The sequence below is a fragment of the Nansenia antarctica genome (genome assembly GCF_963989245.1).
Source record: "Nansenia antarctica genome assembly, chromosome: 8".
NCBI classification, from domain to species: Eukaryota; Metazoa; Chordata; class Actinopteri; order Argentiniformes; family Microstomatidae; genus Nansenia; species Nansenia antarctica.
Window position 1 is genome coordinate 48367330 of NC_137678.1, and position 127303 is coordinate 48494632.

The window sequence follows — 127303 nt, forward strand, 5'->3', positions numbered from 1 at the left end:
TGTAACGATCCTGGATGAGGCCCGTTAACAGCTCCGCCAAGGGAGTTAACTCTCTTGGTCTAATGGTTAGCGCGGCCGTCGGTGATGCGGGAGATCGGGGTTCGACTCCCCGCATGGGGCGAGTTACACTACAAGTTCCCGTTCGCTACACTGGGAAAAAGCTTGAAGAGCTTGGAGAGATCTTCAGCCGTTTCGGGTCTTCCCTTCAGCTGGTTTCTGATAATGGACCACAACTGGTGTCACAAGAAATGACTACATTCCTACAAGCAAATGGCATCCAACACATCCGATCGGCACCGTTCCATCCTGCGACCAATGGCTTGGCTGAAAGGTTTGTTCAGACCTTGAAGAAAGCACTAAAGACATCTCAAGGCAAAGGAACACTACATCAGAGATTGCATAGATTCCTGTTAAACTATCGCAACACGCCACATGCCACTACTAAAGTTTCACCCGCTGCCCTGATGTTCAAAAGAGATCTACGAACCAACTTCGACCTCTTAAAGCCGACAACAGTGAAAGATGTAGTTCAGCATCAGCAGGAGAAGCAGATCCAACAAAGGATGCTGCGGGCTAAAGAAAGAGCCTTCTCTCCAGATGAGTCAGTACTGGCCAGAAATTACAGTACTGGACCCAAGTGGGTTCCTGCAACCATCGTCAAGCGGTCTGGTCCCGTCTCCTACACTGTCCAAACTGCTGCCGGACTGGTGTGGAAAAGACACGATCAAATTCTGGCAGCATCGCCCAGAGACCAACCTTCGGTGGATGTCCCGGACGAGTCAGAGTTCAGAGCACCCCATCGCCCACCGTCACCACCTCCAGGTGCACCTGAACCCGATGGGGAGACTTCCGTGCCTGAATTCCCATTACAAGGGGCGGTGATGGATGTTCCTACACCTGCGGTTGTTCCAGAGTCCCCTCACAGAGACAGTAAGACTGAACATTCTGTTGAGCAGCGTTACCCGGGAAGAGATCGTCGTCCTCCAGAACGCCTGAACTTATAGACTCTAAGTTTAAGACCACCCAAACAACTGGGACAGAATAATTCCCATGGGTATGGTCACGGGATGAGGTAGTCTACCCTCATCTCGTAGTTAGGTTTGTGTTTGGAAAACAGACTGTTTGAAACGATATAACTATACAGTATATTGTTGTTCTTGTGCCTTAAGATTAGAAGTTTAAAGTTCAGTTGTAATTGTTGGGGGAGGGCCTCTGTTCTAAGGGGGGAGGAGATGTTATGTATTTTGGTCTGTGCTGTTTGCCGTAGCTGGAAGTGCAATGCATGTTGGGAAACGGGGTTGTTGTCTTTGTATTGAAGTACCGAGTGGAAATAAAGACGCACTAACTGAAGCTCCGTGCTCCGACTACTTTATGGTTTTATGGCAGTCATAAACCTGTCTCCGTATATAACAAATTGGCTACTACACTGGTGTCAGAAAGTTGGGATGGAAGGAAGGCCATCGGAGAGGCGTGTCCACGTGAGGGACTTGACATAGTGAAGCGTGAGGGCACGCTCTCCCGAACGGTGAGGATAGTGTAACGATCCTGTATGAGGCCCGTTAACAGCTCCACCAAGGGAGCTAACTCTCTTGGTCTAATGGTTAGCGCGGCCGTAGGTTATGCGGGAGATCGGGGTTCGACTCCCGCATGGGGCGAGTTACACTAGAAGATTCCCGTTCGCTACACTTAATCTTGTGTATAATAAAGAATTTCGTTTTTCCATTGTTGTAGTGTTGGAGGTTTACTTGATTTCCAACTTCCAAGTATTAGTTTTTTAAATATAATTGATGAGTACATAATTATCCACCCCCTAGGGTATCTTACTGTGGCTACATCCTGGAAAAGACAGATTGAAGGATCAAATTTGAATCTTTCCTTATGTACCCCTGAGAGCCAATGTTCTATGTCAACCCAGGTTTTCTGTACTCTGGGACACTCCCAGAATGCGTGTATTAGTGAGTCTTTTTTTCCACACTTTAAACAGTTATCTGATACATTACTATAATACTTATGGATTTTATCTCGCGTGTGGTAGACTCTATACATTATTTTATATTGGATTAAACGTAGATTTTCATTAACTGTCATGTCATTTGTAGTATTCCAACACTCTTTCCATTTTAAACCTATATCTGTTCTTCCTAGTTCTCGATTCCACATCTCAATCCTACTTTCTAACAGTTTTTCAGCTACATAGGTCTTCTGTAGAGTTCTATAAATTTTACCTATCAAATTCTTATCAATTTCTCCATCAAATATGATATCCTCAATTGTACTCTGCTGCCCAAATGATTTTAAATTAAAATGTGTCAGTTGTCCTTTTCCTTTGCCGTTTCGGTAATGTCGGCGGCATTTTGAGACGGAGCGGCCGTTGTTCTGGACTTTCTCATCGGTATGTGACAGCCACGGAAGAACTTATCGACCAGGTGATCCCACCGTGTTGGCCGTTGCTATAGGAGACCGTTGGGGGAGTGTTAGAGGGTGTGTGTGTGTGTAGGTGTGTTGTGTGTGTGTGTGTCTGTGTGTGTGTGTAGGTGTGTGTGTGTGTGTGTGTGCGAGCGTGAGTGTGAACGTGAGTGTATGGTGGAGGGGGTCATTGTCGGCAGCCCCCCCCCACCTCTGCATACACATACACACAGCCCACAGTGGTGATGGTGGTGGTGGGGGGGGAGGGGGGGTACCCTGACAGTGAGAGATGAATGGGAGGGAATGATCTACCCGCTAGGCCAGATAATTGCTCCATTTGGTCCGGGACTTGGAGAATGGGTTCTAATTAGGCCCCCCCCCCCCCACACACACACACACACACGCCCCCCACCCCCTAGAAAAACACTCTAACACATGTTGAAGGGCTGACCAACTGGGTTGCCTTGACGATATTCAAGATGAAGACGTGTAACCACAGTCGTCAACTGGCCAACAACAAGGATCACTGACGACCAAAATACTGAACATGAGAGCTTTATTTAGACTTTTTTCAGTACTTTTGAAGCCCTGAAAAAGGGGGAGCATGTTTTTTTTTGTTTTTTTAAATGGTCTTTCTAAATGGTGGAACCAATCTGAAAGCAACATTGAATTAAGGCTGAGAATCTCTACTTTGACTCCATAGTAACTGTTGGAGTGTAGAGCTAAAAGAAGATAACATGTTCCTCTTTCCCATACTTATGGAGGACAGGACACTTTGTTTTCCAGCTACACACTGAATAATATTGTGGCCACTAGCCTACGAATGAAAATATCAGATAGCCTAAAATATCAAAGCTTGTTTCCCAATACTGGCACGGATGTGGACACATATAATAGCATATTGATGTAGTCGAGAAATACAGCATGTGTCCTATTTATTTCCTGGGAAAAACATGGAGTGAGATAGTGAGATCTTTGTTGTCATAGAGAAATACACTCTTCAGAACAAAGTGGTGGCATTCTCTGCAGATAATACAAACACAAACTTTGGGGGCCTGAATAGGGCAGGGAGGGTCAATGTCCACACCAAAGTAAAAGATTCTCTGCAGCGGGAGGTGATTGGCTTGGGTTGTCCTGCCCACATCATCCATAATGCAACCAGAACAGCTTTGGTTGGCTCGTCAACCTGAACAGTTCTAAGAATTACTTTTAATACCACTTACAGTACACTGACACTAATGTTGAGAGGCACATTCCAGTTGTTACACTTGAGTATTCTTGCTTGAATGTGTATACATTGGTCAAAATAAGGTCAAAATAAATGAAACAGCAATTGTCCCCGTTTCTGTATTTCATCATGATAAAATGTATACATTTTTCCTAAAAAGTTGGAAATGTCCCCAGATTGCATCTGAGAAATCTGGTCACCTTACCTTAGGTGGATACAAGATAATTAAATAACATGCATACAGGCCTACTTGGGGATGATAGTCAATTGTCTACAGTGGGCCTGTTCATGTTCTTCACTGTATGGATATTGCAATCATTGGACTTATCGGGAATGTTACCCTTATAAAGTAGTAGAGGCACAAATATGTACATTTCTAGCCTGCAAACTGCGACACTTCAAATGTGCAATAACACTATGTGCAATATGACAACCCTAGTCGTCTATCTGTACAGTATAGTATAGTGGATAGTGTACATAGCCTTTATTTATGTAAACCAGCTCCTTCCCCTTGTGTTTTTTTTAGTTTTTTTTTCTTTCCTAGCACCAGGGGAGCCACCCCTCCTAAATGTCGTTGTTTGGTACCTGTACTATAGCAATGACAATAAAGACCATTCATTCATTCATTCAAAGACGTACATTACTGTGAAGTCAATGCGGACAGTGGTCAACCTCGCGCTATACATGCAATGAATATGAATGTAAAAAGTAAATATATTTGCATGAATATCAATATGATATGAACAGTAAATATATATGTATATAGTGTGATGCGTATAGCACATGGACGAATACGATATGTGCAGTGTGCACGTATCCTTTGTGTGCACTCCTTCATAATAGCCTACGTGAGAGGCAATATTTCTTATGTCGGTGGAAATGGTATCCATTTCAAAGCGTTTCTCCTCTTTCACCCTTCTGCCAGCGGAGTCGCAGTTGCTCATTTCTGTCTGATGATGCATCGGTAACGTTAGCTACCATAGCTAGCTAGCAGCTGGTGGTAACGTTAGCTACCGTAGCTAGCTAGCACCTGTTGGTAACATTAGCTACCGTAGCTGGCTAGCACCTGGTGGTAACATTAGCTACCTTAGCTAGCTAGCACCTGGTGGTAACATTAGCTACCGTAGCTGGCTAGCACTTGGTGGTAACATTAGCTACCTTAGTTAGCTAGCACCTGGTGGTAACGTTAGCTACCGTAGCTAGCTAGCACCTGGTGGTAACGTTAGCTAGCGTAGCTAGCTAGCACCTGTTCGTAACATTAGCTACCGTAGCTAGCTAGCACCTGGTGGTAACATTAGCTACCGTAGCTGGCTAGCACCTGGTGGTAACGTTAGCTACCGTAGCTAACTAGCACCTGGTGGTAACATTAGCTACCTTAGTTAGCTAGCACCTGGTGGTAACGTTAGCTACCGTAGCTAGCTAGCACCTGGTGGTAACGTTAGTGTAAGAGTCTCTAGGCACAGAGGGAGGTCGACACAAAGGAACAGCTGTACAAACGTGTTTGTTAATGTACAGCACGGCTCAGCACCGTCACTGACGGGCTAACACACACTGCACCGTCACTGACGGGCTAACACACACACTGCACCGTCACTGACGGGCTAACACACACGCACTGCACCGTCACTGACGGGCTAACACACACACACACACACACACACTGCACCGTCACTGACGGGCTAACACACACACACACACACTGCACCGTCACTGACGGGCTGAACAAGACGTTCAAAATAATCAAGAATAAATACTAAGTGCAGCGCGCGGCCGTCACTGCCGCTCAAACTTTCCATACAGTGTGTGTGTGTGTGTGTGTGTGTGTGTGTGTGTTGTGGTCGCTCGTATCTGTGGACTGTTTAGCTCTAGCAACCCGCACAGCTCCAGTGAGAAGGGGGCAAAGGACGACAGATGCCGTGTGTACGTGTTATATAGGCGGAGGGTCCCGTCCCTCGTGACACAAGCGTCGCCTGGGCCAGCCAATGGGCTGGCGCAGTGTAATTCAGTTTCTGATGAGGTCACGCAGGGGGCGTTCCCCATAGTGAGATACGAGAACTGAAGGCACTACAACTAGAAATCAGACAGTAACTCATTTTTTTTCTACAATGCTGAATGCTGCTGTTTAAATTGTTTTAACTTGAAACCAGTTGGTCACTGAGTAGTGAGTAACAGACTCAGTGAGTACTGTTTTTGTTGCTTGAATAAAGGCTGGCAGTCTTTAATAGCCAAATGTTGTGGACTATACTGGGGAAGTATTTGTTATTATTCAGGAGTAAAACAATAAATACAAATATCGGATTGATATCGGTATCGCAGATACCTGAAGCCCAGGTATCGGTAGTGAAAAAATGGGATCGGGACATCCCTACCTAATTTCATCCAATACAGGCCTTTCAATATCTTATTGATAATCACAACCTAGAGAAACAAGATTTCTACAGGTATTTACAACTGAGGCATTACTACTTCTATAAGAATATAAAGAATAATGAGGTTTCTGAAATGAGTCTCGTCAACATTTTTATTGATGCGTATAAGGGCAACACCCACAAGAAACTGGTGTCAAGAATTATACAGAAGAGTATACAGTCCACCAAGAATCACTCCACCTTATATGTTAGGGATAAGTGGGAGAAGGAAGCAAACATAGTCCTAACTGAGGAAGAATGGTTGAACATATGTAAAATACAATCCACCACCTCTAGCTCTGGACAATGGAGAGAATTTTCATGGAAGAACATTATTAGGTTTTTTATTACCCCAAGAAGAAAATACTTACAGAATGGTACACCGGGAACTGGGAATTGCTGGAGAGAGTGCAACAATTCAATGGCTCATTTCTATCACATTTTTTTGGGAATGCAGGGGTGCTGGCCCAAAAAGGTGACAAAATAATTTTCACTGAAAACGACAGAAATTATCATTGCGCGGCGCCCAGGCACCTTCCTATGATGCATGCTATAATGTTTATATACAAGCTCTGTTCAAGGGACACATATAAAGCCTGTCAGTGTTATTCAGACCTATGAAGCAGCGGTAACAATAATGAAAACGCATCTATTAGAATTAGAAGAAAGATGTATTTATTTTGTAAACTTTTTTTTTTTTTTTTTTTTGTCACTTAAAACATTTATTCCCACATACATGAAACCACACATCAATCGCAAAAAAGAAAAGTCGCTTTGGATAAAGGCATCTGTTAAATGCCCAAAAATGTAAATGTATCATGAGACTTGTTAACCAAGGGCAGTGTGGTGAGTGGGAATGTAACGATGGACATAATATGCTTCCATAAGCAAGCCGTGTTGCCAGATTGGGCTACTTTTGGTCACACTGGACGGGTGGATTCGGCAGCTTTTAGACTGGTTGGGCTGGAAATTGTCAATTCCATCTGGCAACCCTGGTAGCAAAATATGTGCATACGTATCTGGTAGCCTACTGGTACTTTCAAATCGCATCGCATCGTATTATGATTATGATTATTATTATTAATAATAATAATAATTACAATTTACAATACAAATACAACAATTGGGGGTCCCTCAAAGAAAATGTGGGCGCACTGCGCACGCACAACATCAACCTCCAAGGCTTGATTCTGACCCAGGAAAAACCCTGGTATGTACTGTATAACATGATAGCCATCTATGAGCAATGCACTGTATATAAGATGATGACCAATGGTCTTTCTACTGCTGACCAAGGGGTTGAGTTCACTTGATGAGGCCCAATTTTGTTTTAGACTCTGTAGCCTACTGTATTTTTTTATTAAGACTTAAGATATATTATCTGAATTTCTCTTGTTTTATCAAATGTTCCAATTATTTTAATTTCTTGTGCTGGTTTAAAATTGCAGGAAACTAGCACAAATAATTGTGTGGGAGAGAGGGGCCGCCACTACCAAAACGTGCACAGTTTTGGGTCGCTCCACCACCCAAAACTCTCACTCCAAACTTTTGGTGAAACTTGGCAGCCCTAAAGTGTTTCTAATTTCGACACCAACACCACGATGTGTGTGTTCAGGGATGCATGAAGCTGGGGGCAGGAGGAGAACTATATGAAACGATGAAGGTTGGGGTAGTAGCCTATAGTTCCTGTAAGAAACTCAAACCACTTTCACCCCTGAGTAGGGGCTTCTCTGGGAATGTGGCAGCAGCATAATAATAATAATCATCATCATCATAATAATCATAATCATGCAAATAATAATAATAATACTATATACATAACACAAGAAACTGACCCAAAAAGGGGGCTGCCTGTCGTGGAATAATATGAAAGACAGATGTGCTCGACACACAATGTGTAAAAGAGAAATAGTAAGCCGACATTATTCAGCTTTTCATCAATCAATTCTGAAAATGTTCACTAAAGTCGCTATGAAGCTGATCAACTGCCTCCGCTATGACTGCCAGTGTTTCCCCCCGGGAGCTACAGTGAAGCGGATGTGCCGTGTGCCAGGATCAGCACCATGGACAGCGGCACCACACTCAGCCTGACGTCCCTCCAGTCACCCTGCTTCCAGTGGCGGAGATGTGAACTGAGAGAAAAAGGGCCAATTTTTTTCTTTTGTAGTCTGTTGGATACCCTGCAGCTATCCTTTGTGAGAATATGCCTCGTTAATGACCTCTTGCTTCTCGCTTAACTAAATGCTCATAGAACACACCATGCTATTGGACTGGGCTAAAAGATGCATTTATACTGTGCTTTGTGTTTTACAAAGCACAATGACACAGGGTTCCCTAACACTCCTAAACAAATAATTAAAGTTTCTTTAATATTTGATAGGCATAAACTGTGTGTGTGTGTAACCATTGGTCCCCATAGTGTTTAGTGTTCTCTAAAGCTAAAGGTAAACGGTTGCTTCGTCATGGCTGCAAATGCATTGTATAGGGATGTGGTTTTAATTGTATTTGTCTTTTTTCACGCTAGTCTTTGCTTTAGAACCTATATTGAATTGTCATTTGTGAAATGTTTTGGTGATGACATTGATAATAATAATAAGAAGAAGCTACAGTGGTATATCATGCAGATGGTGCGTCTACATGCGTCCTCTACAGCAACACAATCGAGTCTTTTATACTATCAGCAATTAAAAGTCAAAATAGCCCAAAAAGGCAATAATAGAATACAGCCGAGCCCAAGGGCAGTTTGCATGTGTTGCTACATTTGTTTCCTGTTTCACTGTATTGATTTCCCTCTGGCATGCGTCAACAGGACCGGTCGTAGATTCTGACTCTCCGTTTGATTTGTACATTTTCAATCACAAGATTGCTCAACACACTTCTCAGTGAGAAAATTGATTTTCAAGCACATGATTAAGTTTGTCTCCATGTCACCCGGAGACATTTCAAATAAATACACTTTACATTCAGTTGTATTGCATACAAATGCTCACTATTTTCAGATGAGAAAGACACATTGGCTGGCTGTTGATATTTCCATAATAGAAAACATGTTTTCATTGTTATGTAATAGTCCAATACAGTCAAATAGGTGTTTAGCATTGTTAAATGTTACAGCTCTGTTGGGAGACTATAACAAACAATGAGTAAACCATTTCCTCTATCTCTCTCTATATATGCCTCGTATAATATGATATAACAAAACAAATATACAAGAGCTCAAAGGTTGCTGCCTAATGTATGAATTCTTCTGACAGGTCATTATTTCAAGATCCATACGTGTCTACAGTGTGGCTCCATGCACATTGCGATGAAGTTAAAGGGGAGTGGGTGTCGTTTGGTTTAATATACTGTAGTCAGGTAACATACAGTAGCTGCATTGAAGGACGCGTGAACTTGAATGAATTGTGACTTGAGCAACCATTACAGACGCAGTTTAACTTCCGAAAAAGTGCGCCTCTACTGTACCTACAGTATGGGGACCATGTAGATACTTGTACTTGCGCCTCTTGTGGATCGTTTCCCTTCTCATATTTACAATTACCTTATCTGTCTAAATGGCTAACACCTGGCACACCTACCTGTGGGACTGTGCCCACCGCCCTGGCATACTCTTCTATCGTGTAGGTACCCAATTAATGCCCACCTAGAGTCTCATATCCAGGCGCATGTTGTATATTTAAAGAGCATTAAAGCGCAACAACTGTGATATGGTCAAAGCTGTCTTGGGAGATGTAAACGTAATTGGACGCACAGTCTCGATTACTACACAATTTATTTCGAGCATGGCAGAAACCATCTAGGGGAACTATGAGGGTGAGTATGCAGGGAAGTGTTAGGAAGGATTTCTTGTTCTGATGTACACTTCCATAACTGGGGCAATCATGTAAAAAAGGGGCAATCATATGGACTAAAGAGACATTATCCTACTGCGGCAGCATAATGACTGCATGCCAATTTCAAATAATATTATTTATAGATGTATGCTTCAATTAACTCTATAAAGATACAGTTACTATACAGTATGTTGCAATCTCTGGGCACTTAACTGTCATTTATCCAGCGGAAAGACTTGTTTTCACTTTAGAGTGCGCATAATGACTATCCTCAGATCATTAGATGTTGTTGTTATGATGTTATCCAATAATGTTATGATACACAGACAGCATTTTAGGACCATGATGTTATGATGATCAGAGAATTGCACAGCTGCAACTTTAGGATGCAGTACACCTCCCCTCCGTCGGCTCAGACAATGGTCTGTACCAGCTCCGCTTGTCACAACTGAACTGGGCAATTTCAAGTTTTTGAAAATGCCAGCTGTAGATGCAGCTTCGCCTTTTATCGGAGCTTTCGTCTGGCTGGCGCCGCTGCTTTTTTCCAGTGAAGCTTCATCCTAGGATTGGCCGCTAATGGTCCCAGCTGTGTGACTCCGGTTAGCTTGCAGAGACTGCGATTGTCATTGATCAATTGAAGGAGCCTACATACATTACAGGGATAAATCGTAAGTATGGGGCACTAATAGTCGGCGAATAGAATGCCTTTCATTGTTTCACTCCTTGCCTTGTCGACGACTGCATATCACGACCTGCTTCTGTAACACGCTCAAGGTGAATTAGAAACAGTGCCCTCCTCACATCCTCAACTTCTCCCAGATGTACATGATGATGCTGGAGTAAAAGGATGTGAATGAGTGCATTGGTTTACCCATAGGCTCAGGGGTGAAAGTGGTTTGAGTTTCTTACAGGAACTATAGGCTACTACCCCAACCTTCATCGTTTCATATTGTTCTCCTCCCGCCACCAGCTTCATGCATCCCTGAACACACACATCGTGGTGTTGGTGTTGAAATTAGAAACACTTGACAATAATAATAATATAATGTTTAAATTATTTATTTAAACATTATAACAGACTCATAACTCAGACTCTATAACGTAGACTCTCCTATGTGGACTATCATGTGTGATTGCAACTCTCCTTTTTGAGCAAAACATTTACCACACACTGAACAATTAAATTGTTTCTCTCCTGTGTGAACTATCATGTGTCTCTTCAAGTCTCCTTTTTGAACAGATTTTTTTTAAACACAAACTGGGTAACTCAAGTGTTTCTTCCCAATAACTGAGGTTCATTAATTTCCATCCAGGATCTAGGTCCCTGGGAAAGTGGGAACACTTAAACACTTTTCCACATTTTCCACAGAGGGCTGAAGTAGTTATCCTTGTCTTCTGTGTATTGGCGAGTCATGCAACTTGTTGAGTGGGCTGCTCTTCTTCCTTTGCCTAGCCAAGTCTTCACATAAGGCAGTGGATCCCACTGTCTGCATGGAGGTCCCACAGAGCTGATGAAGAGGAGATTTGCTGCATTTCTTGTTGTCAGTTTTCTCCTATACTCAGTTATGATGTTGTTCATTGTGCTGAACCCCCGTTCACAGTCAGCATTGCTTGCAGACAGTGTGTCAACTGCCATGAGCAACTTCTTCATCCTCTTAGGAATGGTTCTTCCTCCACTTGCTTTGTATTCAGTGAACCCAAGGTCGGCCTCTTGTCCATTCAGATGTAGGACATCACACAAAGCCCTCACCTCATTATCTCCAAATCGAGCATTGTCGTGGTCCCAGTTGTCAGGGTTGAGGACTGCCATTTGTTTGATAAGGTTATTGTACGCCTCTTTTCGGTTGGCTGCAACACTGGCCTGTGCTCTGTTTGCTGTGGTTGTGAAGAGTCTTTATTGTCTACCACTGCTTGGATGAACTGAGCAGAGTTAATGATGGGAGACCTGCCAACTCTTAACTCCTCTCCCTTGAATTCCATCACTTCCTCTGCTTGGCTGGCTTCAACTGCATGTTGTCCTGGGTAGCGATTGAGGCTTTCTATGCGTTTGATATAGATTGTCATGTTGTCATGGGCCTTTGGGAGCGTGGTCTGTCTGTCCTGAAGAATCTCTGACAAGTTCTTAAGTTCAGTCAGAACATCTGCCATCACTGCAAGACTTTTCAGGAAGTTGATGGAGCACAACTTAGAAAGCAGACCTTTGAATTTGGCCCTGTCTCTGTTGTCCCTTGTGTTATCCTCTGATGCTTCACGGAAATGTTGTGCCAAGGCTGGATAAGACTGCCAAACTGCAGAGACTGCCCTGCATGAAGAAGCTACCCAGCGAACACTGAACACTTTTCTGATCCTCCTGAGGGCAATGTCTAGGTTGTGAGCACATTCACTCAGCTCCCGCATGTTTTTTGGTGACTGGCTATATAATGAATATAGGCTGTCAAGGAATGCCTGGAAGTCCTTTGTTCCCCCCGTCACATCCAGGGCCTGGTCCACAGCAAGCTCCAGTCTGTGATTGAGGCAGTGCCATAGTAGGATGCCTGGGAAGTCATCCTGGAGCAACTTCCCAACACCTGACTTCACTCCCAGCATGACACTGGCCCCATCACTGCAAAATCCAATGAGGACTTCCCTCAGCAACTCAACAGTGAAGCCGTTCTTAAGCAAGCAACCCATAATCTGTTCCTTGATATGAGCAGCAGACATACTATCCAGCTCAACCAGGTCTAATGGAAAGGCAATGGGCTCCATGTCTCCATCAACACTAGCCTTCAGAAACACAATGAGTGTTGATTTGTGCCCGACACTGGTCGACTCATCAGCCAATACTATGATTTTACAGTTGGCCTCTATTATCTTTTTCAGAAGTTCCTTTTTCATCTGTGATGACACATGCTCAATTATATCAACACAGACTGTTTTGCTGTGCAAAACACGCCCTAAGCTAACATCATTTACTTGCTGCAGGTCAATCAGACTCTCAAAGTCTGTGAAAGGCTTGTTATTCTTGGCCACATAGTATGCTGTCATGAATACTTTGGCAGTAGACTCAAATGCAGACTCCTGACTACTGGCGTTTAAGTTCAGAAGTATGTCTTTATTTGCTGTCTGAAGAATCTTGACAGCTTCAGTATGCGCTGTGGAGTTCCTGTGCTCATGGATCTTTTTCCGCAGTGATGAAAGCTGTACTTCCCTTGAATTACCACTTGGGGCTATCTTTCCCTCAGCCCACTGAGTAGCTATGTTGACCCCACGGGATGCCATGACACCCAGATCTTTTACATCATGGCATGGGCTACAGCCTAGCCTTCCATTTTCAGCATGCAGCCATTCATTTTTCTCCTTGCACTGTTTATACTGTTCTTCTTTCCATACATTAGGGTAAGCAGTAGGAGGGCTAGCAGCATCGCCTGTTCTTTCTTCTGAGTAGGGAGAGGGACCTGCTGCTTCTTGTTGAGTCTCCTCTTCCTCCCTCTGGCCTTCAACTGTTTTAAATTAGAATAACATTTACAACTAAATTCATCAAAAGACAGTCAAACAGTCTCTGTCTTTGAATTGTCAGAACAGTGGGCAGATACATTAATGAACAGATTATTAGTAAAATAAAATATCTCAAAATGTATCCTACAATGTGTAGGATACATACAAAATGTTGTACTGTATGCACACAGACTGTGTTCTGAGTAAGCCACTGTCTAGTTTGCTAGTAAGCTAACTTCATGTCCATTCTCTGGTAAGTTAGCATCATCACCTGTGTTTGCATCTGAGGGTGGGTTTTCATTTTGCAGAGGTTCTGCCTCCCCCCTCTGGCCCTCAATTTGCTCTCTCCTTCTAACTTTAGCCACATTATCTGCTTCTTTATCTCTCTCCTTTCTCTTAAACATTTGACTTATTGTTCGTTGCATGTTTCTTCTCCTCAGGCCCGTCACTATGGTGACGCCCACTCACGTGCGATTATGGCCCATTAGTCTGGAACGCACGTCGAACGTTCGAACGATTAGATTTTGATGGGCCGTTGATGGCCCGGTAAGATTTGTACACGATTTGGCATGACAGCGCCCCCCCCAACTGGCGACCAGATATAACAAAATAATATATATATATCATAATAATAATAATAATTATTATTATTAATCTTCTATATTTTATATTAAATGAAGACATTAAAATTGAGAAACAATAGTGTGTTTTTCATTTTGTTGGAAGGGATTCTAGTGACCAATCATTTGAAAAGAAGTTGAAATATTGCACGTTACTGCTTGAATATTAGGGCTACTACTAGCCTTGCTAGCCCCCCTACGGCTACTGTTCCTGTTGGATTAGTGGTGGAGCTGTCATGCAAAACCTGGCAGCTGCCAAATCCTGGCAGGGCCATCAACGGCCTAATCGTTCGAACGCTCTTGCTAATCGTTTGCTAATCGTTCGAACGTTCGACGTGCGTTCCAGACTAGGGCCAAACTCTGACCGCCTGTGACGTCTTTCTACTGCGCTTTGTTTACTACCGCAGCTGATTAATGTGTGTATCTTAAACTGCGAAGACAATTGTAATCTTCTTGCACTTGAATAGCATTAAGGTTGATGCAGGCTCACTAGTCAGCTATATCATATATAACATTTTATATGAAAACACCCGCTAGCATGCTAATTTCACACGTAATTCGCTCTGAGAATGAGAGCTTTATTGAATTGGTATGATTGTATACACGGCATGACTTTTCATACACCTAAACCAGTAGTAAGGCACATGACATGGGCATGAACATCACCGTAGGACCGGAACACCTAATCTTACAAGACTGTTAAAATAACGCACAGCAGACAGGAAACAGAACTAAATTATTATTCGGCTCATAATTCATAAAAATAAAAAAATGGCGCAGTCCCCCAAAAAATAAAAAAGTGGCGCAGTCCCACTCTTACATTTAACTTCATTTCTACTGGATAGAGACAGTGGAGAGAGACAGTAACGAGGAGAGTAAGGAGGAGAGGGCATATCAGCTCTTTATTGGCTGGATTCGAATGCCAATATGGGCAGATGTGCACTGTAGGCCGTGGTGCGAGACCACTGGACCATCCAAGGCCACACAGAGGTGGTTTTAATCACATTATCACATGATTATTTAATCACATTAACAGGGCTGTATGGCTGCTCCAACCCATTAACATGGGCTGTATGGCTGCTCCAACCCATTAACATGGGCTGTATGGCTGCTCCAACCCATTAACATGGGCTGTATGGCTGCTCCAACCCATTAACATGGCAGCCGAAATGAGCCGCTGAGGTTGACGCAGCCAGTGAAATCGAGCCCTTAGTGTCAGTTTTTGACGCCCCTTCTCTCTGGGCAAGAAGAAGAAACAAACCTCAGTGTTTCAGTGGCGTTTTTCAGGTTGGCTATGAGGCTGTTCCACTGTTGCATCTTTGGTTGTGTTGCGACAGGTACTGGGGCCTCGCATGGCTCCGGGGAAGCCAGGACCTCTGTCAGGGCCTGGGCTGGTTCTGTCAGGACCTGGGGTGGGTCTGTCAGGACCTGGGTGGGTGGATCTGTCAGGACCTGGGATGGGTCTGTCAGGGCCTGGGTGGGTGGATCTGTCAGGACCTGGGGTGTGTCTGTCAGGACCTGGGTGAGTGGGTCTGTCAGGACCTGGGATGGGTCTGTCAGGGCCTGGGTGGGTGGATCTGTCAGGACCTGGGGTGTGTCTGTCAGGACCTGGGTGGGTGAGTCTGTCAGGACCTGGGTGAGTGGGTCTGTTAGGGCCTGGGCTGGGTGTGTCAGGGCCTGGGTGGGTGGGTTTGTCAGGACCTCCTGGTGACAGTGCATGCTCTTTATGGCTGCTCTCATCCGGTGGGCCAGGGTCTCCTCGGCAGCCTGCATCCTGTCCTCCAGAGTCACCTCAGAGCCCTCCGGCCTAACATGACACACACACACACCCACACTATTAATGGGGAGCCAGTTAAGTGCTCTCAGCAACTATTGGGGAACTAGGTTGAGATTGAGAACGACAAATCTCTCTATCATATAGAAACGAAATGCCACGGGTCCCCTGACGTGTTAGGAGGTCATTAGGATGTCTGGTGTGTGTGGTGCTGGAAGCCTCATCGCTCACCCCAGGCTGTGAGTGACCTCCCCAGCGCCGGCGGGCACAGACCCCCGGCAGAGCTCCTTCAGCAGGTCTAGGTGGTGCAGGTTGCTGGTGCCCATCCCCGTGTTCAGGATCTCGGCGTGGACGTTGTACTCGTTTATGGATATCTTCAGGCCTGGCAGACGGGTGGTTCTCACCTACAGACATGCCACACAAGGGTTAGGCTAGGAGTTCAGTTGACTTTGAAATGAAGTAGAGATAACTCTGGGTTATCAAGTTGCTATAGTGCTAAGTGTAATGTAAAGCCTACCATGGGATCAACAAAGACGGTGTTTCCCAGACACAGAACGACCTTGGCTTGGTGATGCAGGCCTTTGATCTTCTGACTGAGGAGAGATGGTGAGCCCAGAGTGGGTAAGTTACACCCTTGGAATGTCATTGTATGATGTTCTTCTACAGCAGGGGTAGCCAACACGGTGCCCGCGGGCACCTGGTCGCCCACAAGGCCAACGCTGAAGAATATAACAATGTTTGCGCGACTGTGCAGGCGCAATGCGAGAGAGTTTTTGCAGGGTGAGATGTCTGCAGATGAAAGTAAGCAAGTTGAAAGGTTAGCAAATATAATTGCTGAGTGTTCTGACAGAGAACGTTGGTTCAAATTGGTCGTTATTATTGTGACTAGAAAGTGTCTGATTATAGTTCCATGGTGTGAATAGTGTCAAAGAACTAGCAAGCTAGCTAGCTGGTCTGCTCATCTCCGTCTCTTTTGTACATAGATTTGCGAATCGTGATACTCGAGTCCTGTGACTGTACTGACCTTGGGGTTCCAGTCCACCTCAGCGTCGACGGGCTTGGCCCGGCACACAACCATCTCCACGGCCTGGGGAGGCAGGCTGTGGAACTGAGCAGGCAGCTGCAGCAGCTGGTGGGCCTTCGTCTCCTGCTCGCGCCCCTCGTCCAGGAACGCCACCGTCACGCTGGAGAACAGACACCCGGCCGCCTCTGGCACCGAGGTCACCCGCACTCTGACAGAGACGAACGTCTCTCAGAGGAGCCGCCTCTTTGTTGTCTAAGCACAGAAACACACTCAAACAGGACTTCTCTCTGAGTCACCCGATTGTTGACATTGAGAACATCGTTTCATAGCTGAAATTTGTTCATTTGTATTCATGTTGGGTTTGGTGGGGGGGGGGGGGGTTCTGACCTATGATAGGCTTCTTCTTCTTGTACTCCATAGAGGCCTCCCTCTAGCACCTCCTTGGCATACAGCTTCTCCTTGGCGTAGTGAGAGACCATCTCTGCAGCCAGGCTCTCATAACAGTCGTCTTTGTTGCTCACAATGCGGCCATAGAGGGAAGCGGTCTTGATGTGCAAGGGCAAAACCTTGGATGACAAATAGGTAAAAAAGGGAAATATTGCGAGTGTACATACACAGATAAGCATGTTACAGTTAGAGGTTCATCTCATTGTGGAAGATAGACAAGCACCCACTACCACCCAAATAATATACTCTGAATGACATTTGGACCATAGTCAAAAATGTGGTGAATCATAAACTATGATTCACCACTATAGTTCCTGAGTCTTGATGAAGTGGGCGGTCCTGTTTGGGGCTGATGCTGTGTCGATAAGGACAAACACTACTGTCCCTGCAACAGAAAGAAAGTAATTAAGCATTACAGAATTCAGTTCCACTTCACCTTTCTTCAGACGCATACCTACGAGCAAAATAGCCAAATCCAGGGTTCAGCTAATTACAGTTGCATCTTAGCAGATTATTAATGTCAAATCAAGTACATTTTAGGTCAATCCGTCCATATTCTAAACACTGACTTGCAGAAGCCGAAGCTCTTGAGGTAGCTGCAGAAGGGCCTGTCAGTCTTCTGCTCCTCCTGGGCCTGCAGGACCCCCTGGGCGAAGTGGAGCAGCTCGGGGGGCAGCGATGCCTCGGTGCGCTTCAGGTAGCGCATGACCCCGATGACGTGACGGGCGTTCCTCTCAGACAGCAGGAGGACTGACTTCAGGGGGTGGGATGCACCCTTCTTGTCCTGTTGAAGAAAAGCCTTTGGTGAGTCCAGACAGCAATCTTGAGGTTGAGAAAGCATACCCAATACAATCATGGTGCTGGGAAATGGGGCACATTTCTCAGACGTTTGCAAAGCAACAGGTATAATACGCAAATTAAAAGACCTGTGAACTGGGGGGGCGCTAGTGAGTAGTGGATGGAGTAGACGTGCTTTCGAGAGCTCCTCTCCGTTCTGCCCTTATCTATGATGGGCCGTATCAACACGATCAAGATGGTATCGCCCCCTAGATTTTTTATATTTATTTCAGAATCTCCCAATCTTCCTCACTTCAGCATTTTTTAAGAAGTTGGACTCCATTATCTTTCCATTTGTTTGGGGATATAAAGCTCATTGCATATCGAAAGCACATCTGCAAAAGTCCAAAACTGAGGGAGGATTAGGCCTTCCTGTATTTCGTAACTATTTCTGGGCAGCCAACGCTAGGGCTTTGTCTTACTGGCAATGGGGTTTCCCAGGTGAGGCCCATCTGTATCCACTGACCATCTGAGCGAAGCCTGGTCCTTAATATCGAGGTGACTGACGACAAACAAGGTTTAGCTAGAATCCAATCTTGATCAATTAATGTCAGGTACAAATTGATCCAATTCAAAGTCATCCATAGACTCCACTATTCAAAGACATTACACCGAATTTATCCATCGGTTTCTCCACTGTGTGACAGATGCAAAAATGCAGATGGGTCTCTAGCGCATCTTTTCTGTCTCGGTCCTCATTTGCAAAAAATCTGGTGGTTTTCCAGGGTCTATGGAAGGGACATTCCCCCTGATCCTGAACTGGGACTCTTTGGATGTTCAGAGACTGCTTCCAACTATACGGCTGAGGAACGGTCGGAATGAATGACTGGTATTGTTGCTGCTAAGAAAATTATTCTATTGGATTGGAAATCACCTCCACCTCCCTGCTTCCAGAAATGGCTCTACGGATTAATCAGTATCATGCAGATGGAGAGAATACGCTTCTACAACTCTAAAGTTCCCAATAGATATTTGAACATATGGGGTCCAATTATTGACTCTCAAAGTGTATTCAAATGTTTGATTATATCCTGTAGTGATGCAAGCCTGTACACTTTTTTATTTTTACTTTTACATTTTACTCTTTACTTGTACCCTTGTAATACCTGACGATGTTGCATTTTGGGAATTGCTTTGAACCAAATCATACTAGACATGTATGCCTGGCAGTTTGTTGTTTGTTAGTTCGTTTGTTTGTTTGTCTTGTGTATAAAATAAAATTAAAAAATGACCTGTGAACTCTGTGAGTATGCTTGTGAAAGGAGTGGAGGGTAGCTGGTCTGTCCTACCTTGTCAGAGAGGTTCTGGAAGTTGTCAGACATGCAGAACAGACGGCTGCCAAACAGTTTAGGGGAGCTTGGGAAGCCGTAATGCACGACACACGTAGCATCCCTGATGCCCAGGGCCTTCAGACACTCATTGGTGGTGACTGGAATACAGGGGAAATACAGGGAGACATTTGTTGAATGTTATCAATAATATGAAATTGACAAGATTTAAATGTCAAATAATTAATTGATTTAATTTACCCAGAATGACATGAGTGCCAAGTCCAATGTCCTTCCTCCACTGCTCAATCACAAAGTCAAACTGGTATGTTAAACCCTCATGAGCTTTCAGGGAGAATGCAGATGTGCTGGTCACACCCTGAATGACAGACACAAGGAGGGAAGATCAAATAGATGTAGTTAAAAACATGTATTAATGTTTGGTGACAGTGTTATGTAGGAGAAATTGTCCAATAGAGTTATTCTGTGATATTGTTATTATTTTATACTACAGTTGTATGAGTCGAGAAATGTGTTGACCAAATGTGACAATATGAAAAATCCAATAAAATACAGATTATATAAAAATAAAAAAACCATGTATTAATTAATGACCAATTATTATTTATGTATTTATTATACTTCTACAGTACTTTTTCTCCAAGATAGTGATTTATATTTTGCATGACAAGATACACGTTTACAAAGGTAAATGCTAAACTAAAATGGCACAAACTAATTGTTACAATATTCAGGAGACGTGTAGACATCGGCACAGTGAGCAGACATACGAAATGGCACAACAATCACTGGTCAAATGGCTGAAAAAAATGCCTTTTCAATGGTAGGCATAACAAAGCCATAACTAGGCAACTGGTGATACATCAATAACAACAATGGTCTTTTGGTTCTTCCACTACCCCTGCAAAAGACAGTCTCCCAATATAAGGTTGCAAAAATGAAAAAAACCTCTTCACACAGGAGAGTGTTGTACCTTAAAGACATGCTTGACCTCCTCTGCAGAGTTAGCGATAATGAGGGTCTTCTGGACCACCTCAGGGTTGAAGTCTAACGAACCAAGCAGCACTGAGATCTTTGTGCATTCCAGACACAACAGGATCATCTGTGGGGAGAAAGATGAGGGAAACATAATCTCAAGTGATTGAAGACTGTAAGATTTAACCAGGAATAGCAGATTTTTGGGGGGATCTGTACACCAATTGATTATGCCAAATAAAGTATGTTTATGACAACACTAGGACACATGGGGTTTGATAGTTGTACCCAACTGTCTTGTGGAGACCCTCTACCCCCATAACCCTTTGATACCAGGACCCAGTTTGCCTTGCATGAAATGAAACTGTGATTAGGACTTCCCAAGGGATAACATGTCTGTCTTTTTTGTACAGATATAGGCAGTTAATATCCACATGTGTTTTAATTCAGCCTTTGAGCCACAAAAACATTATTTTACACGAAGGCCTAAGCATAAATGTGTGATTTATAGTCCTTAACACCCGATGTTGCGCATAGGCAACATTAGCATTTCAAGTGGTTATACCTTTGACAAAACATTTAAATAATAAAAAAATGTATACGGGCAACTCTATGAGCATTTTGCATCCATTGAATTTCACAAACGCACTCTTTTGTGTTTACAGACTTGCGATGTCCACCATTTTTCAGAGAAAACTTGATGTAATCATAACAATCGGCCACAAAAAGGTGGTAGAACATTTTATTAGGATCTCTTGCTCAAGAAAATAATTTACTTTTGTGAATTGATCGTGTACAGACATGTCATCAAGTGTTTAAAGTAGGGCTGTCAATGTTAACGTGTTAACACTCCCGATTAATCCGTAAACTTTAGAAAAATGTAACGCAAATTAATCATACTTCATATTACCAAATTCTACTAAGATGCGTAGCATCGATCCTGCTACCTCGCGCATGCTAAGCGAGCGCTCTACCATTCCTCTCACAAGGCCAAAGTGATCTCAAGAGCAAAAGGTATACTTTAACCTGTGTCCTTCTTAGTTTATGTAGGAGCTATAAAAGTATACTGTATTCTGTGATAGCAATTTGAGAATGAAAATAACAGTGATGGGTTTGAAGAAAAAAACTGTCTGAAAGCAAGAAGCAGACTTCTTCTAGTCTTCGGAGACTACGTCTCCGCTTGCTGAAGTACTAAAAGTCGGAACAGCGCCACAAAACGAACTAGTGGTCGAAGACATAAGAGTTTCAGAGTAACTCTTCCCGACTCCGGAGGTCCCTGGTTCGAGACCGGGCGGGAACAACGTTTTTTCCTTTCACCTCTGAGGCGGAGCAGTTACTTACGATAGGGCTTGAGTCAACCGACTAGAATTCAGGCGAGAACAGACGGGTGCAGTCTGAGGTTTGGCAGTTAAGTGCAATTCTGACTGCATAGCTTGAGACTCTTTTACTCTGCACATTTAAGAGATTCTAATCTTATTTAGAAATCATCAAAACTAAGAAATGTTATAATAAAGTAAAACAAATAACAGATTCCTCTAACCAGTATGCCATGCAGTTGTTTTTGTTTTATGCTTTATCTCCCCCCAAAAATACAAGTAAATACTAGTATTTTAAACATGTGATTAATCACAGCCTATTATTGTGATTAACTTGATTAAAATGTTTAATCGATTGACAGCATTAGTCAATAAGACATGGTTGCCTATACAGGGTATATACAGGAATCTTGAGGTTAATTTCAATACCTTTCTAAGACTTTTTAAAGACCGTGTCAATATCCAGACCTCACCGCCACTTGGAGCTGTAACCGTTTACATCAGTGACACCTTTAACTTAACAGTTTTAGTTGTAATAGACACTAGACCACTATCATACAACACCATTTCCGGTTCATCTTTGTTTTTTAATAGAACTAATAAATTCCCAAACTTTTACTAAAAGTTTTTAGGACTCAAACTCTTTGGACAGAGTCTAATTCAGAAAAATATCTACAAGATTCAAGACCTCATAAAATCGTGATAAGACTTAATACTTATTAAGGGTCTTGATTTTCCCAAAATTGATTTATCAACTTTTAATACTTTTCAAGACACCGCGGATACCCTGCTATATGCAACCTCAAAGGTTAAGCTGACCTGGTGCACGTTGCCGTAAAGTGCTGCCTCCTCGGTCACTGTGATGATGATGCAGGGGTTGATCATGTGGTCTGCCAGGAGCCCCACCATCTGGCTGCTCCAGCGTTTGCCCACGGCGATGATCTGCCTGGGGCAGGAAGCCCGCTCGCTTCTGTCGGTCACCTTCTGGAAGTGCTGCAGAATGGTGGCCATCTGAGAAGGAACAATGCAGTCAGAGAACACTCATAGGGAGATGGTGTTGGCAAGGCTAGTTTACTTGTACAGCACATTTCAACAGGGGCAATTCAAATAACTTTTCATATAGCATTAAAAAATACAGAACAAGGAGGAAAATAAATAGATACACATTTAACTATATAATAAGACAATGAATAAAAAGATATAGATAAGTGTTATTACTGCAACTGTAATCAAGCACTGCTTTTTGGTTATCTGGTATTGCCTTCAGACATTTTGAACCTGCTGGTTATTTTAGGCTTCAGTCATAAGCATAAAATGCCCTTCAAAAGGTACATAGAACATAATTGAATTAATGATTATGTTAATTGTAGTTATTGATCAATAGGAAAAATATATCATATATAATGATAACGTTTTTTGGGCATATCGCCCTGCCCTAGTTGACAGACAGTCCTCCACTGCATCAGGCGGTTGTTCCTCTTTAACTTAGTGAACTCCATTCTAAACATCATAAAATCATGTCTCTCTCTCTCTCTCTCTCTCTGACCTCGTCTGGGGCCTGTGAGTAGAGCAGATCCACCTCGTCCAGCACCAAGTGACACAGCCGCAGGAACATAAAGCAGTGGAAGGCCATCAGACGCACCAGGCTGAAGGGAGTGGTCACAACCATCTGGCCTGGAGACAGAAGGGTTAGGGAATGAGGGAATGACATATTCAAATATCCAACAATATACTATACAGTCAATTGTTGGAATTAGGTATTTTTGCTCTAGACCCAGGGTGCCCAATCTTTTTTGAACCAAGATCTACTTTTCAAGTAGCCACACACACACACACACACACACACACACACACACACACACACACACACTTCCCAGCCTGCATAGTAAACGCACAGGGGTTAATTGCCTTGCCACATGCAAGCGCCCTCCTGACCTTCCTATTGCAAGCCGGCCTCTCTAACCTCTAGGCTACCTCTCTAACCTCTAGGCTACCGGCCTCTCTAACCTCTAGGCTACCGTCACCCCCACCGCCGCCCGCCCCCAATGTTGTAATTCAACCCCCCCCCCCCCAAAACAATTTCTATGACTTCAACTAGAGCAAGTCTAATAGAGCCCCCGAGACAGTAGGCTTACAGTTCTTCTGGATCTTGATCGTCTTGGCTTCGTCCTTCCCTAGTCCCACCAGTGCAATCATGGGGTGAAGGGACTGGGCAGTCTGGCATTCCTCCAGCCGGTCAAACACAGTCTGGGCCTTCTCCCACCCCGGGCACAGGATCACTGCTATGGGCTGGGGGGGGGGGGGGGACACCAGACGACAACAACAACAACACATGGGTATCTTCACTCACCACTTGATCGTTTTACTATGGATTTGTAGTAGTCCAGAAAACCACATCTAAAAATCAGCCTTCTGATAGCATGGAAAGTACTGGAGTTGGAACAATATTGTTCTATTGTACATATTTTAGCTAGTTTTAGGCTAGTCTGTTAATAACACAGACACTCCTACATTGACACTATGGAGACAGGCTTGAGCTTCCATCCTCCAGTCTGGTGTGTGTGTGTGTGTGTGCGTGTGTGTGTGCTGGGCTCACCCCGGTGTGTGAGGAGAGGGTGCTGTAGCCTGAGGACAGCTGCATGTGAGCCAGTAACGGGGGGAGGTAGGTGAGGGGCTCGTCTGCGCTGCGGGAGATGAGGACCGTGTCACAGCCCCAGGCGACTGCTGGCCAGCAATAGCTTTCAGCCACCGACGGCCTAGTGAACTTCTGTCTCACTAGGATCTGGAGAGAACACATATGACACATTCTAATGCTTTGGTCCTCATGTCGGGATCCGATGTAATGATCTGACTTTTCTTTCGAAAAATGTGAATACATTTCCGCGTTGTTGAAAATCAATGACACACACGTCGCTAGTCAACTAACACAGCTTGTTTTGTGAGCCTGCTAACAATGTAAAGTAGTGTTATAGTTAACTAGATAGCAGTGGAAATTACTCACCGGCAATCCATTGCCTTGCAGTATTTTGGCTTGACTAGCGAGTTTGTGTTGTGATTCTCAACAACGTTGAAATGTAGTGTTTCAAAAGAAAAGTCCGAACACTTTGATTGGTTGCCGACATGCGGACCAATGATCAGACTGTGTCACATATATTATACACATTCGTCACCACAACATCTGACTTAGACAACTGACAATCAATGAATGTGATTTCACATCTTCCAGATCACATGTAGAAACCCTCATTCAATATTTTTATTAATATCAAATTGTTACAGCCGTAGTGTGTTGCAGGGCTTAAAGTGGGAAAAAATCCTGTGCCTGAAACTTTTTCTTGGGGAGGGGGGTCACAGTTTGAGATATTGGGAGAGCGGGTACAGAAGACAGCTTCTTGTCTCAATGTTTAAATGCATTAATACTATTTTATAGTCAATACAAAATATATGTCTCAATGTTAAAATGCATTAATACTGTTTTATACTCAATACAAAATAAAATAATATATTTAGATGTCTTTAAAAGAACAAACTGATTAAATCACTTAAGGCCAAACTGATTGCATCACTTATCAAGCCACTATCACTATAACAATAGATCAATAGATCTACATCAAGTAGAATACTGATGACTAGTGACCAGTCAAGACCATTGGACTCCAGGATATCTTTGAGCTCCTGCATGAGGGCTGACGAGTTGGCGATGTTTACTTTCCTGCTGACTAGGTGTTGTGTTGTTACTTTGGCCAGATCCTAAAAAAATCGAACAAGGACATTGAGGATTTTGTCCATGTTAAGATTAGTAGCTTTGTCGATATTAATTGAAAACGTTGCTTTTTTAAGCTTTTCACACAGCCGTTTTTTCAATTCCGGGACAAAGGCCATGTGTGTTTAAATAGCTGGCGTGCTGATTGGAAACGGACAGCTTTGTCAGTGCATTTTTGTCTTCTGATAGCTTCTTGCACAAATCGACGAGTGGCTGAGCCATTGTGAAAGACAGATCATGTTCAGCTATAAACGCGCACACTCGGATCTTTTGCTCGCAAACACGGTCGGCCATTGAAGATGAAGTGGTAGGCTACCTGTAGCCGTCGCTCCCGGCAAGGTTGTTGTATGAGCAAGGTTTAAGAAACTTGGCTTCCATTTTAATAGACTCTTACTAAAGTTAGCGAGATAGCGGGCTGCTAAAAGCGAACGTCTCTACAAGCTAAAGGCCAATACACACAGCGTGCAATTTTTGTTGCACCACAACATTCGATTTTGAAGTTTGAATGGAAGTCTATGAGAAAATCTCATCCCAACGCATACGGCCCCGATTTTAATCGCACCGCGAAAATTCGATTCCATTCGTGGATGAATGGGACAAAGCACACGGCGTGCAAGTTTTGTCGCACTGTCAAATTTTGCAAATTTTGTAAAAGTTTGTGGTGCGACGGATTATTGCATCACAATGGGACAATTGGGAAAACTTCAACTGGTCTATCTAAATTAATTGAGTCACTCATAACGGGGAGAGAGACCACTGGAGCTAGCATCAAAACACTAGTCTATTAGGGTACTGTACTGTTATAAACTGTTTAATAACAGCTTCCAATACAAACGGAACCAAATTAATTGTAACAGTTGTTTGTTTCTACCTGGCCCTGGCTAACAAACAAAGAGGTGGCTAGCTGGCTAGCTAACATTTCGGAGCTAGCATCAAAACACTAGTCTATTACGTTACTGTACTCTTATAAACTGTTTAATAACAGTTTCCAATACAAACGGAACCAAATTAATTGTAACAGTAGTTTGAAAAACATTAGTGTAACATACATAATACATACATGCAATTTCAAAGTACAAATATAGTGTTGTCAGGGCTTGACATTAAGCTTTTTCAGTGAATTTATCTATAACTTTGCATACCTGCATTCTTATGAATATGTTGGTTTTGTTTTTGATGAAATACGTGCTTTAGGGAGGGTATTAAGTTATTTAACATGATGGCATGTATTACATGTGAATAAAATATTACTAAAAAAGTATTATCATTGTTGTTATTTGTATTTTGTACTGTGCAGCCAAAAAGGCTATCGTAAATCTTTTAGCAAGTAACGTTATTTATACTTATAATATATACTATACTACAGGTGCTGGTCATATAATTAGAATATCATCAAAAAGTTGATTTATTTCAGTAATTCCATTCAAAAAGTGAAACTTGTATAATGTATACTGTATATATTATATTAGTTTACTCAAAGATCTACGATAGCACGGGGTTGCCAGATTTCTAATCTAGCACGACTGAATGACCAGCCAAATTGTACACACGTTGTATAGACACTGTCCACTGAAAACCGGACATCTGGCAACCCAAAATTAATATTTACTCTACTGTACGTGTATGTAATTTACCGGTAACCTGAATGGATGAAATGGATGACGAAAAGCTCATAACTTGTCAACCAGTCAACCTGACATCTTCAATTGTGGATGGAGCAATCATCTATTTTAACGGTTTGACAGTCAAGGGCAATATATGAACATCACCATCAGCCAGCCACTACACCTAGCCCACAGCTGCCACTATACACATTACTAGATCTACGAATTACTGCATGCATGATTTATTTCCGTGTCATGCCACATAGCTACACGGCACATCTCACATACAAGACGCCTATATTACATAATAATAACAATCGAGCATGTAGGCACAATATTGTAGCGCGAACGCAGGAACATTCGCTGCCGTGTAGTGGTGAGCACCCGGTCTTGCTGACCGCCCCTTGTAGTGGAGTTGTGTGGTGTCCTATGGCCTCGTGTCGGCCCGTATGGTTATGCTGTGGCTCGATATGAGCGTGCTTCTATGTGTGGCTTTATGAGCGTGCTGTGGCTCCAATAGAGCGTGCCTTTTTTGTACACTGTTTGTAATGGTAATTAGGGAAACCAGCTCTAACTTATTGAACTATGCCGTCCTCCGAATCTATGTCCGGCTGATCATCGCCCATAATAATAAAGTGGCTTTTATAATACACCTTTCTGGCTGTGTGTTTTGTGCGCTCCCTCTCCTGACATTTTACCAATACCCCTAAATCAGGGGACCCACATATTTTATCACAATATGTCCAGTTGTATCTTGTAGAAATTGTGGAAGCAAGGCAAGCAATATTGGTAGAGCCTATTGTAATCAGCCTGCCTGGTCCGACTACGTAACAATAAAGTAACAATTGAGAATGGAATGTTGTGGTGCAACAAAATTGCATCGCACGCCGTGTGCATTGGGATGAGATTCTTTATGATTTTCTCATAGACTTCAATGGTGTGAGTTGAAAATGGAATTTTGCGGTGCAACAAAATCGCATCGCACGCCGTGTGCATTGCAATCGAATGTTGTGGTGCAACAAAAATTGCACGCCGTGTGCATTGGCCTTAACATTACACTCATTCAAACTTCTTAAGGCCCGCCCCACTACTCTGCCTCCGATTGGCTAGAAGTCGTTGGTTGGCTTGAGCAATGTGATAGGCGGAACTGTCTCTTTGCTGAAGATGACTCTTTAAATTACGATTAGGGATGGACGGTTTTTCGGTTAAACCGAAAACCGGGGTTTCTAAAATTAGAAACGTTTTTTTATCAAAACCGTCTGAAACCGGATTATTTTTATTTTTTATTTTTTTTAGAAGAATAAAATAGAAGAAGAATAAAACTGGAACATGTCACATATTTGTCGTGTGTGAAAATAAAAATGATAGTCTGAATCTGCCGCACAATGAGTGAGAGGTTTGGTCAGTTGTGAAGAATAACTGAGGATTAATATCTAATTGGGATTATATTTAAGGGTAACGAATCACTCTATGGGAAAGATAGTTGCCTTCAGTTATTGGTAGATAGGAAAGGTTTTTTACAATTACTCGCTTACATTTAATAAGATCATTTTCGCTGCTCTCTGTAAAGCGCATTGGGTCACTTTTGTGAGAAATGCGCTATAGAAATAAAATGTGATTTGATTTGATATCAATCAATCAAACTTTATTTATGTTCTATAGCACACATCATGCATTGAATGTAACTCCAAGTGCAGTATTTACTAAACCACAATATAATAAAACAAGAGCTATACGGATCAAGAGTGTACTTTGTGCACAGCGCCACTGTGTGTCACAAGTTCACCTTCAGAGCGGGTGTTCAGCGCAGCAGGCAACATTGTAAGTCCGTTCCGAGCGCAGCTGAATCCTGAAAAGGTGAACATGCTCGTGTTTCTTGCGAAGAACCTCGATTAACGGACTATTTAATAGCCTTTAATAGCTTTTATGCTCATTTTTTGTTACTGCCAGTTTTTGTTATTTAGTTATTAGCCATAGGTTGTGAATTAGAATTAGAATGAATGTGATCAGTGATATCTTTGCACAATTGTTTTACCTGCTTGCACTCAATTTGCACTCGTTTGTATTTATATTTATAGATGTTTTTGTTTACGTTTTCTATTCTATTGTATATTCTATGTTGCTCAAAGAATAAAACTGGAACATGTCACATGTTTGTCGTGTGTGAAAATAACAATGATACAGTCTGAATCTGCCGCGAAATGAGTGAGAGGTTTGGTCAGTTGTGAAGAATAACTGAGGATTAATATCTAATTGGGATTATATTTAAGGGTAACGAATCACTCTATGAGAAAGATAGTTGCCTTCAGTTATTGGTAGATAGGAAAGGTTTTTTACAATTACTCGCTTACATTTAATAAGATAATTTTCTAGGGATGTCCCGATCCGATACTGAGATCGGATATCGACCCGATATTGGTCCTGAATGCTGGATCGGAGATCGGACCAGAAAAAAAAAAGGCTCCGATCCGATCCTACTGTCATCCGCAGTCAAACTTATGTGTATAAGCGATGAGAGAATAAAAACAGTGAACAGAAACACGTGTCGCAGAAATCCTTCACGCAAGTCCTATATGCGCTTAAAATGCGCATAGCGCTTCACGCGAGTCCTATATGCGCTTAAAATGCGCATAGCGCTGCGCTGTGTGCTTCCGGTTTCATTACAAAGAGGTTAACCCTATGTGCCTGACGTCTAACAACATTCAAATTACTCTAACTTCATATTTTTTCGGATTTCAATGTATGACACATCATTTGAAAGCTTATGATCCGTAGTTCCAATCCACAACACGTCGCATTTGTTGCTTTAATAAAGGCTGGCAGTCTTTAATTTAACTGTTGTTGGTGTGGTGGACTATATACTGGGGAGGTATTTGAATGAATGAATGAATGGTCTTTATTGTCATTGCTACAGTACAGGTACCAAACAACGAAATTTAGGAGGGGTGGCTCCCCTGGTGTTAGGAAAAAAAAAAAAAAAAAAAAAAAAATATTCAGGGGTCAAAAAATTTATACAAATATCGGATCGGTATCGGTATCGCCGATACCCGAAGCCCAGGTATCGGTATCGGTATCGGTAGTGAAAAAGTGGGATCGGGACATCCCTATAATTTTCGCTGCTCTCTGTAAAGCGCATTGGGTCACTTTTGTGAGAAATGCGCTATAGAAATAAAATGTGATTTGATATCAATCAATCAATCAAACTTTATTTATGTTCTATAGCACAAATCATGCATTGAATGTAACTCCAAGTGCAGTATTTACTAAACCACAATATAATAAAACAAGAGCTATACGGATCAAGAGTGTTTGTGCACAGCGCCACTGTGTGTGAAGGCGCTACTGAAAGTGATGACAGAACGCATGTCTCAGAAGATACGCGGTCACTTAGTGACGCAAAGGTAGTTCTGTATTTATCTCTATCTGTATTAGTACATTTATTTTGAAAGCTCTATTTTGACAGCTCTACCATGGGCACTTTTATTTTGATGGGGCATTCTTTGTTGATTGACTTACGACAGTTCAGGACGAGTCAGTCTCGCGGCATGTGGTTTTTATGAAAAGCTTTAAGTATGTTCACTGCATAATTCTAAGTCTAATATTTCAGTGATTATTGAGCAGTATTCAAATATTTAAATACATTGAGCAGCAGCTGAAACTTTGTCTAAGAACCAAGATATTGAGAAAGCAGTTCATTCAATGAAGACGCTGTTCCAAGAGATGATCTTCCGTGCAGGCGTGCACCCTGGATCAGCGGAGCTGGTGTGTTAAGTGTTCATGTGTTTTCATGTATGGTGTAGCTTACAAAAGTCTGCCTTTCCACTTATATTTGTGAAACTAAGTAGCCTAAATGTGTTGCGACTGTGCTTACGGTGTTTTAATGGTGTTCGACACGAGTGTATTGTAGCAGTAGGGCTCAATTATTTGAAATTGGCGGTTTTTTTTTATTTTATTTTTTACCTTTTCGGTTAACCGGAAAACCGCGGTTTTAGACTTTGACGGTTTTTCGGTTTCAATAATTGGAAACCGTCCATCCCTAATTACGATGTAAAGAAATAGCATGTGATTTTATTTTATTTTATTGCTCAAAATTCCCCCGTGCCGCCGGAGAACTTTAAGCCCTGCAATATAGCAACATTCTTCAGGATTTCATGCACATTCTACAGCCAGAGACAGATTACATTACATTCTTGTAGCACCTGAAAATGAGAACCCCATATTGCTGCGAGAGACAGACAGACACCACAGTCACACAGAGTTCCCCAACCCTCCATAATGTTATTCATCTTTTTTCCTCCTCCCTCCACCCTTCCTCCATCCTTACGTTTGGTTCTTGCTCTGGAGCTCCTGTAGCTCCGCTCTGGGCTCCAGCTCCTGTTCAGCCTGATTTCTTTTCAGCTTCTCTAAACGATACTGCAACTGGTAGATTTGGGCTTCTATTAAGGGGGGGGGGGGGGACAATTAGAATGCAGGAAGCTCAGTATAAGTAGTAGCACCTGGAGATATAAAAGCAATTTTCATACAATAGCACAAATAAAATCAACCTGATGGATTGCTTAAATAGCAGAGAAATGCATACCTCTCTATGTGATAGTGGTGCTACTGTTAGCCAATTCTCTCTCCAGCTCATCCCTCATGTCTCTCTCCTGGGACAGCTGCCTCTGCAGCTTCCTCAGTCTGAACTGAGGAGTGTTCATCAGATCCTGCAAGGGAGAGCTGAAGAGCATAAAAGTATTTGCAAAAATGTCTGCAGTGTACAGTACATGGGTGATTTAATTCATCAACACTAAATTCAAATGTAATTTGGCAATACCCATGCCTCGGAACAGGCAATGTACCTAGAGTCTGAGTTGCCGTTGTACCCATTTCAACACCCCCAAAATGACATGATCACAGTAAATGGAAAAGTATACCTGACTGAGGAGGAGGCCACAGTGTGGAGCTGCATGAACTGGACCCTCTGTTTGCGGTTGAAGACAGGCGACTCATCATCCGTGAAAGAGGAGGCACTAGACCCCCATCTACTAGCAAAGGCTGAAACATTTGAGAGAGAGAGAGAGATACTTGCTGTTATTTCAGAACTCTGTGCAGACCACTGCAGGGGCAGTGTTGTTGAATATGAATATGAAACACAGAAAAATGTTGTGACTTACTTTTCCTTTTCTTCAGATACTTCTCCAGATCACTGCTCACAGAGGCCGTTCTCGTCGTCCACAACAAAGCGAAGCATGGTGACAAGCTCAAGCTAAGGGATAAGGAATGAGCCACTTATGTATTTACAAATATAACTTATAAATGACATGCTACAGTATGGAACTGTCATTTAAAAACTGCTTTAAATGCTGTGGTTACTTAGGTCTACAATAATGAGGCCCTGTCCCCTACCTCAATGTTATGCCCCAGTGTGTGAAGGGTATAATAATCATTATACACAGCATGGTGGAGCAGCAGTAGAACCACCTGAGAAAACACAACAGGTATGATTGAGCACACAGGGTGACCCCACTAGTAGTAGCGATGCTCTAGTTCTGTCCAGTTCTGTCCGTGAGTGTGGATTACAATTCTGAAACTTGGTCTGTGTTTGGTCTGTGGTGGTTGATATTTCTCAGATGCATTAATATGCTTGCCTTGCTGTGGGATCATGTGATGTTATAAGGGATTGGGACAGTCAGATTGTGCCTGGAAAATCAATAACTGTCATTTATGCAGTGATAAAGCAGATACCTTTGATAGCTCCATCTCTAGGTTTACACCATTACTGAGATTTTCCCAGGAGACCATAGCTCCGTGGTCTGAACTGTACCTGCAGTCTCCTGAAAAATAGATAGAAGGAGAGACATGTGGAGAGTTATGAGGAAGACTGACGGAGAGAGGGAGCTGGCCATCTGGGGAAATTAAGTAAAAAACTACGGCCCAAATTACACTGGAAGCGTCAACCTCGCCTTACCTCAGCGGCGTGTGAGTTTCATTTAGGCGCCCATGCTAATGGTCTAGAGCTCTCACGTGCACCTCATGCTGGCTCCTCCGACTCGCTTGCTATAGAGTCGGAGTCTCGCCTATTTTTCACGTGTGAGGCCGACGTGAAAATTATCTTAACCAGCAACATAGACTACAGTTTCAATGTCTACATCTAAATATGTCTAACTTTTTTTTAAATCAATACATTCGCTATCTGTTTCAAAGCAGAAACCCCAGGTAGACTATAATCATATTATGTTAATAAGTTAAAAGAACATCATGCCCCATGAAGGGCAGTATTTTTCCAGTGATTTCTCCCTCTCTCTCTGTGTTCGGTAGTTTGGTTATTCTCTTGCCACGGCAACATTGTGACAGTATACATTTCCATCTTGCTTATGTTGAGATCGAAGTCGCATGAAATGACATGTCGTTGGCACGATCGCAAAATATTAAAACCAATAACATTCCTGTGGAAATGGACATGCTCTGAATAATTTGTCCACTACTCTTTCTACCGTTCTCTCTCTTGCTCACACACACATACACACTTTCTCTTTGCTTCTCACTGTGTTTCCCTGTCTGTGTGTGCATGACTGCATTTTGCTTATAACCATTGCACTTTTTGAATCGCTCATTAAGGATGGATGACAGTAGAGACTGAACCCAGAACTATTCATAGTGAAATAGTTTGGACTATTGTAACGGTCTCCTTTCTGGTCTTCCGAAGAAAGCGATTGGCCAGCTGCAATGAGTCACAGCGAGAGTTTTAACCAAAACAAGCAGACAAGCTCATATAACTCCTATTTTAGAGACTCTACACTGGCTTCCTGTTAAGTTCAGGATAGATTTCAAGATCCTTCTGCTTGTTTATAGAGCTCTCACTGGCACAGCACCAGAATATCTGAAAGAGCTTTTGCTAGCATATCAGCCCAATAGAGCTCTCAGGTCTTCTGATGGTGGTTCTCTGTGTACCACATGTACAAAAGAAGAGATTTGGTCAATCTGAATGTACAAAGATAGGCCTGGCTGTAGCAGCTACGCATTAGAGGCGTAACAAAAAACATGGGCAGTAGGGAAGACAGAAAGTTCTGCAAAATTCTGCCACGCACACACAGCTAACGCAGCCAGTGTAATTTGGGCATAACAAGGTGCAAGGCATTTGTATTTTGAGTGGACAATCTAACCAGACAGATTAACCTAAACTGATTCTCTTATCCTTGAAAAGTAGTTAGATAAGTAGTCAATTGCACTTGGAAAAGACTGCAAAATGAAGCTTAACTGATTAAGTTAAGGCAACGTATTTAGAAGTGTGCCCCACCTTGAAGGAAGTCAGAGAGCAAGCTCAACCGCGCCTGAATGGGCTGGTCCAGGCAGGACTGAGGGGTCTCCACTCCCTTCCTGTTAGGGAGAAAGCTATCAATAAAGACAAGCAAAACACACAAGATCATCTGCACAAAAAGACCCAGATACATGGCTGACTGCTGTGCAGATACATCAGAGAGAATGGAAGCCACACACATCCCCCCCAAAACACACATACTGTGTAGAAATGTCTACCCTACACATAGGGTGCAGAAACTTGGGCACCCCTGGTTTTAATGTCTGTTACAATTAATCTCCAAGTGATTGAAAGCAAACCTGAAAGTTAAACATGACACCTTTCCGCACATTTTAAAGAAAGGTTTCTTTTTATTTCAATGTTTTGTTTTTCTCATTTCTCATTTTTTAAAAAGGAAAAGGGCCCTGTGCAAAGGTTTGGGAACCCTTTTGGATTATTCTTTGTTACCTTTTGAGAAGATGATTACTAAGGCCCAGACCAAGGTGATTCAGTCGTTAGGGCTTCAATGAGTCAGGTGAATATAATTCCAGGGTTGAACTATATATTCTGAAGTAACTCCATGCCTTCTAAAGCCTGACTGTGGTGGCTGTTGTGTCTGGAGTTAAAAACCATGGGTTCCTCTTAACAGTTGTCCAAGGATATCAGAATGAAGAGACAGTTCACTTCCACCATCAAGGAGAAGGCTACAAAAAACTCTCGCAACGTTTCAAACTACCCATTTCCACTGTCAGAAACATCATGAGAAAATGGAAAATAAATGGAACAATTGAAGTCACGGCAAGATTTGGAAGAAGGTTTTCCATAGCTGGACAGGTGCGTGAGACAAGATGGCCGCAGCGTGATATCCTCTCTCGTAAGCCCCGAAAAATAATGATTAAAACTCGGAAATAGTAGACCAAACAAGAATGTGAAATAATAGCCTAACAAGGAATGAATCTACGCTCTGGAGAAACAACAAAACCTGACAATCTACTGCTTAAAAATAATAAACACAGAGCGAACGCCGAATTGTAAGGCGATCAACTTCTCCAGAATCGATTTAAGCCGTCAACCAGCCCGCTACGACCACGGGAAGTCATGTTAAAAGTGAAGTTAAACACATGAAACTGAGCTAAGCTAAACATCGCTAATCGCCATTTCTCCCTCCTGGGCTTAAAGTGACAAGCGCCCTTTTCTCATCTCAAGCTTCATTAGCTTCATTAGCTTCATTAGCTTCATTAGCTCACCACATCTACACATTTGGAGGTCCAGAGGAAGGAGCAGGTGGACGGTCTGGAGTGGCAGATGGAGGTCCAGAGGAAGGAAGAAGAGAAGAAGTCATGTTCTATATCGTGGAGCTCCGCCCCATAGGGGAGCTCTGCTCCTATTGGTTTACCCGCTACCTAAAGTAGCCAATGACTGAATTTTTCAATGCCTGCGCCCGCCTGGGGTGCTATATAAAGGGGTGTACTTCGCTACCTCATTCTCCCAAAAAGTTCAGCACGGGTTTATATCTGAAGACTGAGAAGGACGACTACTAAGACTGGAGAACCCGCCAGACTTTTCCCTTCAAGATATGGATCGTCCGCCGCCTATGGAGAAGTTCCTCCGGGACGCCTGCCGCTGCGACTTCCGAGCAGCGGAGGAGACTTTTCCCTTCAGCGATGGATCGTCCGCCGCCGACCACGAAGAAGTTCCTCCGGGACACCTGCCGCTGCGATTTCCTAGCAGCGGAGGACAAGCACGACTTCTGCCACGTCTGCCTCGGCCCCGAACATGCCGAGGCGGCGTTGGTCGCCTCCCCCAGCTGCCTCCCCTTCCACCTCCTTTCCGTCGCGGAAAGGCGAAAGGGGATGGCCTGGATCAAGGAGAGCGTTTTTCCCCTGGCGGGCGCTATCTCGGGGATGCTATCCGACTCGAATAGCTCTGCCGATGATGCGTCCGGACAGGCCCCAGAGCGGCGTTCTGGGCAGGCACCTCCCCAAGTAGGGATGGTCCCGCCCGCTCAGCCGGCCCTGACACCACGCCGCCCTCACCCAGCTGAGTGGTCGGTGCCGGTGTCAGAATCAGAAAGCTCTGATGAGCTCGGTGCGCAGGCGGCGGCGAATAACATCGCCGTGTTTAACGCCGCCATTGCGAAGATCACCACAGACCGACCCAACGGTCTGTCTGCAGCGGAGGCGGAGTTTCTGAGCAAACTCAGTGCCGCGACGACACGAGGCGTTATTACATCAAAAACCCCTCCATGTCTATCAAGACCTGGCCCAGCTCATGAGCGTGCGGCCGGTTCTTTGATTATCAGGCATAATAAACCTGCGTCAATAAAGAGCATTGTTACACATAACAAACACTCTTTACAGACGGTAAGTCAGACGGTAAATCCCTAAGGAGGATTTCCCATGGTATCTACCGGAGCGGAGACCCACCTGCCTTGTCAGAGTGTGGTCGAATCGCTACCGGTTAGAAACGAAGCGGAGACTAGCCCAGCTTACCGGCGTGTGGCCAGCTCTCTGCCTAGCGGACTTACCCCTATCACGACACGAGGCGGTATTTACATCAAAAACCCCTCCATGTCTATTCAAGACCTGGCCCAGCTCATGAGCGTGCGGCCGGTGCTTTAATTATCAGGCATAATAAACCTGCGTCAATAAAGAGCATTGTTTCACATAACAAACACTCTTTACAGACGGTAAGTCAGACGGTAAATCCCTAAGGAGGATTTTCCATGGTATCTACCGGAGCGGAGACCCACCTGCCTTGTCAGAGTGTGGTCGAATCGCTACCAGTTAGAAACGAAGCGGAGACTAGCCCAGCTTACCGGCGTGTGGCCAGCTCTCTGCCTAGCAGACTTACCCCTATCACGACACGAGGCGGTATTTACATCAAAAACCCCTCCATGTCTATTCAAGACCTGGCCCAGCTCATGAGCGTGCGGCCGGTTCTTTGATTATCAGGCATAATAAACCTGCGTCAATAAAGAGCATTGTTACACATAACAAACACTCTTTACAGACGGTAAGTCAGACGGTAAATCCCTAAGGAGGATTTTCCATGGTATCTACCGGAGCGGAGACCCACCTGCCTTGTCAGAGTGTGGTCGAATCGCTACCAGTTAGAAACGAAGCGGAGACTAGCCCAGCTTACCGGCGTGTGGCCAGCTCTCTGCCTAGCGGACTTACCCCTATCACGACACGAGGCGTTATTTACATCAAAAACCCCTCCATGTCTATCAAGACCTGGCCCAGCTCATGAGCGTGCGGCCGGTTCTTTGATTATCAGGCATAATAAACCTGCGTCAATAAAGAGCATTGTTACACATAACAAACACTCTTTACAGACGGCAGCCCATCCCTTTTCGAAATGACCCCACCTTGGGCTGTGCCATCTCCTCGGTGGGCAGCGGCGGCTGGGGTCATACAGAAATTCAAGTTTTTTCTGTCGACTGCACCACAACAGACGGCCCAGCCGCTGTCGTTGCTTTATGCAGAATGACTAGAAGGGACAGGTATTCTGTCGGGCTGGCTTGACAGGACATTGAGGAAAGGATATGCACTACAGTTCATTCAGCCTCCTCCGCCCTTCAGGGGCGTGAGAGAGACTGTTTTTTGTCCTGCCCGATAAAGACACGTGCGCTCCGGGAGGAGATTACGAATCTCCTAACAAAGGGCGCAGTGACATTGGTTCCGAGGGACCAGTGGGACATGAGATGGTACTCCCCCGTATTTCCTTGTCCCAAAGAATTCGGGAGACATGAGACCCATACTAGATTTCAGGGTCCTCAACGAGAGAGTGGCGAAACGCCCCTTTCGTAGATACCTGAGGGTCGCGTATTTCGTGTGCCAATCACAGAGTGGCACAGGAAATTCCTACGTTTTGTTTTCCAAGGGAAGGTTTACGAGTACACGCGCCTGCCCTTCGGGTACGCGCTTGCTCCTCGTTTTTTCTCCAAATGCGTGCAGACAGCGCTCGAACCACTGAGGCGTAACGAGATACGCATAATATGCGGATCTCGACGACCTACTGGTCTTGGCCCAATGCCCAAATCGAGCCATTCGGGACGCAACCTCACTGGTGCAGCGCCTCACTCAGCTGGGGTTAGCTGTAAACTGGACAGAGAGTGCTCCGTGGCCGGCTCAACAGTTTTCCTATCTAGGCATTCAGTTGGATACTGCCGAGATGAGGGCCAGTTTATCGGCACCACGGAGAGCGACACTGACGTCAGCTCCCTGGGTGTGTCGAGTGACAAATACAATCACCGCTCTGTCAAGGATGTCCTTACTAGGACTGAGGTCTGCAGCCCATGTAGTGGTCCCCTTAGGCCTGTTACACATGCGCAGACTGCAGAGGCGGTTCGCACGACTGCGACGGGTTCCAGTGAGAACGCCGTCGCAAGTTGATTGTAATACAGAGATCGGTCAAAACCGACCTGAGCTACTGGAGAGACCCGCGCGTCATCGCGCGCGGAGTCGCCTGAGTTCGCTGAAAGCTCTCCACATTCCAGGTCTGCTCAACGAAGGAGCAGATCTGTTATCACGGGGAGGCCCGAGGGACGACGACTGGAGGTTAGCACCCTCCATTGTGTCGCTGATTTGGGCACGGTTCGGGCAAGCAGAAGTGGTTCTGTTTGCGTCACGGACGAATGCGCAGTGTCGCCTTTGGTTCTTCCTGCGCGAACAGGACAACCCGCCATTGGGAGTCGATACATTCGCACACCACCCATGGCCGAGGGTCCTGTTATACGCGTTCCCACCCCTGACATCTATCCTCCCACTGTTGGCACGAGTGAGGTCAGAGAGGCTAGAGTTAATTCTTGTAGCCCCGGACCGTCCCGGAGCCCCGTGGTTTCCGGAACTGATGGAGATGTTGGTAGAGGGCCCATGGCCCATACCTCATCGACAAGATGCACTCTCTCAAGCCAGAGGCTTGGTGAGGGGGCCGCCTATGATGGGGGGCCCCCTCATGGCCTGGTTACTGAGAGGGATTTGTTAGAACGCAGGGGTCTGACAGACGCGGTCATTCAGACCATTCAGAGTGCGCGCGCGCAATCCACTGCAAAGGGATATGCGGCGCGCTGGCGAGTGTTTACACAGTGTGAGGGACAGGACGTTGACCCAGTCTGCTGTCGGGTCGAAACGTTCTTGTGCTTCTTACAGTCGCTGTTTGACAAGGGATTGGCGGCGAGAACTATTAAAGTTTACGCGGCTGCCATCTCAGCTTGTCATGAGGGTTTTGCGACAACGACACTGTTCAGTCATTCGCTGGTTAAGCGTTTTTTGACTGGAGTGTGTATGCTTAGACGCCCTCATAGGACTCTAATGCCAAAATGGGACCTGTCGATTGGGCTAGAGGCGCTGTGCGTGCCCCATTCGAACCCATTGACACTGTGTCGTTGCGTTTATTGTCTCTCAAGACGAGTCAGCTCCTCGCCTTGACTACGGCTAAGCGAGTGAGTGATTTATGTGCTCTCTCGACACGGGCAGATTGTTTGATCATATCTGATGACAAAACAAAAGCTGTGTTACGCCCTAACCCGGCTTTTATCCCTAGGGTTAATCGTGGGTTTAGGGTTCAGAGCTGTGCTCTGAGCGCCTTTTTTCCTCCTCCTCACGACGGAGAGAGGGAGAGGCGTTTACATTGTCTATGTCCGGTGCGCGCGTTGGCACAATATGTGAAGCGCACGGCAGGACTGAGATCTTCTCCCCAGCTTCTGATCTGCTACGGCGGACAGAAAGCCGGGGCACCACTCTCGAAGCAGAGGCTGTCCCATTGGATTTGCGAGGCTATTAGCCTCGCATACGAATCGAAGGGGCAGCCCGTGCCGACTGGCATTCGGGCTCATTCCACCAGGGGCATGGCCACATCAGTGGCCATTCTCAGGGGAGTGGGAGTGGAGGAGATATGTGAGGCGGCGTCTTGGTCGTCGCCATCACTTTTTGTACGGTATTACTTGAAAGATATTCTTCCTCATCCTTTTCTCATTCTGTCCTCAGTTTTGCTGATGACTGATGTAGTGGGAAGGCACTTGGATTACCCTGGTCATGGGGATTCTATTCAAGTGTTGTCAGGATGAATACGGATGTGCCTGGGGAGGGGACCCTCCTCCAGGACATGTTCCGTTAGATCAACAACCCTACGTGCTCACGTAAGGGTTAGATCAGTGATATTTCTTCCGCATCCTTTTCTCATTCTGTCCTCAGTTTTGCTGATGACTGATGTAGTGGGGAAAGCACTTGGATCACCCTGGTTGGGGATTCTATTCAAGTGCTGTCAGGATGATTACGGATGTGCCTGGGGAGGGGACCCTCCTCCAGGACATGTTCCGTTAGATCTACAACCCTACGTGCTCACGTAAGGGTTAGGTCAGTGATATTCTTCCTCAATCCTTTCTCATTCTGTCCTCAGTTTTGCTGATGACTGATGTTGTGGGAAGGGCACTTGGATTACCCTGGTCATGGGGATTCTATTCAAGTGCTGTCAGGATGAATACGGATGTGCCTGGGGAGGGGACCCTCCTCCAGGACATGTCTGTTAGATCAACAACCCAACGTAAGGGTTAGGTAAGTGATATTTCTTCCTCATCCTTTTCTCACTCTGTCCTCAGTTTGCTGAGGACTGATGTAGTGGGGATGGCACTTGGATTACCCAGGTTGGGGATGCTATTCAAGTGCTGTCAGGATGATTACGGATGTGCCTGGGGAGGGGACCCTCCTCCAGGACATGTTCCGTTAGATCTACAACCCTGCGTGCTCACGTAAGGGCTAGATCAGTGGAGCAGACTCGTGTGGGTTGGGCCAACTTTTTAAGGTTGTCTTGAACCAACATCAGTGGTCAGCTCCGGGTGCCGCTGGGATTGTTTTACGGATTAATAGTCTCAGTGGGGGTACATTTGGCCTCGTTCGCTCCGCCTAAACCAATAGGAGCAGAGCTCCCCTATGGGGCGGAGCTCCACGATATAGAACGATAGTTATGGAGATAGACTCCAGTTCTATGAGTGGAGCGGAGCCCCATAGGGCTGCTGGCCCACTTCGACTCGTTCAAACCCGGCTGTTTTTGTATGTTTGGGAGAATGAGGTAGCGAAGTACACCCCTTTATATAGCACCCCAGGCGGGCGCAGGCATTGAAAAATTCAGTCATTGGCTACTTTAGGTAGCGGGTAAACCAATAGGAGCAGAGCTCCCCTATGGGGCTCCGCTCCACTCATAGAACTGGAGTCTATCTCCATAACTATCGTTACCTATCTGTCACAGAGACTTGTGGGGATTGCCTGAAATACCACTAGTTTATTACCAAAAAATAAAGAAGATTATTTTTCATTGTAATTTGTGGATTACATGATTTCCATGTATACAATGAGCCCGTTCTCCGATTTCTACCTCTCTATGGTGATCCCGGTATCACAACAGAAGGGTTGTTGATTACGAATTAAAGGCTAAAGATGATTTATACCACCACTGTACTCAACAACCCCTCTGTTGTTTTATCTATGTTCTTGTGAGAACGGGAGGACTCAGAGCGCAAGAACGCATTTTGGAACCCAGATACATATGGAAGCATATAGCTGACCTAATTCAAATGCTAATGCAATATGAGATTGCAATTGCATGTTCCACTTTTGCATGCATTCTTTCAGACAATATTCAAATGCAATTCTAATGATTTGCATTTTCATTTTCATGTACCCGATGTGCACATTCGCTGTCAATATTAAAATTATAATGCAAAGCCATTTGACATTTAATTTCCAAAGTCATGCGCTGCTTTGTAGCTGACAAAATTAAAAAGTTCATTCTAATGTGCAAATGATTTTGCAAAATAGCATATTCATTTGCCACTTTTGCCTGCGTTATTTGAGTCAATATTCAAATTGTAATGCAATAATGTGATACGCAATTGCATTTACATGTTCTAGGATAGGAAACACATCCGCTTTACAGCTGACAAAATTCAAACTCTCTATGCAATTCAAACGCATCCGGGTACTTTGCTCTCCCGTCATGTCCACGCCCCTTTTTGGGTGGTAGCAGTGGAGAAGTTTGACTGGCGGTCAATGGAAATTTCTGGTCTTTGCTACTTTAATCAGATAAAATAAGAAAACCGTAGTGCTTTTTAGATATTAGGAGCCCAAATCCGATGGCCAGTTAGGCAAACTATTATAGTGTAACGGACTGAGTTCTAGTGGGTTAACGTTACTGTAGCTTTTAGAGTGGTTGTTGTTGGATGACGTTAATCCGGGGGAGGGAGGGTTCTGGGGCGGGGAGCGGAAGAGGAGGGTTTGAGGGAGAGAGCGGGAGAGTGAGACGAGAGAGTGGAGTGCTGGGTTTGTTTATGATTTAGTGTGATATTGAGAGAGATATAACTTGTTAACAGAGAATAAAGCTGGTAATCAAGAACCCTCCGTTTGATCTGTGACAACGCTACACTGGTGTCTGAAGAAAAAGAAAAGAAAAAAGAGAGACACGAAGCTACGAGGGAAGTACGCCTACAACCGCTAACGCAAGCTAGCCTGACGCACTCGCCCTTCCCCGACTGAGTCATGCTGCCCGGCGGTGCGGACAAGATCAAGCGGGAGGAGGAAGACAGCGCGTGGGGTCGATACACGGCAGCATGGCAGGCGGAACGCCGTGAGCGGAGCCAGCACGAGACGACCGAGGTGGCGGAGCACAGAGAGCGGGTGAGAAGAATGACGGCTCAAATGGCTACCGAGGCCGGATTTCAACCAGCTGCGCACAACATGGACAGACGTGCGGCGCGCAGAGGGCCACGGGCACGGAGCGATGACGTCAACATTGCTCCCCTCTCAGTGAAGACACCCAGGTATGATGGCAAGGCTGATTGGGAGGCTTTTCATGCACAATTCGAACTGTTATCCAGGGCTAACAATTGGTCCAAAGAAATTAAGGCGCTACAGCTTGCAATGTGCCTTGTTTCTGTTGGACTCCCAGGAGGTCTCCTTCACACTTAATTTTTTTTCTCTTGGCAGGGGCTAACATAGGCCCTGTGGTTTCACTCTTGCCCCTCTTTCTCTTCCCAGGGCTGGGTTCAAAGAGGATCTGAACCTTAGTCTTTGAGGGCAAGTTGAGCAAAAGAGGCCTTTGTGGGTTGTTAACTGGAGAAAAGTAGTCCTCAAACGCTCCATCATCTTCATTGGGACAGGAAGAAGCATTCACTGAGCCCCTTGAGAGAGCAAAGGACCGTGCGGACAGAGATGCAGAAATACTACAAGCATCTTTATTTGTGGTTGATTTTGATTTACTTTCTATGGGGGACTGCACTGTATGTTTTTTGTTGACTGATGGTAATCCTTTTGAGAGAGCAAAGGACCGTGCGGACAGAGATGCAGAAATACTACAAGCATCTTTATTTGTGGTTGATTTACTTTCTATGGGGGACTGCACTGTATGTTTTTTGTTGACTGATGGTAATCCTTTTGCTTTGTTACTTCTGCTTGATCGTCTTGAGTTTCCTGGAACAGCCATGTCAAAGGTAAACACACTCTTGCTACCATCAGGACTCTCTGAAGAAATTTGTTTCTTGACTCCAGCTCTTTTGATTTTGGTCAACCTTGGCTTTTTGTCTTGTTTTATGCCTTCGTCTTCAGCTGATAAAGCAGGGAAAGGAATTGGATCTAATGATTTTGGTCTCGACACATCACTGCAAGGTGACAACCACTGGTCGTTCTTGTGCAGGGATTTTCCAGGACAGTTGTCACTAGTGTCTTCTTGTTGCTTCTTTCCATCTTTCCTCTTTGAGCAAGGCTGAGCACCAACATATGGGTCATCAGAATCCGTATCTGCATGGACAAAATATGAGAATAAGTGAAGTAATATAGGTTAATTCTAACCAGTCATTTTAATCAATCATCAAACTCATCTCCCATTAGGTAAGTATTACAGATTAGACCAAGAACAATCCAAAGCAGAGAATCAACAAAGGATTCCCAAGTCCTTACCCAGCTGGGAGATGTGTGATGGTGTATTCCCAAGAGAAGGCTCGAGTTCAGGTGATAATCTGGACTCTGCCATCTCTGAAGCTGAGAGAATGCATTGATTAGAGTCACAGCAAGCAAACAGATTTCAGCCCCAGCACGGTGAGCAGCAGCAGCAACAGCAGCACCACAGGCTGGGACCAGCTCAGCAAAACCAACCTGTACATCCGCGGGTTGCCCCCGGCAACCACCGACCTGGATCTAGTCAAACTCTGCCAGCCGTATGGCAAGATCGTATCGGCTAAGGCCATCCTTGATAAGACAACAAATAAATGTAAAGGCTATGGGTTTGTGGACTTTGACAGTCCAGCAGCAGCCCTGAAGGCAGTCCATGCCCTGAAGACGAGTGGAATAGTGAGTCCGTCGAGGTCGCCAGCTTGTAAGGTAACGTCTCTATGACCATATAAGGACAGACAGCAAGGTAACGTCTCTATGACCATAATATTATATTATAAGGACAGAAGACTTCCGACAGGGCCGTTTTGAGCAGCGCCGGTATCTCCACATTGGTGAAAACGCAGAAATATCCATCTCACAGCCCAGCTACCATGTCTGAAGCCAAGTCCACAGAGTCCCTGGGTTCACAGCAGGGTCCAGAGATGGTGGCAGTGAAGTTGGAGGACTGCAGTCAACCACTGGAACATAATGTGTTAGTGAAAGAGGAAGAAGAAATGATGGTGGCTGGAAGAGAGGAATAGGAGGAAAAAGCTATGATGGTGAAAGAAGAAATAGAAGAGGAAGTGGAGGAGAAAGATTGCCCCCGGCAACCACCGACCTGGATCTAGTCAAACTCTGCCAGCCGTATGGCAAGATCGTATCGGCTAAGGCCATCCTTGATAAGACAACAAATAAATGTAAAGGCTATGGGTTTGTGGACTTTGACAGTCCAGCAGCAGCCCTGAAGGCAGTCCATGCCCTGAAGACGAGTGGAATACAAGCTCAGATGGCTAAGCAGCAGGAGCAGGACCCTACCAACCTCTACATCTCCAACCTGCCCCTGTCAGTGGACGAGCAGGAGCTGGAGAGCCTGCTGAGGCCCTTCGGCCAGGTCATCTCCACCCGCGTCCTCAGGGACTACAGTGGGAACAGCAGAGGGGTGGGCTTCGCCAGGATGGAGTCCACAGAGAAGTGCAACGCAGTGATCTCCCACTTCAATGGGAAGTTTATCAAGATGGTGCCAGGAACTTTGGCGCCCCCTGAGCCCCTGCTCTGTAAGTTTGCTGATGGTCAGAGGAAGAGGCACAGTCACAGTCCGTTTGTCCCCAACGGACGGACATGGCCCAGGGAGGCGGAGCTGCGACTGGGTGGGATGACTCTGGCCTATGATCCATCCTCAGCCGCTATGCAGAATGGGTATTACGCGTCTCCGTACACCCTGACTAACAGGATGATGGCTCAGACGGCCATGTCTCCTTATATGTCTCCTGTCTCCTGTCTCCACCTACCAGGTGCAGAATCATTCTTGGATGGCCCATCAGCCTTACATTATGCAACACCCGGCAGCTGTGATGTCGCCCTCTGTGGACCACACCATGTCAATGCAGCCTACCGCCATGATGACACAGCAGATGGGCCATCTCTCACTGGGGAAGTGAGAGATGGCCCAACATGGGCGGGACGTGGGGGACTACTGCCGCCGCTGTGACAGCTGCACAGCACGTAAAGGCCCCACGGGCACATCTCACGCCCAACTCCAACAGTTTCCCACAGGCTGTCCCATGGAGAGAGTGGGGATTGACGTGCTAGGGCCGTTTCCTCGCTCAGACAAAGGAAACCGCTACATCCTCACTGCCATGGATTATTTCACAAAGTGGCCGGAGGCGTACTGCCTGCCGGACCAAGAAGCAGAGACAATAGTGGATGCACTGGTGGAGGGGATGTTCAGCAGACTGGGGGTCCCTGAGGTCATTCACACCGACCAAGGCAGGAACTTTGAATCTCGCGTGTTTGCGGCCATGTGCGAAAAGCTTGGCTCCCACAAGACCCGCACCACACCCCTCCACCCACAAAGCGACGGACTAGTTGAAAGATTTAACCGCACGCTGGGACAGCAACTGGCCATAGTGACGGCTAAACACCAGCGAGACTGGGACGCGCATGTCCCCCTGGTGTTGATGGCGTACCGGTCTGCGACGAAAGACTCCACCTCCTGCTCCCCCGCACTTCTCATGCTGGGCAGGGAGATTAGGACCCCGGCTGAGATGATGTTGGGCAGACCGCCCGACCCCCCGGTGGACCCCCCGGGGCTGGAATATGCCCGAAAGCTGCAGGATTGACTGGAGTGCGCCCACGAGTTCGCCAGAAAACAACTGCGGAGTGCAGGGGCGAGACAGAAGAGGAACTACGACGTGCACACCAAAGGGCAGCATTTCACGGCCGGGGAGCTGGTCTGGGTTTAGAACCCCCAGAGAAAGAAAGGCAGGTGCCCCAAACTAGACAGCAAGTGGATGGGGCCCTGCAGGGTCCTCGAGAGACTGAGCGAAGTCGTGTACAGGGTCCAGCTGCCGCCAAGAGGTAGGAGAGTCGCCCTGCATCGAGATTGCTATTCGAGAAAAAGTCGTCTTGGAATATATAAAAAGCTATATCCTTTATAATTATGTAATGTAATATCCTATATCGTATATCCTTTATGGCTCAGATGACAGCCTGATTGGTCTCCCCGAGCGGCGCTGAGGTGGAAGCGAGTGGAGCCGAAGCGGGATTCACAACAGAATGTATGCGCAGCGCGAGCAGACTCAGAGCGACTGAACGCTGAATGCCATGATTTCCATTGAAAATACATTCATCCAAGGACAGTTTTAGTTTGACAAAAAGGCCCTTTTTGTTTGGTGGCCCCAAGCAATTGCCTTGGTTGCCTCTATGGACGGGGCGCCTCTGTTCATACGGAGTGGAGTCGACTGGAGTTTTTGCTGGTGTGAGTTGTGAACGCGCTTTCACCTGTTCCTCTCAGCCCCGCGGCGGCGCGCAGCCGTTTGATGCCCTGACCTCCTCCAGCGCCACCCCCCCCCCCCCCCCCCTCAGCACCGCCCGCCGGGGACAGCCCAGAGGGTAGCCCTCCGGTCACAGTGGCCCGGCCGCCCTCTCCTCCTCACACCCCGCCCTGCCTGCCCGCGCCCACACACCCATCCCCGCCGGGGGAAGCGGGCCACGCCGCCGATGCCAACGGGAGTGTCCGCTGACTCTTTGACCCTCCACTCCGTCCAACGGATTATAAACACAGACAGAGAACACTCTCCGTACTGTCGGACCGCCTCTGGCCGAGCGAGGGGACTGACTCCGGGCAAAGTTCCGTAGTGGAGGGGGGAAGCGATGTGGCCCCTTCTCCCCACGCTGGTTGTCTTATGTATCCAGATGTTGCTGGTGATGTGCAATCCGTTACAGCAGCAGGTGTTTGGCGTGGACGGGGTGAACTTCAGCGTGCACGTGGAGAACCAGACGCGTGTCCGGGACGCCATGAGCCGCCGGCACCACCGGGTCTACCAGCTCTACAGCCGCACCAGCGGGAAGCACGTCCAGGTGCTGGGCCGGCGGATCAGCGCCCGCGGGGAGGACGGAGACAAATATGCTCGTAGTGGAGGCCGATACCTTTGGTAGCCAGGTGAGAATCCGAGGCAAGGAGACCAACTTCTACCTGTGCATGAACCGCCGCGGCAAGCTGGTGGGGAAGAAGGCCAGTAACCGCAGTGCAGACTGCGTCTTCGTGGAGAAGGTCCTGGAGAACCACTACACGGCGCTGATGTCTGCGCGCTACTCCGGCTGGTACGTGGGCTTCACCAAGAGGGGGCGCCCTCGCCGCGGCCCCCACACCCTGCCCAACCAGCAGGATGTCCACTTCCGTCTGAGTTGGTTTATCCCCTCCGGAGCTCTGAAGTTCCCACAGGTACAGAAGCAGTCTGACAATCTTCCTGAGATATGGCTGAAAAGTCAAAACCCACCACCACAACCCAGAAACACAGCAACTTTGTGTCCGAGCCAATGGGAACAAAGTCTGTGAGAGATGTTCCAGGGATTGGGACAGGCCATGGCAGACAGCTGGAGAACAAGGGCTACCACACGGCCAGTGAGATGTTGGGTCAGCTCCTGGTGTCGAAGAGAGACCCGGTGGTGTTCAAAGGCTGGCTGGAGGATGCGACTGGGGCCAATTCCAGGACCCAGACACAAGCCTACAACGGTCTCAATGAGTGGGTCGACAACAACATGTAGACCAACATTTTTTTTTTGTAAACACTTTTTGTGTTCATTTCTGAATGTCTGTGTCGTTATCTTTTTTTGTTCAGCTTCTCTCTGCATTGCTATGACTGTTTGTAACCCATAACAGTTCTTGATGGCTATACCGTTCCTGTGTTTTGCCTAAAAGTTTTTTCTCTCCCCTTTTGACATAATTAATGTACGTTAATTAGTGATGTCTGCTGCCTGCTGTATTGACCAGACTGTTACTATAAAAGAGTGTTCTGTGTTTACCTACCTGGATAAATAAAATGCATTTTTTCTTTTGAAAAATAAAAAATAAAAAAAATAAATAAATAAATAAACGGGCTGGGTGCAGTGTTGGTACAACACACTGGACTCGGAACGGCCCCCACACCCTGCCCAACCAGCAGGATGTCCACTTCCGTCTGAGTTGGTTTATCCCCTCCGGAGCTCTGAAGTTCCCACAGGTACAGAGGCAGTCTGACAATCTTCCTGAGATATGGCTGAAAAGTCAAAACCCACCACCACAACCCAGAAACACAGCAACTTTGTGTCCGAGCCAATGGGAACAAAGTCTGTGAGAGATGTTCCAGGGATTGGGACAGGCCATGGCAGACAGCTGGAGAACAAGGGCTACCACACGGCCAGTGAGATGTTGGGTCAGCTCCTGGTGTCGAAGAGAGACCCGGTGGTGTTCAAAGGCTGGCTGGAGGATGCGACTGGGGCCAATTCCAGGACCCAGACACAAGCCTACAACGGTCTCAATGAGTGGGTCGACAACAACATGTAGACCAACATTTTTTTTTTGTAAACACTTTTTGTGTTCATTTCTGAATGTCTGTGTCGTTATCTTTTTTTGTTCAGCTTCTCTCTGCATTGCTATGACTGTTTGTAACCCATAACAGTTCTTGATGGCTATACCGTTCCTGTGTTTTGCCTAAAAGTTTTTTCTCTCCCCTTTTGACATAATTAATGTACGTTAATTAGTGATGTCTGCTGCCTGCTGTATTGACCAGACTGTTACTATAAAAGAGTGTTCTGTGTTTACCTACCTGGATAAATAAAATGCATTTTTTCTTTTGAAAAAAAAAAAAAAAAACGGGCTGGGTGCAGTGTTGGTACAACACACTGGACTCGGAACGGCCCCCACACCCTGCCCAACCAGCAGGATGTCCACTTCCGTCTGAGTTGGTTTATCCCCTCCGGAGCTCTGAAGTTCCCACAGGTACAGAGGCAGTCTGACAATCTTCCTGAGATATGGCTGAAAAGTCAAAACCCACCACCACAACCCAGAAACACAGCAACTTTGTGTCCGAGCCAATGGGAACAAAGTCTGTGAGAGATGTTCCAGGGATTGGGACAGGCCATGGCAGACAGCTGGAGAACAAGGGCTACCACACGGCCAGTGAGATGTTGGGTCAGCTCCTGGTGTCGAAGAGAGACCCGGTGGTGTTCAAAGGCTGGCTGGAGGATGCGACTGGGGCCAATTCCAGGACCCAGACACAAGCCTACAACGGTCTCAATGAGTGGGTCGACAACAACATGTAGACCAAAATTTTTTTTTTGTAAACACTTTTTGTGTTCATTTCTGAATGTCTGTGTCGTTATCTTTTTTTGTTCAGCTTCTCTCTGCATTGCTATGACTGTTTGTAACCCATAACAGTTCTTGATGGCTATACCGTTCCTGTGTTTTGCCTAAAAGTTTTTTCTCTCCCCTTTTGACATAATTAATGTACGTTAATTAGTGATGTCTGCTGCCTGCTGTATTGACCAGACTGTTACTATAAAAGAGTGTTCTGTGTTTACCTACCTGGATAAATAAAATGCATTTTTTCTTTTGAAAAAATAAAAAAATAAAAAATAAATAAATAAATAAACGGGCTGGGTGCAGTGTTGGTACAACACACTGGACTCGGAACGGCCCCCACACCCTGCCCAACCAGCAGGATGTCCACTTCCGTCTGAGTTGGTTTATCCCCTCCGGAGCTCTGAAGTTCCCACAGGTACAGAGGCAGTCTGACAATCTTCCTGAGATATGGCTGAAAAGTCAAAACCCACCACCACAACCCAGAAACACAGCAACTTTGTGTCCGAGCCAATGGGAACAAAGTCTGTGAGAGATGTTCCAGGGATTGGGACAGGCCATGGCAGACAGCTGGAGAACAAGGGCTACCACACGGCCAGTGAGATGTTGGGTCAGCTCCTGGTGTCGAAGAGAGACCCGGTGGTGTTCAAAGGCTGGCTGGAGGATGCGACTGGGGCCAATTCCAGGACCCAGACACAAGCCTACAACGGTCTCAATGAGTGGGTCGACAACAACATGTAGACCAACATTTTTTTTTTGTAAACACTTTTTGTGTTCATTTCTGAATGTCTGTGTCGTTATCTTTTTTTGTTCAGCTTCTCTCTGCATTGCTATGACTGTTTGTAACCCATAACAGTTCTTGATGGCTATACCGTTCCTGTGTTTTGCCTAAAAGTCTTTTCTCTCCCCTTTTGACATAATTAATGTACGTTAATTAGTGATGTCTGCTGCCTGCTGTATTGACCAGACTGTTACTATAAAAGAGTGTTCTGTGTTTACCTACCTGGATAAATAAAATGCATTTTTTCTTTTGAAAAAAAAAAAAAAAAAAAAAAAAACGGGCTGGGTGCAGTGTTGGTACAACACACTGGACTCGGAACGGCCCCCACACCCTGCCCAACCAGCAGGATGTCCACTTCCGTCTGAGTTGGTTTATCCCCTCCGGAGCTCTGAAGTTCCCACAGGTACAGAGGCAGTCTGACAATCTTCCTGAGATATGGCTGAAAAGTCAAAACCCACCACCACAACCCAGAAACACAGCAACTTTGTGTCCGAGCCAATGGGAACAAAGTCTGTGAGAGATGTTCCAGGGATTGGGACAGGCCATGGCAGACAGCTGGAGAACAAGGGCTACCACACGGCCAGTGAGATGTTGGGTCAGCTCCTGGTGTCGAAGAGAGACCCGGTGGTGTTCAAAGGCTGGCTGGAGGATGCGACTGGGGCCAATTCCAGGACCCAGACACAAGCCTACAACGGTCTCAATGAGTGGGTCGACAACAACATGTAGACCAACATTTTTTTTTTGTAAACACTTTTTGTGTTCATTTCTGAATGTCTGTGTCGTTATCTTTTTTTGTTCAGCTTCTCTCTGCATTGCTATGACTGTTTGTAACCCATAACAGTTCTTGATGGCTATACCGTTCCTGTGTTTTGCCTAAAAGTTTTTTCTCTCCCCTTTTGACATAATTAATGTACGTTAATTAGTGATGTCTGCTGCCTGCTGTATTGACCAGACTGTTACTATAAAAGAGTGTTCTGTGTTTACCTACCTGGATAAATAAAATGCATTTTTTCTTTTGAAAAAAATAAAAAAATAAAATAAAATAAAATAAACGGGCTGGGTGCAGTGTTGGTACAACACACTGGACTCGGAACGGCCCCCACACCCTGCCCAACCAGCAGGATGTCCACTTCCGTCTGAGTTGGTTTATCCCCTCCGGAGCTCTGAAGTTCCCACAGGTACAGAGGCAGTCTGACAATCTTCCTGAGATATGGCTGAAAAGTCAAAACCCACCACCACAACCCAGAAACACAGCAACTTTGTGTCCGAGCCAATGGGAACAAAGTCTGTGAGAGATGTTCCAGGGATTGGGACAGGCCATGGCAGACAGCTGGAGAACAAGGGCTACCACACGGCCAGTGAGATGTTGGGTCAGCTCCTGGTGTCGAAGAGAGACCCGGTGGTGTTCAAAGGCTGGCTGGAGGATGCGACTGGGGCCAATTCCAGGACCCAGACACAAGCCTACAACGGTCTCAATGAGTGGGTCGACAACAACATGTAGACCAACATTTTTTTTTTGTAAACACTTTTTGTGTTCATTTCTGAATGTCTGTGTCGTTATCTTTTTTTGTTCAGCTTCTCTCTGCATTGCTATGACTGTTTGTAACCCATAACAGTTCTTGATGGCTATACCGTTCCTGTGTTTTGCCTAAAAGTTTTTTCTCTCCCCTTTTGACATAATTAATGTACGTTAATTAGTGATGTCTGCTGCCTGCTGTATTGACCAGACTGTTACTATAAAAGAGTGTTCTGTGTTTACCTACCTGGATAAATAAAATGCATTTTTTCTTTTGAAAAAAAAAAAAAAAAAAAAAAAAAACGGGCTGGGTGCAGTGTTGGTACAACACACTGGACTCGGAACGGCCCCCACACCCTGCCCAACCAGCAGGATGTCCACTTCCGTCTGAGTTGGTTTATCCCCTCCGGAGCTCTGAAGTTCCCACAGGTACAGAGGCAGTCTGACAATCTTCCTGAGATATGGCTGAAAAGTCAAAACCCACCACCACAACCCAGAAACACAGCAACTTTGTGTCCGAGCCAATGGGAACAAAGTCTGTGAGAGATGTTCCAGGGATTGGGACAGGCCATGGCAGACAGCTGGAGAACAAGGGCTACCACACGGCCAGTGAGATGTTGGGTCAGCTCCTGGTGTCGAAGAGAGACCCGGTGGTGTTCAAAGGCTGGCTGGAGGATGCGACTGGGGCCAATTCCAGGACCCAGACACAAGCCTACAACGGTCTCAATGAGTGGGTCGACAACAACATGTAGACCAACATTTTTTTTTTGTAAACACTTTTTGTGTTCATTTCTGAATGTCTGTGTCGTTATCTTTTTTTGTTCAGCTTCTCTCTGCATTGCTATGACTGTTTGTAACCCATAACAGTTCTTGATGGCTATACCGTTCCTGTGTTTTGCCTAAAAGTTTTTTCTCTCCCCTTTTGACATAATTAATGTACGTTAATTAGTGATGTCTGCTGCCTGCTGTATTGACCAGACTGTTACTATAAAAGAGTGTTCTGTGTTTACCTACCTGGATAAATAAAATGCATTTTTTCTTTTGAAAAAAAATAAAAATAAAAAATAAAATAAAAAAATAAACGGGCTGGGTGCAGTGTTGGTACAACACACTGGACTCGGAACGGCCCCCACACCCTGCCCAACCAGCAGGATGTCCACTTCCGTCTGAGTTGGTTTATCCCCTCCGGAGCTCTGAAGTTCCCACAGGTACAGAGGCAGTCTGACAATCTTCCTGAGATATGGCTGAAAAGTCAAAACCCACCACCACAACCCAGAAACACAGCAACTTTGTGTCCGAGCCAATGGGAACAAAGTCTGTGAGAGATGTTCCAGGGATTGGGACAGGCCATGGCAGACAGCTGGAGAACAAGGGCTACCACACGGCCAGTGAGATGTTGGGTCAGCTCCTGGTGTCGAAGAGAGACCCGGTGGTGTTCAAAGGCTGGCTGGAGGATGCGACTGGGGCCAATTCCAGGACCCAGACACAAGCCTACAACGGTCTCAATGAGTGGGTCGACAACAACATGTAGACCAACATTTTTTTTTTGTAAACACTTTTTGTGTTCATTTCTGAATGTCTGTGTCGTTATCTTTTTTTGTTCAGCTTCTCTCTGCATTGCTATGACTGTTTGTAACCCATAACAGTTCTTGATGGCTATACCGTTCCTGTGTTTTGCCTAAAAGTTTTTTCTCTCCCCTTTTGACATAATTAATGTACGTTAATTAGTGATGTCTGCTGCCTGCTGTATTGACCAGACTGTTACTATAAAAGAGTGTTCTGTGTTTACCTACCTGGATAAATAAAATGCATTTTTTCTTTTGAAAAAAAATAAAAAAAAAAAAAAAAAAAAAATAATAAACGGGCTGGGTGCAGTGTTGGTACAACACACTGGACTCGGAACGGCCCCCACACCCTGCCCAACCAGCAGGATGTCCACTTCCGTCTGAGTTGGTTTATCCCCTCCGGAGCTCTGAAGTTCCCACAGGTACAGAGGCAGTCTGACAATCTTCCTGAGATATGGCTGAAAAGTCAAAACCCACCACCACAACCCAGAAACACAGCAACTTTGTGTCCGAGCCAATGGGAACAAAGTCTGTGAGAGATGTTCCAGGGATTGGGACAGGCCATGGCAGACAGCTGGAGAACAAGGGCTACCACACGGCCAGTGAGATGTTGGGTCAGCTCCTGGTGTCGAAGAGAGACCCGGTGGTGTTCAAAGGCTGGCTGGAGGATGCGACTGGGGCCAATTCCAGGACCCAGACACAAGCCTACAACGGTCTCAATGAGTGGGTCGACAACAACATGTAGACCAACATTTTTTTTTTGTAAACACTTTTTGTGTTCATTTCTGAATGTCTGTGTCGTTATCTTTTTTTGTTCAGCTTCTCTCTGCATTGCTATGACTGTTTGTAACCCATAACAGTTCTTGATGGCTATACCGTTCCTGTGTTTTGCCTAAAAGTTTTTTCTCTCCCCTTTTGACATAATTAATGTACGTTAATTAGTGATGTCTGCTGCCTGCTGTATTGACCAGACTGTTACTATAAAAGAGTGTTCTGTGTTTACCTACCTGGATAAATAAAATGCATTTTTTCTTTTGAAAAAAAATAAAAATAAAAAATAAAATAAAAAAATAAACGGGCTGGGTGCAGTGTTGGTACAACACACTGGACTCGGAACGGCCCCCACACCCTGCCCAACCAGCAGGATGTCCACTTCCGTCTGAGTTGGTTTATCCCCTCCGGAGCTCTGAAGTTCCCACAGGTACAGAGGCAGTCTGACAATCTTCCTGAGATATGGCTGAAAAGTCAAAACCCACCACCACAACCCAGAAACACAGCAACTTTGTGTCCGAGCCAATGGGAACAAAGTCTGTGAGAGATGTTCCAGGGATTGGGACAGGCCATGGCAGACAGCTGGAGAACAAGGGCTACCACACGGCCAGTGAGATGTTGGGTCAGCTCCTGGTGTCGAAGAGAGACCCGGTGGTGTTCAAAGGCTGGCTGGAGGATGCGACTGGGGCCAATTCCAGGACCCAGACACAAGCCTACAACGGTCTCAATGAGTGGGTCGACAACAACATGTAGACCAACATTTTTTTTTTGTAAACACTTTTTGTGTTCATTTCTGAATGTCTGTGTCGTTATCTTTTTTTGTTCAGCTTCTCTCTGCATTGCTATGACTGTTTGTAACCCATAACAGTTCTTGATGGCTATACCGTTCCTGTGTTTTGCCTAAAAGTTTTTTCTCTCCCCTTTTGACATAATTAATGTACGTTAATTAGTGATGTCTGCTGCCTGCTGTATTGACCAGACTGTTACTATAAAAGAGTGTTCTGTGTTTACCTACCTGGATAAATAAAATGCATTTTTTCTTTTGAAAAAAAAAAAAAAAAAAAAAAAAAACGGGCTGGGTGCAGTGTTGGTACAACACACTGGACTCGGAACGGCCCCCACACCCTGCCCAACCAGCAGGATGTCCACTTCCGTCTGAGTTGGTTTATCCCCTCCGGAGCTCTGAAGTTCCCACAGGTACAGAGGCAGTCTGACAATCTTCCTGAGATATGGCTGAAAAGTCAAAACCCACCACCACAACCCAGAAACACAGCAACTTTGTGTCCGAGCCAATGGGAACAAAGTCTGTGAGAGATGTTCCAGGGATTGGGACAGGCCATGGCAGACAGCTGGAGAACAAGGGCTACCACACGGCCAGTGAGATGTTGGGTCAGCTCCTGGTGTCGAAGAGAGACCCGGTGGTGTTCAAAGGCTGGCTGGAGGATGCGACTGGGGCCAATTCCAGGACCCAGACACAAGCCTACAACGGTCTCAATGAGTGGGTCGACAACAACATGTAGACCAACATTTTTTTTTTGTAAACACTTTTTGTGTTCATTTCTGAATGTCTGTGTCGTTATCTTTTTTTGTTCAGCTTCTCTCTGCATTGCTATGACTGTTTGTAACCCATAACAGTTCTTGATGGCTATACCGTTCCTGTGTTTTGCCTAAAAGTTTTTTCTCTCCCCTTTTGACATAATTAATGTACGTTAATTAGTGATGTCTGCTGCCTGCTGTATTGACCAGACTGTTACTATAAAAGAGTGTTCTGTGTTTACCTACCTGGATAAATAAAATGCATTTTTTCTTTTGAAAAAAAATAAAAATAAAAAATAAAATAAAAAAATAAACGGGCTGGGTGCAGTGTTGGTACAACACACTGGACTCGGAACGGCCCCCACACCCTGCCCAACCAGCAGGATGTCCACTTCCGTCTGAGTTGGTTTATCCCCTCCGGAGCTCTGAAGTTCCCACAGGTACAGAGGCAGTCTGACAATCTTCCTGAGATATGGCTGAAAAGTCAAAACCCACCACCACAACCCAGAAACACAGCAACTTTGTGTCCGAGCCAATGGGAACAAAGTCTGTGAGAGATGTTCCAGGGATTGGGACAGGCCATGGCAGACAGCTGGAGAACAAGGGCTACCACACGGCCAGTGAGATGTTGGGTCAGCTCCTGGTGTCGAAGAGAGACCCGGTGGTGTTCAAAGGCTGGCTGGAGGATGCGACTGGGGCCAATTCCAGGACCCAGACACAAGCCTACAACGGTCTCAATGAGTGGGTCGACAACAACATGTAGACCAACATTTTTTTTTTGTAAACACTTTTTGTGTTCATTTCTGAATGTCTGTGTCGTTATCTTTTTTTGTTCAGCTTCTCTCTGCATTGCTATGACTGTTTGTAACCCATAACAGTTCTTGATGGCTATACCGTTCCTGTGTTTTGCCTAAAAGTTTTTTCTCTCCCCTTTTGACATAATTAATGTACGTTAATTAGTGATGTCTGCTGCCTGCTGTATTGACCAGACTGTTACTATAAAAGAGTGTTCTGTGTTTACCTACCTGGATAAATAAAATGCATTTTTTCTTTTGAAAAAAAAAAAAAAACGGGCTGGGTGCAGTGTTGGTACAACACACTGGACTCGGAACGGCCCCCACACCCTGCCCAACCAGCAGGATGTCCACTTCCGTCTGAGTTGGTTTATCCCCTCCGGAGCTCTGAAGTTCCCACAGGTACAGAGGCAGTCTGACAATCTTCCTGAGATATGGCTGAAAAGTCAAAACCCACCACCACAACCCAGAAACACAGCAACTTTGTGTCCGAGCCAATGGGAACAAAGTCTGTGAGAGATGTTCCAGGGATTGGGACAGGCCATGGCAGACAGCTGGAGAACAAGGGCTACCACACGGCCAGTGAGATGTTGGGTCAGCTCCTGGTGTCGAAGAGAGACCCGGTGGTGTTCAAAGGCTGGCTGGAGGATGCGACTGGGGCCAATTCCAGGACCCAGACACAAGCCTACAACGGTCTCAATGAGTGGGTCGACAACAACATGTAGACCAACATTTTTTTTTTGTAAACACTTTTTGTGTTCATTTCTGAATGTCTGTGTCGTTATCTTTTTTTGTTCAGCTTCTCTCTGCATTGCTATGACTGTTTGTAACCCATAACAGTTCTTGATGGCTATACCGTTCCTGTGTTTTGCCTAAAAGTTTTTTCTCTCCCCTTTTGACATAATTAATGTACGTTAATTAGTGATGTCTGCTGCCTGCTGTATTGACCAGACTGTTACTATAAAAGAGTGTTCTGTGTTTACCTACCTGGATAAATAAAATGCATTTTTTCTTTTGAAAAAAAATAAAAATAAAAAATAAAATAAAAAAATAAACGGGCTGGGTGCAGTGTTGGTACAACACACTGGACTCGGAACGGCCCCCACACCCTGCCCAACCAGCAGGATGTCCACTTCCGTCTGAGTTGGTTTATCCCCTCCGGAGCTCTGAAGTTCCCACAGGTACAGAGGCAGTCTGACAATCTTCCTGAGATATGGCTGAAAAGTCAAAACCCACCACCACAACCCAGAAACACAGCAACTTTGTGTCCGAGCCAATGGGAACAAAGTCTGTGAGAGATGTTCCAGGGATTGGGACAGGCCATGGCAGACAGCTGGAGAACAAGGGCTACCACACGGCCAGTGAGATGTTGGGTCAGCTCCTGGTGTCGAAGAGAGACCCGGTGGTGTTCAAAGGCTGGCTGGAGGATGCGACTGGGGCCAATTCCAGGACCCAGACACAAGCCTACAACGGTCTCAATGAGTGGGTCGACAACAACATGTAGACCAACATTTTTTTTTTGTAAACACTTTTTGTGTTCATTTCTGAATGTCTGTGTCGTTATCTTTTTTTGTTCAGCTTCTCTCTGCATTGCTATGACTGTTTGTAACCCATAACAGTTCTTGATGGCTATACCGTTCCTGTGTTTTGCCTAAAAGTTTTTTCTCTCCCCTTTTGACATAATTAATGTACGTTAATTAGTGATGTCTGCTGCCTGCTGTATTGACCAGACTGTTACTATAAAAGAGTGTTCTGTGTTTACCTACCTGGATAAATAAAATGCATTTTTTCTTTTGAAAAAAAATAAAAATAAAAAATAAAATAAAAAAATAAACGGGCTGGGTGCAGTGTTGGTACAACACACTGGACTCGGAACGGCCCCCACACCCTGCCCAACCAGCAGGATGTCCACTTCCGTCTCAGTTGGTTTATCCCCTCCGGAGCTCTGAAGTTCCCACAGGTACAGAGGCAGTCTGACAATCTTCCTGAGATATGGCTGAAAAGTCAAAACCCACCACCACAACCCAGAAACACAGCAACTTTGTGTCCGAGCCAATGGGAACAAAGTCTGTGAGAGATGTTCCAGGGATTGGGACAGGCCATGGCAGACAGCTGGAGAACAAGGGCTACCACACGGCCAGTGAGATGTTGGGTCAGCTCCTGGTGTCGAAGAGAGACCCGGTGGTGTTCAAAGGCTGGCTGGAGGATGCGACTGGGGCCAATTCCAGGACCCAGACACAAGCCTACAACGGTCTCAATGAGTGGGTCGACAACAACATGTAGACCAACATTTTTTTTTTGTAAACACTTTTTGTGTTCATTTCTGAATGTCTGTGTCGTTATCTTTTTTTGTTCAGCTTCTCTCTGCATTGCTATGACTGTTTGTAACCCATAACAGTTCTTGATGGCTATACCGTTCCTGTGTTTTGCCTAAAAGTTTTTTCTCTCCCCTTTTGACATAATTAATGTACGTTAATTAGTGATGTCTGCTGCCTGCTGTATTGACCAGACTGTTACTATAAAAGAGTGTTCTGTGTTTACCTACCTGGATAAATAAAATGCATTTTTTCTTTTGAAAAAAAAAAAAAGAAAAAAAATAATAAAAATAAACGGGCTGGGTGCAGTGTTGGTACAACACACTGGACTCGGAACGGAAGAGGTCCTGACCTTCGCCAGCCGCAGTTTGAATCATGCAGAGAGGAACTACTCAACCACAGAGCAGGAATGCCTGGCGGTAGTCTGGGCTCTGGAAAAGTGGAGGCATTACTTGGAAGGCAGGTTTTTCACTGTGGTAACAGACCACTCCTCCCTGGTGTGGGTCTTCAAAACCCAAAAACCCAGCACCCGACTCATCCGATGGGCTCTCCGACTACAGGAGTTCACCTTTACAGTGGAGTACAGGAAAGGGAAATATAACACAGTCCCCGACGCTCTATCCAGAGCCCCGGCAGACCCCTCCTGTCTGACCACACCCACCTGTGCCATCCTGCTGTCTGTCTCCTCCCATTGGGAAACTGGGAAGGACCTACATGTTTCTGATTAAACCATCTGGAAGGCCCAGCAAGCCGACCCAGTCATCCAGAGGCTGTATGAGAACATCACAAACACAGGCGAGGTTGAGGTAAACTCTACCACCAGATTCACCATCTTGGAGGACAACGTCTATAGAGTGGTCCACCTACCTCACAAGACCTTGTACCAGGTGTACATTCCTCCCCCTCTGCGACAACAGCTGCTGCAGACCTTCCACGAGGACCCCTTGGCTGGGCATCTGGGCAGGTTTAAGACCTACAAGAGGCTACAGGCTCTGGCTTACTGGCCAAACCTCAGTTTGGATGTCAAACAGCATGTCCAGCGTTGTCAAGTGTGCCAGCAGTATAAGCCTGAGAGCCGGAAGCCTGCCGGGAAGCTCCAGCAGTCGACCTGATGGGCCCATTCCCTAGGAGTTCGAAGGGAAACATCTACCTCCTTGTGTTTGTGGACTATTACTCCCGGTGGGTGGAGCTCTTTGCCCTGCGGCGGGCCACTCCCCGCTGGGGAGTCCCTGAGTACATCCTCTCCGACCAAGGGTCGCAGTTCGTCTCTTCGGTGTTTGAAGCCACTTGCAAACAGTGGAATGTGGCACAGAAGAGGACGACAGCGTACCACCCCCAGACCAATCTGACGGAGAGGATCAACAGAAACCTGAAGACTATGATAGCCTCATATGTCGGGGACAACCACAAAGGCTGGGACAAACACCTGCCGGAGTTTCGGTTTGCACTGAATTCAGCTGTCCATGAATCAACTGGTGTGACACCTGCCGAAGCTAATCTGTGCAGACCGATCCGAGGACCCATGGAGGTCATGCTGCTGCCAAGGACTTGCACCCCTGATGCCCCAGCCTACAAGAAGGAAAGTCAGCTCCGTGAATTGCATGACTATGTGGATGGCAAGCTGAAGCAGGCTCGACAGAAGCAGAAACAGCACTACGACAAACATCGGAGGGAGGTGGCGTACGTGGATAAAGACAGGGTGTGGATGCGCTCTCACCCCTATTCAAAAGCCGCACGGTCCTTCTCGGCCAAGATCGCACCACGTTGGAAGGGACCTTACCGTGTCATCCAGAAAGTGGGCCCTCTCCCGTATGAGGTTGTACTGGAAGAGACAGGAGAGGACCATCGAGTGGTCAATGTTGCCAGACTTAAACCCTGCTACCCGTCGGCTGCTGAAGTGGAGGAGGAAGAGCGTCGTCGGGTCCTTGAGTTTTTTGAGGACGGCAGTGATGAGGAGACCTTCATAGGTTTTCCATCCGAGGACTGTCCGCTACCAGACCATCCCTCCAGCACTGCTCTAAGCCACGTGAAGACTGACCGTCAGCGGGTTTTGGACATCTTCGCTGAGGAGAGTGAGGAGGAAGACTTCAAAGGTTTTCCATCCGAGGACTGTCCGCTACCAGACCATCCCTCCAGCACTGCTCTAAGCCACGTGAAGACTGACCGTCAGCGGGTTTTGGACATCTTCGCTGAGGAGAGTGAGGAGGAAGACTTCAAAGGTTTTGAGTGAAATACCATATCCAAAGTGGATTGGAGTACGCCTACCCCATGGTCCGGCTTTTTCTAAAGGGGAGGGAGTGTGGCGATTCTGCCATGTCTCCGCCGCCGACTGTCACTTCCACATTTTTTTCACACGCCGTCACACGTCACACGCTGCCGGTATCCAGTCGTAAATCAGCCAATCCCCGTTCTCGACAGACGACGGGAAATGATAAGGTGTCTCTCACCGAGTGCTGAGGGCGGAATGATTCAAACAAACCAGGAAGTGGATTATTCCGTCCGTTCGTGTTTGTGCCGCAGTTCGGGTTCGCTGTCTGCGTCTCGGTATGTTTTAGCCTACTCGGACCGCGAAGAGCTGGATGATACTTTTTGATACAATGCCCCGTAAGGATACACCGTAAGGATACAGTTGGATATAAGGCCGTGGAATGTCATACGCTTACACCGGAGCTGGGGAGAGAGCAGTAGAGGCTCATCTTAAGCAGCGGGGGTAACCCGACACCACTAAGCTATCGGACTGACAGACTGTTAAAACTGTAAGTCTTGCGTTCGTTGTGTGGGAGCGGGGTGAGATACAATTGACGGTGATTGAGCTGAACTGAACTTTTGGGGTTGTGATGAACTGTTGAGTCGATGTTTTGAGAGTTCTTTGTTTATTGTGACAATACAGTACCACCTGAATTGCAACACATGTCCTTGTGTACTAATTTTCGTCTGTTGTGCAATGCTATAATATTACAATATCCTATTCACCTGTGTATAACAAAAAAGGGTTCATGTTTTGATGCATGTAGCGCTTGTAACGGTAACTTGACTAAAGACTGACTAAACCAACCCCACACTAACTAAAATTGTCAGGCCTCGCCCTGACTGGCACCCCGGACAACGAAGTCAACGAGTAAAACCGTTACCCCCCCGGAGAGCAGCCTGACCTGCAGCCCTTCCGCTTCACCACCGTCAGCAAGAGGAGCAAGAGGGTGCGGGCCACTGGCCCCCGCTAACGGCTAACGCCAACCCGCCTTGCCCACCCCCTGTCTGTACCCGCTCATCTCTACACCCCCACACCACTCCTGTCACAGGACACCCCTCCCCCCACCCCCCACCTAACGCTTCCCTCTACTGGGATAAAAATGTACCTTCTTCCGGACCCTGACGAATGCTAACCGGGCTAGCGCTAGAACCGCTAAGTTGCCTGTAAGCCCTGCTAGCTGTCCCAGTTCCGCTTCCTTCTGTCCCTATCGTGTTCATTCACCGGGCATGCTAACCGTTAATGGCTAACCCTGCTATCAGACCCAGTCCATCACTGACAGCTCGTTGGCCTGGCCTACTCCCCTGCACAACCCAGGAACATTGACAGGTAGTAGTTATCCCGTTAATCTCCTTGGTTCAGTGGTTAGCGCGGCCGGTGGTAATGCGGGAGATCGGGGTTCGACTCCCGCATGGAAGGAAGGAATTCTCCGCTACAAGAGCATAAAGAGTTCCCTCGTTAGCAGCTCCGCCAAGGGAGTTAACTCTCTTGGTCTAATGGTTAGCGCGGCCGTCGGTTATGTGGGAGGTCGGGGTTCAACTCCCGCATGGGGCGAGTTACACTAGAAGATTCCCGTTCGCTACACTGGAATAAAAAATATTTGCTTGTAGGAATGTAGTCATTTCTTGTGACACCAGTTGTGGTCCATTATCAGAAACCAGCTGAAGGGAAGACCCGAAACGGCTGAAGATCTCTCCAAGCCTTTTGTAATGTTATAAGATCCTGTATGAGGCCCCGTTAACAGCTCCTCCAAGGGAGTTAACTCTCTTGGTCTAATGGTTAGGGCGGCCGTCGGTTATGCGGGAGATCGGGGTTCGATTCCCGCATTGGGCGAGTTACACTACCAGTCTCCGTTCGCTACACTGGTGTCAGAAGTGGGATGGAAGGAAGGCCATCGGAGAGGCGTGTCCATGTGAGGGACTTGACATAGTGAAGCGTGAGGGCACGCTCTCCCGAACGGTGAGGGTAGTGTAACGATCCTGGATGAGGCCCGTTAACAGCTCCGCCAAGGGAGTTAACTCTCTTGGTCTAATGGTTAGCGCGGCCGTCGGTGATGCGGGAGATCGGGGTTCGACTCCCCGCATGGGGCGAGTTACACTACAAGTTCCCGTTCGCTACACTGGGAAAAAGCTTGAAGAGCTTGGAGAGATCTTCAGCCGTTTCGGGTCTTCCCTTCAGCTGGTTTCTGATAATGGACCACAACTGGTGTCACAAGAAATGACTACATTCCTACAAGCAAATGGCATCCAACACATCCGATCGGCACCGTTCCATCCTGCGACCAATGGCTTGGCTGAAAGGTTTGTTCAGACCTTGAAGAAAGCACTAAAGACATCTCAAGGCAAAGGAACACTACATCAGAGATTGCATAGATTCCTGTTAAACTATCGCAACACGCCACATGCCACTACTAAAGTTTCACCCGCTGCCCTGATGTTCAAAAGAGATCTACGAACCAACTTCGACCTCTTAAAGCCGACAACAGTGAAAGATGTAGTTCAGCATCAGCAGGAGAAGCAGATCCAACAAAGGATGCTGCGGGCTAAAGAAAGAGCCTTCTCTCCAGATGAGTCAGTACTGGCCAGAAATTACAGTACTGGACCCAAGTGGGTTCCTGCAACCATCGTCAAGCGGTCTGGTCCCGTCTCCTACACTGTCCAAACTGCTGCCGGACTAGTGTGGAAAAGACACGATCAAATTCTGGCAGCATCGCCCAGAGACCAACCTTCGGTGGATGTCCCGGACGAGTCAGAGTTCAGAGCACCCCATCGCCCACCGTCACCACCTCCAGGTGCACCTGAACCCGATGGGGAGACTTCCGTGCCTGAATTCCCATTACAAGGGGCGGTGATGGATGTTCCTACACCTGCGGTTGTTCCAGAGTCCCCCCACAGAGACAGTAAGACTGAACATTCTGTTGAGCAGCGTTACCCGGGAAGAGATCGTCGTCCTCCAGAACGCCTGAACTTATAGACTCTAAGTTTAAGACCACCCAAACAACTGGGACAGAATAATTCCCATGGGTATGGTCACGGGATGAGGTAGTCTACCCTCATCTCGTAGTTAGGTTTGTGTTTGGAAAACAGACTGTTTGAAACGATATAACTATACAGTATATTGTTGTTCTTGTGCCTTAAGATTAGAAGTTTAAAGTTCAGTTGTAATTGTTGGGGGAGGGCCTCTGTTCTAAGGGGGGAGGAGATGTTATGTATTTTGGTCTGTGCTGTTTGCCGTAGCTGGAAGTGCAATGCATGTTGGGAAACGGGGTTGTTGTCTTTGTATTGAAGTACCGAGTGGAAATAAAGACGCACTAACTGAAGCTCCGTGCTCCGACTACTTTATGGTTTTATGGCAGTCATAAACCTGTCTCCGTATATAACAAATTGGCTACTACACTGGTGTCAGAAAGTTGGGATGGAAGGAAGGCCATCGGAGAGGCGTGTCCACGTGAGGGACTTGACATAGTGAAGCGTGAGGGCACGCTCTCCCGAACGGTGAGGATAGTGTAACGATCCTGTATGAGGCCCGTTAACAGCTCCACCAAGGGAGCTAACTCTCTTGGTCTAATGGTTAGCGCGGCCGTAGGTTATGCGGGAGATCGGGGTTCGACTCCCGCATGGGGCGAGTTACACTAGAAGATTCCCGTTCGCTACACTTAATCTTGTGTATAATAAAGAATTTCGTTTTTCCATTGTTGTAGTGTTGGAGGTTTACTTGATTTCCAACTTCCAAGTATTAGTTTTTTAAATATAATTGATGAGTACATAATTATCCACCCCCTAGGGTATCTTACTGTGGCTACATCCTGGAAAAGACAGATTGAAGGATCAAATTTGAATCTTTCCTTATGTACCCCTGAGAGCCAATGTTCTATGTCAACCCAGGTTTTCTGTACTCTGGGACACTCCCAGAATGCGTGTATTAGTGAGTCTTTTTTTCCACACTTTAAACAGTTATCTGATACATTACTATAATACTTATGGATTTTATCTCGCGTGTGGTAGACTCTATACATTATTTTATATTGGATTAAACGTAGATTTTCATTAACTGTCATGTCATTTGTAGTATTCCAACACTCTTTCCATTTTAAACCTATATCTGTTCTTCCTAGTTCTCGATTCCACATCTCAATCCTACTTTCTAACAGTTTTTCAGCTACATAGGTCTTCTGTAGAGTTCTATACATTTTACCTATCAAATTCTTATCAATTTCTCCATCAAATATGATATCCTCAATTGTACTCTGCTGCCCAAATGATTTTAAATTAAAATGTGTCAGTTGTCCTTTTCCTTTGCCGTTTCGGTAATGTCGGCGGCATTTTGAGACGGAGCGGCCGTTGTTCTGGACTTTCTCATCGGTATGTGACAGCCACGGAAGAACTTATCGACCAGGTGATCCCACCGTGTTGGCCGTTGCTATAGGAGACCGTTGGGGGAGTGTTAGAGGGTGTGTGTGTGTGTGTGTGTAGGTGTGTTGTGTGTGTGTGCGTGTGTCTGTGTGTGTGTGTAGGTGTGTGTGTGTGTGTGTGTGTGTGCGAGCGTGAGTGTGAACGTGAGTGTATGGTGGAGGGGGTCATTGTCGGCAGCCCCCCCCCACCTCTGCATACACATACACACAGCCCACAGTGGTGATGGTGGTGGTGGGGGGGGAGGGGGGGTACCCTGACAGTGAGAGATGAATGGGAGGGAATGATCTACCCGCTAGGCCAGATAATTGCTCCATTTGGTCCGGGACTTGGAGAATGGGTTCTAATTAGCCCCCCCCCCCCCACACACACACACACACACACGCCCCCCACCCCCTAGAAAAACACTCTAACACATGTTGAAGGGCTGACCAACTGGGTTGCCTTGACGATATTCAAGATGAAGACGTGTAACCACAGTCGTCAACTGGCCAACAACAAGGATCACTGACGACCAAAATACTGAACATGAGAGCTTTATTTAGACTTTTTTCAGTACTTTTGAAGCCCTGAAAAAGGGGGAGCATGTTTTTTTTTGTTTTTTTAAATGGTCTTTCTAAATGGTGGAACCAATCTGAAAGCAACATTGAATTAAGGCTGAGAATCTCTACTTTGACTCCATAGTAACTGTTGGAGTGTAGAGCTAAAAGAAGATAACATGTTCCTCTTTCCCATACTTATGGAGGACAGGACACTTTGTTTTCCAGCTACACACTGAATAATATTGTGGCCACTAGCCTACGAATGAAAATATCAGATAGCCTAAAATATCAAAGCTTGTTTCCCAATACTGGCACGGATGTGGACACATATAATAGCATATTGATGTAGTCGAGAAATACAGCATGTGTCCTATTGATTTCCTGGGAAAAACATGGAGTGAGATAGTGAGATCTTTGTTGTCATAGAGAAATACACTCTTCAGAACAAAGTGGTGGCATTCTCTGCAGATAATACAAACACAAACTTTGGGGGCCTGAATAGGGCAGGGAGGGTCAATGTCCACACCAAAGTAAAAGATTCTCTGCAGCGGGAGGTGATTGGCTTGGGTTGTCCTGCCCACATCATCCATAATGCAACCAGAACAGCTTTGGTTGGCTCGTCAACCTGAACAGTTCTAAGAATTACTTTTAATACCACTTACAGTACACTGACACTAATGTTGAGAGGCACATTCCAGTTGTTACACTCGAGTATTCTTGCTTGAATGTGTATACATTGGTCAAAATAAGGTCAAAATAAATGAAACAGCAATTGTCCCCGTTTCTGTATTTCATCATGATAAAATGTATACATTTTTCCTAAAAAGTTGGAAATGTCCCCAGATTGCATCTGAGAAATCTGGTCACCTTACCTTAGGTGGATACAAGATAATTAAATAACATGCATACAGGCCTACTTGGGGATGATAGTCAATTGTCTACAGTGGGCCTGTTCATGTTCTTCACTGTATGGATATTGCAATCATTGGACTTATCGGGAATGTTACCCTTATAAAGTAGTAGAGGCACAAATATGTACATTTCTAGCCTGCAAACTGCGACACTTCAAATGTGCAATAACACTATGTGCAATATGACAACCCTAGTCGTCTATCTGTACAGTATAGTATAGTGGATAGTGTACATAGCCTTTATTTATGTAAACCAGCTCCTTCCCCTTGTGTTTTTTTTAGTTTTTTTTTCTTTCCTAGCACCAGGGGAGCCACCCCTCCTAAATGTCGTTGTTTGGTACCTGTACTATAGCAATGACAATAAAGACCATTCATTCATTCATTCAAAGACGTACATTACTGTGAAGTCAATGCGGACAGTGGTCAACCTCGCGCTATACATGCAATGAATATGAATGTAAAAAGTAAATATATTTGCATGAATATCAATATGATATGAACAGTAAATATATATGTATATAGTGTGATGCGTATAGCACATGGACGAATACGATATGTGCAGTGTGCACGTATCCTTTGTGTGCACTCCTTCATAATAGCCTACGTGAGGCAATATTTCTTATGTCGGTGGAAATGGTATCCATTTCAAAGCGTTTCTCCTCTTTCACCCTTCTGCCAGCGGAGTCGCAGTTGCTCATTTCTGTCTGATGATGCATCGGTAACGTTAGCTACCATAGCTAGCTAGCAGCTGGTGGTAACGTTAGCTACCGTAGCTAGCTAGCACCTGTTGGTAACATTAGCTACCGTAGCTGGCTAGCACCTGGTGGTAACATTAGCTACCTTAGCTAGCTAGCACCTGGTGGTAACATTAGCTACCGTAGCTGGCTAGCACTTGGTGGTAACATTAGCTACCTTAGTTAGCTAGCACCTGGTGGTAACGTTAGCTACCGTAGCTAGCTAGCACCTGGTGGTAACGTTAGCTAGCGTAGCTAGCTAGCACCTGTTGGTAACATTAGCTACCGTAGCTAGCTAGCACCTGGTGGTAACATTAGCTACCTTAGCTGGCTAGCACCTGGTGGTAACGTTAGCTACCGTAGCTAACTAGCACCTGGTGGTAACATTAGCTACCTTAGTTAGCTAGCACCTGGTGGTAATGTTAGCTACCGTAGCTAGCTAGCACCTGGTGGTAACGTTAGTGTAAGAGTCTCTAGGCACAGAGGGAGGTCGACACAAAGGAACAGCTGTACAAACGTGTTTGTTAATGTACAGCACGGCTCAGCACCGTCACTGACGGGCTAACACACACTGCACCGTCACTGACGGGCTAACACACACGCACTGCACCGTCACTGACGGGCTAACACACACACACTGCACCGTCACTGACGGGCTAACACACACACACTGCACCGTCACTGACGGGCTAACACACACACACACACACACTGCACCGTCACTGACGGGCTGAACAAGACGTTCAAAATAATCAAGAATAAATACTAAGTGCAGCGCGCGGCCGTCACTGCCGCTCAAACTTTCCATACAGTGTGTGTGTGTGTGTGTGTGTGTGTGTTGTGGTCGCTCGTATCTGTGGACTGTTTAGCTCTAGCAACCCGCACAGCTCCAGTGAGAAGGGGGCAAAGGACGACAGATGCCGTGTGTACGTGTTATATAGGCGGAGGGTCCCGTCCCTCGTGACACAAGCGTCGCCTGGGCCAGCCAATGGGCTGGCGCAGTGTAATTCAGTTTCTGATGAGGTCACGCAGGGGGCGTTCCCCATAGTGAGATACGAGAACTGAAGGCACTACAACTAGAAATCAGACAGTAACTCATTTTTTTTCTACAATGTTGAATGCTGCTGTTTAAATTGTTTTAACTTGAAACCAGTTGGTCACTGAGTAGTGAGTAACAGACTCAGTGAGTACTGTTTTTGTTGCTTGAATAAAGGCTGGCAGTCTTTAATAGCCAAATGTTGTGGACTATACTGGGGAAGTATTTGTTATTATTCAGGAGTAAAACAATAAATACAAATATCGGATTGATATCGGTATCGCAGATACCTGAAGCCCAGGTATCGGTAGTGAAAAAATGGGATCGGGACATCCCTACCTAATTTCATCCAATACAGGCCTTTCAATATCTTATTGATAATCACAACCTAGAGAAACAAGATTTCTACAGGTATTTACAACTGAGGCATTACTACTTCTATAAGAATATAAAGAATAATGAGGTTTCTGAAATGAGTCTCGTCAACATTTTTATTGATGCGTATAAGGGCAACACCCACAAGAAACTGGTATCAAGAATTATACAGAAGAGTATACAGTCCACCAAGAATCACTCCACCTTAGGGTTAGGGATAACCCTTAGGGACCAGGGTTAGGGATAAGTGGGAGAAGGAAGCAAACATAGTCCTAACTGAGGAAGAATGGTTGAACATATGTAAAATACAATCCACCACCTCTAGCTCTGGACAATGGAGAGAATTTTCATGGAAGAACATTATTAGGTTTTTTATTACCCCAAGAAGAAAATACTTACAGAATGGTACACCGGGAACTGGGAATTGCTGGAGAGAGTGCAACAATTCAATGGCTCATTTCTATCACATTTTTTGGGGAATGCAGGGGTGCTGGCCCAAAAAGGTGACAAAATAATTTTCACTGAAAACGACGGAAATTATCATTGCGCGGCGCCCAGGCACCTTCCTATGATGCATGCTATAATGTTTATATACAAGCTCTGTTCAAGGGACACATATAAAGCCTGTCAGTGTTATTCAGACCTATGAAGCAGCGGTAACAATAATGAAAACGCATCTATTAGAATTAGAAGAAAGATGTATTTATTTTGTAAACTTTTTTTTTTTTTTTGTCACTTAAAACATTTATTCCCACATACATGAAACCACACATCAATCGCAAAAAAGAAAAGTCGCTTTGGATAAAGGCATCTGTTAAATGCCCAAAAATGTAAATGTATCATGAGACTTGTTAACCAAGGGCAGTGTGGTGAGTGGGAATGTAACGATGGACATAATATGCTTCCATAAGCAAGCCGTGTTGCCAGATTGGGCTACTTTTGGTCACACTGGACGGGTGGATTCGGCAGCTTTTAGACTGGTTGGGCTGGAAATTGTCAATTCCATCTGGCAACCCTGGTAGCAAAATATGTGCATACGTATCTGGTAGCCTACTGGTACTTTCAAATCACATCGCATCGTATTATGATTATGATTTAATAATAATTACAATTTACAATACAAATACAACAATTGGGGGTCCCTCAAAGAAAATGTGGGCGCACTGCGCACGCACAACATCAACCTCCAAGGCTTGATTCTGACCCAGGAAAAACCCTGGTATGTACTGTATAACATGATAGCCATCTATGAGCAATGCACTGTATATAAGATGATGACCAATGGTCTTTCTACTGCTGACCAAGGGGTTGAGTTCACTTGATGAGGCCCAATTTTGTTTTAGACTCTGTAGCCTACTGTATTTTTTTATTAAGACTTAAGATATATTATCTGAATTTCTCTTGTTTTATCAAATGTTCCAATTATTTTAATTTCTTGTGCTGGTTTAAAATTGCAGGAAACTAGCACAAATAATTGTGTGGGAGAGAGGGGCCGCCACTACCAAAACGTGCACAGTTTTGGGTCGCTCCACCACCCAAAACTCTCACTCCAAACTTTTGGTGAAACTTGGCAGCCCTAAAGTGTTTCTAATTTCGACACCAACACCACGATGTGTGTGTTCAGGGATGCATGAAGCTGGGGGCAGGAGGAGAACTATATGAAACGATGAAGGTTGGGGTAGTAGCCTATAGTTCCTGTAAGAAACTCAAACCACTTTCACCCCTGAGTAGGGGCTTCTCTGGGAATGTGGCAGCAGCATAATAATAATAATCATCATCATCATAATAATCATAATCATGCAAATAATAATAATAATAATACTATATACATAACACAAGAAACTGACCCAAAAAGGGGGCTGCCTGTCGTGGAATAATATGAAAGACAGATGTGCTCGACACACAATGTGTAAAAGAGAAATAGTAAGCGACATTATTCAGCTTTTCATCAATCAATTCTGAAAATGTTCACTAAAGTCGCTATGAAGCTGATCAACTGCCTCCGCTATGACTGCCAGTGTTTCCCCCCGGGAGCTACAGTGAAGCGGATGTGCCGTGTGCCAGGATCAGCACCATGGACAGCGGCACCACACTCAGCCTGACGTCCCTCCAGTCACCCTGCTTCCAGTGGCGGAGATGTGAACTGAGAGAAAAAGGGCCAATTTTTTTCTTTTGTAGTCTGTTGGATACCCTGCAGCTATCCTTTGTGAGAATATGCCTCGTTAATGACCTCTTGCTTCTCGCTTAACTAAATGCTCATAGAACACACCATGCTATTGGACTGGGCTAAAAGATGCATTTATACTGTGCTTTGTGTTTTACAAAGCACAATGACACAGGGTTCCCTAACACTCCTAAACAAATAATTAAAGTTTCTTTAATATTTGATAGGCATAAACTGTGTGTGTGTAACCATTGGTCCCCATAGTGTTTAGTGTTCTCTAAAGCTAAAGGTAAACGGTTGCTTCGTCATGGCTGCAAATGCATTGTATAGGGATGTGGTTTTAATTGTATTTGTCTTTTTTCACGCTAGTCTTTGCTTTAGAACCTATATTGAATTGTCATTTGTGAAATGTTTTGGTGATGACATTGATAATAATAATAAGAAGAAGCTACAGTGGTATATCATGCAGATGGTGCGTCTACATGCGTCCTCTACAGCAACACAATCGAGTCTTTTATACTATCAGCAATTAGAAGTCAAAATAGCCCAAAAAGGCAATAATAGAATACAGCCGAGCCCAAGGGCAGTTTGCACGTGTTGCTACATTTGTTTCCTGTTTCACTGTATTGATTTCCCTCTGGCATGCGTCAACAGGACCGGTCGTAGATTCTGACTCTCCGTCTGATTTGTACATTTTCAATCACAAGATTGCTCAACACACTTCTCAGTGAGAAAATTGATTTTCAAGCACATGATTAAGTTTGTCTCCATGTCACCCGGAGACATTTCAAATAAATACACTTTACATTCAGTTGTATTGCATACAAATGCTCACTATTTTCAGATGAGAAAGACACATTGGCTGGCTGTTGATATTTCCATAATAGAAAACATGTTTTCATTGTTATAAGGGTGTAATAGTCCAATACAGTCAAATAGGTGTTTAGCATTGTTAAATGTTACAGCTCTGTTGGGAGACTATAACAAACAATGAGTAAACCATTTCCTCTATCTCTCTCTATATATGCCTCGTATAATATGATATAACAAAACAAATATACAAGAGCTCAAAGGTTGCTGCCTAATGTATGAATTCTTCTGACAGGTCATTATTTCAAGATCCATACGTGTCTACAGTGTGGCTCCATGCACATTGCGATGAAGTTAAAGGGGAGTGGGTGTCGTTTGGTTTAATATACTGTAGTCAGGTAACATACAGTAGCTGCATTGAAGGACGCGTGAACTTGAATGAATTGTGACTTGAGCAACCATTACAGACGCAGTTTAACTTCCGAAAAAGTGCGCCTCTACTGTACCTACAGTATGGGGACCATGTAGATACTTGTACTTGCGCCTCTTGTGGATCGTTTCCCTTCTCATATTTACAATTACCTTATCTGTCTAAATGGCTAACACCTGGCACACCTACCTGTGGGACTGTGCCCACCGCCCTGGCATACTCTTCTATCGTGTAGGTACCCAATTAATGCCCACCTAGAGTCTCATATCCAGGCGCATGTTGTATATTTAAAGAGCATTAAAGCGCAACAACTGTGATATGGTCAAAGCTGTCTTGGGAGATGTAAACGTAATTGGACGCACAGTCTCGATTACTACACAATTTATTTCGAGCATGGCAGAAACCATCTAGGGGAACTATGAGGGTGAGTATGCAGGGAAGTGTTAGGAAGGATTTCTTGTTCTGATGTACACTTCCATAACTGGGGCAATCATGTAAAAAAGGGGCAATCATATGGACTAAAGAGACATTATCCTACTGCGGCAGCATAATGACTGCATGCCAATTTCAAATAATATTATTTATAGATGTATGCTTCAATTAACTCTATAAAGATACAGTTACTATACAGTATGTTGCAATCTCTGGGCACTTAACTGTCATTTATCCAGCGGAAAGACTTGTTTTCACTTTAGAGTGCGCATAATGACTATCCTCAGATCATTAGATGTTGTTGTTATGATGTTATCCAATAATGTTATGATACACAGACAGCATTTTAGGACCATGATGTTATGATGATCAGAGAATTGCACAGCTGCAACTTTAGGATGCAGTACACCTCCCCTCCGTCGGCTCAGACAATGGTCTGTACCAGCTCCGCTTGTCACAACTGAACTGGGCAATTTCAAGTTTTTGAAAATGCCAGCTGTAGATGCAGCTTCGCCTTTTATCGGAGCTTTCGTCTGGCTGGCGCCGCTGCTTTTTTCCAGTGAAGCTTCATCCTAGGATTGGCCGCTAATGGTCCCAGCTGTGTGACTCCGGTTAGCTTGCAGAGACTGCGATTGTCATTGATCCATTGAAGGAGCCTACATACATTACAGGGATAAATCGTAAGTATGGGGCACTAATAGTCGGCGAATAGAATGCCTTTCATTGTTTCACTCCTTGCCTTGTCGACGACTGCATATCACGACCTGCTTCTGTAACACGCTCAAGGTGAATTAGAAACAGTGCCCTCCTCACATCCTCAACTTCTCCCAGATGTACATGATGATGCTGGAGTAAAAGGATGTGAATGAGTGCATTGGTTTACCCATAGGCTCAGGGGTGAAAGTGGTTTGAGTTTCTTACAGGAACTATAGGCTACTACCCCAACCTTCATCGTTTCATATTGTTCTCCTCCCGCCACCAGCTTCATGCATCCCTGAACACACACATCGTGGTGTTGGTGTTGAAATTAGAAACACTTGACAATAATAATAATATAATGTTTAAATTATTTATTTAAACATTATAACAGACTCATAACTCAGACTCTATAACGTAGACTCTCCTATGTGGACTATCATGTGTGATTGCAACTCTCCTTTTTGAGCAAAACATTTACCACACACTGAACAATTAAATTGTTTCTCTCCTGTGTGAACTATCATGTGTCTCTTCAAGTCTCCTTTTTGAACAGATTTTTTTTAAACACAAACTGGGTAACTCAAGTGTTTCTTCCCAATAACTGAGGTTCATTAATTTCCATCCAGGATCTAGGTCCCTGGGAAAGTGGGAACACTTAAACACTTTTCCACATTTTCCACAGAGGGCTGAAGTAGTTATCCTTGTCTTCTGTGTATTGGCGAGTCATGCAACTTGTTGAGTGGGCTGCTCTTCTTCCTTTGCCTAGCCAAGTCTTCACATAAGGCAGTGGATCCCACTGTCTGCATGGAGGTCCCACAGAGCTGATGAAGAGGAGATTTGCTGCATTTCTTGTTGTCAGTTTTCTCCTATACTCAGTTATGATGTTGTTCATTGTGCTGAACCCCCGTTCACAGTCAGCATTGCTTGCAGACAGTGTGTCAACTGCCATGAGCAACTTCTTCATCCTCTTAGGAATGGTTCTTCCTCCACTTGCTTTGTATTCAGTGAACCCAAGGTCGGCCTCTTGTCCATTCAGATGTAGGACATCACACAAAGCCCTCACCTCATTATCTCCAAATCGAGCATTGTCGTGGTCCCAGTTGTCAGGGTTGAGGACTGCCATTTGTTTGATAAGGTTATTGTACGCCTCTTTTCGGTTGGCTGCAACACTGGCCTGTGCTCTGTTTGCTGTGGTTGTGAAGAGTCTTTATTGTCTACCACTGCTTGGATGAACTGAGCAGAGTTAATGATGGGAGACCTGCCAACTCTTAACTCCTCTCCCTTGAATTCCATCACTTCCTCTGCTTGGCTGGCTTCAACTGCATGTTGTCCTGGGTAGCGATTGAGGCTTTCTATGCGTTTGATATAGATTGTCATGTTGTCATGGGCCTTTGGGAGCGTGGTCTGTCTGTCCTGAAGAATCTCTGACAAGTTCTTAAGTTCAGTCAGAACATCTGCCATCACTGCAAGACTTTTCAGGAAGTTGATGGAGCACAGCAAGCTCCACAGCAAGCTCCAGTCTGTGATTGAGGCAGTGCCATAGTAGGATGCCTGGGAAGTCATCCTGGAGCAACTTCCCAACACCTGACTTCACTCCCAGCATGACACTGGCCCCATCACTGCAAAATCCAATGAGGACTTCCCTCAGCAACTCAACAGTGAAGCCGTTCTTAAGCAAGCAACCCATAATCTGTTCCTTGATATGAGCAGCAGACATACTATCCAGCTCAACCAGGTCTAATGGAAAGGCAATGGGCTCCATGTCTCCATCAACACTAGCCTTCAGAAACACAATGAGTGTTGATTTGTGCCCGACACTGGTCGACTCATCAGCCAATACTATGATTTTACAGTTGGCCTCTATTATCTTTTTCAGAAGTTCCTTTTTCATCTGTGATGACACATGCTCAATTATATCAACACAGACTGTTTTGCTGTGCAAAACACGCCCTAAGCTAACATCATTTACTTGCTGCAGGTCAATCAGACTCTCAAAGTCTGTGAAAGGCTTGTTATTCTTGGCCACATAGTATGCTGTCATGAATACTTTGGCAGTAGACTCAAATGCAGACTCCTGACTACTGGCGTTTACGTTCAGAAGTATGTCTTTATTTGCTGTCTGAAGAATCTTGACAGCTTCAGTATGTGCTGTGGAGTTCCTGTGCTCATGGATCTTTTTCCGCAGTGATGAAAGCTGTACTTCCCTTGAATTACCACTTGGGGCTATCTTTCCCTCAGCCCACTGAGTAGCTATGTTGACCCCACGGGATGCCATGACACCCAGATCTTTTACATCATGGCATGGGCTACAGCCTAGCCTTCCATTTTCAGCATGCAGCCATTCATTTTTCTCCTTGCACTGTTTATACTGTTCTTCTTTCCATACATTAGGGTAAGCAGTAGGAGGGCTAGCAGCATCGCCTGTTCTTTCTTCTGAGTAGGGAGAGGGACCTGCTGCTTCTTGTTGAGTCTCCTCTTCCTCCCTCTGGCCTTCAACTGTTTTAAATTAGAATAACATTTACAACTAAATTCATCAAAAGACAGTCAAACAGTCTCTGTCTTTGAATTGTCAGAACAGTGGGCAGATACATTAATGAACAGATTATTAGTAAAATAAAATATCTCAAAATGTATCCTACAATGTGTAGGATACATACAAAATGTTGTACTGTATGCACACAGACTGTGTTCTGAGTAAGCCACTGTCTAGTTTGCTAGTAAGCTAACTTCATGTCCATTCTCTGGTAAGTTAGCATCATCACCTGTGTTTGCATCTGAGGGTGGGTTTTCATTTTGCAGAGGTTCTGCCTCCCCCCTCTGGCCCTCAATTTGCTCTCTCCTTCTAACTTTAGCCACATTATCTGCTTCTTTATCTCTCTCCTTTCTCTTAAACATTTGACTTATTGTTCGTTGCATGTTTCTTCTCCTCAGGCCCGTCACTACCGCCTGTGACGTCATTCTACTGCGCTGTGTTTACTACCGCAGCAGATTAATGTGTGTATCTTAAACTGCGAAGACAATTGTAATCTTCTTGCACTTGAATAGCATTAAGGTTGATGCAGGCTTACTAGTCAGCTATATCATATATAACATTTTATATGAAAACACCCGCTAGCATGCTAATTTCACACGTAATTCGCTCTGAGAATGAGAGCTTTATTGAATTGGTATGATTGTATACACGGCATGACTTTTCATACACCTAAACCAGTAGTAAGGCACATGACATGGGCATGAACATCACCGTAGGACCGGAACACCTAATCTTACAAGACTGTTAAAATAACGCACAGCAGACAGGAAACAGAACTAAATTATTATTCGGCTCATAATTCATAAAAATAAAAAAATGGCGCAGTCCCCCAAAAAATAAAAAAGTGGCGCAGTCCCACTCTTACATTTAACTTCATTTCTACTGGATAGAGACAGTGGAGAGAGACAGTAACGAGGAGAGTAAGGAGGAGAGGGCATATCAGCTCTTTATTGGCTGGATTCGAATGCCAATATGGGCAGATGTGCACTGTAGGCCGTGGTGCGAGACCACTGGACCATCCAAGGCCACACAGAGGTGGTTTTAATCACATTATCACATGATTATTTAATCACATTAACAGGGCTGTATGGCTGCTCCAACCCATTAACATGGGCTGTATGGCTGCTCCAACCCATTAACATGGGCTGTATGGCTGCTCCAACCCATTAACATGGGCTGTATGGCTGCTCCAACCCATTAACATGGCAGCCGAAATGAAACTCACACGAGCCGCTGAGGTTGACGCAGCCAGTGAAATCGAGCCCTTAGTGTCAGTTTTTGACGCCCCTTCTCTCTGGGCAAGAAGAAGAAACAAACCTCAGTGTTTCAGTGGCGTTTTTCAGGTTGGCTATGAGGCTGTTCCACTGTTGCATCTTTGGTTGTGTTGCGACAGGTACTGGGGCCTCGCATGGCTCCGGGGAAGCCAGGACCTCTGTCAGGGCCTGGGCTGGTTCTGTCAGGACCTGGGGTGGGTCTGTCAGGACCTGGGTGGGTGGATCTGTCAGGACCTGGGATGGGTCTGTCAGGGCCTGGGTGGGTGGATCTGTCAGGACCTGGGGTGTGTCTGTCAGGACCTGGGTGAGTGGGTCTGTCAGGACCTGGGATGGGTCTGTCAGGGCCTGGGTGGGTGGATCTGTCAGGACCTGGGGTGTGTCTGTCAGGACCTGGGTGGGTGAGTCTGTCAGGACCTGGGTGAGTGGGTCTGTTAGGGCCTGGGCTGGGTGTGTCAGGGCCTGGGTGGGTGGGTTTGTCAGGACCTCCTGGTGACAGTGCATGCTCTTTATGGCTGCTCTCATCCGGTGGGCCAGGGTCTCCTCGGCAGCCTGCATCCTGTCCTCCAGAGTCACCTCAGAGCCCTCCGGCCTAACATGACACACACACACACCCACACTATTAATGGGGAGCCAGTTAAGTGCTCTCAGCAACTATTGGGGAACTAGGTTGAGATTGAGAACGACAAATCTCTCTATCATATAGAAACGAAATGCCACGGGTCCCCTGACGTGTTAGGAGGTCATTAGGATGTCTGGTGTGTGTGGTGCTGGAAGCCTCATCGCTCACCCCAGGCTGTGAGTGACCTCCCCAGCGCCGGCGGGCACAGCCCCCCGGCAGAGCTCCTTCAGCAGGTCTAGGTGGTGCAGGTTGCTGGTGCCCATCCCCGTGTTCAGGATCTCGGCGTGGACGTTGTACTCGTAAATGGACATCTTCAGGCCTGGCAGACGGGTGGTTCTCACCTACAGACATGCCACACAAGGGTTAGGCTAGGAGTTCAGTTGACTTTGAAATGAAGTAGAGATAACTCTGGGTTATCAAGTTGCTATAGTGCTAAGTGTAATGTAAAGCCTACCATGGGATCAACAAAGACGGTGTTTCCCAGACACAGAACGACCTTGGCTTGGTGATGCAGGCCTTTGATCTTCTGACTGAGGAGAGATGGTGAGCCCAGAGTGGGTAAGTTACACCCTTGGAATGTCATTGTATGATGTTCTTCTACAGCAGGGGTAGCCAACACGGTGCCCGCGGGCACCTGGTCGCCCACAAGGCCAACGCTGAAGAATATAACAATGTTTGCGCGACTGTGCAGGCGCAATGCGAGAGAGTTTTTGCAGGGTGAGATGTCTGCAGATGAAAGTAAGCAAGTTGAAAGGTTAGCAAATATAATTGCTGAGTGTTCTGACAGAGAACGTTGGTTCAAATTGGTCGTTATTATTGTGACTAGAAAGTGTCTGATTATAGTTCCATGGTGTGAATAGTGTCAAAGAACTAGCAAGCTAGCTAGCTGGTCTGCTCATCTCCGTCTCTTTTGTACATAGATTTGCGAATCGTGATACTCGAGTCCTGTGACTGTACTGACCTTGGGGTTCCAGTCCACCTCAGCGTCGACGGGCTTGGCCCGGCACACAACCATCTCCACGGCCTGGGGAGGCAGGCTGTGGAACTGAGCAGGCAGCTGCAGCAGCTGGTGGGCCTTCGTCTCCTGCTCGCGCCCCTCGTCCAGGAACGCCACCGTCACGCTGGAGAACAGACACCCGGCCGCCTCTGGCACCGAGGTCACCCGCACTCTGACAGAGACGAACGTCAGAGCGGGGAGACGGTTAAGTCTCTCAGAGGAGCCGCCTCTTTGTTGTCTAAGCACAGAAACACACTCAAACGGGACTTCTCTCTGAGTCACCCGATTGTTGACATTGAGAACATCGTTTCATAGCTGAAATTTGTTCATTTGTATTCATGTTGGGTTTGGTGGGGGGGGGGGGGGTTCTGACCTATGATAGGCTTCTTCTTCTTGTACTCCATAGAGGCCTCCCTCTAGCACCTCCTTGGCATACAGCTTCTCCTTGGCGTAGTGAGAGACCATCTCTGCAGCCAGGCTCTCATAACAGTCGTCTTTGTTGCTCACAATGCGGCCATAGAGGGAAGCGGTCTTGATGTGCAAGGGCAAAACCTTGGATGACAAATAGGTAAAAAAGGGAAATATTGCGAGTGTACATACACAGATAAGCATGTTACAGTTAGAGGTTCATCTCATTGTGGAAGATAGACAAGCACCCACTACCACCCAAATAATATACTCTGAATGACATTTGGACCATAGTCAAAAATGTGGTGAATCATAAACTATGATTCACCACTATAGTTCCTGAGTCTTGATGAAGTGGGCGGTCCTGTTTAGGGCTGATGCTGTGTCGATAAGGACAAACACTACTGTCCCTGCAACAGAAAGAAAGTAATTAAGCATTACAGAATTCAGTTCCACTTCACCTTTCTTCAGACGCATACCTACGAGCAAAATAGCCAAATCCAGGGTTCAGCTAATTACAGTTGCATCTTAGCAGATTATTAATGTCAAATCAAGTACATTTTAGGTCAATCCGTCCATATTCTAAACACTGACTTGCAGAAGCCGAAGCTCTTGAGGTAGCTGCAGAAGGGCCTGTCAGTCTTCTGCTCCTCCTGGGCCTGCAGGACCCCCTGGGCGAAGTGGAGCAGCTCGGGGGGCAGCGATGCCTCGGTGCGCTTCAGGTAGCGCATGACCCCGATGACGTGACGGGCGTTCCTCTCAGACAGCAGGAGGACTGACTTCAGGGGGTGGGATGCACCCTTCTTGTCCTGTTGAAGAAAAGCCTTTGGTGAGTCCAGACAGCAATCTTGAGGTTGAGAAAGCATACCCAATACAATCATGGTGCTGGGAAATGGGGCACATTTCTCAGACGTTTGCAAAGCAACAGGTATAATACGCAAATTAAAAGACCTGTGAACTGGGGGGGCGCTAGTGAGTAGTGGATGGAGTAGACGTGCTTTCGAGAGCTCCTCTCCGTTCTGCCCTTATCTATGATGGGCCGTATCAACACGATCAAGATGGTATCGCCCCCTAGATTTTTTCTATTTATTTCAGAATCTCCCAATCTTCCTCACTTCAGCATTTTTTAAGAAGTTGGACTCCATTATCTTTCCATTTGTTTGGGGATATAAAGCTCATCGCATATCGAAAGCACATCTGCAAAAGTCCAAAACTGAGGGAGGATTAGGCCTTCCTGTATTTCGTAACTATTTCTGGGCAGCCAACGCTAGGGCTTTGTCTTACTGGCAATGGGGTTTCCCAGGTGAGGCCCATCTGTATCCACTGACCATCTGAGCGAAGCCTGGTCCTTAATATCGAGGTGACTGACGACAAACAAGGTTTAGCTAGAATCCAATCTTGATCAATTAATGTCAGGTACAAATTGATCCAATTCAAAGTCATCCATAGACTCCACTATTCAAAGACATTACACCGAATTTATCCATCGGTTTCTCCACTGTGTGACAGATGCAAAAATGCAGATGGGTCTCTAGCGCATCTTTTCTGTCTCGGTCCTCATTTGCAAAAAATCTGGTGGTTTTCCAGGGTCTATGGAAGGGACATTCCCCCTGATCCTGAACTGGCACTCTTTGGATGTTCAGAGACTGCTTCCAACTATACGGCTGAGGAACGGTCGGAATGAATGACTGGTATTGTTGCTGCTAAGAAAATTATTCTATTGGATTGGAAATCACCTCCACCTCCCTGCTTCCAGAAATGGCTCTACGGATTAATCAGTATCATGCAGATGGAGAGAATACGCTTCTACAACTCTAAAGTTCCCAATAGATATTTGAACATATGGGGTCCAATTATTGACTCTCAAAGTGTATTCAAATGTTTGATTATATCCTGTAGTGATGCAAGCCTGTACACTTTTTTATTTTTACTTTTACATTTTACTCTTTACTTGTACCCTTGTAATACCTGACGATGTTGCATTTTGGGAATTGCTTTGAACCAAATCATACTAGACATGTATGCCTGGCAGTTTGTTGTTTGTTAGTTCGTTTGTTTGTTTGTCTTGTGTATAAAATAAAATTAAAAAATGACCTGTGAACTCAGTATGCTTGTGAAAGGAGTGGATGGTAGCTGGTCTGTCCTACCTTGTCAGAGAGGTTCTGGAAGTTGTCAGACATGCAGAACAGACGGCTGCCAAACAGTTTAGGGGAGCTTGGGAAGCCGTAATGCACGACACACGTAGCATCCCTGATGCCCAGGGCCTTCAGACACTCATTGGTGGTGACTGGAATACAGGGGAAATACAGGGAGACATTTGTTGAATGTTATCAATAATATGAAATTGACAAGATTTAAATGTCAAATAATTAATTGATTTAATTTACCCAGAATGACATGAGTGCCAAGTCCAATGTCCTTCCTCCACTGCTCAATCACAAAGTCAAACTGGTATGTTAAACCCTCATGAGCTTTCAGGGAGAATGCAGATGTGCTGGTCACACCCTGAATGACAGATACAAGGAGGGAAGATCAAATAGATGTAGTTAAAAACATGTATTAATGTTTGGTGACAGTGTTATGTAGGAGAAATTGTCCAAAAGAGTTATTCTGTGATATTGTTATTATTTTATACTACAGTTGTATGAGTCGAGAAATGTGTTGACCAAATGTGACAATATGAAAAATCCAATAAAATACAGATTATATAAAAATAAAAAAAACATGTATTAATTAATGACCAATTATTATTTATGTATTTATTATACTTCTACAGTACTTTTTCTCCAAGATAGTGATTTATATTTTGCATGACAAGATACACGTTTACAAAGGTAAATGCTAAACTAAAATGGCACAAACTAATTGTTACAATATTCAGGAGACGTGTAGACATCGGCACAGTGAGCAGACATACGAAATGGCACAACAATCACTGGTCAAATGGCTAAAAAAAATGCCTTTTCAATGGTAGGCATAACAAAGCCATAACTAGGCAACTGGTGATACATCAATAACAACAATGGTCTTTTGGTTCTTCCACTACCCCTGCAAAAGACAGTCTCCCAATATAAGGTTGCAAAAATGAAAAAACCCTCTTCACACAGGAGAGTGTTGTACCTTAAAGACATGCTCGACATCCTCTGCAGAGTTAGCGATAATGAGGGTCTTCTGGACCACCTCAGGGTTGAAGTCTAACGAACCAAGCAGCACTGAGATCTTTGTGCATTCCAGACACAACAGGATCATCTGTGGGGAGAAAGATGAGGGAAACATAATCTCAAGTGATTGAAGACTGTAAGATTTAACCAGGAATAGCAGATTTTTGGGGGGATCTGTACACCAATTGATTATGCCAAATAAAGTCTGTTTATGACAACACTAGGACACATGGGGTTTGATAGTTGTACCCAACTGTCTTGTGGAGACCCTCTACCCCCATAACCCTTTGATACCAGGACCCAGTTTGCCTTGCATGAAATGAAACTGTGATTAGGACTTCCCAAGGGATAACATGTCTGTCTTTTTTGTACAGATATAGGCAGTTAATACCCACATGTGTTTTAATTCAGCCTTTGAGCCACAAAAACATTATTTTACACGAAGGCCTAAGCATAAATGTGTGATTTATAGTCCTTAACACCCGATGTTGCGCATAGGCAACATTAGCATTTCAAGTGGTTATACCTTTGACAAAACATTTAACACTAGAACAGCCGTGAGGTGTTAAACAGCACCAGTGAGTACAAAAAAAATTCTACCTTTGCACTCGATCACATTTCAGGACCCTCCTTTCATGACTTTTCCTAGATATGTGCGTTCTACCACCCAGCATTTTTACATTTTCAAAAGCGAGTTAGTATAAAGCGTTTTAGCAGTATTTCTGTGTGTGTCTGTGTATTTGTGGCTGCCATCTTTTTCTCCAAGCCTGCAATTCTCTTTTATATCAGCAGAGGTAGCAAGGGGGCACACACTGTGCTCAAATTCAGGCTTCAGTGCTGAATGAGACACAGTGCATAAGACTGATATTTGTGTTTATATATAGGCTACAATAACAATCAAAATAAGATATGTATATGTGCAGACAGTTATGAAAATGATAAACTGTACAGTATGTCTCCCAATCAATGTTCGTTCAGACAATACAACCAAAGGCGTAAAAATACTGATGTTCTCATAATGTAATTATAGATATAGCTAAATTAGACTGTAGACTGCTATGGAGGTATATTGAAACCAATATATAGATTATATATATAGATTATATATACAACCTGATTGGATTAAATAAGATTCTGTTGTGATTGTGTTGACATTGTTGTGATTGCAAAATAAATCTTGGTTATGTAATGTGTAAAGAACATGATGACACGAATGCCTATTATGATGATATGCAAAAGGGACAATCTGTGTCTATGAATCTTGAACAATCACCGGTTGAATATGCTAATATAGGAACAGTGCCTAAAACCCCACTTCAAAAGGTTGTTATTCAAAGGCAGCATCCAAAGCCTACTAACACATTGCACAGTAAAAGAGAACATGATCAAATGTCAACAATGAATAATCAGTCAACAATGGATAATCTTATCAATCAAGACACCATGTCCAATGTAGAGCAAAAACATGACATCGCTGATATCCTTCTTACTCAGCAGAAACTTGCTTGAGAGCCGTGTTTGAAACCCGCTAGGCTCCCCTTGGGAGGTGTGGGGGATGGAAATCCTTTGTTTGGCTGATTACCTTCCCCCAAGATTACCATCCCCCATGCTTCAACCATTACATCAAGTGAATGGAACTGACTTTAGAAACGAGTTATTCTGGTTTATTTACGAGGACCACAGGAAAGGCCAAGGATTTCCACTTACACATGTGTGAGGAAACGTAACAGCGTTTTGTTACAGAACTGTTCGCAAATGTTCCATTTGTTCATTTGCTTTATTGAGGTGACTCTGCGAAATGACAATAACTAAACAAGTCCTGACAACAAAAATATATGTATAATATTGTATATAATGTTTTTTCTGTATATCACTGTAGACCACAGTCTCACTCACATATACACAACACAACACTGTTGTGTATAATACAGTTTTCTCAGTCGCTTTGGTGCATTTCTCACATCACTATTAACATTTGCACAACAGTTGTCAGTGTCATCAAAATGAAAAGTCCTGACACCATTGTTTATGAACAAGATAGTCAAATGGCTTTGTCATGTTTTCATTATGACAGTTCACTCTGTAAGTGTTTTCCAATGCAAAAAAGTCAGATCTTGGTGACACTACCTGAAAATGCTCAAGACAGTACTATACACTATTTGCACGGCCATATGAAATCTACAGTGGGTTACACATTACTGTATTTAGTGAGGTAAATAAGTACAAGACGCTGAATAGTTATGTTTCACATTTTTACTGCATATGCTCTTTGCAATTCAAATGTGTTCACAGCATTGTGCAAAAGAAAAATACAAACTTATTTACAACAAACATAAGAAACACCCTTTGGGTATAGCTGTGCACAACTGTAAACAATATTGCAGTACTTATTGGACATACAACATACACAGTACTGTAAATTATTCATTCGCATCCAGACGTTCCTGTCTGTCTGGCCACATATTTTCATCAACATCACAGCGAATATCATCCCTGGCAATGCAGCGAGGAAAGTACCTCCTTGAGTGGCGAATCCACCCTCTGCAGGACTGTGCTGTGATGTCATCACATGCAGCATCCATGGCCGCTAGCAAGGCCATTTAGACCCCTCTCATTCTCAGGGATTATGTCCCTGTAAAGAGTGTCTTAAAAAGTCAGCAGATGTTGTGTGTTGTATGGACCAAGACAGGGTATATGGGTGAGGACGCCGTTTTCTGAGACGGCTGCACACATGGTAATATTCCCTCCTCGTTGGCCTGGGACATCAGTGGCTCTCTGTCCAATCCGATTTCTGCCACGCCTTCTACCTTTTGCCAGATTGAAACTCACCTCATCAAGATATATGAATGTGTGCAGCGGTTCCCTGGCGTCCAGCTCCAGTACATGCTTTATCCCAGAATAGAGAGAGAGAGAAACTATAACAACTTTTCCTGTGTAACATAATGCATTTTGGACAACATATTGTACAGTATGAACTGTCATGTAACCAGTTTACAGCACTGAACATTAGAGTATGCATAGAACACATAAATGTTTTACCTGTACATACTGGTGACGGATCTCCTTCACTCTGTCACTGTTCCGTTCAAATGGCACATTATACAGTTGTTTCATGCTCATTTCATTTCTCCTAAGCACTCTGTCAATTGTAGAGATTGAAACAGATTCAATATTGCCAAAGATATTGTCATCCTCTATAACAGCGCTCTGGAATCTGCAATCACCATTGCACAAATGGCTTCCTCTTGTTGCGGAGTAAAAATGGGCCCTCTTCCACCTCTGTGAGGTTGTCTTGCAATCCTATGTGGTGCAGAGTAAAATTAGAGTAATGTACAGTAAACATGAGATATACTGCTTTAACCCATATTACTGTAATGTACAATAACAGTGCTTCCCACTTGTAAAATGCTGCAGTACAGTACCATACTGTAAATATGGCAAATATTTACTGTAACACTACTTTACACTACAATACAGTAAATATGTGCTGCAGTTAATCTGTAAATCTAAATGTAAAATGTAAAAAGTGACTACAAGTTCTTGTCCCACTGTAAGCTTCATGTATGACACAATGACAGTAGTGCAGTGCAGATAGTTTAGTGCTGAATTACTGTCCAATATACACACCTGTTCTCCCGACAAATGTTATGAATTAAAGTGAAAACGCAGGGTGCGTTCGTAAATTCGCTATGAGAGCGCCGGAGCGCACACCGGGTTCAACGTCATAAAGGGACCAGGTAATTTGATTGGACAAGAGGCATTCCATGGGTGCTGACCAGATTTCCAGGGCGAATTTACGAACGCATGTTAGCGAATTCGACGACGAAAATCGTCAGAGGAGATATACGGGTTATTTTGATAAACTGGACACATTTTGGGAATATATATTGGTACTTTCTCACCTGAAAACATATTAAAACTTCATAAAATGACATGGTAACACTTGTAAAGGCAAAATTACAGCTTTTTTTTTTTTTTTTTTAATGGAGGATTCAAATCGCCTTCTGCTTGCCGGTGCGAAATGCATTCTGGGAAAAAGGAGTGGGAGCCTGGCAGACGGCCTTGTGTGACATCGCCCTCCAGCGATCTTTGTGCGTCAGTACACTCTTCTCTATGTTAAACTATCATAGTGCTGAAAAACACCTCATCGCGATTGAATAAGGTCGCGATCCGCCGCGTTCGTAGTGTTAAATAATAAAAAATGTATACGGGCAACTCTATGAGCATTTTGCATCCATTGAATTTCACAAACGCACTCTTTTGTGTTTACAGACTTGCGATGTCCACCATTTTTCAGAGAAAACTTGATGTAATCATAACAATCGGCCACAAAAAGGTGGTAGAACATTTTATTAGGATCTCTTGCTCAAGAAAATAATTTACTTTTGTGAATTGATCGTGTACAGACATGTCATCAAGTGTTTAAAGTAGGGCTGTCAATGTTAACGTGTTAACACTCCCGATTAATCCGTAAACTTTAGAAAAATGTAACGCAAATTAATCATACTTCATATTACCAAATTCTACTAAGATGCGTAGCATCGATCCTGCTACCTCGCGCATGCTAAGCGAGCGCTCTACCATTCCTCTCACAAGGCCAAAGTGATCTCAAGAGCAAAAGGTATACTTTAACCTGTGTCCTTCTTAGTTTATGTAGGAGCTATAAAAGAAAAAAAAAAATACTGTATTCTGTGATAGCAATTCGAGAATGAAAATAACAGTGATGGGTTTGAAGAAAAAAACTGTCTGAAAGCAAGAAGCAGACTTCTTCTAGTCTTCGGAGACTACGTCTCCGCTTGCTGGAGTACTAAAAGTCGGAACAGCGCCACAAAACAAACTAGTGGTCGAAGACATAAGAGTTTCAGAGTAACTCTTCCCGACTCCGGAGGTCCCTGGTTCGAGACCGGGCGGGAACAACGTTTTTTCCTTTCACCTCTGAGGCGGAGCAGTTACTTACGATAGGGCTTGAGTCAACCGACTAGAATTCAGGCGAGAACAGACGGGTGCAGTCTGAGGTTTGGCAGTTAAGTGCAATTCTGACTGCATAGCTTGAGACTCTTTTACTCTGCACATTTAAGAGATTCTAATCTTATTTAGAAATCATAAAAACTAAGAAATGTTATAATAAAGTAAAACAAATAACAGATTCCTCTAACTAGTATGCCATGCAGTTGTTTTTGTTTTATGCTTTATCTCCCCCAAAAAATACAAGTAAATACTAGTATTTTAAACATGTGATTAATCACAGCCTATTATTGTGATTAACTTGATTAAAATGTTTAATCGATTGACAGCATTAGTTTAAAGACAAGGTTGCCTATACAGGGTATATACAGGAATCTTGAGGTTAATTTCAATACCTTTCTAAGACTTTTTAAAGACCGTGTCAATATCCAGACCTCACCGCCACTTGGAGCTGTAACCGTTTACATCAGTGACACCTTTAACTTAACAGTTTTAGTTGTAATAGACACTAGACCACTATCATACAACACCATTTCCGGTTCATCATTGTTTTTTAATAGAACTAATAAATTCCCAAACTTTTACTAAAAGTTTTTAGGACTCAAACTCTTTGGACAGAGTCTAATTCAGAAAAATATCTACAAGATTCAAGACCTCATAAAATCGTGATAAGACTTAATACTTATTAAGGGTCTTGATTTTCCCAAAATTGATTTATCATATTTTAATACTTTTCAAGACACCGCGGATACCCTGCTATATGCAACCTCAAAGGTTAAGCTGACCTGGTGCACGTTGCCGTAAAGTGCTGCCTCCTCGGTCACTGTGATGATGATGCAGGGGTTGATCATGTGGTCTGCCAGGAGCCCCACCATCTGGCTGCTCCAGCGTTTGCCCACGGCGATGATCTGCCTGGGGCAGGAAGCCCGCTCGCTTCTGTCGGTCACCTTCTGGAAGTGCTGCAGAATGGTGGCCATCTGAGAAGGAACAATGCAGTCAGAGAACACTCATGGGGAGATGGTGTTGGCAAGGCTAGTTTACTTGTACAGCACATTTCAACAGGGGCAATTCAAATAACTTTTCATATAGCATAAAAAAATACAGAACAAGGAGGAAAATAAATAGATACACATTTAACTATATAATAAGACAATGAATAAAAAGATATAGATAAGTGTTATTACTGCAACTGTAATCAAGCACTGCTTTTTGGTTATCTGGTATTGCCTTCAGACATTTTGAACCTGCTGGTTATTTTAGGCTTCAGTCATAAGCATAAAATGCCCTTCAAAAGGTACATAGAACATAATTGAATTAATGATTATGTTAATTGTAGTTATTGATCAATAGGAAAAATATATCATATATAATGATAACGTTTTTTGGGCATATCGCCCTGCCCTAGTTGACAGACAGTCCTCCACTGCATCAGGCGGTTGTTCCTCTTTAACTTAGTGAACTCCATTCTAAACATCATAAAATCATGTCTCTCTCTCTCTCTCTCTCTCTCTCTCTCTGACCTCGTCTGGGGCCTGTGAGTAGAGCAGATCCACCTCGTCCAGCACCAAGTGACACAGCCGCAGGAACATAAAGCAGTGGAAGGCCATCAGACGCACCAGGCTGAAGGGAGTGGTCACAACCATCTGGCCTGGAGACAGAAGGGTTAGGGAATGAGGGAATGACATATTCAAATATCCAACAATATACTATACAGTCAATTGTTGGAATTAGGTATTTTTGCTCTAGACCCAGGGTGCCCAATCTTTTTTGAACCAAGATCTACTTTTCAAGTAGCCACACACACACACACACACACACACACACACACACACACACACACACACTTCCCAGCCTGCATAGTAAACGCACAGGGGTTAATTGCCTTGCCACATGCAAGCGCCCTCCTGACCTTCCTATTGCAAGCCGGCCTCTCTAACCTCTAGGCTACCTCTCTAACCTCTAGGCTACCGGCCTCTCTAACCTCTAGGCTACCGTCACCCCCACCGCCGCCCCCCCCCAATGTTGTAATTCAACCCCCCCCCCCCCAAAACAATTTCTATGACTTCAACTAGAGCAAGTCTAATAGAGCCCCCGAGACAGTAGGCTTACAGTTCTTCTGGATCTTGATCGTCTTGGCTTCGTCCTTCCCTAGTCCCACCAGTGCAATCATGGGGTGAAGGGACTGGGCAGTCTGGCATTCCTCCAGCCGGTCAAACACAGTCTGGGCCTTCTCCCACCCCGGGCACAGGATCACTGCTATGGGCTGGGGGGGGGGACACCAGACGACAACAACAACAACACATGGGTATCTTCACTCACCACTTGATCGTTTTACTATGGATTTGTAGTAGTCCAGAAAACCACATCTAAAAATCAGCCTTCTGATAGCATGGAAAGTACTGGAGTTGGAACAATATTGTTCTATTGTACATATTTTAGCTAGTTTTAGGCTAGTCTGTTAATAACACAGACACTCCTACATTGACACTATGGAGACAGGCTTGAGCTTCCATCCTCCAGTCTGGTGTGTGTGTGTGTGTGTGTGCGTGTGTGTGTGCTGGGCTCACCCCGGTGTGTGAGGAGAGGGTGCTGTAGCCTGAGGACAGCTGCATGTGAGCCAGTAACGGGGGGAGGTAGGTGAGGGGCTCGTCTGCGCTGCGGGAGATGAGGACCGTGTCACAGCCCCAGGCGACTGCTGGCCAGCAATAGCTTTCAGCCACCGACGGCCTAGTGAACTTCTGTCTCACTAGGATCTGGAGAGAACACATATGACACATTCTAATGCTTTGGTCCTCATGTCGGGATCCGATGTAATGATCTGACTTTTCTTTCGAAAAATGTGAATACATTTCCGCGTTGTTGAAAATCAATGACACACACGTCGCTAGTCAACTAACACAGCTTGTTTTGTGAGCCTGCTAACAATGTAAAGTAGTGTTATAGTTAACTAGATAGCAGTGGAAATTACTCACCGGCAATCCATTGCCTTGCAGTATTTTGGCTTGACTAGCGAGTTTGTGTTGTGATTCTCAACAACGTTGAAATGTAGTGTTTCAAAAGAAAAGTCCGAACACTTTGATTGGTTGCCGACATGCGGACCAATGATCAGACTGTGTCACATATATTATACACATTCGTCACCACAACATCTGACTTAGACAACTGACAATCAATGAATGTGATTTCACATCTTCCAGATCACATGTAGAAACCCTCATTCAATATTTTTATTAATATCAAATTGTTACAGCCGTAGTGTGTTGCAGGGCTTAAAGTGGGAAAAAATCCTGTGCCTGAAACTTTTTCTTGGGGAGGGGGGTCACAGTTTGAGATATTGGGAGAGCGGGTACAGAAGACAGCTTCTTGTCTCAATGTTTAAATGCATTAATACTATTTTATAGTCAATACAAAATATATGTCTCAATGTTAAAATGCATTAATACTGTTTTATACTCAATACAAAATAAAATAATATATTTAGATGTCTTTAAAAGAACAAACTGATTAAATCACTTAAGGCCAAACTGATTGCATCACTTATCAAGCCACTATCACTATAACAATAGATCAATAGATCTACATCAAGTAGAATACTGATGACTAGTGACCAGTCAAGACCATTGGACTCCAGGATATCTTTGAGCTCCTGCATGAGGGCTGACGAGTTGGCGATGTTTACTTTCCTGCTGACTAGGTGTTGTGTTGTTACTTTGGCCAGATCCTAAAAAAATCGAACAAGGACATTGAGGATTTTGTCCATGTTAAGATTAGTAGCTTTGTCGATATTAATTGAAAACGTTGCTTTTTTAAGCTTTTCACACAGCCGTTTTTTCAATTCCGGGACAAAGGCCATGTGTGTTTAAATAGCTGGCGTGCTGATTGGAAACGGACAGCTTTGTCAGTGCATTTTTGTCTTCTGATAGCTTCTTGCACAAATCGACGAGTGGCTGAGCCATTGTGAAAGACAGATCATGTTCAGCTATAAACGCGCACACTCGGATCTTTTGCTCGCAAACACGGTCGGCCATTGAAGATGAAGTGGTAGGCTACCTGTAGCCGTCGCTCCCGGCAAGGTTGTTGTATGAGCAAGGTTTAAGAAACTTGGCTTCCATTTTAATAGACTCTTACTAAAGTTAGCGAGATAGCGGGCTGCTAAAAGCGAACGTCTCTACAAGCTAAAGGCCAATACACACAGCGTGCAATTTTTGTTGCACCACAACATTCGATTTTGAAGTTTGAATGGAAGTCTATGAGAAAATCTCATCCCAACGCATACGGCCCCGATTTTAATCGCACCGCGAAAATTCGATTCCATTCGTGGATGAATGGGACAAAGCACACGGCGTGCAAGTTTTGTCGCACTGTCAAATTTTGCAAATTTTGTAAAAGTTTGTGGTGCGACGGATTATTGCATCACAATGGGACAATTGGGAAAACTTCAACTGGTCTATCTAAATTAATTGAGTCACTCATAACGGGGAGAGAGACCACTGGAGCTAGCATCAAAACACTAGTCTATTAGGGTACTGTACTGTTATAAACTGTTTAATAACAGCTTCCAATACAAACGGAACCAAATTAATTGTAACAGTTGTTTGTTTCTACCTGGCCCTGGCTAACAAACAAAGAGGTGGCTAGCTGGCTAGCTAACATTTCGGAGCTAGCATCAAAACACTAGTCTATTACGTTACTGTACTCTTATAAACTGTTTAATAACAGTTTCCAATACAAACGGAACCAAATTAATTGTAACAGTAGTTTGAAAAACATTAGTGTAACATACATAATACATACATGCAATTTCAAAGTACAAATATAGTGTTGTCAGGGCTTGACATTAAGCTTTTTCAGTGAATTTATCTATAACTTTGCATACCTGCATTCTTATGAATATGTTGTTTTTGTTTTTGATGAAATACGTGCTTTAGGGAGGGTATTAAGTTATTTAACATGATGGCATGTATTACATGTGAATAAAATATTACTAAAAAAGTATTATCATTGTTGTTATTTGTATTTTGTACTGTGCAGCCAAAAAGGCTATCGTAAATCTTTTAGCAAGTAACGTTATTTATACTTATAATATATACTATACTACAGGTGCTGGTCATATAATTAGAATATCATCAAAAAGTTGATTTATTTCAGTAATTCCATTCAAAAAGTGAAACTTGTATAATGTATACTGTATATATTATATTAGTTTACTCAAAGATCTACGATAGCACGGGGTTGCCAGATTTCTAATCTAGCACGACTGAATGACCAGCCAAATTGTACACACGTTGTATAGACACTGTCCACTGAAAACCGGACATCTGGCAACCCAAAATTAATATTTACTCTACTGTACGTGTATGTAATTTACCGGTAACCTGAATGGATGAAATGGATGACGAAAAGCTCATAACTTGTCAACCAGTCAACCTGACATCTTCAATTGTGGATGGAGCAATCATCTATTTTAACGGTTTGACAGTCAAGGGCAATATATGAACATCACCATCAGCCAGCCACTACACCTAGCCCACAGCTGCCACTATACACATTACTAGATCTACGAATTACTGCATGCATGATTTATTTCCGTGTCATGCCACATAGCTACACGGCACATCTCACATACAAGACGCCTATATTACATAATAATAACAATCGAGCATGTAGGCACAATATTGTAGCGCGAACGCAGGAACATTCGCTGCCGTGTAGTGGTGAGCACCCGGTCTTGCTGACCGCCCCTTGTAGTGGAGTTGTGTGGTGTCCTATGGCCTCGTGTCGGCCCGTATGGTTATGCTGTGGCTCGATATGAGCGTGCTTCTATGTGTGGCTTTATGAGCGTGCTGTGGCTCCAATAGAGCGTGCCTTTTTTGTACACTGTTTGTAATGGTAATTAGGGAAACCAGCTCTAACTTATTGAACTATGTCCGGCTGATCATCGCCCATAATAATAAAGTGGCTTTTATAATACACCTTTCTGGCTGTGTGTTTTGTGCGCTCCCTCTCCTGACATTTTACCAATACCCCTAAATCAGGGGACCCACATATTTTATCACAATATGTCCAGTTGTATCTTGTAGAAATTGTGGAAGCAAGGCAAGCAATATTGGTAGAGCCTATTGTAATCAGCCTGCCTGGTCCGACTACGTAACAATAAAGTAACAATTGAGAATGGAATGTTGTGGTGCAACAAAATTGCATCGCACGCCGTGTGCATTGGGATGAGATTCTTTATGATTTTCTCATAGACTTCAATGGTGTGAGTTGAAAATGGAATTTTGCGGTGCAACAAAATCGCATCGCACGCCGTGTGCATTGCAATCGAATGTTGTGGTGCAACAAAAATTGCACGCCGTGTGCATTGGCCTTAACATTACACTCATTCAAACTTCTTAAGGCCCGCCCCACTACTCTGCCTCCGATTGGCTAGAAGTCGTTGGTTGGCTTGAGCAATGTGATACCATTGGTAGGCGGAACTGTCTCTTTGCTGAAGATGACTCTTTAAATTACGATTAGGGATGGACGGTTTTTCGGTTAAACCGAAAACCGGGGTTTCTAAAATTAGAAACGTTTTTTTATCAAAACCGTCTGAAACCGGATTATTTATTTTTTTTATTTTTTTTAGAAGAATAAAATAGAATAAGAATAAAACTGGAACATGTCACATATTTGTCGTGTGTGAAAATAAAAATGATACAGTCTGAATCTGCCGCACAATGAGTGAGAGGTTTGGTCAGTTGTGAAGAATAACTGAGGATTAATATCTAATTGGGATTATATTTAAGGGTAACGAATCACTCTATGGGAAAGATAGTTGCCTTCAGTTATTGGTAGATAGGAAAGGTTTTTTACAATTACTCGCTTACATTTAATAAGATCATTTTCGCTGCTCTCTGTAAAGCGCATTGGGTCACTTTTGTGAGAAATGCGCTATAGAAATAAAATGTGATTTGATTTGATATCAATCAATCAAACTTTATTTATGTTCTATAGCACACATCATGCATTGAATGTAACTCCAAGTGCAGTATTTACTAAACCACAATATAATAAAACAAGAGCTATACGGATCAAGAGTGTACTTTGTGCACAGCGCCACTGTGTGTCACAAGTTCACCTTCAGAGCGGGTGTTCAGCGCAGCAGGCAACATTGTAAGTCCGTTCCGAGCGCAGCTGAATCCTGAAAAGGTGAACATGCTCGTGTTTCTTGCGAAGAACCTCGATTAACGGACTATTTAATAGCCTTTAATAGCTTTTATGCTCATTTTTTGTTACTGCCAGTTTTTGTTATTTAGTTATTAGCCATAGGTTGTGAATTAGAATTAGAATGAATGTGATCAGTGATATCTTTGCACAATTGTTTTACCTGCTTGCACTCAATTTGCACTCGTTTGTATTTATATTTATAGATGTTTTTGTTTACGTTTTCTATTCTATTGTATATTCTATGTTGCTCAAAGAATAAAACTGGAACATGTCACATGTTTGTCGTGTGTGAAAATAACAATGATACAGTCTGAATCTGCCGCGAAATGAGTGAGAGGTTTGGTCAGTTGTGAAGAATAACTGAGGATTAATATCTAATTGGGATTATATTTAAGGGTAACGAATCACTCTATGAGAAAGATAGTTGCCTTCAGTTATTGGTAGATAGGAAAGGTTTTTTACAATTACTCGCTTACATTTAATAAGATAATTTTCGCTGCTCTCTGTAAAGCGCATTGGGTCACTTTTGTGAGAAATGCGCTATAGAAATAAAATGTGATTTGATTTGATATCAATCAATCAATCAAACTTTATTTATGTTCTATAGCACAAATCATGCATTGAATGTAACTCCAAGTGCAGTATTTACTAAACCACAATATAATAAAACAAGAGCTATACGGATCAAGAGTGTTTGTGCACAGCGCCACTGTGTGTGAAGGCGCTACTGAAAGTGATGACAGAACGCATGTCTCAGAAGATACGCGGTCACTTAGTGACGCAAAGGTAGTTCTGTATTTATCTCTATCTGTATTAGTACATTTATTTTGAAAGCTCTATTTTGACAGCTCTACCATGGGCACTTTTATTTTGATGGGGCATTCTTTGTTGATTGACTTACGACAGTTCAGGACGAGTCAGTCTCGCGGCATGTGGTTTTTATGAAAAGCTTTAAGTATGTTCACTGCATAATTCTAAGTCTAATATTTCAGTGATTATTGAGCAGTATTCAAATATTTAAATACATTGAGCAGCAGCTGAAACTTTGTCTAAGAACCAAGATATTGAGAAAGCAGTTCATTCAATGAAGACGCTGTTCCAAGAGATGATCTTCCGTGCAGGCGTGCACCCTGGATCAGCGGAGCTGGTGTGTTAAGTGTTCATGTGTTTTCATGTATGGTGTAGCTTACAAAAGTCTGCCTTTCCACTTATATTTGTGAAACTAAGTAGCCTAAATGTGTTGCGACTGTGCTTACGGTGTTTTAATGGTGTTCGACACGAGTGTATTGTAGCAGTAGGGCTCAATTATTTGAAATTGGCGTTTTTTTGTTTGTTTTTTTTTTACCTTTTCGGTTAACCGGAAAACCGCGGTTTTAGACTTTGACGGTTTTTCGGTTTCAATAATTGGAAACCGTCCATCCCTAATTACGATGTAAAGAAATAGCATGTGATTTTATTTTATTTTATTGCTCAAAATTCCCCCGTGCCGCCGGAGAACTTTAAGCCCTGCAATATAGCAACATTCTTCAGGATTTCATGCACATTCTACAGCCAGAGACAGATTACATTACATTCTTGTAGCACCTGAAAATGAGAACCCCATATTGCTGCGAGAGACAGACAGACACCACAGTCACACAGAGTTCCCCAACCCTCCATAATGTTATTCATCTTTTTTCCTCCTCCCTCCACCCTTCCTCCATCCTTACGTTTGGTTCTTGCTCTGGAGCTCCTGTAGCTCCGCTCTGGGCTCCAGCTCCTGTTCAGCCTGATTTCTTTTCAGCTTCTCTAAACAATACTGCAACTGGTAGATTTGGGCTTCTATTAAGGGGGGGGGGGGGGACAATTAGAATGCAGGAAGCTCAGTATAAGTAGTAGCACCTGGAGATATAAAAGCAATTTTCATACAATAGCACAAATAAAATCAACCTGATGGATTGCTTAAATAGCAGAGAAATGCATACCTCTCTATGTGATAGTGGTGCTACTGTTAGCCAATTCTCTCTCCAGCTCATCCCTCATGTCTCTCTCCTGGGACAGCTGCCTCTGCAGCTTCCTCAGTCTGAACTGAGGAGTGTTCATCAGATCCTGCAAGGGAGAGCTGAAGAGCATAAAAGTATTTGCAAAAATGTCTGCAGTGTACAGTACATGGGTGATTTAATTCATCAACACTAAATTCAAATGTAATTTGGCAATACCCATGCCTCGGAACAGGCAATGTACCTAGAGTCTGAGTTGCCGTTGTACCCATTTCAACACCCCCAAAATGACATGATCACAGTAAATGGAAAAGTATACCTGACTGAGGAGGAGGCCACAGTGTGGAGCTGCATGAACTGGACCCTCTGTTTGCGGTTGAAGACAGGCGACTCATCATCCGTGAAAGAGGAGGCACTAGACCCCCATCTACTAGCAAAGGCTGAAACATTTGAGAGAGAGAGAGAGATACTTGCTGTTATTTCAGAACTCTGTGCAGACCACTGCAGGGGCAGTGTTGTTGAATATGAATATGAAACACAGAAAAATGTTGTGACTTACTTTTCCTTTTCTTCAGATACTTCTCCAGATCACTGCTCACAGAGGCCGTTCTCGTCGTCCACAACAAAGCGAAGCATGGTGACAAGCTCAAGCTAAGGGATAAGGAATGAGCCACTTATGTATTTACAAATATAACTTATAAATGACATGCTACAGTATGGAACTGTCATTTAAAAACTGCTTTAAATGCTGTGGTTACTTAGGTCTACAATAATGAGGCCCTGTCCCCTACCTCAATGTTATGCCCCAGTGTGTGAAGGGTATAATGATCATTATACACAGCATGGTGGAGCAGCAGTAGAACCACCTGAGAAAACACAACAGGTATGATTGAGCACACAGGGTGACCCCACTAGTAGTAGCGATGCTCTAGTTCTGTCCAGTTCTGTCCGTGAGTGTGGATTACAATTCTGAAACTTGGTCTGTGTTTGGTCTGTGGTGGTTGATATTTCTCAGATGCATTAATATGCTTGCCTTGCTGTGGGATCATGTGATGTTATAAGGGATTGGGACAGTCAGATTGTGCCTGGAAAATCAATAACTGTCATTTATGCAGTGATAAAGCAGATACCTTTGATAGCTCCATCTCTAGGTTTACACCATTACTGAGATGTTCCCAGGAGACCATAGCTCCGTGGTCTGAACTGTACCTGCAGTCTCCTGAAAAATAGATAGAAGGAGAGACATGTGGAGAGTTATGAGGAAGACTGACGGAGAGAGGGAGCTGGCCATCTGGGGAAATTAAGTAAAAGACTACGGCCCAAATTACACTGGAAGCGTCAACCTCGCCTTACCTCAGCGGCGTGTGAGTTTCATTTAGGCGCCCATGCTAATGGGCTAGAGCTCTCACGTGCACCTCATGCTGGCTTCTCCGACTCGCTTGCTATAGAGTCAGAGTCTGGCCTATTTTTCACGTGTGAGGCCGACGTGAAAATTATCTTAACCAGCAACATAGACTACAGTTTCAATGTCTACATCTAAATATGTCTAACTTTTTTTTAAATCAATACTTCCGCTATCTGTTTCAAAGCAGAAACCCCAGGTAGACTATAATCATATTATGTTAATAAGTTAAAAGAACATCATGCACCATGAAGGGCAGTATTTTTCCAGTGATTTCTCCCTCTCTCTCTTTGTTCGGTAGTTTGGTTATTCTCTTGCCACGGCAACATTGTGACGGTATACATTTCCATCTTGCTTATGTTGAGATCGAAGTCGCATGAAATGACATGTCGTTGGCACGATCGCAAAATATTAAAACCAATAACATTCCTGTGGAAATGGACATGATCTGAATAATTTGTCCACTACTCTTTCTACCGTTCTCTCTCTTGCTCACACACACACATACACACTTTCTCTTTGCTTCTCTCTGTGTTTCCCTGTCTGTGTGTGCATGACTGCGTTTTGCTTATAACCATTGCACTTTTTGAATCGCTCATTAAGGATGGATGACAGTAGAGACTGAACCCAGAACTATTCATAGTGAAATAGTTTGGACTATTGTAACGGTCTCCTTTCTGGTCTTCCGAAGAAAGCGATTGGCCAGCTGCAATGAGTCACAGCAAGAGTTTTAACCAAAACAAGCAGACAAGCTCATATAACTCCTATTTTAGAGACTCTACACTGGCTTCCTGTTAAGTTCAGGATAGATTTCAAGATCCTTCTGCTTGTTTATAAAGCTCTCACTGGCACAGCACCAGAATATCTGAAAGAGCTTTTGCTAGCATATCAGCCCAATAGAGCTCTCAGGTCTTCTGATGGTGGTTCTCTGTGTACCACATGTACAAAAGAAGAGATTTGGTCAATCTGAATGTACAAAGATAGGCCTGGCTGTAGCAGCTACGCATTAGAGGCGTAACAAAAAACATGGGCAGTAGGGAAGACAGAAAGTTCTGCAAAATTCTGCCACGCACACACAGCTAACGCAGCCAGTGTAATTTGGGCATAACAAGGTGCAAGGCATTTGTATTTTGAGTGGACAATCTAACCAGACAGATTAACCTAAACTGATTCTCTTATCCTTGAAAAGTAGTTAGATAAGTAGTCAATTGCACTTGGAAAAGACTGCAAAATGAAGCTTAACTGATTAAGTTAAGGCAACGTATTTAGAAGTGTGCCCCACCTTGAAGGAAGTCAGAGAGCAAGCTCAACCGCGCCTGAATGGGCTGGTCCAGGCAGGACTGAGGGGTCTCCACTCCCTTCCTGTTAGGGAGAAAGCTATCAATAAAGACAAGCACAACACACAAGATCATCTGCACAAAAAGACCCAGATACATGGCTGACTGCTGTGCAGATACATCAGAGAGAATGGAAGCCACACACATCCCCCCAAAAACACACATACTGTGTAGAAATGTCTACCCTACACATAGGGTGCAGAAACTTGGGCACCCCTGGTTTTAATGTCTGTTACAATTAATCTCCAAGTGATTGAAAGCAAACCTGAAAGTTAAACATGACACCTTTCCGCACATTTTAAAGAAAGGTTTCTTTTTATTTCAATGTTTTGTTTTTCTCATTTCTCATTTTTTAAAAAGGAAAAGGGCCCTGTGCAAAGGTTTGGGAACCCTTTTGGATTATTCTTTGTTACCTTTTGAGAAGATGATTACTAAGGCCCAGACCAAGGTGATTCAGTCGTTAGGGCTTCAATGAGTCAGGTGAATATAATTCCAGGGTTGAACTATATATTCTGAAGTAACTCCATGCCTTCTAAAGCCTGACTGTGGTGGCTGTTGTGTCTGGAGTTAAAAACCATGGGTTCCTCTTAACAGTTGTCCAAGGATATCAGAATGAAGAGACAGTTCACTTCCACCATCAAGGAGAAGGCTACAAAAAACTCTCGCAACGTTTCAAACTACCCATTTCCACTGTCAGAAACATCATGAGAAAATGGAAAATAAATGGAACAATTGAAGTCACGGCAAGATTTGGAAGACCAAGAAAAATGTCAAATAGAATGGCCCGAGATCTGGTGAGAAATACTCAGAAGAGCCCACAGATCACTGCAAAAGATCTGCAAAAAACAGTAGCAGACACCGGTCTAGTTGTTCACAGGACAACAGTACAGCGTACCTTAAACAACAAAGACCTACATGGCAGAGTTGACAGAAAGAAGCCTTTCCTACGACCTCAACACAAAATGAAGCGTCTGAAGTATGCAAAAGAAAACCTTGAGAAACCTGAAGCCTATTGGAACAATGTGCTTTGAACTGACAAAACCAAAATTGAACTTTTTGGCCACAACCAAAGAAGGTATGTTTGGAGAAAAGGGTGAAGCATTTGTAGAGAAGAACAGAAAGACTCTTAGCTGGCTACAGGAAGCATTTGCAAGCTGTTATAGTTGCCAGAGGAGGAGTTACAAAGTACTAGCTGACAGGGTTCCCAAACTTTTGCACACAGCCTTTTTCCTTGTTTTATTATTTTGAAATTGTAAAAAGACAAATCTAAATTAATCTTGCTTCAAAATGTGATGAAATGTGTCATGTTTACCATTTAGAGCTTAGGTTTGCTTCTTTTTACTTAGGTATTAATTGTAAAAGGCATTTTGACTAGGGGTGGCCACATTTTTGCACCCCACTGTAGGAATTTAATGTAAAATATAACCAAGCACATTCGCTTTACTCACAAGTTATGCATTAATCTCAGCAACAACAAGCCATCTTGTAACTGATTGATTTGTAGCAATGGTTGGTCCAATGTCAAGCTGTTGATCTGGAGATGAGAAAAAGGTTTGAGTCTGCATGAACAATTATCAATATCAACTACTAGAGCTTGCTAGCTATGGCCTGTGCCATGTCATATCAAATAGTAAGCTACAGAATTGAGCCTAACTTCTTACTTACCCACTCCAACAGGACCAACACTTTGTCTTCGTCTAGTTCCATGTTCACGACTATCGTCCATTACCAGGCTAAATGGGGAAACATGTCAACACAACAGCAAAAAAGAACAACATGTCAGTCCTGATACACACTTTCCAAGTGCAGATAACTAGCTCCGTATTATCTCGCAACAACATTTTAAATACTAGCTAGCTACTTTAGTAGGCTAATAGAATAACAATAACACAAAGTATGTAGCTAGCTACCAATGACCTAGTTAGACGAATAATGATTTGTAAATGAAAATTCTAATGTAGCTAGTTAGGAATCACATACATTGGCTTTACATAGAGCGTTACGACTTTTTACGATACATTTGCCTCAAAATTGGAGCCAGCTTGCTACTTACTTGCGACGTCATCCGTGTTACCACTAATACTATAATATATATTACATACAGACACCACCTCCACTTACATACATACACCTCCTCCGCAGACATGCAGACACCTCCTCCACTTGCATACATACACACACTCACACACTACAAAATCGAATACTCTGTGTCCAACTGGAGTCCACAAGCTCACCGCTGACGTTGATAGGGAGGTTCAGGGCTGCTGCCGTGACGATGGACGCACAAACAGTGGCGGCAGCTCCCATGTCAGCCCTCATGGCGTCCATCCCCGAGGGCGGCTTCAGAGAGATCCCACAGCTGCCACCAGAGAGCAGAGAGAAAGGGAGAGAGAGGGTGGACAAGGTATGAGTGAGTGCCTGAAAGGTGATGTCTGTTGTGGTGGAGGTGGTGGTAGGGTGAAGATGATGGCGGTGGTGAAGAAGGAGGTGTGTGTGTTTTACCTGTCGAAGGTGACACCCTTGCCCACCAGCAGCAGTGGAGTGTGTGCTGTTGGGGCAGCTGTTGTAATGCACCTCCAGGAAGACAGGAGGCTCCTCTGAGCCTTTAGGACACACTTAGGAACGCCCCCGTTTTCTGCTCCTCGATCCACTCCAGAGGCCTGGGAGAGGGGCGTTACAAGTTTGCTCACACACACAAAGGTTGGTCAACACACACACACGCACACACACAAACAGAGACGCGTACACACACACACTCACACCTTTTATGGACGGTGACCCAGCCATGACACCACCCTCCAACCCCAACACCCTCCAGCCAGCCATGACACCACCACCCTCCAACCAGCCACAACACCACTACCACCCTCCACCCAGCCACAACACCACCAACCTCCACCCTAAAACACTAAACCCTCCACCCAGCCATGACACCACCACCCTCCACCCAGCCATGACACCACCCTCCACCCTAACACACTCAACCCTTCACCCAATGACCTAGCCATAACACAACCACCCTCCAACCCAAACACCCTCCACCCAGCCATGACACCACCACCCTCCACCCAGCCACAACAACACCACCACCCTCCACCCTAACACACTCCACCCAGCCATAACACCACCCTCCAACCCCACCACCCTCGACCCAGCCATGACACCATCACCCTCCAACCCCAACACCCTCCACCCAGCAATGACACTACCACCCTCCACCCAGCCACGACTCCACCAATCCTAAATAAAATGATTTATTGCCTTCGCTAAAAGTATATTTATTTACAAGTGTTTACAAATATTAGACACCACCACCCTCCCCCCAGCCACGAAACCACAACCCTCCACCTAACCACAACGCCACCACCCTCAATCCATCCATCCACCCAGCCATAACACCACCACCCTCCACCCAGCCACAACACCTCCACCCAGCCACAACAACACCACCACCCTCCCCCCAGCCACAAAACCACAACCCTCCACCTAACCACAACGCCACCACCCTCAATCCATCCATCCATCCAGCCACAACACCAACCTCCACCCATTCACAACCACAACACCACCACCCTCCAACCTCGACCCAGCCATGACACCACCACCCTCCAACCCCAACACCCAGCACCCTCCACCAAGCCATGACACCACCACCCTCCACCCAACCATGACAACACCACACTCCACCCAGCAATGACACTACCACCCTCCACCCAGCCACGACACCACCAATCCTAAATAAAAGGCTTATTGCCTTCGCGAAAAGTATATTTACAAGTGTTTACAAATATTAGACACCACCACCCTCCCCCCAGCCACGAAACCACAACCCTCCACCCAACCACAATGCCACCACCTTCCATCCACCCAGCCACAACACTATCACCCTCCACCCAGCCACGAAACCACCACCCTCCACCCAGCCACAACACTACCACCCTCCACCCAGCCACAACATCACCATCCTCCACCCATTCACAACCACAACACCACCACCCTCAACACCACCACCCTCCAACCCCACCACCCTCGACCCAGCCATGACACCACCACCCTCCAACCCCAACACCCAGCACCCTCCACCAAGCCATGACACCACCACCCTCCACCCAACCATGACAACACCACACTCCACCCAGCAATGACACTACCACCCTCCACCCAGCCACGACACCACCAATCCTAAATAAAAGGCTTTATTGCCTTCGCGAAAAGTATATTTACAAGTGTTTACAAATATTAGACACCACCACCCTCCCCCCAGCCACGAAACCACAACCCTCCACCCAACCACAATGCCACCACCTTCCATCCACCCAGCCACAACACCACCACCCTCCACCCAGCCACGAAACCACCACCCTCCACCCAGCCACAAAACCACCACCCTCCACCCAGCCACAACACCACCACCCTCCAGCCACAACATCACCACCCTCCCCTCAGCCACAACACCACCACCCTCCCCTCAGCCACGAAACCACCATCCTCCCCTCAGCCACGAAACCACCATCCTCCCCTCAGCCACGAAACCACCATCCTCCCCTCAGCCACGAAACCACCACCCTCCCCTCAGCCACGAAACCACCATCCTCCCCTCAGCCACGAAACCACCATCCTCCCCTCAGCCACGAAACCACCATCCTCCCCTCAGCCACGAAACCACCATCCTCCCCTCAGCCACGAAACCACCACCACCCTCCATCCATCCACCCAACCAACCTCCACCCAGCCACGACATCACCACCCTCCACCCTGCCACAACATCACCACCCTCCACCCAGCCACAACATCACCAACCTCCACCCAGCCATGACACCACCCTCTTACAAGTGTTTACAAATATTACTGACAACAGTCATATAACATTAACAATGACCCAAAAACAACTGGGGATTAACAAAGGGTAGGAGAAGGACCATGCGAACGGTGTCACAACAAAACACAGCCCTATTCTTCCCTACACCTCTGACCTACCTATATCACATACTAACTAACCTACCCGGAACCTAAACTACCTGCTACAGAACTACGGGGCGTGACACCCGCTCGCGTCTTACCTAATGTTTTTAGACAGCGGTTATCTACGTGATGTAATGTATACCCCAGGGTATCTTACCTAGCCCTTCTCCCGTGGGGAAGAAAAGAGAAAACAGGGGTCCATCAACACACTAAACCCACAGCTATGAACAAAAGAAACAATTTCTGGTAACAGATTATAAACAAACTAGTCAAACAAAACACCACCCCTTCCCTCTCTCGCTACACATGACAAAACACACATTAAGTAGGAGATGATCTTCTGGGTTTGGATGACAACTGATTGAACACAGGTGAGGGCTGACGAGATAACGATGATGGACAGGACCCAATAACCAACAGGGGAGGAACCACATGCACACCACTTCACCTAGGGGGAGACAGACAGAATGAAAACAAAAACAGACACAGGACATAATACAATACATACAAGTCTGTAACACTTGCATACATACAGACACCACCTCCACTTACATACATACACCTCCTCCACTTACATACATACAGACACCACCTCCACTTACATACATACACCTCCTCCGCAGACATGCAGACATGCACACAGACATACAGACAGACATACAGTCATACAGACACCTCCTCCACTTGCATACATACACACACTCACACACTACAAAATCGAATACTCTGTCCAACTGGAGTCCACAAGCTCACCGCTGACGTTGATAGGGAGGTTCAGGGCTGCTGTCGTGACGATGGACGCACAAACAGTGGCGGCAGCTCCCATGTCAGCCCTCATGGCGTCCATCCCCGAGGGCGGCTTCAGAGAGATCCTACAGCTGCCACCAGAGAGCAGAGAGAAAGGGAGAGAGAGGGTGGACAAGGTATGAGTGAGTGCCTGAAAGGTGATGTCTGTTGTGGTGGAGGTGGTGGTAGGGTGAAGATGATGGCGGTGGTGAAGAAGGAGGTGTGTGTGTTTTACCTGTCGAAGGTGACACCCTTGCCCACCAGCAGCAGTGGAGTGTGTGCTGTTGGGGCAGCTGTTGTAATGCACCTCCAGGAAGACAGGGGGCTCCTCTGAGCCTTTAGGACACACTTAGGAACGCCCCTGTTTTCTGCTCCTCGATCCACTCCAGAGGCCTGGGAGAGGGGCGTTACAAGTTTGCTCACACACACAAAGGTTGGTCAACACACACACACACGCACACAAACAGAGACGCGTACACACACACACTCACACCTTTTATGGACGGTGACCCAGCCATGACACCACCCTCCAACCCCAACACCCTCCAGCCATCCATGACACCACCACCCTCCAACCAGCCACAACACCACCACCACCCTCCACCCAGCCACAACACCACCAACCTCCACCCTAAAACACTAAACCCTCCACCCAGCCATGACACCACCACCCTCCACCCAGCCATGACACCACCCTCCACCCTAACACACTCAACCCTTCACCCAACGACCTAGCCATAACACAACCACCCTCCAACCCAAACACCCTCCACCGAGCCATGACACCACCACCCTCCACCCAGCCATGACACCACCACCCTCCACCGAGCCACAACAACACCACCACCCTCCACCCTAACACACTCCACCCAGCCATAACACCACCCTCCAACCCCACCACCCTCGACCCAGCCATGACACCATCACCCTCCAACCCCAACACCCTCCACCCAGCAATGACACTACCACCCTCCACCCAGCCACGACTCCACCAATCCTACATAAAATGATTTATTGCCTTCGCTAAAAGTATATTTATTTACAAGTGTTTACAAATATTAGACACCATCACCCTCCCCCCAGCCACGAAACCACAACCCTCCACCTAACCACAACGCCACCACCCTCAATCCATCCATCCACCCAGCCATAACACCACCACCCTCCACCCAGCCACAACACCTCCACCCAGCCACAACAACACCACCACCCTCCCCACAGCCACAAAACCACAACCCTCCACCTAACCACAACGCCACCACCCTCAATCCATCCATCCAGCCACAACACCACCAACCTCCACCCAGCCACAACACTACCACCCTCCACCCAGCCACAACATCACCATCCTCCACCCATTCACAACCACAACACCACCACCCTCAACACCACCACCCTCCAACCCCACCACCCTCGACCCAGCCATGACACCACCACCCTCGAACCCCCAGCACCCTCCACCAAGCCATGACACCACCACCCTCCACCCAACCATGACAACACCACACTCCACCCAGCAATGACACTACCACCCTCCACCCAGCCACGACACCACCAATCCTAAATAAAAGGCTTTATTGCCTTCGCGAAAAGTATATTTACAAGTGTTTACAAATATTAGACACCACCACCCTCCACCCAACCATGAAACCACCACCCTCCACCCAACCACAATGCCACCACCTTCCATCCACCCAGCCACAACACCACCACCCTCCACCCAGCCACGAAACCACCACCCTCCACCCAACCACAATGCCACCACCTTCCACCCAGCCACGAAACCACAGCCTTCCAGCCACAACACCACCACCCTCCCCTCAGCCACGAAACCACCATCCTCCCCTCAGCCACGAAACCACCATCCTCCCCTCAGCCACGAAACCACCATCCTCCCCTCAGCCACGAAACCACCACCACCACCCTCCACCCAACCACGAAACCACAACCCTCCACCCAACCACAATGCCACCACCTTCCATCCAACCACGACATCACCACCCTCCACCCACCACAACATCACCACCCTCCACCCAACCACGACATCACCCTTTGGTCGTCTTTTACACGTTCATCATGAATGAACAATAACTAACCGGCTAACCCTTTAAACTGAAACAAAACCCCGGAATTGCTAAACGTCAAACAATAGTCCAAACTTAAATAACAAGATAGTAATACGTCATTGTCGCACGCTCTCCAAACACACAGCCAACTCTGCCACAGGTGTCTGTGGTTTCCTCTCACTCATTCAATCATCTGTCACGCCCCCGTGCACTTCCTCAAACTAAACAACATTTATACAAATTAATCAATGGGCAGAAAGAGTGATACTATAGGCATACATGACTTGCACTGGGCAAAATAATTACACCACCATGCATCACTATTGTAGTGTTTGGCAAACTGTTGCGTCGCTGAGTGAGCATTGGTAGATCCTACTAGTACAGACTTTACACTCAAACAGGCTTTCTCTCTCTCGCTGATCTCCTTATCTCAGGTTCTGGATTCACTACACTTGTCTTTATGAATGAGTTAACATTATTTATTTAGAATGATTGAGATCAAAACAATGTACATTGAATGAACAATACTGTTTAAATGCGTTTACGTAGCACTCATCTGATACTGTGACGGCTATGAGTAGCCTGGTTGTCTGTGTGTTTGTGTGTATGTCTCTTTAACAGCCATAGGAGATAAGTCCAGTCCAGAGGATCCCCCCCCCCCTTGATAATTGCCAATCAACTCCAGCAGTGGTCAATCAACTCCAGCCAATCAACTCCAGCCGATCAACTCCAAACCAGCCAATCATCAGAGGCCACATCATTTAAAAGACATTGACATGAAAGCAGCAGGAGCTGTGTGCCCACCATTCTTTTGTTGTACTACTTTGTTAGTTTGATACTTGTTAGTTTGATACTTGTTAGTTTGATACTTGTTAGTTTGATACTTGTTAGTTTGATACTTGTTAGTTTGATACTTGTTAGTTTATACCTTGTGTTAGAAACCTGTTAGTAATTATTGTTTAAAGAACCATCACGGATGAGTTTATTGTTTATTTTTGTTTGAAGCATTTGTTGTAACTCCAGTTCTGTTTTTCTCAATACCAATAAGACTTTAATTTATCCTTGCTATAATAACACTCCTTGTTACATAACACCAGTAATACTTTGTTACTTCTTCTTCTCCCTAGCGAACGTAGAACGTAACAGATACACTGCAATACTAATGTATGAACACGTGAGGGCGCTATCATCACGGCCATATAGCAGAAACACTAGGCACGGCGCCATCTGGTGGTCAACTGTCGTCAGCACAACACAAAGCGAATTGGCGAATCCAGAACTTCATGAGAATATTTCCTATTCAGTGGTTGAAACTATCACACATCTGGCACTCCGAATTGTTTCAGCAGCAGTATAAAAAACTGTTATATTTTCCAATGTTTTTATTTATATGAAAGGCCTCCTATTATTGATGAATGTATCCAGCTGTGTAGCAGCACAGTAACATTCCACTCCATGGAATGGAAAAGCAGTGGGATCACCAGCGCCCTCATGTGGACAACATCATAACCTGCAGCCTGCCACCTGGGTGCACTGATACTGTAGCTACAAGGAGGAAACTAGACTCTCAAACAGTCTGGATAGAATAATGGGGTGACATACGTTTTATTGCATAAAAATAGCAGGAATACAATGACCATTTTAGAACAGGAAGAATGGTTGAACTGACTCAGGCTGTAGAGCAAATATAATAATATCAGTTTTCACATGAATGTTTGGCAGAGACTTTTGGCTATGTTTTGTTGATAGCAAAACATGTCTAATATTGATAATCTGACTCCAATGTAATTATCCTATGTGCTTAGTTTTTTCTCCTCATACAGGGTTAGGGTTACACTGGTCAGATCGCTGTCATACAAAATCTCTGCTAGTCTGAGCAGAACAAGGATAGCGGGAGGATAGAAATTAATAATATTAGTGTTTCTGTGTGTCAAAGCGGGAAAAGCAAGGCTAGATGTATGCAAATAAATGATGTATCAATTTCTTCCCCGTGTATGATACTGAAGGTAAATTTATCAATGTTCAAACCTTTAAAAATGAAAGTGTTGAAAAAAAGTTCTGTGGAAAACGTCTGGCCACAGCACATAGTGAGAGGGCTGCCACACGGTACACGTTTATCATGAATGAAAAATAACAAACCGGCTAACCCTTTAAACTGAAACAAAAACCCGGAATTGCTAAACGTCAAACAACAGTCCAAACTTTAATAACAAGATAAAAATACAATACAATTGACAGATTGGTTTGGTTCTCTCCTTCTCTGTGGTAACATTCTTTCGACTGACCATTGCCAAATACCACACACTATCAATGCGCTTACATCTACTGAATTAAAATGTAAGACCTTACCAACACCGGCTTGTTTTCTGCAGAAGATCAAATCTGGATGATGTTTAGCCATTGTAGGCGAACGCAGGGCATGCGATAGTTGTGGCGAACTTTCAACTTTGACCCATACAACTCTATGAACATAAAAATCTTCTTTTCTTATATTCTCTTCTTCAGATCGCAAATTATAAATTATCTATCCTACATAGAAATGATCGTGCTATAAAAAAATAATTGTGAATTAACTAAGAAAATATTAATTATCGTCGCTCGCTCAGAAAGGTCAGAACTAAACAAATGAACATTTCCAAAAAAATTGTATTAACAGCTTCTGATGCCTCAATCTGCCTGAGCCTGTGTGCTTGGAGCATGGATTAAGGGCTCCGTTATGTCAAAGACATCAATGAGTTCCTAGGAGACAGAAAACAACAAAGCATGAGATGACATCAAATAAAACAACCTTTTTACAATCAGCTGGTTGTCAAATGTGTGAACATAAATTATATTAACTTGTTGAAAAAGAGCATTAAAAAAGTCCTTTAAGTTATGAACAAAAATATGATGTTTGGTGTGTGGGATAGATGAGCTTAGTGAGTAAGATACAAAGGGTCTGATGGGTACAGAGCTAGAGTGATGGGTATAGAGCTAGAGTGATGAGTATAGAGCTAGAGTGATGGGTATAGAGCTAGAGTGGTGGGTATAGAACTAGAGTGATGGGTATAGAGCTAGAGTGATGAGTATAGAGCTAGAGTGATGGGTATAGAGCTAGAGTGATGAGTATAGAGCTAGAGTGATGGGTATAGAGTGGTGGGTATAGAACTAGAGTGATGGGTATAGAGCTAGAGTGATGAGTATAGAGCTAGAGTGATGAGTATAGAGCTAGAGTGATGGGTATAGAGCTAGAGTGATGAGTATAGAGCTAGAGTGATGGGTATAGAGCTAGAGTGATGAGTATAGAGCTAGAGTGATGAGTATAGAGCTAGAGTGATGAGTATAGAGCTAGAGTGATGAGTATAGAACTAGAGTGATGAGTATAGAGCTAGAGTGATGGGTATAGAGCTAGAGTGATGGGTATAGAGCTAGAGTGATGGGTATAGAGCTAGAGCATCCCTCACCCTCCAGCTCTTACGGCTGATGGAGATGACACACTGCTGTGTGGACGACCCTCCAGCCTCCACCTCCCCTTCCTCCACAGGAGCTGAATCACATGAAGCACTCACATTAATAATGACCCAGTATTATTGAATCACATGCACTCACATTAATAACGACCTGTTATTCCTGCAGAACAACCTGAGATAATTCTTGCAGAATAATGGGAAGGAAGCAACATCAAGAACAGGACTCGTAAACATGAAACCTCACAGATATTACTCCTACCAGGGCGGCTAATACAACCACAACACCTTGTGACGTTAGAATTATAAGGTTCTATCTCAATTTTTGTCAAAATTGAGTTTTTTATATAATCTGATCCATTAGGTGTTTACTAATGCCTGTGTGGTGTTATTTTTTAAATGTTGAATTTTTTTTGTTAGTAATTCATCAAATACAAAGGTTTCATCTCACAAAACATAATGGAATGTAAAAACTTTGACGCTCAATATCTCTGAACTACCCTAAACGGAGATAGACCTAGAACCTTATCATTCTAAGCTCACGACCTGCACACATATTTATGACTCATTAAAGACTCATACACATGCGTACGGAAGGTGTGATGGGAAATGTAGTTTTTTTCTTACCGATACAAGGCAACTTGTCGTTATCCAGGTACATCCTTGCCAAACCATCCTAAGGAACACAAAATATAGGAATACAATAATTCTTCCATTGGCTATGTAATAGTAAATGTAGGAATCTTAAAGTTGTATCTCCCTATGTATATACAGTACTATCTGCATCTCATAAATGAGTAGCAGTGCTGCAGTGGTGGTTGCCCCCCCCATCGATTGATAACTATACCTATCAAACATAAGCCACTCACCCTGATCAGAAAAGACGTATGGAAAATGTTCTCCACTGTCCGCGAGAACGAGTTGGGATCGATCACAAACGCATAATATGAGATAGGTGATGTCGCTGTGAAGAGAGACACAACGGCTATCGATCTGATATACAATTATTAACTTAAATGTAAACATCAAGTCGATATATATAATACAATATAATATATATCAAAACAACAGTCAAAACTCACGGTCATCAGTAGCTTCGCAAGTATCCCAGAATCCTCTCTACCTCCTTCTCAGTTGCCTCCTGGTGGGATTCTTCAAAGTTCATCAACTGCAAGATAAAGTCAAGCAAACTACAGTTAAAAAACATGACCTATTTCCCCCATCTTGGACTCTGGGTGACCTCACTTAAAATGACAAACAAGTGTAAACATGTCGTCCTCCACAAATGATGTAGCGCCACACCGTGTGTGAATTGGTAACAATTAGGTATTCAAACGTATGACTAAAAAGCTACCAGAAAGTGTTGTGCTCCTTTGCTTTTTACAGAGTTGTTGTGTTTATTTGAAAGCGGTCCATAGATTTGAGGTAGGTGGAAAAGTTACCGTTGCTGGCCAAAAGATGGAGTCTGATATGTGATATATAACTAGTAGCACGAGTTATAGTGGTGCTATAAATAGATAGCACTAATGGTGGTCTAACAATGATACTCCACACTGTCTGGACTTGTACCTAGCTGCCTGAAGCTAAACGTTATTCCAACAGCAGTGGAGTTTAGCAGACAGGAAGATGTTAGCTCACGCATCATGTGACTTGGATGAGACGTAGACCCCCCCCTCTAAAAAATACATAAATTAGGTAACATCACTATCCTCCAAACACAAATCGTGAGCTTAGAATTATACGGTTCTATCTCCGTCTACGGTAGTTCAGAGATATTGAGCGTCAAAGTTTTTACATTCCATTATGTTTTGTCAGATGGAACCTTTGTATTTTATGAATTACTAACTCAAAAATGTCAACATTTTAAAAATAACACCACACAGGCTTTAATAAACACCTAATGGATCAGATTATGTAAAAAAACTCAATTTTGACAAAAATGGAGATAGAACCTTATAATTCTAACGCCACGATATGTTGAGTGTGTGAAGTACAGAGACCTGCATGGGCATGGTCCTCTTGGCTTCCTGGCCGGGCACCTTCCTCTGCCTCTCTACCCGTTGCCTTGGTGGAGGTGGCTCTGCCGGGAACGAGCCCAGCCTGGTAGAAAACAGACACTGGGATTAATCAGAGATATACTCTCCATGCAAAAATACAGGGGAAAATCATCCAAGACGATAACAATTAGTTATTATTAGTCAACTTGATCAATTTCTTCCATGCACATAACGAGATGGAGTGGTGTGTGTGTACCCAAGTGCTGCAATAACGCAGGCGTCAAGGTTCACAATAATCCAAAACGTAGGTACTTTACTAGGAAACTCAGGTAAATACAGATACATACGACAGTGAAGGCTCAGGACTGAACATAGGGTGACAATTGAGTCAGGTTTATATGCTGGTCGGATAACAAGACACATGTTGGTCAGTACGGTAGACACCTTTGTCTCGATCCTCACAAAGAGGTGAAGGAGAAGGAGACACTCACATGTAGTGGAAGGTCGGGGCTGTCCTGAAGCAGCACTCTGCTCTCTTAGCCAACTTCTGCCAGGCATCAGCGGGTAGGTAGCCGCCGGTTGCGCCATCCTTCTCTGCTTCCTCCTCCTCATCCTCCAATCGATTCAGCCCCATGAAGGAGAGCTGGGTAATCCATCCAAAACACAAACAGTGTTTCAGCAATCAGACTTATACAAAGTCCTGAACAAGCAAATTTGACAAGACTTGTGACAACCATATCAATAGACATCCTGACATCTGGCTAGTTAAATGCAGATACAATGATATGGTCCCTGACAAAGATACTTTGCTTCTGGGAGATTACTAGAGATGATTTCTATCAGAGTAACTACTATCTTCATCCTCCACCACCTCCTACTCTGACTCACAAGGTTCTCAGTGAAGGCAGCCGGGTCAAAGGTAGATCCCCCAGCATGCAGTTGGCTGGCCTTCTCTTTGCCAAGGTCTGTTGCTAGAATGAGGAGCTGGGCATCCAGCACTGCCTCCCGGGGCTGATGAACTGTGAGGGAAAACAAAGAGCGACGTCATTATTAAAGCAGGAGGGGAAATGGACTGTGAAAGGTGGTGGGAAGAGGCACTTTGCTTATACAGTTCATAGGTCCATATATATTTGGACACTGACAGAACGTTCATAATTTTGGCTCTTTACACCACCACAATAGACTTGAAATGAAACAATCAAGATGTGCAGACGTTCAGCATTGATTGAGGGTAATTTGAGGGTAATCAGATGAACAGTGTAGGAATTTCAACAGTTTCTACATGTGACCCCCCTTTTTTTAATATAGTAGGTTAAACCCTGAACACCATGGATTGAATAGGTTGGAAAACCCTAAAACAAATAGCACACAAAGCAAGGTGGGTAAACTCTATTCACTAAGATAAAAAGGTTCAAACAGTTTACTTGCATTCACTGGACTAACATCACTGATGCCATCGTTGGTATTGTGTGGTTTAAATAAAGTTTAGTAAACCAAGATAGACGAGAGACGCACACAAATAAACAGGTGAAGTTGTTTCTTTGAACAGTAAAGATAATGCACATTATTTAGAAACTATAACCACAGCCCTGAGGTTACAATGTTTGACAATAGAAAACAGGCTTGAACAAAGCCACTTACTCCGCGACGATGGCATTTCATAATTCAAGTGCAACTCCCAAAATAGATCTATCATGTACCGAACAGATGGGCTCACTAACATTGTTTACTTCTTCTTCATTCTGGTTTCTGCCTTTTCCATGGCGTAAAAGAGACCGTCGACAAAATACTTAGGGCGAAAATGAACTTCACAATTTTGGACTCCGGCCCATGCCTTATGCAGAAAGGTGAGAGAGAATATTTATCATAGCATACCTTCTTTAAAAAGTTTGTTGGCCTCCTCCAGAACCTCAGTGAGTTTGTTGTTTTTGGGTTTCAACATGTCCTCTCGGTTTTCTGTGAACAGATATAATCAATGGTCAAGCCAACTCAGTATCCCTGAAAGGTGTCAAAAATAGTTACACAAAGTGGGGGAAATAATATTTGGCAGTCCTAAACAAGACTATCATGCTTTATACAACAGTTAGTTCCGACCAAGTAATTTGATTGGACAAGAGGCATTCCATGAGTGCTGATATACAGTATAACAGCACTGGGACCTTTAGACTACATGTTTGTGTTCAGGTTACTAGGCAACCGTCCATTTGAAGTTCAGTTGCGGAACTATTTTTTGTTTATTTTTATGATTAAATAAACAAACAAATCATAATCTGTTGTCGCTTATTACTGTTAACTAATAAATCGCGCTGTAGAACTGTTGTATAAAAGCAATATCACACTCGAGGTCTGCGGCCTCGTACCTACGACCGAATCACAGCCGTGCTGATATTCAGTATAACACACTCCCTCTCGTGTGATATTGCTTAAGTGTCCTCCACTCACGTTGAACCGTGCTGATGAGGTCTCGGTACTTGCTCCGGATCTCACTCCTTCGAGCCAGGTCATCACCATCATCCATCATGTCTACCGGACTGCATCCTGCCTCATCATCATCACCACCTGTGTCTCCGCCCTTCTCCGCTCTCCCATCCTGTCTGGCCATGGACTCTTCACCTCTGTTTACTGCTCTCCGGCTCATCTTGGACGAATTAGGTGTTCTGTGGTCTTCTAACCTCTTTTCCTCTTCCAAACTGAGACGTGATGGGGGGGGGGGGGGGGGGGGGGGGGGGAACGTTTGGATTAGTAAAGAAGTGTAGCTAACCCTTCTGTGGTGGATGTTGGATTAAGAATGCCACGGTGATTCACTTAGACAGATATATATATATATATTGTAAATCGATTTGCATGAAGGCTTCGGTTAAATGTAAAAATAAAAATAAATAAATAAATCAAGTATCGAACAGGCAACCTTCAGACTAGGGCTGCAACTAACGATTATTTTGGTAGTCGACTAATCTGTCGATTGTTTTTTCGATTAGTCGCGATTAGTCGTGTGGCCGCGGCAGTGGCCGCGGGCTCCAGTGCATGTTGTACCTCACCTTCTCAAGTCTGCACACCTGTGAATGTCACCCTGTTGTCCAGTCTCTCTGGCTTAACATACGTTCCCATTGCAAATTCAAATAATGACTCATGAAATATTTGAATTTGGACCTTCCAAAACATTTAATACATACAATAATCAATCTTTGTTTCAATGAAACAAAATAAATAATAAACGGATTTATGCTTCTGCGTCACACCGACGACGCGCCCCTTCCCCGATTACTCACTCAATCCATTGCGTCGCAGTATTTTGGCTTGACTAGCGAGTTTGTGTTGTGATTTTCAACAACGTTGAAATGTATTTCCGTGTTTCAAAATAAAAATCAGAACATTTTGATTGGTTGCCGACTTGCGGCTCAATTGACCAGCCAGTGTCACATATGCCCATGTCGGCATGGGTTCAGATCCATGCCCTGCTGCAATACCCTCTCCTCCTTACTTCCTGTCTTTCACTAAAGTCTCTGTTATGTGATTAAGACAAAATAATTGACGGTTTCCCTGATTATGTATAGCCCACATGTTCTTTCCATGCACACAGCACAGTGTATTCTTCTCTCACCAGGGTAGATTTCACAGTGTGGGAGGTGTAGTTGACGGACAGACTTCTGAGGGCAGTCTATGTTGAACAGGGGTCCTGCAGGCCTCTTGCCACTCTGGGCTAGGAGCCTCGTGTCCCAGGGGACTGTCTCATAGAGCACCTCCCCCTCCCCCTTCATCCCAAACACCAGGCCTGTTATACTGCACTGGAACAGACCTGCATGGGGGCACTGGAACCTGTTGACGAATGATATCCACCAATTCAACTATTTCGACATAGTAATCTCTTGTAGTAATCCCATACAGTCAGAAATATATGTATAATACACAATATAATGACAAAAAACAAGTTACCAGTATCTTCCCTTGCTCTCATCATCAAGGATTTCAGGAGTACATTTTTTGTGAAAAGTCTAAAAAGTAAAAGCAATTGATATTGAACCACATACTTAAATTATGAAATAGTTTTCATTTTCTTTTTACTTCCTAAATTCTCTCTATCCTTCCAGGTGAAGCTCTTACCGGGGGAGAGTCAGGCATAAACATGCTCAGGCTGAACATGTTAAATTCTTTGAAACTTAACACGACATCAGGTAAGTTGTTGTGAGACAGATGTACTCTGACATCTTCCGTGCTGTTCTTGGAATCGCCACTAGGGGGCCAACTACGGGGGCGTGGCCTGAGGCTGGATGGTCCTCTGTGTTGAGGCGAGGTTGAGGCAAGGTGAACAGTAGGTTGAATGGGTTCTGGGAGGGAGGGAGGGAGGGAGAGAAATAATCATACATTTGGAAACAACATGTCTGTCTATTATAGTCTGTCTAGTATACATACTGTATACACATATAAGTGCATACTCGCCACACACACACACACACACACACACACACACACACACACACACACACACACACACACACACACACACACACACACATGCATTATGTTGATATAGTAGACATGCAGAAAGAAAACTTCCAGAGAGTTCCCTCACCTCTCTCCTCTGCTGTCTTAGCTGAGTTCTCCACATCCATCCTGTCAAAGAATCATAATCAAAAGTGAAACAATACAAATAGTTGTTCTACTGCACAGGACCAGACCTGCCTGGGGAACTGGAACCTGTTGAACACAGTGACCCAGTCTGATCATTTGGTCTGCTAGTGACCCAGTCTGATCATTAAGTCTGCTAGTGACCCAGTCTGATCATTTGGTCTGCTAGTGACCCAGTCTGATCATTAAGTCTGCTAGTGACCCAGTCTGATCATTTGGTCTGCTAGTGACCCAGTCTGATCATTAAGTCTGCTAGTGACCCAGTCTGATCATTAAGTCTGCTAGTGACCCAGTCTGATCATTTGGTCTGCTAGTGACCCAGTCTGATCATTAAGTCTGCTAGTGACCCAGTCTGATCATTTGGTCTGCTAGTGACCCAGTCTGATCATTTGGTCTGCTAGTGACCCAGTCTGATCATTAAGTCTGCTAGTGACCCAGTCTGATCATTTGGTCTGCTAGTGACCCAGTCTGATCATTAAGTCTGCTAGTGACCCAGTCTGATCATTAAGTCTGCTAGTGACCCAGTCTGATCATTTGGTCTGCTAGTGACCCAGTCTGATCATTAAGTCTGCTAGTGACCCAGTCTGATCATTTGATCTGCTAGTGACCCAGTCTGATCATTTGGTCTGCTAGTGACCCAGTCTGATCATTAAGTCTGCTAGTGACCCAGTCTGATCATTTGGTCTGCTAGTGACCCAGTCTGATCATTAAGTCTGCTAGTGACCCAGTCTGATCATTAAGTCTGCTAGTGACCCAGTCTGATCATTTGGTCTGCTAGTGACCCAGTCTGATCATTAAGTCTGCTAGTGACCCAGTCTGATCATTTGGTCTGCTAGTGACCCAGTCTGATCATTTGGTCTGCTAGTGACCCAGTCTGATCATTTGGTCTGCTATGGTGCTTTTCCACTACAGGGCCGGCCCGGGTCGACCCGGGTCAGCCCTGTTCTTTGGCGCTTTTCCATTGAGCGGCCCGTGTCAGCACGGCACGGTAAAATAGTTCTTGTTCGGGATGGGTAGGGAAAGTTGGGGAAAGGTACTTTTTTGCCAGGCTGCGTGTGACGTGTGACGCTGCACACCGTTGATTGGTCAATGGAAATCGTCATCCCATGTTCATAGATTTCTTCTCTGACCGCCATCTTTAAATACCACAACAGATTTCGCTCTAGGAAAATGTCACTTACTGTTTCTGTAATAGCTTATTAATAAAGATTCGAAAAATTATGCTGACCATCGTATTATCTTAGTTTAATGTCATTTCAATGCATCATAGAACTTTTATTTACAACAAGCATAACAAAAAAATCGCTATTATGGCGATGTGCTGTGCCTATGCTGTTCCTCAGTCCAGCGGCAGTCAAATGCCGGTAGATTCGTGTCTTGGAGGAAGCATGATACTCGCTCAGAGTTCATCTCGCTTTCCACCCCCCGTTGATGTATTAAACAATCTAAGCAATCTAATCAGAGCAGTTGTTATTATGTAATATTATTGATGGATGTGCCCTTTTTGATGGAGAGCAGTGAGCTGATGACTGGATGTGAGCATGTATTTGACTAATGCCGATAGATTCGCGTCTTGCTCCGAAACCGGAGCTGGGAGCAGTCGGTGCAGACAGGATTTTACAGCGTTCCTTAAAACTACCGTAATTCATGAACTATATGCCCAATCTAAAAGATTCAAACAGTTTCTGAAAGCAGAGAAGTTGCACTTTTTGAACAGTTGAACTTTTTTAGGCTTATTACGGTAGTTCACCAACAAAAAAAAGCACAGTGCTCAACGTGTCAGGAGAAATAAAAAAAGAATCATGTCGGCATTTCCCTGGTTGCGAGATCTAAACTGGTCTACTAGAACTGAAAGCGGCAAGTAACAGGCACTTAACGTTACATGTTGTAAGGCTGATCTGTGCACGATAGTGCTGCATTTTGACATAATTCTTATCGCATTTCCCCCCTCTGATCTGTATAGCGGGGGGGGGGGGGGGGGAATCTTATGACACGTAACTACAGTCCCGGGTCGCTCAGTATAATGGAGAAGCGTTTCTGAAAGTACGGCACGGCACGGCTCGGATACAAATGCGGCCTGGTTCGGGTCGGTAGTGGAAAAGCGCCACTAGTGACCCAGTCTGATCATTTGGTCCACATGTCGGCAAGAAAAGAAAGAAAATACGAATCACAACACAAACTCTCTAGTCAAGCCAAAATACTGCAACGTAATGGATTGGGTGAGTAATCCCCACTGCTACCTAGTTAACTAGAACACTACTTTACATTGTTAGCAGGCTCACAAAACAAGCTGTGTTAGTTGACTAGCGATGTGTCATTGATTTTCAACAGCGCGGAAATGTATTCACATTTTTCGGAAGAAGAGTCAGATCATTACATCGGATCCCGACATGCGGACCAAAGTTGGTAATGATCAGACTGTGTCACATATTTAAATGACGAAAGCCCTTGAATTGAATGTCCTGAGTCATTAACAATGTTGCCCTCTCAGTAGAATTAGAGTTTTGAAAAAGAGCGTTCCAACACTTCCTGTAACACTTGTTGAGCAGAGCAGAACAGATATCAGCATACAGTGCCAACTGTAAGTATTGGGACAGTGAAGAATTGTTTCTTATTTTGGCTCAATACTGTTTTGGATTTAGAAGTTTGGATTGTAAATCAAACAATTATTAAGAGGTTATGTATAGATTAAGAGGTTATGTATAGATTAAGAGGTTATGTATAGATTCTCAGCTTTTATTTGTAATGTCGGGTATTTGTGTACATATTAGTTTCACCATTTAGAAATTACAAAAATATGTTTATATAGTCCCCCTATTTCATGGCACCAAAAGTATTGGGACAGACTAATGTTTTGTTTGTTGGACTTTTAAATGAATGATATACAGCCAGTGATTCTTGAAGAATGTAACTTTAAAATCAGCTTAGTTCAACTGTCTTACCCCATCAGCACCCAAAATACAAGCTTGTTTTAAAACACGTTTTACTTGTTCATAAACAATGTAACTATAAAAAACTAGAACACTGTGTATCTTTAAAACATGGTTAAAACTATAATTTAACCATAGCTCCGTCCATTACAGTAATTTACGTTAGATTCCTCCAGCCCCATCCCGTAGCTGTTTACTAAACAGTGGCGGAGAGACCACTTGGTTGTCGTTTGAACCCCAGTTTGCCCCTTTAAGCACAATGACCCGACCAGACACTGGGTATCTTCACTGGTGATGCTCTGACAGGCCTGCCCAAACCATACCACCACATCCACCATGTTTCACAGATGAGCTGGTATGCTGTGGGTCTCGGGCAGTTCCTTTTTTCTCTAAACTTTACATGTGCAATCAGTTTGATACCTGATAATATTATAATAATAATAATATATAATATTCATTTTCTCTGTCCTATGTTTCCAGAACTTTGCAGGCTCTTTTAGGTACTTTTTAGCAACGTATAACCTGGCCATCCAGCTTTTGAGGCTAACTAGCTTGGGTTTTTCCTGGCTCAAAATAAGGCTCTTTTCTGTGCGCCCACAAACCTGTTATATTGTATAATGATACTGAATACAAATAATTATACATGAAGAAAGACCAATTTACCTGCATGTGTCCTGGCTCTGATCATTGGTAGTAGGTGTAAATTCCTTGCAAGAGCTCTAAAGAATGAGACAAAATGCAACCAAATGTTTTTTTGTTAATGATCCCTCCACACACACACACACGCACACACACACACACACACACACACAAACACACACACACACACACACACACACACACACACACACACACACACACACTTGAGCAAGACTACTGTAGTTACACAGCAAATTACCAGGGTAGGGTTGGTCGTCAGAGGTGTGAGGCTCTGTAACTCTTCCATCTCTACGTCGTCAGATGGTAAACTGCTGCTAGATGAGGGCAAACTGCTGGACACTGTTTGTTTTGGGGAGATGAAAGCTTCTCCTACCAGCGGATCTGGAACCTCCATCTAGATGCAAAACGACAGCACAGGTAGAATCTTAATTTTGTGACAACCTTTCCTTATGTGTAGTTGCATGCTCAGAGCCCAAACATTCTCTTTCTTCCTCACCATTACAAGTTTATCTGTGATCTTTTGGATTACAGTGGCTTTGCTGCTCGACGAATATGAATCTCCTATCATAGGAGAGAAGATGAGAGGGAAACAGAAACAGTCAGTATCACCAATAGTTTTCCAGTGGCTTTGCTGCTCAATATCTGTTACACTGGTACAAGGCACCAGAAATGCTACCAGTCAGTTCTGCAAGAGGAAGGTTCTGTAAATCCCTCTCTAGAGGAAGTTTCTCTCTGTTTTTATAGCTTCATTAACATTTTCAGCTGAAAGATAGTCTGCACTTCTGATAGACTCAACGTTCTAACGACTATTACTTATATTGAACATATTTATCTATCTTGCTGTGTCACCTCTTCTGTCACCACTGGTTCTGGTTCATGTTCCTCAGGGTCACCAGTGTGGCCTTCACAGCTATCTCAGGGACATAGTAGCTCTCCTCCATCTTATCAACTGTGTCTAGCATGTCAGATCTCTGGGATGGGAGGATAGCCACGTAGCCGATAAGTCGACAGGTGAGATTGAATTCTCTTCTCTTCTATTATGACTTAATCTAAATTTTCAGCTGAGAGAAAGTCAGCATCAGCGAGAAGTGATAGTTTATGTGTGAAGGAAAGCCTATGATACACTCACGGTTTTGTAATAATCACATGTATCTGTCTTGTTGCGTTACCTCTTCTGTAATCACTCTCTACCTTCTTAGCGAGATCAAACAGTTTAATCTCACTTTCCTCACTGTTCTCTTATGACCGCAGTGGTGCACCATGTTCTCCAATCATCATTGTGCATTATGCATCATTGTCAGTCTACATCATGTTATTCAAGGCAACTCTGATATGAGATCGCTAAAGTATGTTTGTCTCTGTTTTCATAGCTTCATTAACATTTAGAGTTGAATGATAGTCAGCACCAGCAAACAGGGGTGATCTTTATGTGATGGTAAACTTCTGATACACTCAACGTTCTAACGACCATTACATGTAATAAACATGTACAGAATATGTACAGAATCTTGCTGTGTTACCTCCTCTGTGATCACTCTCTAATGTCTTGACTAGGTCATTCCGGTTCATGATCCTCAGGATCACCAGTGTGATCTTCACAGCCATCTCAGGGTCGTATCTCTCCACCATTTTATCCACTGTGTCTAGCCTGTCAGCGTTGTCCAGCTGGGTCTCTGGGATGGGAGCAAAGCCAAGCAGCAGCCCACTAGTCAGATGAGACTGAAATATCTTCAGCTCGTCTGTATCCAGCTCCTCCAGAGTGTCCAGCAGCAGACCTGGTACAGTGAGACAGAGACGTGTCTTACATGTTAAACATTTCTCATGTCATTTGTGGTATTGATGTACTGTACTATTCTCAGTCTACTGTTCATCATGTTTTTCAACACAGTCCTGGAATTAATGATACCCAAGGAACCTGGTCTTCCAGTTATTATGACTTAATCTACGTTTTCAGCTGAGAGAAAGTCAGCATCAGCGAGCAGGGGTTCTCTTCATGTGAAGGAAAGCATATTATACTACAATACACTCCAACCTAACAAGGAACTGCACTCTTAAGGAACAGATGTATCTGTTACCTCTACTCCTTAATTTCCCAGCGAGATCAATCCGTTTCATCTTCCTCAGGATCTCCAGTGTGATCTTCACAGCTATCTCAGGGTCGTATCTCTCCATCATCTTATCTACTGTGTCCTGCCAGTCAGCGTTGTCCAGCTGGCTCTTTAGGATGGGAGCAAAGCCAGGGAGCATCTCAGTAGACAGGTGAGACTGAAATATGTTCATGTCCTCAGTGTTCAGTTCCACCAGAGTGGCCAGCAGCAGACCTGGTACAGTGAGACAGAGATGTGTCATACATGATAAACATTTAACTTGTCATTTGTGTTATTTATGCATCATTGTCAATCTAAATCATGTTATTCAAGGCAGCTCTGCTATGAGTTCACTAAGAGGAAGCTTCTCTCTGTTTTCATAGCTTCATTAACATTTACAGTTGAATGATAGTCAGCACCAGCAAACAGGGGTGATCTTTATGTGATGGTAAACTTCTGATACACTCAGCATTCTAACGACCATTACATGTAATAAACATATTTATGTACAGAATCTTGCTGTGTTACCTCCTCTGTGACCACTCTCTAATGTCTTGACTAGGTCATTCCGGTTCATGTTCCTCAGGATCACCAGTGTGATCTTCACAGCCATCTCAGGGTCATAGCTCTCCACCATTTTATCCACTGTGTCTAGCCTGTCAGCGTTGTCCAGCTGGGTCTCTGGGATGGGAGCAAAGCCAAGCAGCAGCCCACTAGTCAGATGAGACTGAAATATCTTCAGCTCGTCTGTATTCAGCTCCTCCAGAGTGGCCAGCAGCAGACCTGGTACAGGGAGACAGAGACGTGTCAGACATGTTAAATATTTGAATTTAATTGACTTATTAATCTACAATCATCAACCAACTCCATGTTTGACAAAGCTGTCCTGCAAGACAAAGTTGCTGTTTGTTATTGTGCCTTCATTTACATTGATACATTCAGCCTAGAAACAGTCACCAAGCAGTGGTAGTTTATGTGTGAAGGAAAGCCTATGATACACTCAACGTCTTGTAATAATCAGATGTATCTGTCTTGCTGTGTTACCTCTTCTGTAATCACTGTCTAACTTCTTAGCGAGATCCAACAGATGCATCTCCCTCAGGATGTTATAGGTGATCGTCACAGTTCTCCTATGACCATAGACGTCCACCATCTTCTCCACTGTGACCTGTCTGTCAGCATTCTCCAGCTCCCTCATGAAGAAGCGAGGAAAGCCTGTTAGGCTGTAATTAGTCAGGTGGATGTGAAATGTCTCCAGCTTCTTTGTGTCCAGCTCCTCCAGAGTGTCCAGCAGCAGACCTGGTACAGTGAGACAGAGACGTGTCTTACATGTTAAACATTTCTCATGTCATTTGTGGTATTGATGTACTGTACTATTCTCAGTCTACTGTTCATCATGTTTTTCAACACAGTCCTGGAATTAATGATACCCAAGGAACCTGGTCTTCCAGTTATTATGACTTAATCTACGTTTTCAGCTGAGAGAAAGTCAGCATCAGCGAGCAGGGGTTCTCTTCATGTGAAGGAAAGCATATTATACTATAATACACTCCAACCTAACAAGGAACTGCACTCGTAAAGAACAGATGTATCTGTTACCTCTACTCCTTAATTTCCCAGCGAGATCAATCCGTTTCATCTTCCTCAGGATCTCCAGTGTGATCTTCACAGCTATCTCAGGGTCGTATCTCTCCACCATCTTATCTACTGTGTCCTGCCAGTCAGCGTAGTCCAGCTGACTCTTTAGGATGGGAGCAAAGCCAGGGAGCATCTCAGTAGACAGGTGAGACTGAAATATGTTCATGTCCTCAGTGTTCAGTTCCACCAGAGTGTCCAGCAGCAGACCTGGTACAGTGAGACAGAGATGTGTCATACATGATACACATTTAACTTGTAAGTTGTGTTATTTATGCATCATTGTCAATCTAAATCATGTTATTCAAGGCAGCTCTGATATGAGTTCGCTAAGAGGAAGCTTCTCTCTGTTTTCATAGCTTCATTTACATTTAGAGTTGAAAGACAGTCAGTACCAGCAAACAGGGGTGATCTTTATGTGATGGTAAACTTCTGATACACTCAACATTCTAACGACCATTACATGTAATAAACATATTTATGTACAGAATCTTGCTGTGTTACCTCCTCTGTGACCACTCTCTAATGTCTTGACTAGGTCATTCCGGTTCATGTTCCTCAGGATCACCTGTGTGATCTTTACAGCCATCTCAGGGTCATATCTCTCCACCATTTTATCCACTGTGTCTAGCCTGTCAGCGTTGTCCAGCTGGGTCTCTGGGATGGGAGCAAAGCCAAGCAGCAGCCCACTAGTCAGATGAGACTGAAATATCTTCAGCTCTTCTGTGTCCAGCTCCTCCAGAGTGTCCAGCAGCAGACCTGGTACAGTGAGACAGAGACGTGTCATACATGTTAAATATTTCTCATGTCATTTGTGGTATTGATGTTGTGGGGAGCATGGCGCGTTCTGGCCTGCAGAGGGAGCCAGACTGTCGTTGGGGAGGGGATGATGAGCTGATTGCGGACAGGTGTCAGTGATCAGACTCGTTATCCCACTGGTCTATTTAACCTGTGTGTGTCTGTACCCTCGGGAGAGCGAAGGAGGCGGTGAAAACCGGTCGAGAGAGCGAGCGAGAGAGAAAGAGAGAGAGAGACTGTGCAGCACCCGCAAGCCGATCCCAGCAGGAGGAGTGGAGCGGGCAGAACCCGAAAAGGGGGGAGCTCACAGCCGGGCGTGACGGGCGAAACCAGCCGTGCGCTGCCGGGACGTATCAACTTCAGTAGTAGTCGGGAGAAAAGACTCTGTTCAGCACGCCAGGGGCGTGGCTGAACTTGGTGCAGAAAATAAAACGCCTTTATTGAACCGTTTCTCTGTGTCGACCTCCCTCTGTGCCTAGAGACTCTTACAGATGTACTGTACTATTCTCAATCTACTGTACATCATGTTTTTCAACATGGTCTTCCAGTTATTATGACTTAATCTACATTTTCATTTGAGAGAAAACATTTTCATTAATTTGTTTTATTCATCTACAATCATCAACCAACCTCATACTTTACAGAGAGGTTCTGGTATGAGTTCCACAAGAGGAAGTTGCTCTTAGTTATTGTACCTTCATTTATATTTTCACCTAATATAAGAAATAGTCACCAGGCAGTGTTTGTTCATGTGTAACGGTAAGCCTATGATATACTACTTAACTCTCCTGTAATCACTCACTATCTTCCTAGAAAGATAGATCAGCTCCATTCTCTCCAGGATCTTATGCATGATCATTACAGTTCTCCTACGACCATAGCAGTGAACCATCTTGTCCACTGTGTCCTGCCTGTCAGCATTCTCCAGCTGGCTCTCTGGTATGGGAAGAGAGCGTGTTATCCATCCAGTAGTCAGGTGCCACTGAAATCTCTTCAGCTCCTTAGTGCTCAGCCCCAACAGCAGATCTGGAACCGGCAACTTTGCGGGTTCCTGTTTGCAAAGCAACAACATAGACAGAATCTTGTGTCATACTCACTCACACATATTCACTATAAGTGTACATCTGTGTTTGTCTCTCTGACAATACTTTCTTTACCAGGTATTCTAATATACCAAAACATCCCCATCCCTTCTCACCGTGAGCAGTGTGTCTGTGTTCTTTTGTTTTCCAGTTTCTTTGCTGCTCGACTTTTCCCTGTCCATGGTAGTAGAAGAACTGCCAATGTCGTCCTTAATCTCTGTCAGTTGCTAACTGGCTCCGTAT

General features: G+C 44.5%; 2 protein-coding genes and 3 pseudogenes across 5 annotated transcripts; 2 read left to right on the forward strand and 3 right to left on the reverse strand.

Moving 5' to 3' along the window:
* Positions 1-14871: 14871 nt before the first annotated feature.
* Positions 14872-42810, reverse strand: LOC308164333 (putative ATP-dependent RNA helicase TDRD12; the record flags this gene model as incomplete). Its single annotated transcript, XM_080538449.1, has 16 exons — positions 14872-14934; positions 15578-15776; positions 15975-16147; positions 16261-16336; positions 16745-16975; positions 17155-17333; positions 17518-17599; positions 17784-17998; positions 19341-19480; positions 19581-19698; positions 20314-20442; positions 22451-22642; positions 23178-23305; positions 23767-23920; positions 24228-24413; positions 42784-42810. The coding sequence occupies 16 exons, from the start codon at positions 42808-42810 to the stop codon at positions 14872-14874; spliced, it is 2292 nt and encodes a 763-aa protein (XP_080394575.1).
* LOC308164334 (RNA-binding motif, single-stranded-interacting protein 1-like) lies at positions 42809-45855 on the forward strand (annotated as a pseudogene). Its single transcript has 3 exons — positions 42809-42946; positions 44327-44644; positions 45204-45855. The product of its transcript is annotated as an RNA-binding motif, single-stranded-interacting protein 1-like (transcript).
* A 1714-nt stretch (positions 45856-47569) lies between these two features.
* LOC308163629 (fibroblast growth factor 18-like) lies at positions 47570-62535 on the forward strand (annotated as a pseudogene). The gene is made up of 2 exons: positions 47570-48096; positions 62434-62535. The product of its transcript is annotated as a fibroblast growth factor 18-like (transcript).
* Positions 62536-77584: 15049 nt separating this feature from the next.
* Positions 77585-92943, reverse strand: LOC308164335 (putative ATP-dependent RNA helicase TDRD12; the record flags this gene model as incomplete). The annotated part of the gene is made up of 16 exons (XM_080538450.1): positions 77585-77647; positions 78302-78500; positions 78699-78871; positions 78985-79060; positions 79469-79699; positions 79901-80079; positions 80264-80345; positions 80530-80744; positions 82083-82222; positions 82323-82440; positions 83056-83184; positions 88847-89038; positions 89582-89709; positions 90171-90324; positions 90629-90814; positions 92938-92943. 16 exons carry the CDS (start codon positions 92941-92943, stop codon positions 77585-77587), a joined length of 2271 nt encoding a protein of 756 aa, XP_080394576.1.
* A 4292-nt stretch (positions 92944-97235) lies between these two features.
* LOC308164336 lies at positions 97236-115880 on the reverse strand (annotated as a pseudogene). Its single transcript has 19 exons — positions 115685-115880; positions 115118-115198; positions 114131-114261; positions 113734-113885; positions 113246-113345; positions 112328-112413; positions 112115-112209; positions 111873-111921; positions 111243-111325; positions 110476-110538; positions 105969-106126; positions 105701-105825; positions 105388-105395; positions 102488-102645; positions 102220-102344; positions 98456-98465; positions 98038-98112; positions 97571-97673; positions 97236-97355 (listed from the first exon to the last, which is right to left on the reverse strand). The product of its transcript is annotated as an uncharacterized misc_RNA (transcript).
* Positions 115881-127303: the final 11423 nt, after the last annotated feature.